Source organism: Helianthus annuus, chromosome 10 (assembly GCF_002127325.2).
Source record: "Helianthus annuus cultivar XRQ/B chromosome 10, HanXRQr2.0-SUNRISE, whole genome shotgun sequence".
NCBI classification, from domain to species: Eukaryota; Viridiplantae; Streptophyta; class Magnoliopsida; order Asterales; family Asteraceae; genus Helianthus; species Helianthus annuus.
Window position 1 is genome coordinate 158,668,252 of NC_035442.2, and position 144,179 is coordinate 158,812,430.

General features: G+C 36.4%; 3 protein-coding genes and 4 long non-coding RNA genes across 17 annotated transcripts; 3 read left to right on the forward strand and 4 right to left on the reverse strand.

The window, feature by feature from the left end:
- The first annotated feature begins 33,254 nt into the window (after nt 1-33,254).
- On the forward strand, nt 33,255-60,825 carry LOC110883015. The gene is made up of 2 exons (XM_022130881.1): nt 33,255-33,625; nt 60,753-60,825. The coding sequence occupies exons 1-2, from the start codon at nt 33,255-33,257 to the stop codon at nt 60,823-60,825; spliced, it is 444 nt and encodes a 147-aa protein (XP_021986573.1).
- Nucleotides 60,826-66,690: 5,865 nt separating this feature from the next.
- LOC110886175 (auxin response factor 5) lies at nt 66,691-71,052 on the reverse strand. Of its 3 annotated transcripts, none has more exons than XM_022133938.2 (5): nt 70,914-71,052; nt 69,927-70,055; nt 69,740-69,852; nt 68,797-68,887; nt 66,691-68,394 (listed from the first exon to the last, which is right to left on the reverse strand). In XM_022133938.2, exons 2-5 carry the CDS (start codon nt 70,027-70,029, stop codon nt 68,201-68,203), a joined length of 501 nt encoding a protein of 166 aa, XP_021989630.1. In that variant the 5' UTR covers nt 70,030-70,055; nt 70,914-71,052; the 3' UTR covers nt 66,691-68,200. The 3 variants fall into 3 exon arrangements, with proteins under 3 accessions (XP_021989630.1, XP_021989629.1, XP_021989631.1); XM_022133937.2 differs by lacking the exon at nt 70,914-71,052 and adding an exon at nt 70,733-70,888; XM_022133939.2 differs by lacking the exon at nt 70,914-71,052 and adding an exon at nt 70,733-70,888 and having other exon boundaries at nt 66,691-68,420.
- A 237-nt stretch (nt 71,053-71,289) lies between these two features.
- On the forward strand, nt 71,290-79,356 carry LOC110886177. 8 transcript variants are annotated; one of them, XR_002562679.2, is made up of 6 exons: nt 71,835-72,037; nt 72,257-72,352; nt 73,384-73,478; nt 75,222-76,095; nt 76,417-76,511; nt 79,288-79,356. It is a non-coding gene; the product is annotated as an uncharacterized LOC110886177 (long non-coding RNA). The 8 variants fall into 8 exon arrangements; XR_002562683.2 differs by lacking the exon at nt 79,288-79,356 and having other exon boundaries at nt 71,839-72,037; nt 75,222-75,346; nt 75,758-76,095; nt 76,417-76,634; XR_002562684.2 differs by lacking the exon at nt 79,288-79,356 and having other exon boundaries at nt 71,844-72,037; nt 75,222-75,346; nt 75,967-76,095; nt 76,417-76,634.
- Nucleotides 79,357-79,818: 462 nt separating this feature from the next.
- LOC110886178 (nucleolar and coiled-body phosphoprotein 1) lies at nt 79,819-86,072 on the forward strand. 2 transcript variants are annotated; one of them, XM_022133942.2, is made up of 7 exons: nt 79,819-81,385; nt 81,981-82,045; nt 82,157-82,247; nt 82,284-82,724; nt 84,773-84,862; nt 84,973-85,034; nt 85,716-86,072. In XM_022133942.2, exons 1-7 carry the CDS (start codon nt 81,269-81,271, stop codon nt 85,819-85,821), a joined length of 972 nt encoding a protein of 323 aa, XP_021989634.1. In that variant the 5' UTR covers nt 79,819-81,268; the 3' UTR covers nt 85,822-86,072. The 2 variants fall into 2 exon arrangements, with proteins under 2 accessions (XP_021989634.1, XP_021989633.1); XM_022133941.2 differs by having other exon boundaries at nt 82,157-82,724.
- Nucleotides 86,073-86,533: 461 nt separating this feature from the next.
- Nucleotides 86,534-88,926, reverse strand: LOC110886180. Its single transcript, XR_002562685.2, has 3 exons — nt 88,674-88,926; nt 87,629-87,683; nt 86,534-87,184 (listed from the first exon to the last, which is right to left on the reverse strand). It is a non-coding gene; the product is annotated as an uncharacterized LOC110886180 (long non-coding RNA).
- A 4,452-nt stretch (nt 88,927-93,378) lies between these two features.
- LOC110883114 lies at nt 93,379-95,440 on the reverse strand. The gene is made up of 3 exons (XR_002560367.2): nt 95,148-95,440; nt 94,103-94,157; nt 93,379-93,658 (listed from the first exon to the last, which is right to left on the reverse strand). It is a non-coding gene; the product is annotated as an uncharacterized LOC110883114 (long non-coding RNA).
- A 15,508-nt stretch (nt 95,441-110,948) lies between these two features.
- Nucleotides 110,949-112,401, reverse strand: LOC118483192. The gene is made up of 2 exons (XR_004869842.1): nt 112,056-112,401; nt 110,949-111,343 (listed from the first exon to the last, which is right to left on the reverse strand). It is a non-coding gene; the product is annotated as an uncharacterized LOC118483192 (long non-coding RNA).
- Between the last annotated feature and the right edge of the window lie 31,778 nt (nt 112,402-144,179).

Sequence of the window (144,179 nt, forward strand, 5' to 3'; positions counted from 1 at the left end):
TCCAAGTTATCTAACAAGTGTTAAACTTGTCTTATTTTTATAAAAATAGGTAACATATATTAAACCTGACTTTATTTTATCAAAAATATATTAGGTAACCTGTTTTATTTTAATGAAATTAAGTAACATGTGTTAAACCTGTTTTATTTGCAGTAACAAAGAGAGTAACAAGATCGCAAACTGGTAAGATACCGAAAAAGTGAAAGAAAGTAGACGAAGAAACGAACGATGAATGGGATGAAGAAAGAGAAGAATGCCACTCATATTCTGTTGTCGCCCTCTAACACTTTGAACGACACTCATATTCTGTTGTCACCCTTTAACAAATGGGAGCAGGAAAATGAAGGAGGTGAGAAAGTTGCGGACGAAGTATGCCACTCATAATATTCTATTGTCGCCCTCTAATACTTTGAAAGGCAAGATAGAAGCTGCCTCATTTATGGGAGGGCGCTGAGTGTGGTAGTGTTCTCTTTTCTACAGTTTTTCTGGGAACATCTATGGTTGTTTTTGTAGTTATCTTGGGTACCACAACTTTTTTTTATAACAAGTCAACTGGCTAGTGATATATGCGTGGTGGTTTTTGTAACTATCATAGTCACCACGAATTTTATTTATTTTAAATTATGGCCATAACCCAAAATACAATATGACCATTTTGGTCTTCTCTGTAATATGTTGGTGTCTGGATGTTAAATAGTTATGGTGGGAAATGTATTTGGTTACCAGTTATCAGTTAACACATGTTATTAGTTAACATGTTTTATTCATTGCCAATTGTAAGAAAAGTAGTAGACGAGCATTGGGTGGTCAACATATTGTTTCAATTGTAACCTTTGATACTAATTAGCAAGTGTAACATGTGTTACACAGGATGAAGTAGAAAACAAGGTACATACCTTTAATGTTGCTTGGAAACAATAAGCAATTGTAACATGTGTTACACATCTTACGTAAGTAAATGCAGTACATGGTGGAACATGTAAGTAACATGTGTTACATACGATGTAGTGAATAAAAACAAGGCACATATATAGTAAATAACATACATATACATGTAACATGAGTAACTTGTGTTACATACGATGTAGTGAATAACATACGTATACATGTAACATGAGTATATGCACCACAAAGGCATACACATGTTACATGTGTGTATGAAACACACTTAGTATATATAAAACACTTAGTATATGTAACATGTATACATCCAAACATGCTAGTATATGTGATTTGTAACACACGTTACAAAAGTATATGCAACACATGGGAATCATTGTCATCTAATATAATCGAAGTAATCACATAAAAGAAGTGTGTAACATAAGTAATACATGATGGTTTGATTGGTTACCGAATTGGTTACAAAGGTGCACCCTTTTAAAAAACAAAAATAGGTCGTTAAACATAAAAAGTGGTAAAGGTAACATATAAAAGTGGTACCATACACAAGAATATACACATCTAGTAAAACAAGTTAAGGGAAACTATGCCATTGTCAAATTACAACCAAAATACATGTTGAAACACGAGCGGGATATTGTTTATGTTTCACATGAAACGTACATACGTTAAACTAAGTAACGAAGAACATACTGAGCTTCACCAATCACGTTGTACCTGGGAAAAAAGAGGGTAGGCGGTTAGCACAAAATCATGTTACATGTCGGGGGTAACACATGTAACAAGTGTCAGAACTCAATAAAATGCATAGTCTTATTTGAACCCTTTACATTATCCAGATACATGTCACAATGCATGTTGTTATTTGAAAAAGATAGACAATTTTAAGATGTGTAACACATGTTACAACTACCTATTCTTTTCAAGTAACAATGAAAAAATATATCTTTACTGTTACTTCAAAACAATAAGCAATTGTAACATGTGTTACACATATTAGGAAAGATTGTAATATAAGAGCTACATGTGTAACACATGTTACAACTGCCTATTGTTTTGAAGTAATAATGAAGGAATCTCTTTTCACAAGATTATACAGGTACATGTAAGAATGCCAATTGCTACTTCAAAACAATAGATAATTCTAACATCTGTAACACATCTTAGATGGCCGACATGTAAAGTGTCAGAAATGTAATATGTGTACATGTGTAAAGTTTGCTATGTAATATGTGTACATATGTAAAGTTTTGCTATAACACATATAACACACGTTACAAACATGTGTTACATATGTGCATAAAAAGGGGTTGGGGGTAACTATAAGTAACATGTGTAACGTTGTTACTACATATAAGTAACTTTTTTTATTTGTAAAATAAACGAGATATTCCAAATAAATTATGAAGTTTCTAAAGGTAATGAAAATGTGTTATCCAAGTGAAGTCCATCTAAAAAAAATTTTTGCATTTAAAATCACTATTACGTTAAGTATATATGTGTAACTCCCTTTAACAACATATATTACCTCAAAGTGTAACACATGTTACAAGATATAGCACAAACAGTTTAGAATGCAACTGGCATAAATGTAACATACGTATCTAATCATGCCAGCAAAAAATGTAATAGCGTACATATACATGTAACATGAGTATATGCACCACAAGTAACATGAGTATATGCACCACAAGTCATACACATGTTATATGTGTGTATGAAACACACATGGAATATATGTGTATGAAAAACACTTTGGTATATGTAACGTGTATACATCCAAACATGCTGGTACATGTGATTTGTAACACAAGTTACAAATGTATATGCAACACATGGGAATCATTGTCAAATAATATAAACCAAACCACTTGTGTGTGTTTTTGGTCAAAAGTCTCACGGGAGTCATTGTCAAATAATATGCAACACATGGGAATCATTGTCAAATAATATAACAGTTACTGTTCAGATCAAATGTCTCAAACAAGCAACCAAACCAAACACAATTTTTTTTATAAAATAAACGAGATCATCAACGATTAGATTATGGACTTTTTAAAGGTAACTAATATATAACAACAACAACAACAACAATCATTATCTCAATTCTAATTTTTTTTAATACATGTAAAACAAAAAAAAATGTCCAACAAACTATCAAATCTATTTTACTAATACACACACAAAATCATTCAACTTTTACCAAATAAATAACATTAAGACATGGAACCAGTCCATGTCATACTTGTGAGTATGTTCTTTGTGTTCTAACAACTTTTTCTCTTAACCAAAACCCATGAACCAAATGATTTCTGACCTGCTTCTCTCTCACACAATTGTGTGTGTGTTCTTGGTGTTCTAACAACTTTCTCTCTCTAAAACCCATGAACCAAATGATTTCTGATCTGCTTCTCACTCGCACACTTGTGTGTGTTTTTGGTCTTGGTGTTCCAATAATTTTCCCTCTCTAGAAACTCATGCAACCAAACGATTTCAGCCTGCTTCGATCTTCAGATCTGGTGGCTTCAAAAGAAAGGGATGAGTACATGAACACATGATGTCTTCGATCTTCAGATCTGGTGGCTTTGATCTTCGATATTCAGATCTCGTAGCTTTGATTGTGGCTTTGATGAAAAGGTGATGTTTCTCTCTCTAATATCTAATGAACTATTTTGAAAATGGTTAGATGAAAAGTGATATATATGAGAGAGAGAGAGATGTGACATAAAAAAAATGATGGGATGGGGAAGGGTGAGGTGATGGTTAAAACAAAATGACTAAATTGCCCTTTGATCATGTGTTTTTAATAGATGATGTGGATTAATCCTGTCCACACAATCCAGGTTTCCCAAGTTTTCTAGATTAAATGGGTTTTTCATAGATACTTACATTATATATATATATATATATATATATATATATATATATATATATATATATATAGGGAGCCGCTAGAATGAGAACCACCTCGAGTTGTAAGAACCACGAGAACTACACCCCACGGAGCGCCGTTCGCCGCGATTTTTTTTTACAAGTAGATGTGTGCATTATAAACACGGCCGTAAAAAATCACGGCGAACGGCGCTCCGTGGGGTGTACTTTTTTACACCTCAAGTTTGGTGAAAAAAAAAAGAAAAAAGAAAAAAAATTAAAAAACACCAAACTTGAGGTGTAAAAAAGTACACCCCACGGAGCGCCGTTCGCCGTGATTTTTTACGGCCGTGTTTATAATGCACACATCTACTTGTAAAAAAAAATCGCGGCGAACGGCGCTCCGTGGGGTGTAGTTCTCGCGGTTCTTACAACTCGGGGTGATTCTCATTCTAGCAGCCCCCTATATATATATATATATATATATATATATATATATATATATATGTATGTATATATATATATAAAATAATTTGTAACATTGTGTTGCATTGGCTTTTGTAACCTTGGCATTCATGGTTGTAACCACTTGATTTTCTTTTTTCTTTTTTTTTTAAATCTTTAACTTTTGTTTTACTTTTAATTTAATTCCAAAATATTTAGATCTTTTAAAATTTAACCCCAACACTTTTTTACTTTCAATTTTAGTTCCTATACTTTTCATCTTTTACAATTTTTTTGTTTTACATTTTGGTCTAAATTTTGCGAGTTAACACGCCGCAACGTACGTGTATTGTTCAAATTTTTTTCCGGTTTAGCGGCCCCGTTGCAACGTGCAAGTCCTACGTCGACTTAGTTATTGTTTTCTATGTTGTATGTTTCACGTGTGGTTTAACGTTTTACATCTACTTGTGTAACACCCCCAAAATTCCACCTGCGGAAACCCCGCGAGGCGTGTTACGCATCAGAGTTCGAGCCACCAATCACATTGAACCAATGTTAAATATTTAAATAAATCATGACATTATTTTACCAACATAAGTTGTCAACATACTATTAATTCTCAAAAGTTGTGTAGCGGAAGCATGTAATAAGTTGTTTAGCAATCGTTTCATAATAACGCTTAAAATCAATGTATCACATGTAATTTAATCCAAAAGGGCTCGATCCATGACCACTCCAGCACTCCCAGATAGCAAGTTTCCCAATTCCAAGATACCTAACGACCTGCGAGCATGTAACATGGTTATCAGACAAAGCTGGCGAGTTCACAGTTTTAGAAAATGTTTATTACCCGTTGTGTGTAAAACCGTTCAATAACCACTGCAAGTAATATTGTTAATATCTCATTTCCAAACACGGACGGCTCCTGAAATACATGACTGCCCTTCCCACGTACTCCTATCTAGTACTGGGCCAGACTGGGTCATTAGTTCACCTCCGTCCTCTACAGGCACGGGGTGAGGGTGCCAAACCTAAGTAGCGCTACTAACTAATACCCGATGAGGGACTTACAAAAGATGATAGGTGAGAATATTAACCAATATACTCGTTTTTACCCAAAGACTCATCCCCCCATGGATTACCCACTGACTGTCCCCAACCACTGGGACGCATGCTCGAATGTAGTGAACTCACCTTGGTTTGCTCGGTAGAATTATTTACTCGTCGAACAACAGTGATTTACCAAGCCCTATTGTAGTTACACGTAACAGTCAGTTTGCAATTCAGCACAACACGTATCATTTCACATTTAATCATCAACTAGTGTACACGAATACAATGTTAACACTTCAATATCTTTCAGTTCCACTTTCATTCAACACCTCAGTTATGTTTCGACACACAGTTATGTTTCGATTCACACATATCTTTCGATTCACCAATTATCGTTCGATCACAAGTTATCGTTCGATCACACATATCTTTCGATTCACCAATTATCGTTCGATCACAAGTTATCGTTCGATCACACATATCTTTCGATTCACCAATTATCGTTCGATCACAAGTTATCGTTCGATCACACATATCTTTCGACATATCAGCTATCTTTTGGCAACAACAGTTATGTTTCGGTTCCAAGAACCCTAATCAAGCGATCTACTGCTATCATACAATCTAACTGCTATCATTCGGTTCATATAATTCAACAACGATATTCAACAATTCATGCACATTCAAATCGGTTAACAGTTAAACACATATGCAACAAAATCGGCCCGCATGTGATCAATTAACAACAGGATTGGTTAACAACGAACTCGTGGAATCACTTTGCCGTTTACGTGTTCTCAGCAATTTCCTGCTCACATGTCGCATTGCTAGTAATTCGTTCACAATATCATGGCAAGGTTATCAACAACATATCAATAAACAAATTCGGATCATAATTCTAATCATCGGCAATCGTATTATCAATAAAATCAGGCCTTAATTCACACCAATATCACAGAAATCGTCAATCAATCACCTACTTGTTAAACCCTAGTTCCATGCATGAACTATCTATCAAACAAGATCATGTAATTGAGAGTATCACATAGGAACAATATGTAAAGGATTATACTAACCGAATGATTTAGACACACAGGATGATCTCCAAGGAAGGGAGCTTCGATCAAAGGGAAAAGGGTCTCTCCTGCCGCCGCTCAAGAATTCACAAGTAGGGTTTTTAGAAGTTAATCCATCGACCCACATGTATTTACGTTCATATAACAACAGACAGAAATGGGCCAAGCCCGTTGGAAAGACTGGGCCGAAGGATTAGATCCCAGTCGAAAGATTGGGTCTTGGATCGAAGGATCTAGAGTCGAAAGGTTAGCTCTCAGATCGAAGAATCTTATGTCATCGAAGGATCCGGTCGAAAGATCCTGATCCTAGGGTCGAAAGATATAAGGTCGAAGGATTGCCATCCTTCAAGTGTTTAACGCGTTAACGTAATCCCACTAGTACAATACGCTTTATAAGATTCCAAGAATGTGTAGGTACAAACAAAATAGTCGTGGAATAGGATAATACTAACCTCGGGAATTCGGGTTGTCACAACTTGCCTTTCCGTTCGTTTTTATTTTTTTCGTTATTTATTTCTTTTTTATAAGGGCTTTTCCAATGCTGATGGTTGTTGGGTGTAACGTGGCATTAATGTTACTTTGCACAGTTTTAGCCCCCACAACAACCGGGGGGTGGGGGGGAGGGGGGGGGGGTCTTAATACTAGTTTGAAACAAATGGGATAATTTGACAAATCACATGCCCTGAATACTATTTGATTCCACAAAACGTAAAGAATCCACATTCTTTGAAGACCATTTTACAATTGCATAACTAACTAATTTAATTTCTTTTAATATTGTACCATTTTACAACTGCATAAATAATTGATTCAATTTTCTTTAATATTGTAATGTAATCATGTGAATGTCGTCATTGTCTACGTATTAATAAACCGGGAGGCAAAAAAAGAAAAAAATGACAAACTATATAACTAAGAATCTTTTATCTTTATTTACTTATACTTAATTTTCATCGCCCCCTTTAATATTCAGTATATTATTGTGATTAATGTGTGTTTTTTACATATATGAAAATAATAGCTAACTCTACACTTTCTATTCCAATTACTAAATTTACACATTTTCACCATTAGACTAGAATCCTTAATCGCATATAGAAAAACATTTTTCTCACGTTTTGATGCTGCTATGCTACAAACCATTTGATTTTTCTTTATTAACTTATTTGTTGAAATTAATTTTTTTAGATCATACCATAAGTAGGTGTGCCCATGTTTTGGTTTAATTAGTTTTGACAAAGTTTGTATATTCGGGTTAGTGCAGTTTGGCTAAACAGAAGACTACTAGTTAGATTGAATTTAAACATAACAAACATAACAAAAGTATATGTTTCATTTATTTTATCCTTTTTCGTATATGTTTCATTTATTTTATCCTTTTTCGTATATGTTTTATTTATTTTATCCTTTTTCATTTAACAAATTAGATTTAAATAATCACAACTTTCTCAACTTAGCCGATAATAATCGTAACTCAGTTATTTGCCGATCATAATCCGAACTGGTCAACTTTTGGCTGATAATAGTCTGCGTTAAAAATAGCTTAACAGAGTTAAGTTTTTTTCCGAACTACAAACTGATGTTTTAGAGCTTTTGATTAGAACGAGGATACGAGTTGATTGATATAAAATTTACCTCGGAATACTGCCCCAAATGACGAAAACGGTGCTTCAATTCGGGTGTTTAAGCTTCCAATTAACAAAAATCAAGCCGTTTGGAGCACTGTTTCGAAGTAAGTTTTACATAAATCGACTCGTATCCTCGTTCTAATCAAAATCCTTAAAACATTGGTTTGTATTTCGGAAAAAACTTAACCCCGTTAAGCTATTTTTAACGGCGGACTATTATCGGCCGAAAGTGGACCAATTTGAATTATTATCGGCAAATAACTGAGTTTCGACCAAATTGAGAAAGTTAAGATTATTTAAATCCAATTTGTCTTTTCATTTTAAACATACCAAAGGTATATAATGTGAGCCAAAAATCTTAATAATCACCCATGTCCAAATCAACCTGTAAAAAAAAACAATATATTTTACCAATAACCCTAATAAAAAATGTATTAACAATTTTATAAAATAAAGGAGTTAATTGCTCGGATGGTCCCTGTGTTTTCACGTTTTTTCACGTTTAGCCCCTATCCGAATAACAAAATGACAAACCATGGGGAGCATACCTGCATCATACTTATTGTCACAATATTCGCTATCAATAAAATGAATAATGGCCTGAAAATAACTCTTGCTTCTCGCATCCCCCTCTAATGAACCCTCTAGCATGAAATCATCAAATAAATCATGTAAGTTTAAATATTTTATATTATATTTAATCTAGTAGCCATTATAATCATTTACATTATATGGATCAAAATATATAACAATCCTATTAAATAATTAGTTGGTAATTGTTGATGGGCCTAATTACCCTTATTAACTAATTAGGGTTTCCTCCTGGGTGCATATATAAGGAGACTTATGTAGAGGTTCTAGGGTTAGACACATAACCTAATTACTCTCATAACATCAATCTCGCCTCTCTCTCCTAACCGAACTCCCTTATTCGGTTTCATCATCACCATCATTAGATTGCACCCTAAGGAGGAACCAGATCAAGCTGACAATCATGTCAAATACTGTTGCTGCGTCTCCATCTGGATTCTCTGTTGGCCTGTGCTGATGCAATCAAAGGTATGTTTTCATATTTTCCATTATGTCTAAACAGAACTGATCAACAAATCAAACCAAAATGAAAATTAAGAAAAATAAAATACAATTCGAAGTTAATTTGTTGAAAATAAGACTCCACTTGATGTTGGCTTATCAGTTCCACCAATAATATATCAAATGCAGCTTTTTCCTCGTTTACTAATTATCTCAATGTAAATTCATAATACGACTCTAAATAAATATTTATTAAAATGTTATTTGGTGTGAAAAATGAAAACTTCTAAAAGTTGAAATAGTAACGTTGAAATGGAATATACTTGGTTCAAGATCATACAGTTTTGTTTCCCCCTAACTTCCAAAACAACCGAATAACATGTAAAACAACCCAATAACATGTAACGAAATTTGAAAAAAAAAATAGATTTTACTAAAAATTCCTAATGAAGATTTCACTCACCACTAAAGATTTTCTAAAAGAAACTATACTATTGATGGTGCCAGATAATAAGAACAAACTATAAATTTAAATAATGAAACAAAAATTTTTAATATCATTCATGAACGCATAAGAAAATTGAGTCTTTTTGTTCAGAAAGGACATTGCATTTATGTAACATACATATAACAATGAACTGAATAGCAAGTATGGAACATTTTCTAGACTGCAACTTGCATATATATAAAGAAAATAATGAGTAAGACATTTATAAATTATTAATAAATAATAACAAAAATAGCAATTAAAACTTCTTACCAGGGACTTCCTTGTGGTGTTCCATAAGTAGCGAGTGAAACCATAAACCATGTTTGCCTTGCTTTGATAAACTCATAAACCTATTAACAAAAACAAGAACAAATAATTTACAATAATCAGAAAGTTGGTCATACAAGGAAGTAATTTTTACCATCAGTAATCATCTATACAGATTCAAACATGCATTTGTTTAGAAATAAAAAGAGGTGTAAAAGCACAAAACCAAGTAATAACTACACAACAAAAAATAAGTACCAATTGAAATTCAAAGCACATCGTGTTAAACATTACAAAAAAGTAATAAAAAAGGAATATCATTTAAGTTCAATCTAATCGATCAAATGCACCGCTGGTTTCAAATCAAAATTAGACAGAAAATTTTTAAACTAAAACATGAAGAATAAGATTTTCATACCTTGGATTTGGATTCTCTTTAAATGTTCTCTGCCGATCGAAACTAAAAACATGATAATGAAAAATCATTTTTAAAATAAACACGAATCCATAATAATTAAATAATGATTTGGTGAAAAAGAAAAATCAAGCTTTTAAGGAAACAACAAAGGAACATGATGATTTTTCACATTAATAAACTTCAATAAACTGAAAACTATTACTGTGTATTGAAAATGATTAGATGATGTACAACTGTGGAAGAGTCCACTATATATACAAATTAATCCCAACAAACTTCACTACTAAACCTTAACTACCTCACCAGTAAATGTGGATCTGAACTACATACAATATAACAATGCATATTTACAATAATATAGTATTATACGTAAATATGTTAATACGCCCCCGCAGTTTGAGCGTTGGGTGGCCCGACACTCAAACTGGATCTGAAAGACTGAAACAATTGGCGAGATAGTCCTTTGGTGAAGATGTTAGCGTACTGGAATGCAGACGGAACATGCAATACACGTATATGGCCAAGACGAACCTTTTCTCGAACAAAATGGATGTCGATCTCCACATGCTTGGTACGTTGATGTTGGACCGGGTTTTCAGAAAGATAAACTGCCGAGACATTGTCACAGTACACAATGGTGGCACGCCGAAGAGGGACATGAAGTTCCAACAACAAATTGCGTAACCAAGATGTTTCCGCCACAGCATTAGCAACCCCCCTATATTCTGCTTCAGCACTTGAGCGAGAGATTGTAGGTTGGCGTTTCGATGACCATGAGATGAGGTTGTCTCCTAGTTAAACACAGTACCCGGATGTAGAACGTCGTGAGTCCGAACATCCTCCCCAATCGGCGTCAGAGTAGGCTGTGAGGGTATGTTGAGAACAAGGAGTGAGTCGAATGCCATAATTAGTGGTTCCTCGAATGTACCGCATGATACGTTTCATGAATGCAAAGTGAGGTTCCCGAGGAGCATGCATGAAGAGACACACTTGTTGCACGGCGTAAGCGATATCCGGTCGAGTGAAAGTAAGATATTGTAATGCTCCTGCCAAGCTCCGATATAAAGATCCGTCGGAAATTAAAGGACCATCATTTGCACTCAGTTTTGACGAAGTATCTACCGGTGTGAAACACGGTTTACAGGAAGTCATGTTTGCTCTATGTAAAATGTCTTCAGCATATTGTGACTGTGATAAGAAAAGTCCCCTGGAGTCTCGTTGAACACTAATACCGAGAAAATGATGGAGCAGTCCCAAGTCGCTCATAGCAAATTCTGTAGAGAGGCATGTGATAATGTCCGTGAGTAACGATGTAGATGAGGCTGTAATCACAATATCGTCAACATATAGGAGCATGTAGGCAATATGAGTTCCATGTTGGTAAATAAAAAGTGAGCTGTCCGAGAGACTGCTCTTGAAGCCGTGACTAGTGATGAAGGTATGGAACCTCGTGTACCAGGCGCGCGGTGCTTGTTTGAGCCTGTACAAAGACCGGCGTAAACGACATACATGATTGGGGAGAGACTTGTTAACAAACCCGAGACTTGTTAACAAACCCGGCCGGTTGATGCATATATACGGTCTCTTCAAGATTCCCGTGTAAGAACGCATTTTTCACATCAAGTTGATGGATTGGCCAACCCTTAGATAACCCGAGAGATAAAACAGTGCGAATGGTGGCCGGCTTAATAACCGGGCTAAATGTTTCCATGCAATCTATACCAACTGTTTATGACTTCCCATTGACGACCAACCGAGCCTTATATCGCTCAAGCGAACCATCAGCTTTGAACTTGTGCCTAAACAACCACATGCAACGTATAATCGGTTTGTCAAGTGGGCGTTCAACCAATTCCCAAGTATCATTTGCCATTAAAGCATTATATTCATCAGTCATGGCTTTATGCCAATTTGGATCAGAAAAGGCTTGGTTGTAATTTTTAGGTAAAAGTGAAAGAGATTGAGAGTGGGTGTTGAGATTGTATCGTGGATTTGGTTTTTCAATTCCAGCTTTTCCGCGAGTGGTCATGTGATGAGTATTGGGTGGGGTAGCAACAGATTGTGAGGTGGATGATTGGGTATGAGCTGGGGGAAGTTGAGTGGGAGTTAGGCCTGTTGAGAATGAAGAAGATTCCTGATCCAAAATGGGGGAATTGTGTTGGGCCGAGGTTATGTTATGTGGGCCAGAAGGTTGTGAGGTAGCTGATGTAGTTTGGGTTGAAATATGAGAAGCAGGTTGGGCCATAATTGTTGGGCTTGTAGATGGGAACGAGTAGCTGGTATTATGGGATGTGCACTCATCCTCAAGAAATTGATAATGAGTGGTGGGAAGTGGTTGACTGTATGGAAATGAAGTTTCATCAAACTCTACGTGTCTCGAGAAGTAAACCTTACCGGTTTGAGGATCTAGGCAACGGTATCCACGGAAGTTTGCCGGGTACCCCAAAAAGATGCACCGAATTGAGCGAGTGTGCAACTTGTGTGGTTGAGTGGCGGACATGTTCGGATAACATGTGCACCCGAAAACGCGTAAGTGATTATATGCGGGATGACGGTGATATAAGGCAAAGGTGGGAGTGAAAAAATTGAGTCGTTTGGTTGGGAGTATGTTGTGAAGATATGTTGCCGTGTGAAGAGCCTCGATCCAAAATGAAGGAGGTAAATGAGCATGTAGAAGTAAAGCACGGATGATATCGTTTAAGCGACAAATCATTCTTTCGGCTTTGCCATTTTGGGACGACGTTTGAGGACAAGAAAATCTAAACACAAGTCCATTATTTTGTGCAAACTTTTTAAATTCATGATTATCAAACTCCCCGCCTAAATCACATTGGAAAGATTTGATGTCTTTATGAAATTGTGTTCGGATGAATTTGTGAAATTTGGCAAAGTTTGTGAAAGCCTCAGATTTAAACTTTAATGGATAAACCCAAACGTATTGAGTAAAGTTATCAACAAGTAGCATGTAATATTTATAACCCGATGCACTAGTAATAGGAGAAGTCCATAAGTCGCAATGGATTATATCAAAAGGTGCAAATGTAAATGAAATAGAATCATAAAACGGAAGTCGTTTACTATTGGCAATTTGACATGAATGACAAATCCCAGTAGTCTTGACTTTATTACATGCAATAAACAAACGAGAAGATAACAAATGCAAGACTTGTTCGCCAGGATGACCTAGGCGATTATGCCAATTTATTTGTGATGAAGCAAGGAGACACGTTGGTGAGGCAAGCGAAGATGTGTTGAACGGATAAAGATCATCGGAGCTATTGTGTCGGGAAAGGAACCTTCCACTCTTGAGATCCTTCAAAGTAAAACCAAATGGGTCAAATTCAATTGAAACACGATTATCATGAGTAAATTTTCTGACCGATAATAGGTTTTTAACAATGTTGGGTGCAACAAGGATGTCATTTAGGTGATAGTTGTGGTTTGGCGTTTGGTGATAGCCTTTTCCTGATCCTGTAATTAGCAATTTTTCACCATTTCCAACAAATATATCACTTTGATTTGACAAAGATAAAGGGGAAGAGATTTTACCGGGGTCGGCTGTGAGATGAGATGATGCACCCGTGTCCATGTACCAGTTTGGATCCGGGCTGTTGATACTCATGGTGCCTAACGCCGCTCCAAGATCAGTGGGGTTCAATGCATTTGTCCCTGTGCCGTGGCTATTTGGATTTGGGTACATGCCGGGTCCGACCATGTTTGCCATAGAAGTGTTACCAGGTCTGTTCATGTTTGTTGCAGGAGTACCAGGTCCCGAACGTCCATTCCAAGGGGCTGGCCAAGCAGCAGCTTGAGTCGGGTAGGGGCATGGTGGCGGTGCCCATGGCTGATATGCAACAGGTGAGTTCCATGGAGGGAAGTGAAAACTCGGTGGTGGTTGTTGAGTAGTTTCAGAACCAGAACGACCACCTCGGGTTCCACCGCTTCTACCACCGCGGTTGCGCCCCCTACCACGCCCTCGTGAGGGTTTTCTTGCTTGTTGCTGGTCAAACTGTTGAGCAGGAACATTAACAACCTGACCTTGATCATTAGGCGGGTTGTTGGGACACGGTGAGTGCAGATTGTGACGGGTTCTGCCTTGCATGTTGACGGTGTTGCTCGAGTTGCAGCATGCTTCTTGCGTTGTCCCACGAGGTATTTGATTGGTTGATGAACGAGGCTACCGTATCAAACTCTGTAGGGAGCCCTCTGACCAGTTGCAAGACGAGTCTTGATTCATTCACCGGGTGATCAACATCACCAAGCTGTTCTGCCAAGTCTTTCAACCGCTGACAATAGTCATCAAGAGATGAGCATGCCGAAAGAGACAGGTTTGTGAATTCATGCTCAAGTGTTGCAACTCTTGAACTTTTATTGCTGATGAAGATGTTTTGAATCTTCTCCCAGGCCACACGAGCAGTCGAATCCGCATCCAATACACGAACCAGAAGGTCGTCAGAGAGGGTGCCATAGATCCATTGTAGGACTATGGCATCAATTTCTGCCCACGACTCGTAAGTCGGTGTAGTTTTTGCCGGCGGAGCTGAACCATCGATGTGATCAAGAACACGATACCCTCTAGCATGAAGCTTGAAAAGCTTTACCCATGAAGAGTATGTGACCTTGACACCATCAAGGATTCGAATCTTGTTCTGGATATTAGCAACGGAGTATACCGGGTGGAGGGTCTTAGCATTGGAGTCGGATGATGCTGGGTTGTCTCCTGCCATTGGAAGAGAAATGAAGGTTTCGTGAGGAGGCTGGATTTTTTTGGTGGCAAGAATAGAAAGTGGGTTTAGGTATAGAGCAGAGGCTCTGATACCATGAAAACTATTACTGCATATTGCAAATGATTCGATGATGTACAACTGTGGAAGAGTCCAATATATACAAATTAATCCCAACAAACTTCACTACTAAACCTTAACAGATCTGAACTACATACAATATAACAATGCATATTTACAATAATATAGTATTATACGTAAATATGTTAATATAAACATTATATCATAATTATGTGAAGAACAAAAATCAAGTTTAAAAGGAAAAAAAAAACAAACTAACATGATTTTTAACATAAAAAAAAACTTCAATATATATTCCTTTCAAGATTATGCGACGAACTAATTCAACTTTCAAATGAAAAACTATTACCTACATTGATACACATAATTAAAACTTAAATATGGAATCAAATGGGAAAATTAGTGAATGGATATTTAGTTAATTTATAATTGAGTGAAATTATAATTACTAATTAAACTCCATATGTGAAACTCTTGAGTAGAGTTTTATGTCACTTGATTAGCTTTTATTAGAGTTTTATGTCTCTAATTAAATCACTAATTAACTGAAACTTTTATTAGAGTTTTATGTCTATAATAAAATCACCAATTAAGAAAAACTCTTCACTACCCACAACTCTTGTAAAAAAATGGTAGGCTATGTGACTCATTGGAATGATGAGAAAACTACAAGAGAAAGATAATATGTATGAAGAATTCTTGAAGAAGTGGTGAAGACTTGAACATCCATATGTTGGGAATTATAGAGAGATGAGTTTTCTCTACTCGATTCCATCACCTTCGTATCATTATTTTTCCACAAGTTCAAACACTATAATTCTATTCGGTGTAACTTCGGGCGCGTGGCCATTTCCGGCAGTACAGACTGCTTCGGCTGTTGTACCCTGGGAGACAGACGCGTCGTCTTTAGTAGAGGCGCGGAATCTGTTTTAAGGGAAGCATGTTGAACACGTGGCTCAGCCATAATCGTCAACATTTGTTTGTTCTTTTGTAGGAAATTATTGTACAAGAAGACATGGTCCAAGACCTCGTTGAATCCTACACAACGGACTGAAAACACAACGAACCATACAAATAGACGCGGTTAAAGATCAAGTTGAAGACTTTATCTTTTGAAGATATTGGTTTGAATCGATTGTTTTATTAAATATGTTTTAGTTCATATTTATTTTCGTTTGAATTTGTACACGGTTCATGTGCTACAATTTCCCAAATATTTAAAGAGAGTATCTTTTTTTTATTGGTTTTATTAATAAAAATGTGACCCATTCCAACAAACTTAAAACAGATTTATGAGATTGTTGGTACAATCTTAAAAACCTTATTTATAAGGATTTTGGGTTTACGAAAGGATTTATAATAGAATAAAAAAATATTTTTAGAGGTTATGATTTTATAAATATTTATTTTGGGAAATATGTATGTAGTACAACTTGTTGTGTTTGGATTTTTTGAGATTGAGATACAATCTTAAATTCTATACCGTGGTACAAAACGAATAGTTTTGGTTCCAACGTTTGGTTTTGAAACGATTTTGGGAATCGTTAATTTTTCTAACTTTTGTGTTAGATCGGGTTTATTAGTGTAAACCATACGTTTTTTGTAAACGTTAAATTCTCTTAAGTAGAGATTTTTATGTCTTTAAATAAGAGTTTTATGTTACTTGATTATAGTTTTATGTCTCTAATTAAGTCTCTATTTAAAGTAGACTCTTCATCCACCCATGGATTGATATGAACAAATAAGTCTTATAGTGATTTTTGTAATCATTGTCTTCTAACATGTGTGTTAGAAACGTTCATGAAAAGCGTTAGTTTGGAAGCAATTTTTTAATTGTTTAGTTTCTAACGTGTGTATTAGAAATGACTTATATATTTGAACCATATATGTGTTTTTAGCAAGTCGAATTAACGTTTTGTGGAAATGTTAATATTTCTAACGCGCGCGTTAGAATTTCTTTCATTTTAACAAGATTGTTAAAAATGGTTAAAATACAAATGCTTTGAAATGTTTTATGTAAACATTTTATATAAGTAATTTGTTGTAGCATTGTTTTTAATGATTTGTATGATTTAGAAATAAAATGTCATACATTGAAGTTGATGTTTGATTGGCTTCAAGGAATTAAATCACCATAAAGTGATGGTGTGGTATTTATATGAATTTAATGAAATTAAAATCATTTACTAGACTCTTCATATGGAAGATAAACTCTTAAGGAGAGTTTCATGTCAATTTATTAGTTTTTATTAGAGTTTATGTCTCTAATAAAATCTTTAATTAAGTGAGAGTTATCTCCACCCCATGTCTCTTGTATTAAAAGTAGGCTATGTGCCTAACTTGATGAGATTGAAAAAAAAAAAAAAAATACAAGAGTAAGAATACAAGAATTAAATCACCATAAAGTGATGGTGTAGTTGTGTGTGATTTTATCACCAACTTTAATTTGTGATTTCTGAATCTAAATGTTCATGTTTTATATAAAATGACTTAAATTTTCTAACACGTGTGTTAGAAAATGTGTATCACGAATACGAGGTTAGAGATTGTTCATAATGAACAGGAATGTTTTATGTAAACATTTAATTGCCTATGTGTGCATTAAAAATGATGAGAAATGGTTTATTTTATAAACTATATCTTTAGAAAACGTTTTATGTAAACTTTCGATTCTATAATGTGCTTGTTATAACATTTTTTTTCTAACACGCGTGTTAGAAAATGTTATTTGGTGAAAAACAACTTGGTGTTGTTGTGAACAAATTTAATTGTTGAAGTTTACTACTTAAATGTAATATTTGTAACAACTTGGTATTGTTTTGAGCATAATTGTCCAAGTTTAAAGTTTCAAGATGGAATGGGGAACTTGTACTTACAAGTGCATGGAGTCTTATTAAGGGAGTACCTCAAGACATGCCATGGGATGATGTTGTTGAGAAGATTTCGGTCAGATTATAAAGTGTTGAAGATAAAAACACTTTGCTATTTGATGTCTACATATCGTCTATGCTTCCGTTTAAATTTCAAAAGTAATTGGCACTTATGATTTAGTTTCCAATGTATTTTATTGTTTTGTATTCAATATCTTCGGATAACACATGCAATTTTTTACAAAGAAATAAATCACTAATGGTTGTGACGTATAAATTATTTTTGTGGAAAATAATTATAACGTCGGTTATACATTGTTTAAAAGAATATGGTTTTAAACGGATAGTACATGAAAATACTTGGACATAACGACTTGAGAGTTGTTACATTGACTAAAAGTCAAAGACGAAATATCAAATGTATAACCACATCATGAGTGAGTAATGAAAGAACGTAGTGAGTGTATTGAGATGAAATACACTAACGACATTCATGTCAACATACTTCATTAGAAGTCATTGGAAAATCCACAAGTGTGAATTCTAACACATGAAAGTAAAAGTACTATATGTTATTGTATACCTTTAATAAATCTTGCGAGATTTATAAGTAGATGCGTCTACCACTTGATTATTGTTAGATCTATATGGAGATTTACCTTCATTTGGGAGAGCATCCTAAATATACATATCTCCTAATGAATAACAATAGATGTGTGCAAATCATTTATGGCAAAATTATGAATGCCATGTTGTTGAGTTTCGATCTAGTTGACTCTATCTCACACATAATAATATTGTAGACGAGAAACATTCATCTTGTTGGTGATGAATGTGTTCACCAAGTGACTTGGATTAAGACTTATGTTTAAGTACTTGTGAGTCAATGGTAGATTGTTGGAGATGAAAGGTAAACAAGTTATGTTCCTTAAATGAATGATGAAATTTAGCTATGTGCTATATACAGTAATTTGTGAGACCTTCCTAAATATTGATGTTTTAGGATTCTGAATAAGTCTCATTATTTTGTCTTAACAAGGGATGAATGTTGCAAAGTGATATTATGATATCCTTAGGGCTGTGAAGAATCAGAATGATGCATCTTCTGTTTACATGCTAAAGTATTGTAGTCAAAAGCATGCTAGACTAGTACTTGGTTAATTATAGGTCTTGACGGAGACTAATTAACTCTAAACATTCAAATATGTATGAACACAAAAAGAATTTGTGTATGGACAAAGTTGAGGGAGAATTTTCATTCATTGTAAGGAAAACACATGTAACTTTTGAAGAGTTTGTTCGAAAAGCTAATGAGGAGAACTCATTGTCTAGGCTTATTCTAGGTGTTAAATTAGAATTATTCTAAGTTGGTGACAAACTTATGATAATGGCATGTGTTGCTTTGGTTAGCTCGAAAGCTTATGTAAGCTAATGCAATATGAGTTGAATTCACTGATACAATGAGGTTGATCTTGTTCAGTCATATGTGTATAAATGTCGTCATAAATGAAGTTACGAAAATGTTGATCAAATGGCAAGAAATGTGGGGGATGATCCATTTAGAAACAAACCTATAAGGGTTTGTAGAAATGGTTTTCATTACCCCATCTGGATGATATCCTATAACACTTAAATGTGGGGGTGCCTTGCATTTGTATCATAAAAGTTTGGCAATAAGGATTTTGTAATCAAATCTAACATTGTAAACAGACGACTATGTGGAGGACACAAAGGTTGCAGTGCATAATGGAGATGTGTTAGCCTTAAATGATAAGCGTATCTTACAAATACATATATTATAACCAAATTCAGATGGCCACTGAGGTTATAGTCTTAGAAGTTGACAATAGGCAAAATTAACTTACGAGTTAAGAACACATCATGACAACTAATCTCAAATATGCAAAGTTATTTGTTAATGTTATGGATCCAACAACCTGAGGGTTTATTAGAGATCAAGTTGTGGAATGAGACTGAAGCCCATGGAAAAAGGGTATGTGAAGGACACCTAACTTAGTTGACTGGAGATCCCAAGATCTAAGTTCAATAGGACAACTAACACATATGCCTAAAGGTGGTCACTGTGGGGGCATAAATGATATGCATAAGCTAGTATATATGGTTATACATACCCCAAAGTATAAAAGGGTGTTTAAATACGTCTTAGTCTATTCCTATGATATCTAGTGATAAAGAGTGAGGCTAAGCATAATATGTGGTAAACGATTTGGATAAATCACGATAACCACAATGCTTTTAATGATCTAAGGAGAATCACCTATGTTAGAAAGAAGTGGGGTCACTTCGAATGGAATTGAGGGCACAATTCCTAGAGCTCTCGCAGAACCAGGAAAGTGTTCCATGACCATTATTGGACACGACTATGAGGAGATGACCCAGCTAAGGAGAGTCTTGTGTGAAGTGTATTGTTGTCTACACAAATGGCAGACGAGTTCAAAGACATCGAGATCTACACAGAGCTGGTGGGCTAAGTGCATTTCATGAACGAAGGTTCAAAGGGTAACACCTACCTATCGTATGCAAAACTCAACTGTCGAGGTTACATTGGAAATTTTAAGTGTTTTGAACAATCTCCATTCATGTGGGGGATTGTTGGGAAAATTAGTGAATGGATATTTAGTTAATTTATAATTAAGTGAAATTATAATTACTAATTAAACTCCATATGTGAAACTCTTGAGTAGAGTTTTATGTCACTTGATTAGCTTTTATCAGAGTTTTATGTCTCTAATTAAATCACTAAGTAAGTGAAACTTTTATTAGAGTTTTATGTCTCTAATAAAATCACCAATTAAGAAAAACTCTTCACTACCCACAACTCTTGTAAAAAAAATTGTAGGCTATGTGACTCATTGGAATGATGAGAAAACTACAAGAGAAAGATAATATGTATGAAGAATTCTTGAAGAAGTGGTGAATACTTGAACATCCATATGTTGGGAATTATAGAGAGATGAGTTTTCTCTACTCGATTCCATCACCTTCGTATCATTATTTTTCCACAAGTTCAAACACTATAATTCTATTCGGTGTAACCTCAGGCGCGTGGCCATTTCCGGCAGTACAGACTGTTTCGGCTGTTGTACCATGGGAGACAGACGCGTCGTTTTTAGTAGAGGCGCGGAATCTGTTTTAAGGGAAGCGTGTTGAACACGTGCCTCAGCCATAATCGTCAATATTTGTTTGTTCTTTTGTAGGAGATTATTGTACAAGAAGACGTGGTTCAAGACCTCGTTGAATCCTACACAACGGACTGAAAACACAACGAACCATACAAATAGACGCGGTTAAAGATCAAGTTGAAGACTTTATCTTTTGAAGATATTGGTTTGAATCGATTGATTTATTAAATATGTTTTAGTTCATATTTATTTTCGTTTGAATTTGTACACGGTTCATGTGCTACAATTTCCCAAATGTTTAAAGAGAGTATCTTTTTTTTATTGTTTTTATTAATAAAAATGTAACCCATTTCCCACATCAAAATCAAAGCAAATCGAACACAAAGATTACAAAGTTTAACAGAAACATTGTGTTGTTGAACACTAATCCAATCGATGAAAACATCTAGTTCAAAATTAAAATAAAATAAAGAAGAACTAAAGAACAGATTAATGAAACGATAAACATACCTTTGATTTGAATGATCTTTGGTATTGTTCTGCAAAATCTATTTAGAATAGACAAGAAAAATTAATAACAAATTATGAAACGAAATCAAAATCGATTTGTATATGTTATGAGTTGATTGAAGAAAGAACTAAAAAAATATAATAAGTTGATTGAAAAAAAAAGATAATACAGAAGTTGGTCAAAAAATAAACAAATAGGTCTTGTTATATGTACAATCAAAAAATTATATCGTCACTTTGTTTACTGGTCGTATACGAGTATAACTTGTATACATTCACATCACATGATAAAGATTGACATGTATATGACCCGTATACATGTATACTTGTGCAATCAAACACAATCTTACATTCCCTTATAAGTATATGACTAGTATACAAATATACGGATTTTATACATGTCAGGATGTCAAAATAAGATGGCACATATACATTTAGCCTAAGCCAAAATAAATAAGACCACACCACTTTAGTGAATATTAAATAAAATAAATAAACAACACTCAATTAAAAGTGATTACAACCAACTAACTAAACACATGTCATTAAAGGATAGGATAAGAACTAATCATATCTTACAACTAGTCACACATCATAACTTGATGTGACTGATTAATGTATTTTAGATGGGTGTTAACATTAACACATCATGGTAAAATCTTGTTTTAATATGGTGTATATGGGTCATATAAGCTTATACGGCCCGTATAGAATAGAATAAAATGAACTGACAAAGTCTGTGGGCACAGACTTTGCCATTTTATATTATTCTATACGGGTCGTATAACCTTATACAGCCTGTATACACCATGTTAAAACAAACATTGGTCGTATACAACATATACGATATCTTTATACGGACCGTATAATGGTATACGACCCGTATAGATAGGAATTTTTTATGAGTTAATATTCACACAATTGGGTTTCGATCTGGCAGTCTATATAGTGTTCAGAACCATCAAATCGAACTGGCTTCTGCTATCAATGAAACCGGGTTTCAGTTTTCTTTTTACTTTTAAATAAATCACATTTCACACATTTGTGTTCGTCAATTGGACATCAACTGATATTGATGTCCTAGTTTGGTGGTTTGTTTGAGCTTCCTGTTCTCAAGTTCAGAATGATTATCAAGAGTCTGCGTCAATAACTTCCGTGTATATCTTGCAGGTGCTTAATGTTTATTAGTTGGTCGTTTGTCTGCGTCAATAACGGCCATTCGATCTGGCAGTCTACGTAGTGTTCAGAACCATCAAATCGAACGGTTTCTGCTATAAAGGAAAACTGGTTTCAGTTTTCTTTTACTTTTAAATAAATCCCATTTCGCACATTCGTGTTCGTCAGTTGGACATCAATGGATATGGTAACAACTACTAAGGGGATATGGATATGTTGCATAATTCATTTAGTTTCTGTTTGGCACCTTCAATCTTCGTTGCTTCATTAAAATTAACAAGGTGGTCTCGGCTGCATGAAGCTTTGATGTATGTTGCAAGTTAAATCCACAATCAATGTATGTTGGTTAATTGTAAGTATTGCATTTGTGTTAATGAGATGTTAATGTTTTACTTGCAATTCCAGATCAGTAATGTAAGGAGAAGCGTTGAGATAATGGACATCCATCAAGCTCAAAAAGAAAACTTGTGTTCATAACCTCAAATCGAACGGCTTCTGCTATCAAGGAAAACTGGTTTCAGTTTTCTTTTTTACTTTTAAATAAATCCCATTTCACACATTCGTGCTCGTCAATTGGACATCAATTGATGTTGATGTCCTAGTTTGGTGGTTTGTTTGAGTTTGGTGGTATGTTGATGACCATACACGACAAGGTGGTGGTTTTGGAGGGAAGAGATTGATAGTTACGAGATTTTAGTTGGGCTACAAATGAGCTGTATCGGTTATTCAGATCTCTATTCAGTCATCTTTCCAAACTGCAACACATGAATATGTGGTTCCCAATTTGTAACATATCATCACAAAGCCCCCTGTGTTTACATGTAGTGTACAGTGTTCTAATATCACCATATTGCTGCTATCAAGTTTAAGGATGCATTCCACGGTAAACGATGGGCCTGATATTAGGGGAATTATAACCATACCCTAATGATGGATATGGTAACAACTACCAAAGGGATAATGGATATGGTAACAACTACCAAAGGGATAATGGATATGTAACAACTACGAAGGGGATAATGGATATGGTAACAACTACCAATGGAGAACTTCTTCGAGCTAACTGCCGATATCTCATCCTTTTTATCTAAGCTTTTCATCAACGGACTGATCGGTAACGTTATTCTTCTTGTCCTCCGATTTAAATGGCGTTTTCCGATCAAGTCATGAAGATCACTCTGCAGGAGTTGATCACGACGACTGTAATAAAACGGAACATAATCCCAGATTGTCTAGAGAAGCGCTTTTATCATGTGAATAGTTTTCTTTTACAATTGGTTAATTGTAAGTATTACATTTGCGTTAATGAGATGTTAAATGTTTTACTTCTAATTTTCAACCTCAGTTTCCAACATAACACACCTCATTTCATCTTTTTTACTCTTTTCTTTGATTTCAACAAATCTAGTTCTCCTTTTCCTTCAATTTCCAGAACATTCTCCCTAAACCATAACAAAGTCCTGCTTATGACTTTGTTTATCTACCCATTAATTTCAAAAAAGTTATTAACTAACTCAAATAAAGTTCATAGTTCTAAATCCTCAAGGAGCTTTCGTACGCGTGAAGTTAATAATGTGAACCCCTAATGAAATAAGGTTACTCACAAAGAAAGTTGTTTAATTGTATACGAGTCGCATAACGTTATACGGCCCGTATGCAAGACATAAAACAGTGCTCGTATGTTGAGTATACGATCGAATTCAAAAGGTTGTATACGACCCGTATAACTTTATACGGGACGTATATAACTTTGTTGAATCTGTTGCCGCAACTCTATACTTTGATTGTGGATTTAACTTGCAACACGCATGGATGGTTTGTTCACGTTCAATAATATTGTGAAATTATTCTAATGAAGCAACGGAGATTGAAGGTGCCAAACAGAAATTAAATGAATCATGCAACATTTCGTGAATTCGAGTTCATTAAGAAGTAATGGCGACAACCCATGTAGTGAATAGTTCATCCTTCATATCTATTTCACAATCAAATCAACTCATCCTCCGATTTAAGCGGCGTGTTCCGATCAACGTTTATCGACATTGTTACAGGTGATGAAGAAACCCTAAAACGGAACATAATCCCAGATTGTCTAGAGAAGCGCTTTTATCATGTGTCATATAGCTACAAAACATAGTCTACAACAGCATGTTCATTGACTGAATACAAATACATAGACAACAAACAAGATCCAACTGCAAATCAGGTAATACTTCTAAGTTCTTGCTTTTTATTCAAGTGTTCTTCTTTGTTCTTGACTTATCTTTAACTTATCTTCATACTCGTTCTTGCACTTCAACAGAAACTTATCGCGATAGTTGATATGATTAGACACAACAATTCTGAAACTTATCACGATAGTTGCTATGAGCATATCGATATTCTAGTTCTTCATTTCCTTCAATTTTCAAAACCTTCATTGTGAACTTGAGAACAGGAAGCTCAATAATGGTGGTAATAACTCTGCTTATGACTTTGTTTATCTACCCATTGATTTCAAAAAAGTTATTAACTCTCTCAAATAAAGTTCGTAGTTCTAAATCCTCAACATTACTACGTTTTCGTCAATTCTACATATACTAATTAAAAAAATAAAGCTGGTTAATTGTATACGAGTCGTATAACGTTATACGACCCATATACCAGACACAAACAGTGCTCGTATGTGGAGTATACGATCGAATAAAAAATAAAAAACATTGTATACGACCCGTATCACTTTATACGGGCCGTATACTACTGCAATTAGCCAGCAGTGACGGTGAAAAGGTGAAGGTTATTGGTTATGATGATTAAAGGGAGGTGAGATGTTAAATGAGTTCCTCACCGTTCACCGCTTTTTTGAAGCTTCTTCTCTTGTTAAGTTTTCTAAATTGACAACCAGTGCCTACCAAATAGGAAAAGCGACTTCCAGTACAATTAGCAGCAAAGTTGTTACAAACCTTACGAACACCATCTAAAAACTTATACTGAATAGTTGATATGATGATTAGACACAAAACTTATAGTGAATGGTTGATATGATTAGACAAAACGGTTCTCCCATTCCAGATCAACGATATTGTTGAATCTGTTGCTGCAGCTCTATACATTGATTGTGGATTTAACTTACAACATTCACGGATGGAAAAGGTGCCAAACAGAAACTAAATGAATTATGCAACGGAGATTGAAGGTGCCAAACAGAAACTAAATGAATTATGCAATGGATATTGAAGGTGCCAAGTAGAAATTAAATGAATTCTGCAACGGAGATTGAAGGTGCCAAACAGAAACTAAATGAATTATGCAATGGAGATTGAAGGTGCCAAACAGAAACTAAATGAATTATGCAAGATTTCCGCATTTTATCTATCATGTCATCGACCAACTGCTCATCATTAAGAAGTAATGACTGCTGTATAATTAGTGGAAGAATCCCGTTCCGTATTTTCCCCTTTTGCTAGTTCTCGAAGAATCTCGTTCCGTATTTTCTCCTTTTCTAGTTACACAAGGCAATTAAACCTTACAAACACCATCTAAAAAGTTATATAATATGTTTCAAGCATTCTGAACCCTAGCTACAAACAACCCAACAATCCCTAACTTTCACATGGACAGTTGTTAGGAATTGTCTGAGAATACTTTGAAGGCTCACAAATTTCAATATAAAATATGTATTCGGTCATCTTTCCAAACTGCAACACGCGAATATGTGGTTCCCATCACAAGCCACTGTGTTTAAATGGAGTGTACAGTGTTCTAATATCGCCATATTCAAGCATTCTGAAACCTAGCCACAAACAACCTAACAGACCGTTATCCGCTCCATGTAGTGAATACTTGATATCATTAGACCACGAAAGTACTCCATCAGGTAGTTAACAGACGATCATCGGGTGTAAAACCGAACAACCATTTAATAAATTTTGGTAATTCTTTAGATAAAGTGGTGGGGTATGAAGTAAATAAAAATTGAAAATAAATGAATGTGTCATACAAGGTGGGGGAATCATATAGGGTTTATGTATCAGCTTGCGATTTCTTCAAGAAAGTTCACCTATGGACTATGGTTGTGTTTTTCCTTTTCTGATATCACTATATTCAAGCATTCTGAACCCTAGCTACGAACAGGCCCGCAAAGCCCATCAACGACCGCGTGTTGTGTGCATTGAGACAACAACAGATAATGAACGAATTGTAGGACTTCTTGTTCCAATTGCAGCTGTAGGATCCGTACTTAACGTACATACCACATTCGAAGATCCTTGCATCACAAAGCCACTGTGTTTACATGCAGTGTACAATGTTCTAATATCACCATATTCAACCATTCTGAACCCTAGCTACAAACAAACCAACAAACTCCAGATACTGAAAACGTTATCTAAAGAACTACTAAAATTTTATTAAACGGTTGTTCGGTTTTACAAAAAAAAATAAAAAAAAAATTAAAAAATATATATATGGGCCGTATAACCTTATACGACCCGTATATAGATCTTAAAACCCAAAAAACTGATCAAACCTCAAAAAAATAAACACATTTAGCCGTATAACATTATATTGCTCATATACATATGTATACGGGTCGTATAATGTTATACGGCCCATATACTTGTAAAACAAAAAAAAAAAGATTCCACTGCATTTATTTATGTGCAAAATCATTCTATACGGGCCGTATAACCTTATACGGCCTGTATACCCTAGGGGATGTGAAAATAAGATTATAGGGGTGTGTGTATATTATTTCCTATTTTAGATATTTCTTGCTCACATGAATCCTCTAATATTACATCAATATTTTTGTGAAAAAATCTACTTTGACATGGTATATCGTAATGGTATTACATTTCAATTTATAATTGTGAAATCATTCAAATCAGTCATTAGTTTAGTTTCATAGTAGTTTTCTTTAAAGTTTTATGTCGGTCTTCAAAATTTTTAACCATAATAAACGGTTTAGTTTACGGTTTAAAAACCGCTCGTATAAAACTTGGCTAAACTGTAAGAATATATTTGGCAATTTCAAATCTTATAAAGTGTGCTATATTTAATATTCGACCAATTTAAATCTTTTAGATATTTAATATCAGGCCATTTCAAGATTATATTGGGCCATAAGACCAAAATTCCTTTATCCCTCTAAAGTTTAGCCTTTAGTTTCCACACCGCTAGCTTTTTGTGAAATTAGTAAGTTTAGCCTTTAGCTTTCACACCGCTAGCTTTTTTTGTAAAATTACTAAATAAGACAAGATTCTATACATACTTAGTGTTTGTTAGTTTTCTTATTTATCATTCACTACAACTATAGCTTGATTATCATTTAATTGTGATAGCTTGATTATCACTGAATTGTAGTTTATGGATGTTAATGATTTGACCATCATGGTTTATTGCATATGAGATGCAAGTGAATATGGCATATTTGATGCAAGTAGATATACCAATTCTTTTAGCAAAAGCCGTGTAACATCCAAGCTCTCGTACTACCAATATTGTCTTCTTTGCTCACAATAGGTTGCCCATTCAGAAACTCATGTAATTGTTTATTTCCTCGGTGAAGACTTCCCAGGAGGTTACCCATCCTGGCACTACTTCCACCCGCGCGCGCTTCACTATGGAGTTTTCATGTGCTCCATAACCAATACGCCCAGAACGCTATTATGATTTAAGAGGCGGTGGATTCCTTATGAACAAGGAATTTCCCCTATCCATGACTGAGTGGGATTTTCTTAGGGTGTTATGATGGTCCATGTCAATCCAATCTGTATCGTTACACTCTATGCATTAGAAGTATTTGTAAACTTACAACCATTAATTAATAGTTAGTAGGAAGACAAACTGTGAAACTAAATCGTTAATAATGGTTCCGTTTGGTTAAGATTTTCAACTGTTCGATTTTGGTTGTCGATTACCGAAAACCATAACCAATGGTTTGGCTCACGTATGACTTAAAAATTGTCAAAGGCTAGACCTTGAACACCACTAGTAGATTATTACGTAGGTGTGATGTGAAAAAGTATTTAAACGGGGTAATTACGACAAAAATGATATAAAATGGGAATAATTGAACCTTTTCTTATCTCATGCTAGATTGCTAACATGGTGTGCCCTATAATCAATTAGTGGTGCAAGCTCTCTTCGATTTTTGCCTTTTAGTTTCAGGAGTTGCTTGAGTATAACAAGAACGAGCATGGGGATACCAAAAAAAGAAACAAATTCAGGCTACCCTACTCACAACGTGCTAGGTTTTATGGAGAACCATAAACGAAAAAAGTATTTTCCAAGAAACTGCCTTCCATCTATAAGATCATCGAGGATGTCAAGACCTTTGGTTTTCTATGGATGAAACATAGATTGAGATCGGATAACATGGAATGGACTAATGATACGGAATATTCCAGTGTTAAAAGACTCATTTTAAAGAGCAAATATCGCAAATCTGATAAGAATAGATAGTAATTAACGTTATGTTGAGAATTTGCAGTTAAATACCGAAAAGAGGATAATTTGGAGGTGAAAGGATGTAAACGGAGTAGTAGATAAAAGACTGAGAACGGAGGTGAATATCAGATAGGTTACGATCTGTACCCTACCCGAGGACACGAATCGTAACCGCCACCATTTGACAGAATACATAATCTACATTGGGAATTGCGCCAAAGTGGGTCCAATCAAGTTTGTGACTCGTGGGCTTGTCCAGGTGTACGACCTGTAAGGTAATCGAAGCTAGGGTTTGGTTCTATGATATATGAGGAATGCGATGTAAACCCAAAAGTAGACTGGAATTCGAGAAATAGCGAAAAAAGGGTTGCAGAAAGAAAGTGAAGACGGTTCGGAAAAGAAAAGAGGACAGGACTTGAAGATTGAAAGCACGAGGAATTATTTACTGATTCCATGGGTTATTCTTTATAGTTTTTACACTCTTTGAATTTTCTGTCATGATGATGAATTTGATTTCAGTTTTAAATTTGTTTGTCATGTTCGGCTAAACTTTTTTATAACTGTCCAGATAAGATGACAATTTGATTTGTTTATGACTGATGATGGATTGCTTATTGTATGATTTTAGTAGTGTCGCATGATCAGTTTTCTTATGATGCATATGCGTGTATGTTGATATTGTCCATGATGTTAGTTGTGTGGTGATATTGATCTTCCTATGAGGTTATGCATGGTAGATTCGGTATTTGCTATCTCTAGGGTATATTGATGTCCATTAGCATTAGGCTTGATACTTTAATCGGTAATAGATAGCTAAAACATATGTTCTACATATGGGATAGGTCTTATTATAAGGGTCTAGAAACTAATTAGGGTTTTCTAAATGTCTTACCTTGGTATTCATAATTCGCTCGGTTCGTTGACTGCCTTGAGCACTAGGCTAGAAACACTAAGTCATAAGAATTCGTATGATCTCTAGCTTTGTTGAAGTAGGTCTAAAGGTGTGTCTATAACCTTAACCCTAGTTTAACAAGATTAACCTTACATGGTATTAGTCTATTTTAGCACTTCGTACGCCATAGGCAAGTTAAGTCTTGGAGTGGTTTAACAGGTCCGTCTATCATCAATCTAAACAGTCTTCTTTGATTCAAGTCTAGGATGGTTATATTCTTATAACTCTTGGTAGTAATTCAAGTTAGTAGATTTTAAGTGTTGATTTAAATAATTCATTAGGTTGCATAGTAAGTAATAGGTTCGGTACTACTAGATTTTGTGTCCATGGATAGATACTTGGGTACTTACCTTAGTTGTACTATATATTGATAGGTACGCTTGCCTAAAACGTGTATAGATAATATTTATGTTTTCATCTTAAAACTCGTCTGTGTTTGTGTGCAATTTTATTTGTTACTTTCTAAGCACGTCAATGTTTTCTTGTCGACAATTTCTTGTTGTTGTTTTTGTAACCTCTCCTAGTACATATGAAATCTAACTTTGCCGTTAAAAAAGTTCATTGTAAATATAATAAAATGAGCGGGTTTTATATATTTATTTGTGGGTTTGTGTTCTATGTTGGAAGAGCTTCGCAACGAACTAAACCACGTCCAAAACGGAGCTAAGATGAATGAGATATCGATGCTCAAAGTTGGGTGTTTGAAACATTGAATGCTGAACAAAGGGAAAGTAGCACCTTGTCCCACATCGGAGGAGGGATGGAACTTAAATGGGTATTTAAGTAGGAACTCTCCGTCCTTATTGTTTCATGGAAGCACACACTAAGTGTCCTCGCGAAGGATGCGGAGCACCCTAACTCGCACACGCTCGCGCGCGTGGCGTGGGCGATGAGGCGCTTTGATGGTGCACTTTGCACTTCGCACGCTCGCATCGCCGCGAGCCGCTTGAGAGCCGCCTTTGTATTTTTGACCACGTACGCGTGGTGGATCACAGATGCTGCAAGGACCAAGTGGTGAAGTGGCATGCAGGTTCGAGGCGTGTGACGTGGCAGTCCACGCGCGAGTACGAGTGACACGAACGCGCGCGGTTGCGCATGGTGCATGGGGCCTGATTTGACGTGCGCGACGCACTAGAGTGAGCTAATACGGCGCGACTGTGTGGCGTGCTCGTATAGGCTCATAGGTGACTTGGCGCACGCCCGCATGGATTTGAGTCAGTGTGGCGAAAGCGCGCATGGTAGTGAGCCAAATGGACGCAGCGCGCATGAGCGTGCAGACCTGCGCGCGCAAGGACGCGCGCGCACCAATGTGTCTTGCGCGCGCGCGCGTCGAAGCTTCCAGCATTGAATGACAGTGCAGTTACAGTTTAACTTCGAAACTGACGAGTTAATGGTCTTTGGTTGAGAATTAAATGACGTATTAAATTGCATTGAAGACGTTTAATGCAATTTAAACCTCTCTTTAATTCCTTTTTGACTGTTTCGACTTAGGAGCTGTATATATACAGCTCCATACCCAGCTGCAAAGGATACCAGAAGCTCAACAGAAAACTCACTTTCTCTCTACAGATTTTCTGATCTTTCTCTTGCAGTTTCAAGGTAACCTTCGGGTTGTAGGCTATCTCCGGCAGTACGCTGCTTCGGCTATTGTACCTTGGGAAACAAAACGAGTACTCCTGGGAGACTCGGAATTTGTTCTAAGGGAAGCGTGTGTACACGTGCCTCAGTCTTTCTTCTTCTACATTTCTTGTACTTTGGTTATTTTTAGTTGTAATTGTACTAGTTGTTTAGGCTTTTTTAATTCTGTATTGTAATCATTTAATAAAATTTGTTTTATTTTACATAAATTACGCGAACGGTTCCTATAATCTTAAAACAAATTTTTAAAACCGTTTGTGTAATCAAAACCATTATGTTTTGTGACTCAAACCAGTTTTGATTCACTCAGTTTGTGTTTAAAAACAGATTTTTTTTGTTGTTTTCTTCTTCAAAGGAGCGACTTTGGTTGAAAACAATTTGGTTACTTCAGAACTTGTCCTAAATTGCTAAAAAACTTTCTGACTTGGTCTTCAAAGTTGGACTTAGAAGCCAATCAGTAAGTTCTTATAAATGAAAAATTTTCTGTTTTGGTCTTCAAAGTTGGACTTAGAAGCCTAAACAGTAAATTTGTGGTAAAATTAAAATTTACTAGTTTACTTCTGGTTTTTGCGTAAATCAGATTTTTTTACTAAACTTTAAAATTTTATTTTTTTTAGCATGTCGAATGAAAATGTCAACATTAACAACACCACAAATGTTGTGACGGGAACCCCCCTGAGCGCCACCACTGTGGGAGAGTCCACATTGGCTAATCACGCTGAATGACCCGAGAAGTTCTTGGGTCTACACTTCAAAAGGTGGCAGCAGAAGATGTTCTTCTACCTGACCACCATGAACCTTGCGAGGTTCTTAACTGAAACCGCTTCCCAACCCGCGGAAAGGGAGACCAACGCTCAGGCTCTGAGTGCGGTAGAGGCTTGGAAACACTCGGATTTCATTTGTCGAGGCTATGTGTTAAACGGCCTGTCGGATGCGTTGTATAGTATGTACTACAACATCAAGACTTCCAAAGACCTTTGGGATGCCTTGGACAATAAGTACAAAACGGAGGATGCTGGCACAAAGAAATTTGTGGTTGCCCGTTTCTTGGATTTCAAAATGGTTGATTCTAAAACAGTTATGAATCAAGTCCAAGAATTCCAAATTATACTACCTGACATCTTTGCGGAAGGCATGACACTTAGCGAGACATTCCAAGTGGCAGCGATGATTGAAAAGTTACCTCCTAGTTGGGTTGATTTTAAGAATTATCTTAAACACAAATGAAAGGAGATGACTATAGAGGACGTTATTGTTCGTCTTCGGATTGAAGAGGACAATAGAATTGCCCAAAAAGGCAGCCTTGCGCAGACTAGTGCTAGCGCAAATTTGGTTGAGCATGGGCAAATCCTCTAAGGGCGCGAAGGGTAAGGGGAAAAAGGACAAAGAGAAAGCAAAGGCTAACAAACTTGGACCGAAGAAAGGGGCTGTGAAAAAGAAACCTCAAACGTTCCAAGGGACTTGTTACAACTGTGACGAGCCGGGGCGTCGGGCTAACCAATGCAAGAAACCAAAGCGTAAGCGTGCGCACATGGTGGATGAAGACGGAATGCCTTTGGTGGCAATGATTTCCGACAAAACCGCAATGTTGGATGAGGTCAATGCGGTGGCCAACACTCCAAAAGGATGGTGGATTGATACGGTCGCGACCCGTCATGTGTGCCCAGACAGGAGGCTCTTTACCACCTTCAAAGAGCTTGCGGGAGATGAGAAGCTATACATGGGAAATGCAGCCATCGTGGACATCAAGGGTGAAGGAACGGTGATTTTGAAGTGGACTTCAGGGAAGGAGCTCACTTTAAGCAACGTGTTATATGTCCCAGACTTGCGCAAGAGCCTAGTCTCGGGTTGTTTGCTTAATAAGTTTGGATTTCGTTTAGTTTTTGAGAGCGATCAATCTGTACTAACTAAACGAGGAATGTATGTAGGCAAGGGCTATGCCCAAAATGGTATGTTTAAATTGAATGTAATGGCAATCAAGAAAAACATGAATAAATTGCTACTACTTCTACTTATATGCTTGAGTTTTCTGATTCAAATAAATGGCATGGTAGATTAGGTCACGTAAATTTTAATTCAATACGCCGTTTAATCAATTTAAACTGTATACCAACATTCCATATTGATTCACACTATAAATGTGAAACATGCGTTGAATCCAAACTTACAAGATCATCGTCGAAATTGGTTGAACGAATAACCGAACCCCTTGATTTAATTCACACCGATATTTGTGATTTAAAAGCGGTACCCACAAGAGGTGGAAATAAGTACTTCATCACGTTTATTGATGATAGTACTAAATATTTTTATGTATATTTACTAAAAAGTAAAGATGAAGCAATAAGTAAATTTATCTTGTACAAAAATGAAGTTGAGAATCAACTTCAAAAGAAGATAAAAGCTTTGCGAAGCAATCGAGGAGGCGAATATGTTGCACCTTTTGCCGATTTATGCGCAAAAAGTGGCATTGTACATGAGTGTACACCTCCTTATTCTCCACAATCAAATGGCGTGGCGGAACGAAAGAACCGTACATTGAAAGAAATGATGAACGTCATGTTGATAAGTTCTGGGGTGAGCCAGGAAATGTGGGGGGAAGCCATTCTCTCGGCTAATTATCTTTTGAACAAGATACCACTCAAAAAGAGAGACGAAACTCCATATGAGTTATGGAAAAGGAAGAAGCCTTCATACAAATACTTGAAAGTGTAGGGGTGCCTAGCAAAGGTGATTGTACCACCTCCTAAGGCTCTTAGGATAGGACCCAAAACTGTTGATTGCATATTCATTGGGTATGCGCATCAAAGTAGTGCATATCGCTTTCTTGTACATGAGTCCAAGAATCCAGATGTACACGTGACACTATCATGGAGGTGAATCCTAACGTTGTGTCTTACTTTGAAAATGTGTTTCCTTTGAGAAGACAAACACATGCAACGTCATCAACACCTAATTTTGAAGTAGGTGAAAGCTCATCTACACCAGTTGGGGAGGTAGTTCATGATAAGACACATGAACGACCTGAGGTTGAAGAAAGTGATCGTAGGCGAAGTAAAAGGCCAAGGGTTGAAAAATCCTTCAGTCCAGACTTCATTAGCTATATGGTTGAGGGCGAGCCCAATACATATCGCAAAGCGGTTTCCTCTTCAGAAGGACCTCAATGGAAGGAAGCAATAAGGAATGAAATTGATTCTATATTGCAAAATCATACTTGGGAGTTAGTAGATCTTCCACTTGGGTGCAAACCACTTGGATATCGTTGGATATTCAAAAGGAAGATGAAAACTGATGGAAGTATTGATAAATACAAGGCTAGGTTGGTGATTAAAGGATTTAGACAAAAGGAAGGTCTAGATTACTTTGATACCTACTCGCCTGTGACGTGCATAACCTCGATTAGATTGGTTCTTGCTATAGCGGCTTTAAGAAATTTGGAAGTTCACCAAATGGACGTTAAAACCACATTTCTAAATGGTGATTTAGAAGAAGAGATTTACATGGAGCAACCTGAAGGTTTCTCCGCCCCAGGTCAAGAGGGTAAAGTATGTAAACTCGTCAAGTCTTTGTATGGCTTGAAGCAAGCACCAAAAAAATGGCACCAAAAGTTTGATCATGTCATGATTGACAATGGTTTCAAAATAAATGAGTGCGACAAATGTGTTTATTTCAAATACACAAATGAAGGTTATGTGATTTTATGCCTTTATGTAGACGATATGCTTATCATTGGGAGTAATGATAAAATTATCAAAGCTACTAAAAGCATGTTGAAAGCGAGATTTGACATGAAAGACATGGGTTTAGCAGATGTGATTCTTGGAGTAAAGATCATAAGAACCCAAGTTGGTCTTGTGTTAAGTCAATCTCACTATGTGGATAAAATTCTTGAAAAATTCAACTCGGGAGACACGAGTGTAGCTCGAACTCCAGTTGATACCTCCCAACATCTCAAGAAAAATAAAGGAGATGGAGTTGCTCAGTTAGAGTATTCAAGAATTATTGGCAGTCTAATGTATCTAATGACATGTACTAGACTCGACTTGGCTTACGCGGTGAGTAGGCTAAGTAGATACACCAGCAATCCGTGCGCGGATCATTGGAAAGCTATCACGAGGGTGCTTAGATACATAAGATACACAAGAGATTATGGACTGCATTATACCCGACAACCAGCAGTGATCGAAGGATACACTGATGCAAACTGGATATCGGATAATAAAGATTCCAAATCAACAAGTGGTTACGTGTTTACACTTGGAGGAGCTGCTATTGCTTGGAAGTCTTCTAAGCAAACGGTCATAGCAAGATCCACAATGGAATCCGAATTTATCGCCTTGGATAAGTCAGGCGAGGAGGCGGAATGGCTACGTCAATTTGTGGAATACATTCCAAGATGGCCAAAGCCTTTGCCAGCCATATGTGTACATTGTGATAGCCAATCAGTGATTGGTAGAGCTCAAAGCTTGATGTACAATGGCAGATCAAGGCATATGCGACGTAGACATAACACGGTACGACAACTACTCTCAACGGGTGTTATCACAATTGATTATGTGAGATCAAAGGATAACATTGCAGACCCGTTTACAAAAGGCTTAAGCAGAGAGTTAGTAGAAACGTCGTCAAGAGGAATGGGACTAAAGCCCGTGATAAATGGGAATATGAGGGAAACCTAACCTAGTTGACTGGAGATCCCAAGATCTAGGTTCAATAGGCAAACTTAATCATAAACCCAAAGGGAGTCACTGTGGGGGGTGCCCCAAAATTAATATAGGGAGTTGTATACTTCCTAGTCCATTCCAATCAGTGACGTGAATGAAAGGTTAAGCATGTTGAGGTTAACGATTTTGAGGAAATCCAAGATTAACCATGATGCTTTTAATGATTCAGAGGAATCACCTATGTTAGAGAGAAGTGGGGTCGCTTCGAATGGATCTGTGGGGTGCGCAAATCCTAGAGCTCTCGCAGAACCAGGCTAGTGTTCCAGGACCATAATAGGACACGACAATGAGGGGTTGGCCATACCAGGGAGAGTGTTGTGTGAAGTGTATTGTCGTTTACACAAATAGGGGTATGCTCAAGAACATCGCGTCTACAAACCGCTAGTAAGCTAAGTATGCTTCACAAAAGAAGGTTCAAAGGCAATAACCTACCTATCTTGCAATACTCAACTGTCGAAGTTTATCGTTGAAAAGTGTAAGGAAAAGATCCATTTCCATACATCTGGGGGATTGTTGGAAATTTGATGAAAATAGCATTTTTCATGTAGGGGATTGTTGGAAAATAGGTGAAAATAGCATTTTTCACAAATATAGGAAAATGGTTTTTTCCTATTTTGGACTAGAAATAAATATAATAAAATGAGCGGGTTTTATATATTTATTTGTGGGTTTGTGTTCTATGTTGGAAGAGCTTCGCAACGAACTAAACCACGTCCAAAACGGAGCTAAGATGAATGAGATATCGATGCTCAAAGTTGGGTGTTTGAAACATTGAATGCTGAAATAAAAGGGAAAGTAGCACCTTGTCCCACATCGGAGGAGAGATTGAACTTAAATGGGTATTTAAGTAAGAACTCTTCATCCTTATTGTTTCATGGAAGCACACACTAAGTGTCCTCGCGAAGGGTGCGGAGCACCCTAACTCGCACACGCTCGCACGCGCGCGCGTGGCGTGGGCCATGAGGCGCTTTGATGGCGCACTTTGCACTTCGCACGCAGGTTCGAGGCGTGTGACGTGGCAGTGCGCGCCCGAGTACGAGTGGCACGAAGGCGCGCGGTTGCGCATGGTGCATGGGGCCTGATGTGACGTGCGCGGCGCACCAGAGTGAGCCGTTACGGCGCGATTGTGTGGCGTGCTCGTATAGGCTCATAGGTGATGTGGCGCACGCGCGCATGGACCTGAGTCAGTGTGGCGCAAGCGCGCATGGCAGTGAGCCAGATGGACGCAGCGCGCATGAGCGTGCAGACACATACGCGCACCAGTGTGTCTTGCACGCGCGCAGAAGCTTCCAGCATTGAATGACAGTGTAGTTACAGTTTAACTTCGAAATTGACGAGTTAATGGTCTTTGATTGAGAATTAAATGACGTATTAAATTGCATTGAAGACGTTTAATGCAATTTAAACCTCTCTTTAATTCCTTTTTGACTGTTTCGACTTAGGAGTTGTATATATACAGCTCCATACCCAGCTGCAGAGGATACCAGAAACTCAACTGAAAACTCACTCTCTCTACAGATTTTCTGATCTTTCTCTTGCAGTTTCAAGGTAACCTTCGGGTTGTAGGTTGTCTCCGGCAGTACGCTGCTTCGGCTGTTGTACCCTGGGAAACAAAACGAGTACTCCTGGGTGACTCGGAATTTGTTTTAAGGGAAGCGTGTGTACACGTGCCTCAGTCTTTCTTCTTCTACATTTCTTGTACTTTGGTTATTTTAAGTTGTAATTGTACTAGTTGTTTAGGCTTTCTTAATTCTGTATTGTAATCATTTAATACAATTTGTTTTATTTTATATAAATTACGCGAACGGTTCCTACAGTATTTTCATTGGTTTTATATAAGCATGGTTGAAAACCGGTTAAACGGAATTTTCACCGGTTTTATATAACCACGGTTGAAAACCGGTTAAACCGAGAACCGGTATTTTCACTGGTTTTGTGAGTATTGGTTGGACCAGCTGTGGTTGAAGTGGGTAAAGGTAAATATTTTTTTATGTCTATACAAGTATAATCATCTGGGTGAATATTAAGCAACCTTTTTGCCTTAATGGTATTTTTTTCCCTAGAGGTCGAGGGTTTGAGTCATATTGTAAACCATGAAGTAGAATTAGAAATATAATAGATAAGGGTGTGAGTTGTCGATTAAAATAAAATTTCTTAAATCATCGTAATTGCTATAAGAGATTACCCACAAATTGTGAAGCAATTTCGCATGTATCCTTTATTTTCGCAATTCATCACATCGCCTATCCGTGGCAGATGTCCACATAGTTACAATCTGACCCATGTTTTTTCATGATTGCATAGGCGAATCTCATGTTATTTCGTTTTGTTTTGTTAAAAGGTGAGATATTGAGCAATAAGAAATACTCGTTTCAAATATCGTCAACGCATATGACTGCAATAATCGTGGATAAGAGGATGACATCACAGTTATGCGTGCTTGGGTTAGAACAGTATTGATGACAAACCGAGAAGTCTCCACTGTAGCCACAAAAACAAAACCCGCGAGCTTCTTGTAAGCAAAACAGACAACATTGATAATACAAGAGACCTGATATTACATTTTATTTGGTCATTTTAGTCTCACAAACTAATTAGTAATAATACAATAGACCAGATATTACATTTTATTTGGTCATTTTAGTCTCACAGACTAATTAGTCCAGTAGATAAGTCTTGTTAATGCTCGTTTATTAAACAAGCTTTAACTTGAGCTTTACTTTGTGTCAGTTGCTCTCAATTCGAGGTTTTAACAAACCAATCTTGACTAACTCATGAACGACTCGATAAATTACATTTATTGCTTTACATACATTTCTCGATTCGTTTAAACTCATACACGTCATAAAACCATTTCCTTTTTTAATAAACCACCTCCTATTTTGAGTACACCTGAATTCAAAAACCGCCATTGAGTAAACAAAATGCTAAAGGACAAAGCCAAACTAATATTTGTTTGTACATACAATCTATAAATACACACACCTTGTGCTCATCACCTCATATACTTATCCCTAAAGAAACCAAAATTGGGACACAACCATACCCCATTGTGCCCAATTCAACTTATCAAACCATTAACCAAGTAAGCATCTAGCCACTCGAATTCATCGTAAATGAGACTCCCCTACGTATGCGACGAAGAAGAGAAGGAGTTAAGCCGTCAAGAAGCCCCAGGCGCGTGCCCTCGATGCGGTGGCAAAGTCGAGGCAGTCGACTACTCACATAAATGGAGGTTGTGCTTTGTCCCGGTTTGTGATATTGTTAAAAGAAGATACAAGTGCACACTTTGTTCCAAACGCTTGGTGATCTTGTACTCTTAGCTAGTATTGTTGTACTCCTGCTAATCTACTAATATTTTTGTAAGTTGGCATGATGACAATTGACAATCTAGCTACCGTTTTGTTTTTGCTAATTCTAATTTGTTAACGCCCATAGTGGCAAACGAGATTTGATATAAGATGCTACATGTTAATAAATTGTATTAAATTATTATGAAGTGTGATTGTTTATTTTATCTTAATGTTAGCATAATTTATTAATTTTGATAGATTGAAGAAACCCAAGAAAGTTTTTTTTTTTTCTTTTGAAAGGCAAACTAGATTGAAGATAGTATTAAAAATAATAATCGAATAATATTTACTGGTTTAGCTTAATACAATTTCAAAAATGATATTATATAATAATTATAATAACTATTGCTAGTGTAATTAATTTATTAAAATAATCATATTTTTTATTTTAAAAGGCAAACTAGATTGAAGATAGTATTAGAAAGTAATAATCGAATAACACTGGTTTAGCTTAATACAATTTCAAAAATGATATTATATAATAATTATAATAACTATTGCTAGTGTAATTAATCTATTAAATTAAAATAATCATATTTGTGAGATGACATAAATTACGTATAACTTTGCATTAAGCATGATTAATGATTAATTGACTCGTAAGGTTTATTTTGAATATCTTTTGGATATTGTAGTAAATACGTATTGTAAGTAAAAGTTTTTAAATGTAAGTAAAAGTTTTTAAAATAATTAGAAAGTAAAATATATGCAAAATTAATTTATTACAACATTATTAAGAAATATGTTTTGTTTGTATAGTTATTTTTCAGGTTTAATATAATTTATTTTAGATCATTCCAAATTTTGGTTGATGATTGAGTTTACTAATTGGCATTAGATATGTGGGGTAAAGTGTTATACCAATAACATGTTAGGATAGAGCCATGGGACCAACCATGACTTGTTGTAATTATCACAATGTAAACCTTAAAATTCACAATCTGGAACATAATCAACTCACTCTTTGAAACATGTTGATAATGTATTCTCTTGTTAATTTCCAAACATGTGTCACAACTTTTTTTTTTATAAATATAATACCATCTTCATATGTAATATATACACTTCTATATTTTTCTGCAAATTATCGAAGGGTCTCCGTTTCTAACATCTACTTTTCTATCATTGTGGGGTAACATTATGTCATCATAGAGAATATTAGTTAAAGTTTATGGTAGATAATTTATGGTGTACTATTTTTACCATAACTACTAGTAATGTACAATGCATTAGTTGAGATCATAGTATATTATACAAAGTGTATTGTAGATAATGTCTAGTGTAAGTGTGTAACTACTTAACCATAATTACAATACATGAATTGATTCGGTTTTCTTTGTCATTTTTTATTTTTGTAATAAACTTTTGTGGTTGCCTATGTAATTTGTGATCCGTAACAAATTATAGTTCTTTGAATAATCAATTTCAAATTTAATTATTTTTATTTTAGTCAAAGTATACGCTTATCATAAATTAATGGCCATAATGTAATAATAACACTTTAACAGAACTATTTCTCTTCTCAGAGACTATGTCATCACATATTCAAATTTAGTTATGATTATAGTTATTTTAAAATATAATAAGTAATAAATTTTTATAACTTTTTAATAATAATAACTATTAGTTATTAAACACAGTATGCTTATACTTTTGGTTCATAATAAAAGCCCAACTGCTGTGGCCCAATGGACTGGTAAATGCGGAACTCATGCACGATTTTGGGCATTCAGAGCATGTTTGGCTGAGCTTTTTGAAACAACTTATTGATTTATTGTCTTTTTGAAAAGTCATAGCTTCAAGATGATGTTTGGCAATGAGGGTGTCTGTGAAGGGAAAAATCTAATAAGTCAATAAGTCACTCTATACTGACTTTTCCAAAAAGCCAATAAATCAATATGTTGTTTCAAAAAACTTAGCCAAACATGCCCTCAACCACCACAATGTATCATGTACTAAAGTTCACATATTACTATTACCATATATCTTAACTCATTACTATTATTATCTACATTGTAACGCCATGAATAGTTCTTTCACATCTCTATATCTTCCAAGCGTCCCTATATTTTATTCAAGCTTTTTTCTATGTTTTTCTTGAATTTTTGCATCAGGAGTCCTTTTCTCTAGGTTCTCACTTTTCGATACTCAAATCTAAAATTAGGCTGTTTGGTAGTCTCTTAATGGCCATTCAGATGCTACCTCTTAATGGTTTAAAACCTCTGAATGAATAAGAGGTAACCTCAAGTCTGAATGGTTAAGATGTAACCGCTGAATGGTAAATCATCACATGTCACATTCTTCTACCTTCTCATTGGTAAAATTCTTAATGGTTCCATTAAGAGGTAGCCTCTTAATGACCATTCAGAGGCTATCAAACAGCCAACAAAATACTGGGACGCGTGTCAAAAAAGAAAGATGTGAACACGTTTCACGGTGTTACAAATTAATATAGATAGTAATATGACCATGTTGTTTGGATCGAGCACACACAAACATGAACACGAGGCGCGAAAGCAAAGAACTGAACACAAAGATTTACGTGGTTCGGTATAAACTAACCTACGTTCATGGATGGCAACAAGGATATTTTGCCTGCATTCCTAAATGTAATTCTCCAATCTGAACTTCAAGTTCCACCTAGTCACCACTGCCTTCTCATCAATTAACTTGAAGGTCCGTTGAAACTCCCCTAAGCTGCAACATTAGTCATGGCTAACTTCATCTTGGAATCGGATGTCCACTAACACAAGTCTGGCTAAAATCGAATTCAACTTGTTGATGTGCTCTATGACTAAATTACATTCTCACATTCTAGTATTCACTAACTCTCGAATCAAGAAAACCTTATTAGCTGTCGAAGGCTTCTCGTACATGTTAGATAGTACTAACATCATTCCACATGTTGGGTTTCTTCATAATGAAGAATGTCACATTATTTGACAGTGTTGAAGTAATAGTTGCCCTGGCTTTTCTGTCAATCTGCATCTTCCACCAACCAAAATATGCACCAATAAATTTGTCGATTTGTATTTTCTCGTCTTCTTCCATGATAAATCAAACACAACTAAACGAGAAAAAAAACTGAAATTGAATAACAAAACCAGAACTGAAACAACTAAAAACAAAAGCTCCTTATTTGTTTCTCTGATCCTTAAGAAAAAAGTGCTCTAACCGCTGGTCAAACTAATCTCAAAACCGTATAATTTTTTTACCTTCAAGAACACTTTCTGCCAAATTATTATTTTGTTTTACTCAGCCCACAAGATAACTTGGGCTCCTGCCCTTAATGTGGGCCTGATTAAAAATTGACTAAGCCCAAGGTTCAAGAAAATGTATTCGATGGAGATGGAGGAAAAAAACAAAAACAAATTTGTCAAAAAGGAAAAGAACGTCCAACAAAGTACGCTTGTTCAAATCTTATTCACAATTCATCATTCATCTCTATCTTTATAATTATACTAAATAAAAATCACTATCTTTTGTATCTTCTTTTCAATTATACTCATAACCACTTTCAAAAATAATTAAAGAAAATTATAAAGGGTAAACAATGTTTTCTCTAAATTTACTGATAAAAAGTAACATTTTCTCTCTAATTCATTCACAATTACTCACAATCAATCTGTATAATATAAATGACACACTCACATAATTATAGAGAATCAGATGTGAATGTTTTTTTTTAAAAAAAAGTCCTACCTATCCGCTAAAGAAAAGAAAAAAATTAACCCAACTGGATATCTCCTCCCTTCGACACACTTTAGGTAAAAAAAAAAAAAAAAAAAAAAAAAAAAAAAAAAAAAAAAAAAAAAAAAAACCTTTATTTCCTATTGGTGTGATGCAAGAAACACAAGCAGCAACAAACTGATTTTTTTCTTCTACTTTAGTTTGAACGGTGGTTCAAAACATTAAAAAAAAAAGCTTGTTAGACACGAACATACACGAACACGAAACGCAAAAGCAAATATGCGAGCGTAGATATTTGAGTGGTTCGGTCTAAACTGACTTACGACCACCAATGACAATTTGGATATTTTTATTGAGGTGTTAAACACTTGGGTCATACGTAGTGGGGCGCCATGCCGGAGATGGCGCCGGAAAACGCCCAAGAACACCGAAACGCAGGGCGCTATGGCCGGAGATGACTTGAATGGCGCGATGATAATAGCGCCGCTATTCTGGTTCCTTTTAAGCTTTCCACCAATCACAAACAAGCAATCTTTTTTATATTAATTAATAAAATTGAAAATTATTAAATAGGTAATGATGGGTAGGGGCTTTATGACTACGGGCTTAAATGCATAACGCCCCATAACCCCCACCCGCACACGTGGCGCGCCACGTGTCGCATAACACCCACAAAAGGGGGTTATGACTACACATGGCCTTACAAGTGCATCATATATATTTACAGAAACTAATATAGGGTTTAGCAAACCTGCTATCCAAATTAAATCCACATACCGCCCACAAGGCCTACGAACCCAACACATACAACTACGATTAAAACAATTCATAATGAATCGAACCGAAACCGAACCACTTGATGTATCATGAAAATTCCCCAACAAAAAACAATAGACATTGTACCGTTAACCTCCTTGTTATATAATTAATTAAGTCAGTTTGGTTTGGAACCCGACTTGACAATTCACATGATGTATCAATCATTATGTGTTCGGCAGATTGGGTCGTTATGCACATGAGTGAATGTTTAATTTTTATTTTAGAGTTAACTTTCGGTTTGCTCCCTTTGATTTGGTCATTTTAACGGTTTTGCTCTAATAGTTTAAAAATAGTCCATTTTCCTCCCTGATCTTTCGAGTTTGTCGCCAGTTTGCTCCCTGGCTCTAACTCAGTTAAAACGTTCAATTAAAAGTATTTCGGTAATTTACTCCCGGCTCTAACTCAATTAAACGTTTAGTTAAAAGTCGCGGTAGTCGTGGTCGGCATGTGGTAGTTGCAGGTGGTAGTGGATGGTTGTGGATGGTGGTGGCCCGGTAGAAAGAGTGGTTGGAAAGATGGGAGATCAGAAAAGAATTACTTATATACATATAAATAAACAAGTTATAGGTTTATTTAGGTGAAAAGACTTACATGCCCTTGCTTTTATCTATAAAATTACCAAAATTCCCTTCTAGTTAATGGATTTTTTTGATGGAGTTAGAGATGGGAGAGCGGGGGAGCACTGCTATGATGACGTGCGGCCGATCGATCACCCCAGCGATGGCATTCAATTCACGACACAGATTTTGTTTTAGCAAAGGTGATTATCATTATTTAATTTGCTAATTGATCGAGGATTTGTTTGATATGATTTTATTATCTTCTTTAGATTATTAGGTTTTTAATTGTTTTTTCTTGGATCGGTGATTTCGTGCAGTGTGTTAGGGCTCTTTATGTGTGAATTGATTGAAATTTGAATGATCTATTTATTGTATGTTCATATGATATGATTGAAAATTTGTTTGATGATTCTGTTATATGCTTTAGATTTATATGGTTTAGATTATTTGGTTTTTAATACATCTTTTAATAGGCGGATCATGTTTTATGAAACACCCCACTAATGAAATACAAGGGCTTTCAATCATATATCTGTTGATCAGTTCTGTTTAGACATAATGGAAAACATGAAAACATACCTTTGATTGCATCAGCACAGGCCAGCAGAGAATCCAGATGGAGACGCAGCAACAGTGTTTGACATGATTGTCAGCTTGGTCTGGTTCCTCCTTAGGGTGCAATCTAATGATGGTGATGATGAAAACCGAATAAGGGAGTTCGGCTATGGAGATGGAGGTCGATATTGATGTTATGATTATTAGGTTATGTCTCTTACCTTAGAACCTCTACATAAGTCTCCTTATATATGCACCCAAGAGGAAACCCTAATTAGTTAATAAAGGTATTTTGGCCCATCAACAATTACCAACTAATTATTTAATATGATTGTTATATATTTTGATCCATATAATGTAAATGATTATAATGGCTACTAGATTAAATATAACATAAAATATATTTAATCTTACATTCTCCCACTTAGCCGAGTAATCATTTACTATGAGTATTAGATAAGTCTGATCAGGAGTTAACACTTATTTTAGCCTTAAACAAGTACTATGGCAGAGAAATACATCCGTTGAATCATTATACGAATCAGGACCCCCATTAGTCATACTATAGCCTTAATTTAAAACCTAATCGTCATGATCAAAATATGCATAAGCCCTTTGTTTGATTTGTAACTTTATTTGTCTATATGCCATTATGTCGACTTGACATATTCTTAGAGACATACAAAATCAAACTGATGAGGAAAATTAACTAATATTTAGTCATTCATAGTACGATATGCAATTGCACACGACCATTTATTAATACCCGTCTATGAGCTCTCTTAATAAGACTTATGGGTAATAGCCCTTCAGTTATAGGATCCTTAAGCATATCATGAGTGTATTCGATACAAAACTTAGTTTCCTCAATTCGTTCATAAACGAATAATTAATTGCGTATCGAAATTTAATGCAACACCTCTTGAACTGTTACTGTTCAAGGAGTCATGGTAGATGACTTTATCACACTAAGTCTTCAAAACATTAATTATATTGAGTTAATAAACTTATGAGTCCACTGATAAATTTCCAACAACATTTAGTGACTATATTCTGTCGTTATAACTTAGGTTGTTAATATCGGTGCATTATGACTCCTCCATGAGATAGGTTTTGTCTGCCGACATAAAGATATACCCGAAATTACATTTTGTCATCTTTGAATATTACAAAGTTAAAGTAATCAACCGGTTTTTAGTTCTCACTTCTCTTCAAATTGTAGCCTCTCGTTTCTTTTAAAGATATTGAAATACTCCATTAGATGCTTCACATTAATCTAGACATATCTAGTGTGTTACAATGTGAGTAATATTTAAACGAGTATAGACTTGAACTTACATAAGGCTTCCAATTAATGAAGCGTAACTAAATAATCTCATTTATCCTATTACCCTCTAAAGGTATAAGACCCCAAAATCCGGGTGTCTACAGTTGGGACATCATTGCATAAATAATCCAAACTCTTGAAAATTATTATTATTATTATTATTATTATTATTATTATTATTATTATTTCCTTCATTTGAAAAAAAAATTACGCAGCGGAAAACATTTAAGTTAAATAACCAAAACATGAGAAACATCCAAACTAAAGAAACAAAATTTTAATGTTAAAAATTTACTAAAGCGGCGTCTTCAACTAGAAATGCCAACGTCAAGGCGGGTAACTTCGTGCAACATCCAAGTGGTCTCGCGTCCATATGTTTAACCTGAAATCCAACTAACGTGCATGCAAAAGTCAGCTACGCTGAGTGAGTTCAAGTTTATATTTTAACAAATAAACACTTGTAAAACGTCTTCATCATAGAAATAAATAAATATATTTATTTTATCCCCAAAATTTAAAATTCATCGTTTAATGAGTCAAGCACACAACACAGATCTCCTCACCTTAAATCTCAAACACAAAGTAGGGGATAAAGGAATTTTTCTTCCCATCTTGCCCCAAGGGCAGATAAACTGCTAGGGGACTTCCTTATGCCCCAAGGACAGATAAACTGTTAGGGGACTTCCTCTTGCCCCAAGGACAGGTAAAATGTTAGGGGACTTCCTCTGTTCGACCTAGTTGTGGCATGACCCAACACATCACACGCAAGCACATAAAAGGGCAAGCAAATAATCCTCATGTATAGTTGGTATGTAAATACAAATAAACTGTACAACTTCATAAAGAAAAGGTCTTCATCCAAGTAATACATCTAACATGCATGTTAGCCCTAAACTTTGAAAAAGTTTAAAGAGGGCATCATAAACTTACATACAAATACATACGAGTGTGTACATATATACTTCGACCATCGTACGTATACCTTCGTACCTACACACCTCCTACATATATATATATACCTCTTCACCTCATAAACTCGAGTATGTGTATATTTATATATAGTTACATATATAAATATGTCTCTATATAGATTTATTTTGTTATATATATGAAAGCATATAAAAATATAGGTATGACACCGGTGGGTATAAAAAAAACATATAACCCTACTCGCGTTTCATGCTAAAAAAAATAAACGAGTAAAAATGAATTTTATATAATCGTAACTAGAACTTCACAACTTCCTTTATAAAAATAATTATACCAGTTTAGCATGCACATTAGCCCGAAAGACTTAAAAACATTTACAAGAGTGGGCTCAAGAACTCACCAGTTGCAAAACTTCTGGTCCACATGCTACGCCCCGAACCGTGTCCTCATGCGAAACTTGTAACTGAATAACTCGTGGTTATGGTTCATTCGAATAAATCATGCATAACCCGACTCGTGCCTCAATGAGATCGAATCACCCCGGGCCCATCCGAACCCGTGAACCCGCACCCGGTCCCGATACGCATACAAAACAACATCCCTGTACATGAACCCATGCATATCTTCAATTACATGCAACTCACTCAACACAAACCTCCATAGTTACCTTTATTTCCATTATCATCACTAAATTATAAAATTATCATATCCTTATCCAATTATTAAATCATCATTGATAATGTCTTAATACACTAAACCCCATGACAACCTTACTTTGCATGCATCCTCAACGTCATTCATTCTGTACACCAAACTCCATTTATTGTCCACCATGCATGCTAGAATCCAACTATGACATCATGGTCACTTTCATGAAATCAGTTATCATTAATTTCATCGCACCAAGGCATGTAAGCTTGTACACAAGTAAAAAAAGGAACCATACGAGAATCTAGCTTATAACCAAAATGTAGTCCCTTACATTGATCCGCAAGAACTCGATCCACCCGCAACTCATCACCACACCGCACCATTCAACCACCACACATGTTGGCATTAACATCGCACCACCACCCTTCTCGCCATCTGCAACTATCATAACCATTCGACCACAAATATCAACGCGCCGTTACCGTACCTCATCCTCTACTTATCACGTCAGCCTCAAGCGTCACACTCACTGCACACCATCAGAACCCACCATGTAACTTCGCCGGTCAACTCCATTAGCCTACACCCAGCTAGTATCTTCCCCGTCATCCAGTACAACCCACGCCATCCTCACCGTCCAATTTTACCACCCCATACACGAATGCCCAACTACCACTAGCACTGTCGTTGACACCATAACTAATCACCACTGCCATCGCACCTGACACCACACACCGCCCCTTCTCGTCATTACCTTCACAACCCACCGTCAACACCGTACATCACCGCCTATTCACTTCGATCATCCTCATCGTATGCCATCACTACCACACCTCGTTACCATCGCCGTCGTCACCTCGTAGCCAACCACCATCATCGCATACCTTATTTCGATCACCACCGCAGCCACTATACAACCCAAACCGGATTCACAATCATTATACTGTTTCACGACCACCCGGAATCGCCGGAGGTCAAGAACACAACCGGTCTTCTTCTACGCGATGATTTTGATACCCGCAAATCCTAATGAACGTCAAACACATACATAACTTGCTATTTTGAAAGCCGACCTAACCAACATTTAAATAACAAGGTCATACCTCGCTTCAATGGAAGGGAACAAAAACAACTCAGCATATGCTTCTTTTCCTTCACGGCGCCGTCACAGCGGTTATTGTCTAAGAATGGTGAAGTTTTGATTATAGGGTTTGCTTACATAGAGGTTTAAATAGAAATTTACACTATGGCCCCCTCAAATCTTTTCCATATGACTTGTTGATCCTTAATTAAACAAGGTTTCGTGGTATATACTTTGCACCCTCCAAGTTATTATCTTGGTGCAGTTGGGTCCCGAAGTAAATGCGGCATCGTTTTTTTTCTCTAAATTATATTCACAAACTGAACAATAACATAAACAAGAATTTCAGGCGTTACAAGTCTACCCCCCTTAAAAAAGGATTCATCCTCGAATCCCGTTTGTCAAGATCCAAACCTAACCTAACTACAGTGCCACCGCTTTAGTTCCTCATCCCTTAATGACACCCAATCACCACAGTAAATGTCATCATCTTCGCCTCGTTCTACAGTCTGATTTCATACATGGTTGTCAAAGCAATCCTCTCCATCGCCCGTATTTAACTTTAAGGCTTGTACCACTAGCCTATACATTCCTCATACTAATTTTGTTTAGCTCTGTACTAGCTAGGCAACTCCACCTGGCGATTCCCATCTATGCTAGCTTGTCACAATAGATTGACTTTCCACCCTTTCTTAGCGTGTTCTCCTTCACCAAAAGGTTCCATTAATAGCAACAATCATCTTGTCATCACCCCTATCAACACTAGTGGCATCGTCTATCTTGTCATTGATAACCTCGACTATATCATAAAATCCCGTAGCTATCATCAACTCGTCAACATACCTGCCATGTCCCAGTAGTAACTTCAACAATCACATCAATCAGACGAGCGTAGCTAACAAAATTCTATGTCCCCTCGGTACCTGAACGCTTACCTATTCATCCTCACTATGCATCACCTCCAACAGTTGAGGTCCGATGATTATCAGAAAATCATGCATCATCTACCAAAAGTTTGACAACGTCATGCACCTCTTCTACCTCAACTGATGATCTCTAGAGGCTTGTTCATAATTTATTATACGCCTACTGACCTAGACACAAGATCTACTAACCAAATCATCATCGTCTTCGCATTAGGGCACGAAACCCGCAAGTTGTTCTCATCTCTCCCTAGAGTTCAGCTTTTAACGTTCAACTCTAACATCTGTTGTCTCGTCTCCATCAAGTAATCTTACTCCTCAAATTCTCAGAACTATGCACCGACTGAGTCTTCTACACAAAAACGCTCCACCGTATGTTGTCGCATTACATCACCACTCGACATTGAATCCCTTAACACCGCTACACTTCCGTAATTGTTACATTGCTAACCGCTTTGGCAAGCAAAAGATGTGCTTCACATTGACATTCCTAACTCGAGTCAGTACCACACGTCCTGATGCTAAGGTAACGCACAAAAAAAACATCGCAAAGAAGAACACCATCAAGAACAAAAACAAGCATATAACACCTTACGTCTTAACTCTATACGATCCCGTTGCTAAGACACTCATCACAATAGACAAACAATTTCTTGCATTCAATTGTTATCATCTTACGTTTAGGCATACTACATTATTCAATACATGTCTTGAAGAAGAACATTTACAAAAGATATCATGCCTCATAACATTCTAAGAAACGAAATGTATAACACTTGTAAAGTGGTAAGTATAGTAATTGGCCTCGTCATCATCGTACCATTCATCATCATCATACCATAAGGGTTCACACGGTCGTACCCTTCATGGGTCATACCAATCAGTATACTAGACACCATACCGAGGCTAGGCACATCTACACATTTTCTATAGGTTACATTAAAGTAACCGTATGCATAACATCATCATAAACATTCATACGTGCACAAAGCGCCATCCAGACCATAAGTACAGAGAAATCACAAACTATGTCTATACTAGTCTATTCACATAAATTGGTCGATAATGACCATTATACTACAACAAAGATAATGCTAATACAAATTCAGGCTATTTGAGCGTTGCCACATGGCCACGTATAACTACACATAATCCAACAACAACCACATATATTCACACAAACATCTAAATCACCGGGTGCATGTAACAAGAAACCTTGTGTAGAAGCATCACGCCATCACAAACCCATAACTAACAACCCACCCAAGGCAAAACATTCGCATGATTCATTACAGGACATCATTCGGAACATGAGAAGTGACAATAGACTGCCAACAACGTTGATCAAGTGCTATCGGTTGTCCGTGTCACCGAAGACGTTCTAAACATTTCCCGTCACGATCACACTAGTGTTTTACCTTCCACGTAGCACACATAGACACTCAAGAAAAACATTCTACCATACCTCAAGCATAAATACATTAACATTCTATCCGACGAATCATAAAATTAACTATACAAGGAAGGCATCATGTCCTACCTCCAAAAAACAAGGGTATTAACATTCAATTTACCATATGGTGCAATTAAACACTCAATGAGAAACATCAATGCATACATCAAAGTATGAAGGTACTAGAATTTTACCTAACACATCATGCCATTAGGCATTCAAGGGAAAAACATCCTAACGTACCAAAAAAACGTAAAGATTCCATCTAGCACGTCTAGTGATTAAAGAAAACATTAATTCCATCCCACCCCTGAGCATAAGGCATTAACATTCCATCTAACTTATTATACCTTTAGGCACTCAATAGTAAAATTTCTAAACTAATCACATAATATAGCATCAACCTCCCACCTATCCCCTCAATTCGTTAAGCATCAATGGAAAAATCTAACCAAACTTCAATACATGAATGAGTACCTCTTGGTGTGCAGCTACCCGTATTGGCATTTCTAGCTTTGATCCCATTCTCAGTTCAAGTCCAGGCATTAAGGGGTGCCTGAATCTCTCGAACTATAGCTCTGATACCAACTTATAAGACCCCAAAATCCGGGTGTCTACAGTTGGGACATCATTGCATAAATAATCCAAACTCTTGAAAATTTTAATTATTATTATTATTTCCTTCATTTGAAAATAAAAATTACGCAGCGGAAAACATTTAAGTTAAATAACCAAAACATGAGAAACATCCAAACTAAAGAAACAAAATTTTAATGTTAAAAATTTATTAAAGCGGCGTCTTCAACTAGAAATGTCAACGTCAAGGCCGGGTAACTTCGTGCAACATTCAAGTGGTCTCGCGCCCATATGTTTAACCTGAAATCAAACTAACGTGCATGCAAAAGTCAGCTACGCTTAGTGAGTTCAAGTTTATATTTTAACAAATAAACACTTGTAAAACGTCTTCATCATAGAAATAAATAAATATATTTATTTTATCCCCAAAATTTAAAATTCATCTTTTAATGAGTCAAGCACACAACACAGATCTCCTCACCTTAAATCCCAAACACAAAGTAGGGGATAAAGGAATTTTTCTTCTCAACTTGCCCTAAGGGCAGATAAACTGCTAGGGGACTTCCTTTTGCCCCAAGGACAGATAAACTGTTAGGGGACTTCCTCTTGCCCCAAGTACAGGTAAACTGTTAGGGTACTTCCTCTGTTCGACTTGGTTGTGGCATGACCCAACACATCATACGCAAGCACATAAAAGGGCAAGCAAATAATCCTCATGTATTGTTGGTATGTAAATACAAATAAACTGTACAACTTCATAAAAAAAAGGTCTTCATCCAAGTAATACATCTAACATGCATGTTAGCCCTAAACTTTGAAAAAGTTTAAAGAGGGCATCATAAACTTACATACAAATACATACGAGTGTGCACATATATACTTCAACCATCGTACGTATACCTTCGTACCTACACACCTCCTAAATATATATACCTCTTCACCTCATAAACTCGAGTATGTGTAGATTTATATATAGTTACATATATAAATATGTCTCTATATAGATTTATTTTGTTATATATATGAAAGCATATAAAAATATAGGTATCACACCAGTGGGTATAAAAAAACCTATAACCCTACTCGCGTTTCATGCTAAAAAAAATAAACGAGTAAAAATGAATTTTATATAATCGTAACTAGAACTTCACAACTTCCTTTATAAAAATAATTATACCAGTTTAGCATGCACATTAGCCCGAAAGACTTAAAAACATTTAAAAGAGTGGGCTCAAGAACTCACCAGTTGCAAAACTTCTAGTCCACTTGCTACGCCCTGAACCGTGTCCTCATGCGAAACTTGTAACTGAATAACTCGTGGTTATGGTTCATTCGAATAAATCATGCATAACCCGACTCGTGCCTCAGTGAGATCGAATCACCCCGGGCCCATCCGAACCCGTGAACCCACACCCGGCCCCGATACGCATACAAAACAACATCCCTGTACATGAACCCATGCATATCTTTAATTACATGCAACTCACTCAACACAAACCTCCATAGTTACCTTTATTTCCATTATCATCACTAAATTATAAAAGTATCATATCCTTATCCGATTATTAAATCATCATTGATAATGTTTAATACACTAAACCCCATGACAGCCTTACTTTGCATGCATTCTCAACGTCATTCATTCTGTACACCAAACTTCATTTATTGTCCACCATGCATGCTAGAATCCAACTACGACATCATGGTCACTTTCATGAAATTAGTTATCATTAATTTCATCGCACCAAGGCATGTAAGCTTGTACACAAGTAAAAAAATGGAACCATACGAGAATCTAGCTTATAACCAAAATGTAGTCCCTTACATGAATCCGCAAGAACTCGATCCACCCGCAACCTCATCACCACACCGCACCGTTCAACCACCACACATGTTGGCATTAACATCGCACCACCACCCTTCTCGCCATTTGCAACTATCATAACCATTCGACCACAAATATCAGCGCGCCGTTACCGTACCTCATCCTCTACTTATCACGTCAGCCTCAACCGTCACCCTCACTGCACACCATCGGAACCCACCATGTAACTTCGCCGGTCAACTCCATTAGCCTACACCCATCTAGTATCTTCCCCGTCATCCAGTACCACCCACGCCATCCTCACCGTCCAATTTTACCACCCCATACACGAATGCCCAACTACCACTAGCACTGTCGTTGACACCATAACTAATCACCACTGCCATCGCACCTGACACCACACACCGCCCCTTCTCGTCATCACCTTCACAACCCACCGTCAACACCGTACATCACCGCCTATTCACTTCGATCATCCTCATCGTATGCCATCACTACCACACCTCGTTACCATCGCCGTCGTCACCTCGTAGCCAACCACCATCATCGCATACCTTATTTCGATCACCACCGCAGCCACTATACAACCCAAACCGGATTCACAATCATTATACTGTTTCACGACCACCCGGAATCGCCGGAGGTCAAGAACACAACCGGTCTTCTTCTACGCGATGATTTTGATACCCGCAAATCCTAATGAACGTCAAACACATACATAACTTGCTATTTTGAAAGCCGACCTAACCAACATTTAAATAACAAGGTCATACCTCGCTTCAATGGAAGGGAACAAAAACAACTCAGCATATGCTTCTTTTCCTTCACGGCGCCGTCACAGCGGTTATTGTCTAAGAATGGTGAAGTTTTGATTATAGGGTTTGCTTACATAGAGGTTTAAATAGAAATTTACACTATGGCCCCCTCAAATCTTTTCCATATGACTTGTTGATCCTTAATAAAACAAGGTTTTGTGGTATATACTTTGCACCCTCCAAGTTATTATCTTGGTGCAGTTGGGTCCCGAAGTAAATGCGGCATCGTTTTTTTTTTTCTCTAAATTATATCCACAAACTGAACAATAACATAAGCGAGAATTTCGGGCGTTACAAAAGGAAGAGCAGTATTGTTTGTTACATATGTAAGGATCCATTTAAGGTTAAACTTATGGAACGAAACTAATGTCCCATTGGGTCTATCTCGGTATGTTATGATATCAATCACGTAAGAGATATCTCTGAGATCTATTATATCAAAGTTTGTGTTAACAGTGCATTGATTTATGCAACATATACTTGTCAAAAGAATATCATCTATATAGACAAGTTTATCTTAGTTGCTCCCACTCATTTTGAGGTAGGTACATTAATCCACTTGGTTGTTGATGAAAATAATTACATTAAGATTTCATCACATTATGATGTTTGCATTAACCCATACATGAATTTTATTGGCTTAGAAATAAAATGTTCTTTAACCTTCAGTTTGGAACTTTCAGGTTGTTTTATGAACATGTAAATATGTCAGCCATTTGTTAGGGAAAATTGTTTTTAATGTTCATCTAATGTAGCTTTAAACTATTATAAGCTACTAGAACAGTGATGATCCTCAAAGAAAACTTTGATAATTTATCTCTTCCTAATTATAACCTTTGACAATCAATCATGCTTCTTAGTGTCTTAACATTTGTATCAGGATTTGGTTTAGTTATGAACACTCTTAGGTAATTCAATCAAATCCCAAACGTTATGCGGACACATAAAATCAGTTTTACTAGAAAATAATTTTATTCCATTAAGAATATTGATTGACACTAATGGCTTAATTTGAAGAGATAGGATCAATAAACTTTTCCAAAATCGATTTCAACTTCAGTTAGGGAGGTTATGTAATCATCAAAGTTAGTAGGCTTTTAAACCTAGATGACCCCCTGAGTTGATTATTGGGTTTGTTAGAAGTTTCAGTTTTATGGATTAGCTCTTGGTTAGGTTGCTATCATTTTCATTCTAAGTTTGTAAGAATTGGTACAGTATGGTGTACAAGAGGTGTAATCAGAGTTAAATATGGAGTGAAATTTAATGACACTCTTCCCCCAGCCTCTTGTATTCCTTGCAAGTCATGATAAGGACTTTGACTACTCCCACTGACATTAGAAATCTTTAGGAACTCAGCATGCTTAGGGTCAATATTTAACGACCAACAAATTCTAATAGAGAAAACAAATTAATGATGCTAGTCGTTGTGATTTCTCTTGTTGAGGATTATGTTAGTTTAGGTAAGAAATCTAAGTGTGCCCACAATTAAGCAACAATGAAACTTTTGTAAGAGTAGCATTAGATTTTAAGGAGACAAGTATTGATGGAACAGTGCCGTGATGGAGCGGTGTCTTGTACAAGAGGTGTAAATTTAGGTAATGTAAAATTTTCACTCCCCCACCTCTTGCAACTATTGCAAGTTATTATTAAGACACTTAATGCTCACACTGATCTTTAATATCTCTAGAATGCTAAAAGAGAAGTTTCAATGAGCTACGTGACGTGGGAACCTATTATATATACGTTAGACTTTATTTGATTTCTTTAATGTCCAGATATCATAAGAAACTTTAGGGACATATTTAATAGAAATCTTAATAAGTGTATATATATATATATATATATATATATATACGAATAGATTTCTTCTAAGACCGTGGGCCATATGCGACAAAATTTAGATACAAGTTGATAGTCTTTCAAATGATAAATGACAAATGACTTATGTCTGAATATTCCGTTTGGAATAAGTTCCATGAATGTCAATGAATGACTTATGATGGACCTATACTTATTCCTTAAGCCAAGTAATATTTAGGGCTGTAACGTCATGACTTAAAATGAGATTAGATAAAAAAAATCATCCTCATTAACCATGTCATGATTTCTCATGAATTTTGTTATAATGGATGAAATTTATAAGTCCCATTTTCGTTTTGTCAAATTCTCATTTGCATGATGAGAAAAGTTGTGAAAGTGTAAGGTATCATCTAGTTCCATCTTAGTAATGTTTCAATCCAGATATTTAGAACAAATAAAATGAGAGTTTAAGGTAAGTGTGACTTTATGTTGACTATGCAAACCTCACAAGCTTCATAACATTGCTTAATTATGATACTATATTCTGATTAATCTTCAGAATATATAAGGTATCGAAAAGCGTTGTTAGAAGATTGCTTATTATGGTTCTTATAGCCTTAACATTTAATTTTGTCACTATCTCTCATGTTAGTTATTTGTTGACTTCTGGTAAGGAAACGTTTAGAACTAGAGTCAACTAATCATGTGTTAATTGGAATATTAAAAAATTATCAGACTTAAATATCATTAGTAAGTGACTACCTAATTAGCTTATCCAACCGTTCTTCTGAATAATGAATAGTCTCGTTGCTTATGCCTAGTCTAATGGCATAATTATGCAGTGAGATTTTCCCGTGAAGAACCTTAGAGGTGGAATTAACACTTGTAATTTGTCTATGGACCTTAGAACAATCCTCTTTTAAAGTTTAAGTGGTTGTAAGGTGAGTAACAACTTATTTTCCAGCTTCAAATATTTATTTCTTTGTACATATGTTGCTTATCAACACACTCATTTTCCTTTGGTACTTTTGAGTGTTATAGTTGATTTATAAGGCATCAAATTGTACAAGTGAAAATCTTAGTATGTAATGTACTGGAAAAATGTACTTATTTCCATGCGTAAGCCCTTAACTTTATGGGTCATGGTATTGTACATTATTATGTATTCACATATACCACTTAGCTTTATAGTTTAGAATTTTAAATGAAGGCATGCATCTTAGGAGCTCTTGTGATTTTCCACAATAATAGATTAGTCTTAGGAAAGACTTAATCTGGAATAACTTATGTGATAGCATTATGTTAGAGAGTTCTTGATTATCATAAGAAACATCATGTTCGATTTATCCTATTCATCATGCTCTAGTTTTCTTCTGTAGTACCTTTATCAGAAGAGAGCAATAGGATTATCATGTCTTAAGAGATAATTAAGGATTTAATTTAAGAGCTTATTCTTATAGAAACTTTAAACAAAACAAAACATTTTAGGCTTAAGAATTAGAGTGGATAAGATATATATAGAAGAAAATTATAGTGAGTAAAAAATATGGGTACTAAAAATAAGGCAGACAAAATGATCATAAAAAAATAATAAATGATCATTGATATAAGGATCATTATGTGAAGAGGTTGTGATATGTCTATTACTAACATCAAAATAATAGACTTATTTAAAGTTCTACTTAAACGAAGACAAATCAGCTTTGGCCAGAAGTGTAATCATTTAAGCATGTGTGCAAAGTGGTTGTAACAAATCAGCTTTGGCCAGAAATTGAGACAATCACTTTAGTTATGCACTTGTTAAGTATGCCATCTATGAAGGAATTAAATCAGCTTTGGCCAGATATTAAGACATTCATGTTTGTGATGCACACTTAACGTAGCTTTCGTAATACTTGAACGATAAATAGATGCATCAAATCAGCTTTGGCCAGAAGTGATACATCAGAAGCTCATTCAAGTTAAGCCATTTTGGTTTTGTAAAACATTATTTGATCCTTATTAATTAACTAAGTATTTACAAAACCAATTATTTAATAGCAAACCACCTGTTAGCGCGGATCGAACTCCGCGGTGAGTTCGCTGGGCGGTGAGTTCACATTAAAACAGCATAAAATAATGAGGTTTCGAGTGAGATCTCGACTCAGTTATGAGGTCTCGAGTGAGATCTCGAGTCAACTCTCGACTAATCTTGTAACATTATGAGGTCTTGACTCATTAAGGTCTCGAGTCGTAACCTCAGTGTCTCGAGTCGTAATCATGGTCTCGACTACTGTGTTTTATGAGATCTCGACTCCTTGATGAGATCTCGAGTCGCAACCATGGTCTCGAGTTGTGAAGATTGAAGCCCTTAGTCGAAATCACAGTGGTCTCGAGTCGAAATCTTATGGTCTCGAGTCGAAATCGTTGTCTCGAGTTGTAAATATTTGAGAACACTTATGATTTCGAGTTGAGGCCTTGTGGTCTCGAGTCGAGATCTTGGTCTCGAGTCGAAACCTAATGGTCTCGAGTCCACTGTTACAGCTGTTAATGTAAAAGCATAACTGAAAATTCGAATTCTTAGGAATTGTGATAGAGTTTCCCGTTTTAACATTGATCTAATTTTAACACAATATTTTCGAAAATAATAATCTGTTTATCCTTTTAACAGATTTCGAAAATTCTCATAAGACAAAACAGATCAAAATAGGAAAAACATTTAACAATTCAAATTATATTCCAAAACATAAAGGAATTTTCGAATTTTCCTAAAAACATGTGATGAACCCTAAACTTAAGAATAAAATTCTGGAACCCGAAACCTGAAAATTAAGGCTTCTACAGATTTCGGGTATATTGTTTACCCGTTTTGATTTCGAGATATTCATAAACCATCCCTTTTTCCAGATTTTCGAGAAACAGTGTTTTCGGAATTTTATTAGGTCTCGAAACAGTAATTTTGAGAACAATGACCAGAAACATGGATGTTAATTTTATTAGGCTTCCAAAATTTCTGTTTTCCAGATTTCAATCCCAGAATAATGGATACGAAAACAGAACTGATTAATCAACATATGCTCTGATACCACATGTTGATCAGTTCTGTTTAGACATAATGGAAAACATGAAAACATACCTTTGATTACATCAGCACAGGCCAACATGAATCCAGATGGAGACGCAGCAACAGTGTTTGACATGATTGTCAGCTTGGTCTTGTTCCTCTTTAGGGTGCAATCTAATGATGGTGATGATGAAAACCGAATAAGGGAGTTCGGCTATGGAAATGGAGGTCGATATTGATGTTATGATTATTAGGTTATGTCTCTTACCTTAGAACCTCTACATAAGTCTCCTTATATATGCACCCAAGAGGAAACCCTAATTAGTTAATAAGGGTAATTTGGCCCATCAACAATTACCAACTAATTATTTAATAGGATTGTTATATATTTTGATCCATATAATGTAAATGATTATAATGGCTACTAGATTAAATTTAACATAAAATATATTTAATCTTACAATATCGCTTTACCAAGTACCACCAATACATTGAGATGTTAAGTGGCTAACCATCTAAGTAATTAACTAACTTCTCAATGAAGTCTAAAAGAGTAATTCGAGAAATCATTCGACTCTACTCACTGTGTATATCCTACAATAGTAGTATCCAATTTTATAAATTTAACACATTTTTCTTAACACACTACAAAGTTTTTAAAAACACATTTGGTTTCCAAACAGATCAAGTAGAGGGTAAAATCCTAATCACCTAGATGGCTCTTAATGAGCGGTTCAATGAAGCAGATTATACAAACTGGTAAGTACTTCATCGTCTAGAAAATTAGTGATGTAATGATTTTGTATGAAACCTCTGTGTCCAAATTAGATTTTTAATAATAATAGTAACTATCTCGATTATTCATCCATAGTTATATGCGTTTTATATCTATTTGCTATTCAATTTGGGTGGTTTAATGAAGGTGTCATGTTGGTGGAGCCTGCAAACCGGAAGAGTTGTTGTTGTTGAGAGACAATATTGGCATTGAATCGTGATGGGACTAATTTGATCAGCTGCATATTTCATTTTTCTGAATGGTATCCTTTGGAATTTAGCTAGAAATCTAATTACTTAGGGTTTAGTTGCCTTCACAATCTCTGTAGGAGGTGAGTTCAATTAAATTAAACTATTAATTTCCTATAACGTTGTTGTTTTTTACAGTTTTATTCATTTGTTGGGAAGATATGAATTGCACATTTAAAGTGCAATTTGGTTTAGAAAAGGGCAAGGTGCACTAATGCGATAGGCTCTGAGCCTAGGCGCATATTGCACCGCTTTCCATACTCTAGGCGCAAGGTATTTATATACATATTTGTTTATATTTTCATATGTTTTTAGCATTCTCTCAAAATTTAGCTATAGCTTTATATGACTTAAACATAAATCATCTACATGTACAACGTAAAAAGATATATGTACAACATTCAAAATTCCCATATATAAGCGTTCTCAAACCGCTTTTCTGTGTGCCTCACCGGCGCGAAAGAAGTACACTTAAAAAAAAGCCTATGAACTTTCTTTAATGTTATACATAGCCTTTATGTTATTTTAGTCCTCATATCGACTGTGTTGTGTAAATTAATGGATTTATAGGGTTTCCTGTGAAAGGGACACAAAAATCATGCATGCAGATTCATTCAGTGTTGAGAGAGAAGATCACACTATAGGAAACATCGTTCGCATGTAAGCAACCAATTATCTCAATGGTTATATGTCAGTTCACTTTCAATCCTGGTTTAAAACTCCTAATATTCGTGGGTCGTATAAAGTTGTATCGTATGAACAGGAAGTTGCATAGGGATGGGAATGTCCTTTTGAGTTGAAGTTAAAATCATGATTTAATGTGCATTAGCTTGACAGGTCCATACAACTAGCCAGTCTTCTCCAATTCAGGCCTATAACGTGGCTATCAATGATTTGGACAAAGAACTTGATGTGTACATTATATCCCTTTGATTTTTCTTCCCGCCACACGTCTACAACCCAAACAGATGAAGAAATTCTGGCTCTGGCTCTCGCCGTAGATCTGGTTGGCACCACAATCTAACACCACCCATGTCATTGACATTCCCACCTTTTGGTGCACAAAGAACCCGTTTATGTTATTGAAATTTTCAAGTTCGTATATGTTAATGATTATTGATTCTTTGATATGGCATAACAGCTATTGGGTTCAAAAAAGGTATCGTTTTTTTTTTTAATTTTACTTTGTTATCTATCATCATTTTGAAATCATTCGTAGCTAGCTGGTTGACGACGATTATGGTTTGAAAGGTGACATTTGTCAACTGATGTGGAATTTCACATTTACATGTATGGTCTGAATCATATTTAACTTTTAAAAATCTAGGTTTTTTTTACGGATTTAGTCAGTATTTAGAACCAATGTTATTCTACACAATTTGGTTTACGTTTTGTTGCATAACAATATAAATAACGTATGACCTGGCTCTGTGCGACTTCATTGAGGTTAGAACAATGCGTTATTGTCGTATTTATCTATTCATTTCCTGCTGTTACAGAGTGTTACTTTCCGTTTCTGTTCTTAAATTTTTGGGGCTCAAGATTCAGTTAAGAAAACTCATTTTCTTGGTGGTCTTCGATTCTCACAGCAACTTATAAAGTCAAAGTTGGAGGAAGAGATTATCTTACAACCAAAGGAAAAGATACTGCTGCAATTAAAAGAATATCATGTACAAAACTTATTCAAGAACTTATATGTACCACAATTATGTTTTCTTTCAAATTGCTTCAAGTTATGGTGGCTTTAGCAGTTAAAATAGTGAGTTATTATAGTATTTTTCTATTGAAGTGAGGTATAATCGTAATTTCCTTACAATTTGTTTTCAAAAATTGAAAATCCCGTGATTCAGGATTCTGTTCAGAAAATTCATTTCCTAATTCACATTTTATGTTCTTGCAGAAGTAGGTGTCGTTTTGAGGTGTACTGACGTTTTCTTTTAAGTTGCCGCAATGCGGCGACGGGTAAAAACCTAGTTAAATTTAAACATGATTATGTAAACAGTTCATATGTTTTGTTAAAGATAACATCTTTCATGTTTAACTTTTAAATAATACGTCTTTGGTATTTATAGATATAATTTAGTAATATGTTTATATTCTAATATGTTTATATTCTAACACTAACTTTCGAAACGTGACACCCTTGATATGAAATTTTCCTTATAGATAGAAAGAAAAATTAAATATAAATCCATCCTTTTGAGCTTTGATTGTCGTTCCCACCCAACCATAACCATTAGGGCTGTAAACGAATCGAACCAACACGAACAAGGCCATGTTCGTGTTCGTTCATTAAGGAAATTAACATGTTCGCGAACTGTTCACGAACGCATACCGAACATAAGTTTACGTTCGTGTTCGTTCGTTAAGGAAATTCAATTATTCACGAACAGTTCGTGAACACTGCTCTCGAACACAAAGGAACGCAAGCAAATAAAAAGAACGCAAATGAACATTTAACTTGAAAATAAAAAAAATGAAAACATTGTTATCCTTAAACATTGGATATAAGTAGTTAAATACTGCCATCAAATAATAAATCAAAACATAAGAATGTCTTAAAATGTCCAAATTTTAAATAACTTAGAAAAATATAGGGTTTGAAGTTTTCAATATGTTTAGATAAAATGTTTATTATTTATTATTTTTTAATATAATCAAATGAACATATTACCGAACGTTCACGAACGCATTCGAATGAACGAGACCTGTGTTCATGTTCGTTTGCTAAGCTAACCGAACGAAATTTTTTGTTCGTGTTCGTTCGTTAAGCTAATCGAACGAACATAAACGAACTTCTCGCCGAACGATTCACGAACTGTTCGTTGAACGTTCGGTTCATTTACAGCCCTAATAACCATCAACCAAGGAGATTCTCATGATAATTACAAGCGCTACTAACGACAATAACTGTCGCCAACCATCCTCACTATCATCGACCTTCATGTCGTCCTTGGATTTTCATCCATAACCATTTGCCTTGTCTTAGTTCCTCACCCTACTCGGTTTAACTTTCATTTGTAACCATCTTACAATAGAGATGCCTCAGAGGTACTCTTCTTATGATCAAATTAAAAGAAATAACACAAACTTCTATGTATTTCTACTAACATTGTAGTTTAGACAAAACAATATTAGATTAAGGATGAGATTAATCAGCCCTAATTAAATTGATATAAATGACCATACTTGATTACTTGTTGCTATGTTCCTCATTTTTTTTATGGTATTCTAACAAATATGTTTAAGTTAGTTTAAATCCATAGTATAATTATTATAGCAAATTTGATCTAATGCAATTTTGTAAGTTGAAAAAACAAAATTTGATTTAAAAATGATTATAACATGTACTGTTGTATCTTACAATAACATGTGTAAATAATTGTCATACTTAGAAGAAAACAAAGTATCATATTACTAATAGACTCGTCACATCTGCACGATGCCATGACATATCAGTCATCGACGACAACCATCACCCATGCCTCAATCTCCACTTCCACCTCTGGCACCTACTAGGCACGGAGGCACCCACGTCGACAACACTCCCACCTTAACCTCCATCTTCATTGTCATTGGTTCTCTCTCGGTACCATCGTTGTCGCTACCCTTGCCGTTGTTGCCACTGCTGCCACCAATGCATCCATTGTTACTAGCAATCGTCGTCGTCGTATATACAAATATTGCAGTGAACCTGCTCTAACCCAACCTTATTTTTGGTCTGAACCCATTTAACATGTTTTATTTAAAGTTGTTTGTTTGGACCCAAACTCAATCGTACCCCCATCACATATATTCATCATTGTCATGAATAATATAAAGTTGATTTGGACAAACTAAATATCTATACTATATAATAAAAGAAACCATTTATAGGACATATGTCACTCATTGGAGCCATCTACTTTTATAGATATGTATAATATATAATAATATTATTTATTATATTTAAGTATTAGTCAAATTGTTTGATTTAAATTGGATATCTATTTTTATAGATATATATAATATATAATAATTTTATTTATTATATTTATGTATTAGTTGAACTGTTTGATTTAAATTGGACAGTGTTCTTATATCATATAGCTATTAATACATGTTTGGTTATTTTAAAATAAGGACTTAATCTTAGATTAAAAAATAATGTTGAATCATTTATTTGAATAAGGATAATGATAAGGCATATTCATGTATTATTTTTAATTAATTATTAATAAGTAAAATCAGTGCCAGCTAGAGCCTAGAACTGAGTTTATTGGTACAGCTTTGACGTGAGGTCAAAGACTCACTCAAAAATAATCCAATTACATTAAATAGATAGTGATAAGTGGGTATCGAACACATAGAGTTTGTGCAATGTGTGTTTACTTAGCAGTTTGTAATTTACTAGGTCAAAACTAAAGTGCAGAAAATAAATCTCAATATTTTGGTTGTTTGGTTTGTTTAACTGAATTTAAATAAAGTAAATCGCAAATCACTAGCAAGTTTTAAACAAGTAAAAGAGATAGCGATCATCCCGGTTTTCAGGTTTTAAGTGACGAATGTTAATGCTCTACTGGAAAGAACCACATAGACATGGCTCATGTGTGTGCAACTGTGTGTGATAAACGGGAACTAAGTACTCGGATTCTTAAAATGCGAGGTTGTTACCCGATGATCAGTTAACATACTTCCAACCCTAATCCTTCCTACAATATCTTGATTGCCAACGACACCAAGAACGTATGGTTTAGAACTATGATTAAACACAAGTAACAATTTACAAACAATCACTCAACACTATAATAAAACTAAACATCAAATGCAAAGTCTACTATTCCAGAAATAAAAGAGCAAAACATAATCATCAAGAGCAAACCTTACATCCGAGATGATTATCAAGCAAACCAGCCACTCATAGTTCGGTGAATCATCGTAACATTCAATCCTTGGTTCACTAAAATCAAACACAAAGTAGTAATGTTTAGAACACCCAAAAATACGCTAGAGCACCTGAATTTTGCCTCCCACAAGTTTGCAAAACAGAGCTAATGAAAAGGATCCCCAAAAGACACCCATCATTATCTTTAGAATCATAAGTTACATTTTGGAACTGGGCGCCACCGTAAGCTAGCCACCATAAGCTACGGTGTAGCTTACGGTGGCTTGTGAGACTGCTACGCTGGCTTAGTTCTGACTTACGGTGGGAAATATAATCTCAGCACCTACCGTAGCTTACGGTAGGACTGTAAGCTACGGTAGATCTCACTTCCATCCTCCTTTATTCTTCATCAAACTTCCATTTTGCCAGGTAGAATAGATAGGTGAGAAAGCTAAAAAATAGATGACTCCAATTAGTGACATATGTCCTATAAATGGTTTATTTATCTATTATCTATTATATATAATAAACATGAAAGATATGGGCTGATGTGGCAGCTTCTTAGGGCTTCTTAGAATTCATTTTGGCGGGAAAATGAGATGGGTATTAAAATTCAACGCGGTTCCATGATTTAATATGATCGGACCCGCTTTATGACCCGGGTAACTCACCTAAAAACGTAAATTCCTCTTTGCTCATTCTTTTCCTTCACTGCTTCACAGCGAAACCCTAGCCTCCATCTTCTTTTGGCTTTTACCAGACGCTTTCCTTTCCTAAAACCTGAACTATCATACGCCTCTTCTTCTTCTACCTGCATCTCATTCTCTCTGAATCGGTTGTGCTTGAACGGCTTAACAAAGGATTCCAAAATCAAGGTTATTCTGATGTGTACCACTTGGTTTGATAGATAACCCGTTAAAGTGGGTCAAACTCCACAGAAAATAGGTGGAAACTAGAAGAATATTTAGAGAGAAACTCAGACTTAATTCATTTCATTCATTCATAATAACAACCAAACTACAAACGAAAATTAGAAATAGTAACAAGACTCAAACTACCCACTACTCCTTAACCCATGTTCTCCTAAAATAGTGCAGAAATTACTAACCACTTTGACTTGACTTTTTCTTAACAAAGGAAATAAAATAACTAGTAAAATAAATATCATACAAAATTAAATAATACAAATCCATCTGCTGTAAAGTAAAGCTTCTGATGCATATCATTGTCACCCAAGGAAATGAGCACATAACAATCCCTCCCACATGAAAAATCCTTGTCCTCAAGGATAAAAATCGAAAGAGACTTGGAGTTGCGCCAAGGGGGACGCCAGTCGATGATCCTTCCCGTGTCCTTCGGGCGAGGCTTGGTGAAATACCACGGAGGCCGCCACTCGACGCTACCGGTAACATTCAGAGTAGTTTTCGTGAAGCGCCATGATGGACACCACTCGCGCTTCTTGGCCACATCGATAATCGTTTTCACTCTCGTCTTCATTGTTGATGATTGGCAAGCTTTCTTTAATGGTATTGCTGCTGGATTCGGAGATGGGGAAGGGCTGAGTACACCAGCCGTTGGTACTTGTTTGGGTGCAACTATAAGGGCTGCTTTTGTTGGAGGTGGTTTGGGTGAGGGTGCCAGTTTCAGGGAATGAGTCTTTGCAAATGGTGATGTGGGTTTTGAGGGTGTTGAAAGTTTTAGAATTGGTGGAGATGGTAGTGTGAGTGCATCGGTTGGCGGTGGTGGTGAGGCAGCAGCGGGTGATGGGGATGGCAGTGCGGTGGCGGAAACTGGCGGTGGTAACCGAGTTCGGTTCTTGAGAAAATCAATAATCTCAACAAGCATTGACTCGATTCGAGCCAACGACTCGTTCCATTTTTTAGCGTCCATAAGAGTGGATCAAGACCGCTCTGATACAAATTGATGTGTACCACTTGGTTTGATAGATAACCCGTTAAAGTGGGTCAAACTCCACAGAAAATAGGTGGAAACTAGAAGAATATTTAGAGAGAAACTCAGACTTAATTCATTTCATTCATTCATAATAACAACCAAACTACAAACGAAAATTAGAAATAGTAACAAGACTCAAACTACCCACTACTCCTTAACCCATGTTCTCCTAAAATAGTGCAGAAATTACTAACCACTTTGACTTGACTTTTTCTTAACAAAGGAAATAAAATAACTAGTAAAATAAATATCATACAAAATTAAATAATACAAATCCATCTGCTGTAAAGTAAAGCTTCTGATGCATATCATTGTCACCCAAGGAAATGAGCACATAACAATATTCACTTACAGGTATGTCGATTCCGTAGTCGATATTGATCAAAATCTAGGTGTGTTTAGTGTTATTGGATACCTTTTATTCTGTTTTCCCCTAATTTTCGTGTTGATCCTTAATTTTTTTCTTTTTGTGTTTTGAATGTCATAGATTCATCCAGATAAGATCCAGGTATGATGTTCTTTTATTGATTTTATATTTGACTAGTGGGAATGCCCGCGCGTTGCCGCGGGTACTTGTGTCTTCGTGGGTTGACCCCAACACAACACAACTCAGCATACCATGGGAGCTTCAATGCATCTTTCCCCCATCCGTGTTTCGTGCAATTTCCAACTATTTTGTCAAGTCGTATGATGATCTCTGAAAATTTTGGCCTCATTGTCAAATCTGGATACCAACATTCCTCAGTTAATCTACAAAAAAAGATAGTCAATGTACAAAAAAAGAGAATAAACAAGTTAAAAAGTTTTCTTAGAAGGGGCAATTCTGACCCATTTACTTAAAAGATGGTTTATTACTGTTATGTCACAACCTTAACGGGTAAAAGTAGCCTACAAGGAAACGAGTCAAATGGATCAAGTGGGTCAAATAGGTCACATTTATATTTTGGATCATCCACACTTAAATGGACAGGCCAATAGCCATGTCCTTTTTGTTGTTTGCTTCAAGTAATTGTATTACCACATGGTTGTTAAGTCCATTAAAGTTAAGGTCAAAATCGGGAATTCACATACTCCCTCTTTCCAAATGGTTGTTAATTTGGATTTATTGATATTTAAGAAATTATACCTGATAAATAGAACAACATCACCAGCTTTAAGCCTTTTAGCGCCAACAAACATGCTCCAACCCATAGTAAGTAGGTGTCGTTTTGGCTGCCCTGCATTAGAATACAAGGTCTAAAGTTAAAACACCAAATCGTAATGGAAATATCAGCAGAGCTTAAATGAGCCCAAGCCCGACACATTTTTAGATTGGAAACTCATTTAATAAATAATAAATGAGTTAAGTTGAACTTGAGTTTGAAAAATTACTCATGAGTCGTGTTTCAAGATATAGAGCTAGAGCTCAAAACAAGCCGACTCAAGCTCTCGTAAGTTAAACAAGGCCAAGTTTAAGCTCAGCTTCGGTTCCGCTCATTTGCACCATTTTAAAAACTTCTCTCTCAAATGAAGCATTATAAATAAAAAAAATCACAAGACTACCCTTGATGCAATATTAACCAAATTGTTAGCTTTGTTTCACTTGTTATCCAGATTAGAACCAGAATAAAAATAATTAAAACACTAAAACTTGTTGTTCAACTCAAGGTACACAAAATAAAACTATATAAAATGTGACGGAAAGTCCATGTGTTATCATGCAAGTCTCGAACAAAACCATTGCTAAAACCAAAATAACTGAAACCAAAAAAACCGAAACCAGACAGTTTTCAAAAACCGAAATTTCGGTTTCATTTTTTGGTTTTGCCATAAAATTGAACCAAACTGAACCGTCCACACCCCTATAGACATATCCTACGACCGAAACATGATAGACACAAGATAATGTACAAAAATCAAAGATGCATTAACAGCAAAGTATACAAAACAAGATTGCAATATAAGCAAAATGGTTGAAGTAAAGGATGATAAAGCCAAGATTTAAATCAAGAAATTTGCAAATTACACTAAGATGTATTCAAAAGGTAAAGTTAACAACAGATTATACAAACAAATAATGGAAATCAAACCTGTTCACTGTGTCCTTGTGGGAAGTAATAAACAAGGCTTCCCACTTGTGGGAGGGTCACCAATGGTCCAGCACATGCATGCCATAGTTCAGAATTTATTGGTTTCTTTATCCCTACAATGAGAATATATATATTTACATATGAGCAATAACAATATTTGTTGGAAAATTAAAAATAAAAAATTTACAAGAATGGTCTTGCATTTCCTTCAACAATTTCATTTCCTCAACTAAACTGTGTGTTCCAGTGTTGACACTTGCTGCATTCAGCTTCTCTTGAATAATGGTCATACTCCAATTCCTTTCTACATCAACAACTTTAAGAAGAACAAAATAAGGTTATCTTCATAACCCATGAAATAAACATCATAAAAATAGAATAAAAAAATCCAATCTTGACTCAAATTTTAACCAAAATCACATCACAACTTCATAACCCATGGCATAAAAATCCAACCTTTATTCAAATTTTTACCAAAATCACATCACATCTTCATAACCCATGTCATAAAAATCATAAAGATTCAATCTTTATTCAAGTTTTGACCAAAATCACATTACATCTTCATAACCCATGTCATAAAAATCCAACCTTTACTCAAATTTTGACCAAAATAACATCACATCTTCATAACCCATGTCAAAAAGATCATAAAGATTCAATCTTGATTCAAGTTTTAGCCAAAATCACATCATAGCTTCATAACCCATGTCATAAAGATTCCAAAAATTCAATCTTGAATCAAGTTGACCAAAGAAACCCCACCACAACAAAAAAAAAAGAAGCAAATATTCTCACATTTCTCAGGAGAATGTGATATCTAAATTAGGGGCAGACACAGAGGAATCTAAAATCAAATCCAAATAAACACAGAGAATGCCCCCCCAAAACACACAACCAACAAACATAAAACCTGCAAAATCTAAGTGGGGCTAACTTGCAATCAAAAAAGAAGAAGAAGAAGTTCTGTTTTTTGCATCAAAGCACACCTACCAAAGCATGAGGAGTGCTCTGTCTTTGAGTGTTCATAGGGACCTCCATGGAAAAGCAATCGCCTTTCTGTGAAAGTGGTCATATACTGATTTTCACTCCACAAAAACCCACCATAGAAATCCCTAATCCAGTAATCCCCCTATCTTTATTATACGAGACTCAATAAAAAACAAACTTATACCTGATATGAAGCTCCCCAATGTCAGTCCCTCTCTATCGATTTGTCTCCTGTCTCTCTTCTGTTTTCGTTAGTGAAAGCTGCTTCTTATCAGGGGTCGGATGTAAATGATCGGACGCATTCAAGAGGGGGTTTAGGGAATTGACTGCTCATCAGAGAGAAGAAGAAATTGTCTAAATTGCCCCACTTGGCGTCTTAATTTATGTGTTGTTGACCATTTTACCCCTCTCAAATCCCTTTTATTCTATTGTCCGTGCTGTTTCGAAACTTATACACATGACAAAATTACATTTTTGTTCATCACTTCTCCTTTTTATAGTATTATAGATATTCAATCATTACTGTGACTTTACTTCATTCCTTAATCTGCAATCTCGAATTCGATGGATTCTTTTTTTATTAGGTTTTTTCTTGCTATTTGTCCGATTAAGTTTTTTTTAACTAACTTATTTATCTTGGGATGTAGGTAAAACAAAATGCTATTGGGAAGCTATCTGAACTGAAGCCAACTGGATTCATGTGTTTGTACAACAACTACCAACTGTGATGATGATTTGGGTGTGAGATATCCACTTTTGTTTTGGATTATGCTATAGATTTTGCACTTTTCTTCTCTAACTATATGATTATGTGCTTTATCTTTTTTTAAATGGATTTAGATTTTGCACTTTCCTTCCCTAAGCGTATGACTATGTGCTATATCTTTTTTAAAAGGATTTGGATTTCATGGTTAGCAAGGCGACTACACACTCTTTTTAAAAAAGTATGTATTAACCTATGCAGTTAATGCGGTAAAATATCGAATATCAATTAAGGATCGATATTTGAATATATGTTATCTCGGTGAGATATCGGTGGGATATCGGTAATTTTAATATAATGCAGAATTTATATATATATATAGCAATTTAACACCAATAATTCAGTGATATATCGGTTAGATCGGTCAAATATCAGTGATATATCGGTTATATCGCTCAAATATCGGTCAATATCGCCGATAATATGGGTACCGATAGTTTGACCGATATTTTACTAAGAAACCGATATATCACCGAGATATCACCGATATTAACTGCATAGGGCTAACTATGTATTGAAGAACTTGCTAAACTATCACAATGAAGGTATTCACCTACTTTGTTTGTTCATGTTATCTGTATGAGTAATTTTTTGCAAGTATTAAAAAAGTAGGCGATTTCGTCATGAAATGAGGCATTAATTTGTGAGGCGAACTAATATTGTTCATTTGGTGGTGTTTCTTAATACTGGTAAATTATCAGAATTAACGTTTTGGTTGTTTAATGATGCAGATTAAGTGGTTTCTTCCTGGTTGCTATACACAGGTACGTTGGAATCTTCACAGCCCACGCGTATTTCCTAAACCCTAGCTATCAAAATCATCTTCCTTCTTGACTATTCTACGATCCAGACGCAATCAGGTTAGCAATCTCTGATTATTGTTTTTTTTCAATTTAGATATGTTTATTTATGGTCAGTTTGTTGTGGTTTTGGTTGACTGAATGATTTACGTTCCGTTTGTTGTTGTTTTGTTTGATATTGTGATTTATGTTCATCGATTCTCGCATAAAACATTGTTGATTGTTTTGTATATGGACTTGCGAAAAAGCCAAGTTTTTTCATTTCGTTAATCGTTACAGTCTCTTAAATATTTTTTAGATGATGGTATCTGATGGCGATATTGGAAACTTGCAGTAAAAAGAAAAGATAACAATAAATAAGCTATAGTATATATGAGAAAAAGATTAAAACTCTTGACATATGCACTATGGTTGATATGACAGTATTAGATAACTTTCATTTGAATTGAAAATAACATGACTCATATTTCCAACCACATGTAATTGTTTTGTTTTCAATCGGTTCAGCTTTTTGGCTAAAGTTAGTACTTATTGAATAATTTACACTCGTGGGGTTAAATTTTTTATATTAAATATGCTTGAGATTTAAAAAATTTATAATTAGTTTTTTTGAACGACAAATTTGGATCACTGACGGACCACTGGAGTATCATCGTGCCACCAGTGGAACCACCCGATCATATCCATCTCCACTAGGCTAATGCCTATACACCAATTCAGGAGGAAACCCAATAAATATGTGAAAACCCTCTTTGTGGGAATCAAACCCATGACCTATTAGTCCAAAAGCCTTATCCCACCCCTAAGATGCACTAAGCTATAAAGCCATGGGCAAAATTTATAATTAGTTTATTAGCATTAGTGATTAACTAAAATAGAAACTGGCCAAGTGGGTCGAATGAGCCAAACTCTAGCCTAAGTGTACTTTTAATACATTCAGCCTCTAGATCATATTATAGTCATACATAGGGTCATCATAAATGGCTGAAAAATCTGTGTAATCAAACTGGAATTACGATAGAGAAGTAGGAATACGAGTAAAATCTGTTTTTAAATTTTGACTTCCACTTTATAAATTTTGTTAATTTCAGATGCAGTCTTTTCAAGTGCAGTTTGTATGTCTCGCAACGTCAGTTATCCTGTTCGACTTGGATTTAGACGAACTTCAATAGTCATTATCCCCTCGGTAAGCCATACAGTTATTGATTTCAACCCTTTCATTTATTGTTGATTTCTTGTCAGAAATTTTTAGTTATGCTATGATTGCTACTACCTTTTGAATTTTCTCCTGTCTATAGCTATAGGTTTAGGTCAATTGTTGAAAACTACTAATAGACATGCATTAGCAATGAAATGGTTACCTTTTATTACTTATGATTAGATAAATTACTTAAACTTTTGACTGTTTCTAAATGGTCTAAAGTTTTAATTTACCAATTGGATATGTTAGAAAAGAAACCAACAACAAATGATTTTTTACATGTTGCCTCAATTATTTATGTATTTGAGTTCACAAGTTTGCTCACAAACTGACATATAGCAGGTAAATCTTTTTCTGGTAAAAAGTTTAGTATATAATTATGGGATGCCACATTTATACGGACCTCAAGCAAATAAAAGGGTTTGAAAGTCCCCTTAAATTAACGTTGAAATAAAATAAATTTGCACTAACATTTCGAAAATAGTTGAAGTTGAGAAACCTTATTTTCTAATTGGTATTATTCATTACAAATCGCTTTATTAGAAATTTCAGTCATTATTTAGAAATGTAGTTTTTACCATTCTTATTTAACAAGTTTATTAACAATAAGGTGTCAACGGCCGGCTGGCCTGGCCCGTTTGAACCCACATTAACTACAGAGTTGGCCCGAAGTTGTTCCGACCCGGTAACCAATTTGAACGATCTATCCCAACACCAATATGTAATTTTTGTTTATAGGGAAATGATTAAGAATTGGTTGCCTTCTTCTATATCGTTTTATTATATTTTTAGTAAACAAGTCAAAATTGTTGTTTTAACTTAGTAAACGGGTCAACATATCAAAATTAACGTTTGATGCCGCTGAGAACAGTTGGGAGTTTGAACTTGATGTTGAATTGTTTGTTGAGTTGCTATTATAATTATCAACCCTCGGAATCCATGTGAAACTGTTTAAACGTATCATTATTTATAAAAGAGTAAATTGCCATTTTACTATTTTAGTCCCTGAGTTTTGTCCAAATTTGTTATTTTAGTCCGAATAGTTTTTTTTGCCTCTGGGTCCCTGACTTTTCCCTTTTGTTGCCATTTTGATCACATACACTAACTCCATCCAAAAACTCCATCTTTAACCAGGGGTATTTTGGGGATTTTCATTTTAAATGTTTTCAATTGCCATTTTGATCCAATTCCAAAAAATAAAAAAAAAATCCAAAAAATCAAAAAAATTCCAAAAAATTCTAAAAAATCATAAAAATTCTAAAAAATTCTAAAAAATCCAAAAAATCCGTTTCGGCGCGAACCGTTTCGAGCTGAACCGTTTCGACCCGAACCGTTTCGAGCTGAACCGTTTCGACGCGAACCGTTTCGACCCGTACCGTTTCGAGCTGAACCGTTTCGACGAGACCCGTTTCGAGCTGAACCGTTTCGAGCCGAACCGTTTCGAGCCGAACCGTTTCAACGCGAACCGTTTCAGTTGAACTGTTAGTGTGTTGTGACCCGACCCGGTTAAGTTTTTTTACAAAATCCCATTTATGATCATCAAAGAAAATGTTAATGTATTTTTCATATAAAAAGTGTACCCATGTCAAAATCATTTAAGATAGTTGTATTTCTGTGTAGTGAATTTTGACATAATGTGATTAAGTAGAAAGGTTAGTGATAATAGATATGTTTTTTCTTATTTGTGTTAGTGGATATTTTTAGTTATGAAAGTCAACTCTTATTCAGGTATTAAGGTTGGTGCAGTTCGTTCATTCGAGAATATCCAATTCTGCATCTCAACAAGTACTTCCATTCTTTCTAAGCATGTAGGATTTAGTTTCCACTTCTTTGGTGATTTGATCAAGTTAAAGGTGAGATTTTTACCTAAAAATGGGTGGTCTTTGGTTACAGTTTATCTCTAACGAATCAAACGGGTACATTTAGAAAACTTAGCTATAGATGGATCATGTCAAATGGGTGGCATTAGGTTATATCTTATCCCCAATGGATCAAATGGGTGTAATTTGAAAACTTGGCTATATAATATACGAGTAATCAAAGTTTTCTTATGCTACAACTTACATATTGTGTAATATGACAAATCAGCGGTATATTTGTTCACTCAGACTGGGTGGTGTTGGGGTAAGAATGTCATTTAGGATTTATAATTCACTTTGAACTAATTTCCACCAACCAAATGTACAACTGAAACAAAGTCCTGCTCAGGTTATTAAACTAATTTCCACCAACCAAATGATCTTTCTACTACTTATTTTCTTAAGTTAGTAGCTGTGGTGCTGTACTTGCATAATAAAACTGCCCTAAATGCTTCTCCATGACCTAACGCTGTCAACATCGGCACTTCATGATCTACCTTATAAGAGAAAGAAGACTAGAAGTGGGTGTAGGGCATTTAAAACCTCTATGGTCACCAAAGTGGGCTTTCTTTTTTTCTTTTCTTTTTTTTTTTTTTTTTTTTTTTTTTTTGCAGATTTGCTAGCTCTCATTGAGGTTCTTACCATCTATTGTCCAAATAATCTTGTGGGGATCACACAAATTACTCAAGTTTTTCAAGATACTAACATTGGTTAATCAAGATAATGACAAAACTGCACTTCAGGTATATGTTTTTGTCAAAATGTGATGCTATAATATAAAGAGTACAAAAATCTTGATGCACCAATTTGGTTTGTTTAAACTGTAACCTGATACTTGATCGTTTCTTTTTAGCCTTGTGAAAAGGTATATAACTAAACAACTTATTGAATTACATGGGTCTTCAAGCCGTTACTTATAGAGGTTTATGATTTTGCATAATGTGGTTTTATTTTATAGATCTATACTATATTTACTAGGATTATTGTTTCTTTACCTTAATAACTTTGATGATGTGTTAGTGATTGTCTTTATGTATTCTCTTTTTGAATATAAATTATTGCAGGCCGTCTCTCATGGGAGTTCAGTACACGATTTAGTGTATATGCTCTTTAATGGATTGTAGAAGTTAATGGGAAACTAACTTTTATTGTAACAAAGGTACATATTATAAAAGCTTTTATTAATGAGGTCACAATGGATATGGTTTAGCATGTTGTGGTCTAGAGTTGACAAAAATTTCTAATATTTTCATTTTTATATTCATAAAAAGATTTAAGGGTGTGTTGATGACTATTGAACCCCTATATTATTGTTGTTTTTGATTGTAATTTAAATTTTTCTACCCGGGTATTTACCCGGGAAATAACCTAGTTATATAGTATAGATATAGATTATATTTATTTAACCCGTGTAATACATATAGTTTTAATCTAGTATAATATAAAAGATTTCAAATCATAATAACACATATATTCACAACCGTCATGAATATCAAATATATATAACATGTTTAAAGTTTCCTAAATCCGATTAACTATATTGAGTGCGTTATAACACGTAAGATTTTAGCGTAACATGTGTCGACTATACTTGCAAACCATATGTTTGAATAAATAACTATTATAGACTAAGGGGCTGTTTGGTAGCCTCTTAATGACCATTCAGATGCTACCTCTTAATGGTTTAAAACCTCTGAATGAATAAGAGGTAACCTCAAGTCTGAATGGTTAAGAGGTAACCTCTGAATGGTAAATCATCACATGTCACATTCTTCTCTCTTCTCATTGGTAAAATTATTAATGGTTCCATTAAGAGGTAGCCTTTTAATGACAATTCAGAGGCTACCAAACAGCCCCTAATATGTGAAATAATGTTTTAGGGACACTTTTGTGGGCATATACTATAAAATACTAACATACTTTTCGTCTTTCTCACACAAGTCTTTTAACTATCTTTTTGTATATTAAAGTCTCGCTACTTGGTAATTTTGAACATTATTATGATTTTTTTACATTCTAAAAGTAATTTTTAGTTGCAAATTAGATCCTTTATATAGACACTTACATTGCGTAGAGAGATTATTGTGGAAACACAAAAGTTAAAGTACATGACATGTATGACATGTAAGTTGTAACTGATCATAAATCATTATCATCATCATACTCAGTAAATCCCATCAATAGCAAAGCTAAGGTAGGGTCTGAGGAGGGTAAGATGTATATCCCATGAGAATAGAGAGGTTGCTTCCAGTGAGACTCCCGGCTCGATAGTAGTTTTGTATCAAGCTTTGGACATAAGACACATAACATTCAACAATTGGGACAAAAGCCGATTAGTGCATGTACCCCCTTGTCTTTCGGCTATCAACGCCACCACATGATGCATTATTAACCGTCCCTCGCTTTTTAACATTATTTTCACGAAATTAGTAAAATAACGTTAAAATTAGTGCACTTTCACTTTTGCCCCCCCGAGAACCCACACATATATACATTATATACGCACACTGTAAACGAGGCCATGTAACTGATCATAAATAAAGGGCCTAATTTGTTAATTAAAAATTTACTGTAAAATTGTAATTATGTTCAAAGCTACAAATAGATGGACTTTAATATAACAAAACGTCAAAAGGTGAATCAACCATTGTGAAAATAAAAACAAAAAGTAAATTGATTTATTTTTAAAAGTCCTAACAAGAGTTATTTCACTGATGCAAATAGCAATTTGAATGGTTTTCCTTTTATAAATACACTAGGTTAGAACCCGTGTATTACATAGGTTGAATAAATGTAATTTTACATATTAAATAATAAAAAGTTAGATCTTTATGAACCCCGTATATTGTACGGGTTAAATAAATGTAATTTTATATATCAAATAATAAAAAAAGTTATATCTTTAAAAATCATGTGTGTTACACAGATTAAATAAATGCAATTTTGTATACTAAATACTAAAAACGTCGTATCTTTAAAAAACCCGTGTATAATCGGGTTGAATAAATATACCAAATAATAAAAAAAAATAAATCCTTAAAAACCCCATATATTAGACGTGTTAAATAGATCTAAAAAGAGTTATATCTTTAAAAACCATGTGTATTACACATATTAAATAAATGTAATTTTGTATATTAGATACTAAAAACGTCGTATCTTTAAAAAACCCATGTATAGTCGGGTTGAAAAATCTACCAAATGATATAAAAAATATATCCTTAAAACCCCGTGTATTACACGTGTTGAATAAATCTAATTTTACATAGAAAATGATAAAAAGTTATATCTTTAAAAACTACGTGTATTACACGGGTTATATAAATGACACTTTGTATAGTAAGTAATAAAAAAATATTTTAAAAAACCCCGCGTTTTACACGAGTTGAATAAATATAATTTTTTATACCAAATAATAAAAAAATTATATTTTTAATAAATTTGGATAACATTTATATTAATTTATTATTTATATATTTAATATAAGATAAGTAGGAAAGAGAGGTATTTGTTTTAAAAATATATTAAATTAGCAATCTAGATTTGAGGATAATATTTTATTAAACTATGATAAGATTTAATATTAATTTATTATTAATTTAATTAATATAAAACAAATATATATTTAAGGATACCTTTAATGAATGACATGTGTCCAAAAGTTAGTTTCTTTTATTGTAGTAGATAGATTACATTTAAATAACCTCAACTTTCACGAATTGGCCTATGACACTTCTAACTTTCGATTTTTACACGACTCTTAACTGTCAACTTATTTTCCGATATCACTTCCAAACTAATTGAACCCTAACCCAGTTAGTTTTTTTTGTTGATGTGACACTTGTGTGGTGACGCGACATTTTTTTGCTGACGTGACATCTGATTTGGCTTTTTAATGACGTGGCAACTGACTTAGCTTTTTGATGACGTGACAGCTAATGTGGCACTGGTTTGATGATGTGGCTTTTGACATCAGCAAAATGGGTTAGTATTGAGTTAGTGTGAAAGTGATATCGAAAAATAAGTTGAAAGTTGGGAATGATGTTGTACAAATTGAAAATTTGGGGCCTTATTGTCAAATTTGTGAAAGATAGGGTTATTTAAATCTAACATCCTTTTGTAAATTTCATTATATTTTTAATAATAATAATAATAATAATAATAATATTAATATAAAGTCTATTATTATTATTATTTTACAAAGAGAAAAGTGCCCGGATAGTCTATGTGGTTTGCCCAGATTTCACTTATAGTACCTACACTTCTAAAATTAGAGCTATAGTCTCTAACTTTTGCAAATTCGTTTTCGGATAGTCCCTAAGTGTAACATCAGTTAGTTTTCTCAGTTAAGTGGGTGTGAATTGACTAAATTGCCCTTACCATTAAAAACAATAACATAAAAAGAAATATAATTAAGAGGGGCCCACCACCCTCTTCTTCGTCACTCTAACCCTGCATAAAAACTCCACCACCACCATGTTCAAAAACCACCACCGCCACCACTGCATCCCCACCCTCACCCACCACCACTGTAAACCATACAATCTGGCCACCATCTAACCACCGTCTTTACCCACCTAATCTCGCCACCAGTACCCTAGCCGCACATCCACCAACACCCGACCACAACCTCCACTCACCACTGCCCTAACAAGCCGATGAACCACCACCGCTCTGCCTCTTAAACCTCCGACTCACTACCACTTCTATCTCCCTTTTGTATCCTCCAGCCACCACAAACCCCCAATTTCAATCACCTGCCCACCTCAACAGTAGTCGCACCACCACAAACCTCCAATTTCAATCACTCTCACCACCACCTACATCACATCAACAGTAGTCACCGGTGATATTACAGCTTTCGATCATCATCTTCACCAGTTCTTTAAGGTTCGTGACTTATAAAAATTTTCAGGAAAGTTATGGGTGTTTTGAGTGCAACTGTGGTTTTCCAGGTGATAATAATCGAGTTTTTGGGTACCTTTGCAAGTACGTCGCCATTAACATTCTGACCGGGTTTATGAGCATGCCGATTGCGGTGATATTGAAGATGATCCCAGTTTGAGATTGCACCAAGTAGCTAAATGAGTTCCCATCTCCACCGGTGATAGGTCGACGATTGTGAACGGTTATTATGATTGGAACCAGATCTAAACTGTCGTGGCTGTTTATGACGGTTATCTGATCGGCTCCGATGGAGTTATCAGTGTTTTGTTGTTGTGACTCAACTTTGCTATCTAATATTGCACACGAGGAGGTGTATGTTTTAGGTCGGAGGAGGGTGGAGACGATGATTGGAGGAGGTGGAGGCCGGATGGTGGAGGCGGTGATTGAGGGGTGGTTGTGGGGTAATGAAGAAGACATTTGTGACCTGTTTTAGGTTTTTAACAAGGCCCATTCTATACACACCCCCCTCCTTCCTGATTACACCCCCCCTTGTGAGAGGAAAACTGTCGGTGGCCCCACCTGTAAGTATGTGAGAGGAGGAGGGTGAAAAAAGTAAATAGGGGGGTGTAGAAAGTAGCACCCTTTAACAAAAAAATACGGTCGCCACCTGAATTATTTATATTAACTCTTTTTGTTTTCTTTGTTGTTTTTTAATATGGGCATTTTAGTCATTTCGTACTTACTTAACATCAAAAGCTAACCCCATTCACATTAGGGAGTATCTCAGAATAAATATGTAAAAGTTAAGAACTATATATAACTGTAATTTTATAAGTGAAATCTTTACAAACCAAAGGGCTATTTGGGCACTTTTACTTTTTTATGAATATGAATAAAACGAGTATAATTGGAGGCACCCAGCAAAACCCTAAAAAAACCCTCTCTGGTCGTCGTTTCACAGAGAGCTGAAAAGCCGTCGCTCCCGCATTCACGCTTCATACAAACACCACAAACCCTAGAATTAGCAAGATGGCATCTTTAACCCCTGAAACGAAGGAACTTCTTCTTCATTCTGTCCTTCACTACCTTCATCGTGGTGGATTCACCAAAACCCTCAAACGCTTTCTCTCAGAGGCTCAGATTCAGGTTTCTTTTTACACCTATCTTCTTAATCAGTTAATGTATACCTCTTGCTAATTCAACTGTTCAACCATTTGATTGCTACAACTTGAAAGCTTAAGGAAATTTAAGAGCTTTAGGTACAATACAATACAACTAGGATTTGTTTGATTATTCGAACTTAGAATTATATGATGATTTTGTGCGTGTGAAGTTGGTGTGTTACAGGGGAATGATTTGATTAGCTAGTAGCTATAATGTATTTTAGAAATTATTTTTTTTTTCAAAAATCTTAATTTTTACCAGTTTTGACTGAAATTTGACCAATTTTGACCAAAATTTGATTGATTTTGACTGCCTTTGATCGAATACCAATTTTAGGTATGACTAGGTGAAATTTGATCAGTGAACTACCGATTACCGATTACTTGACGATTAATCCCGATTTTTATAACACGGGTTTTATGGGATTTTAGATGCTCTTTTTGCACTAAAACTGTGTTTTGTGTATTTTAATAATTTAATTAGAATTTGTTTTCAATGAATATCTTTTTATCGCTTCTCTTCTACTGTCTTACGCCATATATAACTTTGAAATTTCAATAATCCTGTTTTTGTGCAGGATGAAACATGGAAGGCTTCTTCAGTAAATTTAGAGGACATCTACTGCAAATACATAAAAGACAGGTATTACGACAAAAAGAAATATCGTCTTATAAATTTTTTTACGTATACTGTGATCTCAGTTAAAGATCCTAAAGAATCTCGTAATGTAATGATCGGTTTTGTGTTACTCAGTTGTCAAACTAAAGATAATGCGGTTGTTGAACCCGAAACTAAAGAAAAGAAGAAGAAGAAAAACAAGCATGAGTTAACTTCCGGTGATGAAGTTAAAGAAACAAAAACCGAAGCAATAAAGAAGCCTGTTGAAGATAATACAAATGAAGATAATGCGGTGGTTGAACCCGAAACTAAAGCCAAAAAGAAGAAGAAAAACAAGCATGAATTAGGTTCTGGTGATGAAGTTAAAGAAACAAAACCGGAAGCCGTAAAGAAGCCTGTTGATGATGGTACGAATGATTTAGAGGTAAATGAATCGAAGAAAAAATCGAAAGATAAGAAGAAAAAGAGCAAAGAACAAGTAGTTGATCCGAATGAGGTTAAGGAAGAAACAAAGAGTTTGAAAAAACGGAAAAGATTGTCTGACGAAAACGGGCATCGGTCTGACAAGATTGAAACTAATGAAACTGTCGAAGAAGCTGCTAAAGAAAACGAGACACATAAACATGAGAAACCCGAGATGAATGGAGGCGAAAAGATTGAATCTCAGAAATCTGTGAAAAAGCAACGTGTTGGTTCAGCGGAGGTTTGTGTTTTTATTCGTTTTGTTTGACCTGCTTAAACGATATGGTTCATTCCATAGTTATCAAATGCGCTAGGCGCATAGGGCTTGCCTGTCGCCTAGGCGAGAAGCGCAAAAAAAGCGAGGGCCTGAGAAAAAAAAAAAGCGCAATCAAATAAAAACATTAAAAAAACAAAGTTATGAACCGAAAAAGCCAAATCCTCAAATTCCAAAAGTTTTCAAATATCATAAACCTTAAACATAAAACCAACATAATTATGAATCAGCAAAATATCCCAAAACCAAAACTGATAAAGACTTGAAAACAATAAAGTTCAAACTTCAAAAAGTAAATAAATTTCAAAACCAAATGTTCTTCAACTTTAAAAATCATCGGAGTCGGAGTCGTCATCCACAGCAATTGCCGGCAAAAATACTTTAACAGAATCGATACACATACCTGCTATGTTGTCAAAAGCGCAAAAAGCGCGCGCCTAGGCGCAGCGAGGCGCACCAACAGCACCTGGTGGTAGCCTAGGCGCAAAAATGGGCTTTTTTTTGAAAAAACGGTTCTGAGGCGCAAAAAGCGCCCGCCTAGGCGCAAAAAAGTTGCAAACAGAACAAATGACCATTAAAACACGAAACTGAGTGCCTGCAAAAACTGGCTCACGCGGGCCTGGGGTTTTCGGAGCTGCATTCGTGTCCGCAGGTGCGGGCACGCACGAGTTCAACCAAATTCAAGCTCAAAAACTCTTTTTTGCCCCCCCCCCCTGCGCGCGGGTAGGACTTGTGGTAAAACATGTCATAAAGCTACAATGGAGTAGTAAAGACTTTACCTTATAAACAACCACTCACTTTGTTCCCACACCAATGTGGGACAAAGAATTTACCACCTTTTGAGACTTTTATTCACACACCCAAAACTTACAACATATAAGTCCTAAACTTTTGCTACTAACTATTAGCTAGATGATCATAAATGACATATATAATAGTTTTTTTTTTAATTTTATATGTGGAATCTTATTTATTTTCAAAGCATAACATATTTTTTATATTTTTTTTCTCTATGTGCGCTTTTCTTAAAAAAGCCCACGCTTTTTTTGCGCCTTGCGCCTAGGCTCCGGGCGAGGCCGATGCGCCTCGCCTGCGCCTTACGTCTTTGACAACATAGCATACCTGTAGTATTTTTTGCCGGCAAAAAAAAAGCAGAACTGAATGTTGTGGATGCGTCTTAGTTGTTATATAGAGAACATGAATAAATATTGAATATAAAGATAATATATCTCCTAAGTTTTTGAAATTCAAAATATCTTTTAAAAATATATACAGAATTGCTGAGATATGATTCTAAAAGTTTTTAAATTAGCTGTAAATATAATCTTTGTTTTTAAAAGATAGGGTTTTTTTTTAAAAAAAAACACGTTGCTTTTTTTTTTATCTAGGAGACAAAAGCGCAGTTTGGTCGCCCAGGTCGCCTAGGTCGCCTAGGCGATCGCTTTTAACAACAGAGGTTCATTCACTTTTAAGCTATTCTTTTTACTTGTTGAGTGGGTACAGAGACGTTAAAAGTTAAAACCCAATCGACCCATAAATAAGTAGAGAAAGGTTTAAATACAAAAGGCTCTTAACTTGTGACGGTAGCCGACCACCAATATAACATGCGTAATTATGCAAATAGTGTGCGTAATTAGGGTTAACCCAACCTATGCGTAATTATGCAAATAACGTGCGTACTTAGGGTTAACCCAACCTATAACGTCCGTAATTAGGGTTTAACCCAACCCATATGTAATTATGCAAATAACTTATAACGTCCGTAATTATGCAAAGTTAATTACTATTGTGCCACCGCGTTTAGTTGAAGGCCTAGATTAGATGAGATGTGCGGTTGAGATGCTCGCGTACGCATCGCACGATAAGGTGGTCTTGTATGTTTATTCGGCCTCTTGTACCTTAAACTGGTCAAAATATCTACTTCTTCTAAAAATAACCGCGAAAAATATGTGAATTTGGTTTGATAAGAAAACAGTTAGGTAAAGAAAACCTTTTGATTGATTGTGTTCTTGCAGCCGAAGACCGTGAATGCATTTCAAAGGGTGAAAATTGAACAAGTGGAATTTGCTCATGAGAAATTGCAAGACAATTCATACTGGGCAAAGGTACGACGACCTTAGTAATAATTGTTATATATACATATACTTTTTTTTTAAATTTTTTTTGAGAATGTTATTATACATAAGACTCATTTTTATTTTCAAAATTTCACCAGGATGGTGCAGATATTGGATATGGTGCTAAAGCACAAGAAGTTCTTGGTCAAGTGAGAGGAAGGTATAATCACACATTTCAAGATATTTAATTGACGTTATCGATAATCAAGATTTAACGAAAATAAAGGAAGTGCACTAATTTTAACGTTATTTTACTAATTTCGTGAAAATAATGTTAAAAGAGGGGGATGGTTAATCATGCATCATGTGGTGGCGGCGTTGATAGCCGAAAGACAAGGGAGTACATGCACTAATTGGCCTTTGTCTTAATTGCTGACTGTTATGTGCCTTATGTCCAAGGCTTGATGCTAAACTACCATCGAGCCGGGGGCAGAGGCGGAACCGGAGGGGGGTCAAGAGGGTCCGTTGACCCTCCGGTCACTGAAACTTTTTGAATTTTTATTTATAAATTTTGAGTTTTTGAAGAACAAACTTAGAGATGGACCCTCTACTTTGAACCAGTATAGAATATAAGCTTATGATGACCCCCTAACTAAATTGTTCTGGTTCCGCCACTGGCCGGGGGTCTCATTGGAAGCAGTCTCTCTATTCCTACGGGGTAGAGGTAAGGCTGTCTACATCTTACCCTCCTCAGACCCTACTTTAGCTTTGCTATTGGTGGGATTTACTGAGTATGATGATAATCAAGATTTATCGAACAGTGATCATCTGATAAAGTTATTGATATTTAACTATTACAACGCCAAACACAATCTTTAACATTCTGTTTGATTGTGCGTAGGGACTTTCGACATGAAAAGACAAAAAAGAAGCGTGGAAGCTATAGGGGAGGACAAATAGATCTACAGTCGCACTCAATAAAGTTTAACTATGATGATGAAGAGTGATCAATTTTGCAGTATTCATATCCAACCAGATGATCTAGATTCAAGTGTATTTTTATGCTTTAACCACAATATTGTTCCAGATTTCACTTTATTTTTGCAAAAACTATTCATCCCTGCAATACAAAGATACAATTCTTTGTTATTGCAAGTTTTGTTGTAAACTTAAAGATTTTGTTCCTTCTTCATTAGAAAACTTGGATACACATTAAAAACCGATTGTGAAACGTGAGGGTATGGATGATCGGGCTTCATCGGCTTTCCACTCTGATAGTTTTAAAAGTGAAGATGGATGATTAGGTGACATGCGAAGGAGCTTGGTTTTCTGGCATGTGCTTCGAGTACCCTTATAGCTTTTTTTGTATGCAGTTTTTTAAATATTTTAGTTTTTAATGCGGTAAAAGTATACGAGGTAAAGTACTATTTATTTGTAATTTTTAAAACGATATGTTAAGCTCAGGCTCCTTTCTCAATTATCAAAATCCGAAGCGTCCTACGCTTTTAAAATGGTTTATACTAATATAATTGATAGAAGATAACAACAACCCAGTAAATCCGCAATTAGCAAAGCTAATGGCAGGGCCTGAGGAGGATGGGATATAGGCAAATCTTACTTCTATCGTTAAGGATAGAGAAACTGCTTCCAGAGAGACCTCCAGCTCTATAATAATAAACACTAAAAGAGTACTAGAACTACCCAAGACAAAAGCAGTGGTAAAAGCAAAAAACAGTAAAGGTAAATATAGCATCATAGAGAAACATACTCATATCCATATACATATCGTAAGACAATCACCCTCCAAGACCATCTAAAGTGTAGGCAAATCTATAACCCCTTTGACAACACCCAACCACATCTTACCTAACCCCTAAAACTCCTTAACTTTTATCCTACGTCTCCACGAACTCCTATCTTGGACCATGTCCTCGGATAGGTGCATTTATATCAAATCCTGTCTAATCCGCTCGGCCCAAGTCAATTTGAGTCCACCTCTACCCCTCCTACCATCTACAGTGATGGTTTCCACTACCCCAACTGGGGCCGTTGCTTGCCTCCTCTTCACATGTCCAATGTCACACCCCCAAACTACCACCTAGGGAATGTCCCTGTTAGGCGTGTGACGTACCAACAACAAGCCACTAATTACATTGAACCCATACAAATTTCCAAATAAAATCCTCAATTATCATTAACAAGTTTAAATGAAAACCAACATGTTCAGCGGAAGCAAATAGTAAACCCAAGTTAAACTATTTCGAAACCAATGTATAGTATCAATAGTTTAAATACATGATTCCCTCCAGTCGACCCATGACCACTCCAGCTATTCCAGACAGCAAGTTCCCAAATCCAAGATACCTGGACCTGTGAGCATGTAACAAGTGTATCAGACAACGCTGGTGAGTTCATAGTTTTACGAAAACGTTGGTTACCAAGTACTTAGTTACTCCATTGAATTTAATTCCGAAAGTAATGTTAAAAACAATGTTGATAATACCCCAATACAAGACGGCTTCTGATTATTTTGCCCTTTCTCCAATGCTCCTATCAAAGCATTGGTCATGACTAGGTCATTAGTTCAACACCCGTCCTCCCAGGAACGGGGTGAGGTTGCCAAACCTAAGTAGCGCTACTAACTAATACCATGTTACCACCCAGGTAACCAAACAACACGGAGGGACTTTAAAGGTGATAGGAAGAGTATATTATCCAACGTTCCCGTTTTTACCCAAAAGACTTATCCCTTCCCGGGATACCCACTGACTGTCCCCAACCACTGGGACACATGCTCGAATGTAGTGAACTCACCTTGGTTTTGCTCGGTAAGATTATTTACTCGCTTAACTGTCTGTTCATAAACGCCCTAAAAGAGTTATCGATACAGTTAGTCACGGCTAATCCATGTATTCATGTTTTACACCAACCATATATATTGCTCACATAATGTGTACATATAACCTAATTTACAACAGTAAGCATCTTATACGCATGTAAACACAACCAACTAATTCATCATGCATAGTTCGAATAATAAAACATGCAAATATTTCAGTTATGGTTGCCACAAACATTCATGGGTCACCCATTTGTCTCAAATGTAAACACTTGACCTATCAGTTCCTCTCGGCCCAAGTATGGTCTCTCAACTGGTTCCGGCCCACTATTTACCCAGTAACCAGCCCACTAATAACCGCCCCCCTTTTGCAATCCAACCCAGCACCCGATCAAGCAATCCTCCATATTAATATTCATATGATATCCAGCACTCAGTTTTCATTATTGATCAAATAGCATGCATTGTCAACTAACATATTCAGCCATAAATTAATAAAAGTGTGCACAAGTCATCGCAACTTCAGCACATATTTATTCGTATGCAATCTGTCACATTAATATACAACCTATCTTTGATTAATCTCCACTAACATTTACCCTAGCAAGACACATACAAAAACCCACTGTTCAGTTCAAGATTCATGATCAAATCAAGTCATCTAATAATATTTAGCACTCATATTACTACGTTCACTGATTATCATTATACTTGTATTTTCGGATAACACCAATCACCACATAAGTTATCAACCCTACCCTATACTAACCAGAATTAAACCCTTCTAATCGCCATTAATTTTCCCAACGAAACTGGTTCCATACTCTCATCTTCTGAATATTATTCATCGGGCCAAACTATTCGTATCTGATCTATGCGCGACCAAACTCATTAGATCTAGGCTACATGCTTTAACAAGTGCACATCATATAAGAAATATATATCATATATCAGCACATATGAAATCTTGATCGGCCCAAACAACAAATAATAAATCGTTGATAAATAAGAATTACTAACCAGAAATCCGACTAGTTGTGATGTAAACCGAAACAGAAACAGGGGTCTTGCTACTGCCGTTGTGTGATGAATAATTAGGGTTGATGTGTTGCAATTATGAGACAAAGAGAATGGATACGTAACTTGTATTATAACAGTATTTGGGCAATATGGGCCGGTTGGGTTTGCTTATTTAGTTGGTGGTTTGGGCCGGTGGTCACCCACTAATGTGGGATAGGTTTATTTATTAGACAAAAGGGCCGACATGTTACTTATGTCACCTAAGGGATAGGTTTATTTTTTTTTTATTATTTTTTTACACAAATGTGAGTAATGATTGAGTATGAAGCAGGGAACTGACAGAACAAGAGCACAGATTCGGATACATGATGTTATGTGTCGGCTATGTGCTAGAATCATATTTACAAGTTAATTAATTATGCTAATGGTTTTCCAACTAAACATCATACACACATTGCACAACTATAAAGCATACTAGCACATTTATCAGAGTCACGGATTGATTAGATAGATTAAAACAGGAACAGGGAAATCACTAAATCGAAGGCACTAACCTTGAAATTTCGGGTTGTCACATCATCCCCAACTTGAAAGAAATTTCGTCCCGAAATTTGACAAGTAGGCACGAAAGAGTAAGGTGATAATCAGAATTGTTGTGGATTTTGCTCAGGTGTGACATCATCCCCAACTTGAAGGGGAATCTCGCCCCGAGATTCACCAGTTTTGCTTGACTCTGCTTTGTCTTTGGGAAAGAGGTGAGGGTACTTTAGTTTCATCTGATCCTCGCGCTCCCACGTGAACTCCGATCCACGTCTTGAGTTCCAACGAACTCTCACGATTGAAAGTCGACTATGTTAGCGATGGGTTCCCCAACAAGGGTACCACAAGTGTTTCATCGAACAACGCTTCTTCAGTTTCATCGAACAGCGCACTGCACCCTCCCAGGGTGAGACTTTCAACGTGATACGATCACCTACAGCGATCTTCCAGCGTTTCCTAAGCTTATCAGCTTTCCTGACGGTCACGCATTGCTGTCAAACGGTTCCCGATTCAAACACTCTCCCCAAGGGTTTCGAGTACCAGTCCTGGACCAGTAATTAAGTTGTCCACCATCTCAGTCTAACAAGAGGGTTGACATTATTGTCTATGTAACGTCTCAACAAAGCTGTCTGGCTACCAAGATGATAACAGCCGCAGTAGTACTCATCCACAGGTAAAAGTCCTTCCAACTTGCACCAAAGCCTGTCGCACACATGCTCGCAGCATGTCTTCGAGTGCCAGGAGAGCTCGTTTTCTCTGATCGTTTGCCCAACGGCGATAAGCAATGCTATGGTCCTGACGTGAGCCAAGGGTGTTGTGTATTACCTGACATAAATCATGCATAGATCCAATTCAGAGGTAACAGGAGTTGGCACCTCGTACCTAAAAGCCGCCTCTCTTAGAGGAACATTCACAACTGTGAAGACTCGACGGTTTTCTTGATTACAAGAAACTGTGCTGGTAAATTGAGTCCATCAATGATCACCCAGGTGATAATGTTTCCGTTTCAAGTTGTAAGTAGACTAGTGACAAAATCCATGGCAGTCTGTTCTCATTTCCATATATGTGTTTCTGGTTGCTAAAATCCCATCTTGACTTTCCCACATGTCAAACATCGTTCCCATGCGTGGCTATGTGGGCCTTGAGGTCCGGTTACCCCCACATGGTCTTCAGGTTTTAATACTTCCTATCAAAACTCAGATGATTAGGATATCGAGATCTGTGTGCTTCGCCTGCACCAGTTCCCTAATTTTGTTGTGTAGTGAGGTCCATATTTGTTCCAAGAAGTAGCAAATATCATCTGACCTGTCCAAGCTTGCTTCCCCATGCCCCGCATGGGTCAATATTGGGAACTCTCTTCCTTACGTTCTTTAGTTTGAACAAAGCGAGTCTGATCAGGTATGTTAGAGTCGATAACAAGCTGCAAAGCTTGTGCACGTCCAGGATTTCACAGTCGTATTCATTCAAAAGTTCCATCCAGCGGTGCCATCACATCTTTAGCTCACACGGGAGACCCTTGTGATCGGTCTAGGTAGTGCATTTGGTACCGTCCAAGTAATGCCTCCAACTTAAATCCAAAGACCAGGGCTTCCACCGCAGGTCGTGACTCGTGCAGTCCTTCCTGTAAACATTGCAGAGTTGGGATTCGAAAGCTGAAAAGACGTCCTTTTGTTTTGTCCTTCACGAACACAGCACCCTACTGTGCTAAAGAGATTTAAGCTACGATCTTCGAAAATCCCGTGGTGAATCTGCGATAGAGTCTAGTGTGACCACGAAATTGCTGCATCCTCGAAGGGATCTTCGGTGTCGAACAATATCTAACGAAGTGGGTCTTTAGCGAGATCCACGTGTATTCCTACTTCGTTGATCATATGACCAAAAATGTATCTCTCGAATCCAGAAGTTACCTTTAACAAGACTTTGCGTGGAGTGGCTCCTCCCTCAGGAGCCCTAAAATAAGATACAAATGTCGCCCATGATGTTCCTTCCTCCTGGAAATGATCCAGAACGTCAACCATAAATACAGTCGATTCATGTGGTCCATGAAGCTGCTGGTGTGTTGATTAACTCAATGGTCATGGTGTACAAAGTCGCAATGGTCGTATTGCGTTCGATATGCCGTTTCAGGAACATTCTCCTCTTGGTCTTCCGTCAATACATGGTCGAGGCAAACAGTTCTTGATTGTCACCTTCCTGAGTTCTGGATAATCAGTACACATACGAAAAGGCTTTATCTTCCCGAATATAGTTGGGGCTCCCCAAAGCGAACAAAAACTATGTCCAATAAAACTCATGTCCAATAGTTCCTGTAGATAGTCCTTGCAACCCTCCTGGTGCAAGACGATATGTAGCACGAGTAATCAGGGCTGCCCCCGTCGTGAGGTCAAGATGAGATTCTGCCCAACAGTGGTGGATGTAAATCTGTAAGCTCCTCAGGTAGCACACCGAGAGGAATCACGAACAATTGGTGGATCCTCGATCCTCTTTTCCTTAGCCTCAACATCAGTAATGGTTGCTAACGTAGCGGGGTGATCCCTCCGTAGACACTTCTGGGCCTTCATAGCTGATATGGTGCTAACCTTTGCACCACTCTGTTGCTTTAGAACAAATAACGATTCTCCACACAAAATTTTCTCCTCACATGGTATGTCTGCGTGATTTCTGAATAACCAATCCACGCTAACTACTGCATTGTAACCATCAGGGGTAGTAGAAGGAAGGTCGATGTCGAACGCCTGTCCCCCAAGGTCGAGGTTGCATCCTGGCGAACATATAAGACTTCAGTTGACTTGCATCAGCCGACTCCACAACAGGTTCGGTTTCAAGAAGCATCGGGGTTAAACAGAACAGAGACGAAGCGAATAGCTACCCATCCAAGCTATCGTGTTGCTATTACACCTGGTATAGCCTATGCCATGCTAAATGTCCTTCCATGAGCTTCATTTCTAGTGTTGTTTCCGTCGCGAGAGTTTCCAGTACTGCCGTCGTTCCCTTGGTTGTCGTCACCTTCGTTTCCATACTGTAAGCTATGATCACGAGTACCTGGATGTTGCCGCGACTGTTGCCTCTAATATTGTTGCCTATAACGGTGTCCTGTGTCCTTTCACCAACAAGGTCCATCTTTTCACCTTCCGTGCCACGTCCTAAGGCATTACTCATGGTGGGGGCTGTTACACCGTCCGCTTTACAGTCAATCGTCATCGATTTTGTCCCGACTGGTTCGTAAGAGTCGACTCCCATGAGTCGCTGTCTGGGGTTAAGGATTCGATTGGAGTCAAATCGCTGTTGTTCATTGCCGATAACTAGGGTCGTTCAAATGCTGAAGTCGGTAAGGTACTACATTTACCCTTTTGTCCATAGTTCTTGCAAGTTGACTGAGTAATACACGGTATGTCACGAGAGTGTTGGAGAAGTGATAGCACTTAGGGATCTAAGGCATCAACACGCTAAGTTCCAGCAAACAAAGATAAGTGAGGAAAGTATAGTCCAATCATTTGATGCTGAGCCATCCAACTCAGGGACGTTCGTATTAGCACCTAACATTCTACACAGTTCGCTAGGCGTTCAGATGTGTGATCAGGTGATACTCGATAGCATTGAGATTCGTAAGGATTCAGAAAGGGGTGAAAATATCATGTTCGAGTAGGAGACAATCAGTGCTATGACTCCTATAGACTGTTGAGTTCTAACATAACATCAATTAACAGAGCGGAACCCCTCTCACACTCGTTAAGCCTCACTGGGACTCACATGCACCCCACATTATTATTATGTGTGCACCCATAATAATAAGGCAATTTGCATGCTTATCTCAGTGCCTCTTAACTCGCGCTGAAAGGTTCCCCGAATTCGAGCAATAAGACAGATGACGCCACAACATAGATCATGAAAGTTCAAGAAGAGTCGCACTCTTAAAACACTTAACATGGGTTGGTAACATAGAGGTTCATACTGCAGTGCTAAGTGTGCATTCACGTGTGATGTTACTCATATGCAAACACTAGATATACTATGCAATAGTAAACGAGAAACGAACCTTGCAGTCTGGAGCTGAGTGTCATGATCGATTTCGGATATGTTCGGTTATAGTCTGGTTTTATAAAAACGTTTTAAAACCAAGTTCACTATAACCAGTGGCTCTGATACCAAACTGTCACACCCCCAAACTACCACCTAGGGAATGTCCCTGTTAGGCGTGTGACGTACCAACAACAAGCCACTAATTACATTGAACCCATACAAATTTCCAAATAAAATCCTCAATTATCATTAACAAGTTTAAATGAAAACCAACATGTTCAGCGGAAGCAAATAGTAAACCCAAGTTAAACTGTTTCGAAACCAATGTATAGTATCAATAGTTTAAATACATGATTCCCTCCAGTCGACCCATGACCACTCCAGCTATTCCAGACAGCAAGTTCCCAAATCCAAGATACCTGGACCTGTGAGCATGTAACAAGTGTATCAGACAACGCTGGTGAGTTCATAGTTTTACGAAAACGTTGGTTACCAAGTACTTAGTTACTCCATTGAATTTAATTCCGAAAGTAATGTTAAAAACAATGTTGATAATACCCCAATACAAGACGGCTTCTGATTATTTTGCCCTTTCTCCAATGCTCCTATCAAAGCATTGGTCATGACTAGGTCATTAGTTCAACACCCGTCCTCCCAGGAACGGGGTGAGGTTGCCAAACCTAAGTAGCGCTACTAACTAATACCATGTTACCACCCAGGTAACCAAACAACACGGAGGGACTTTAAAGGTGATAGGAAGAGTATATTATCCAACGTTCCCGTTTTTACCCAAAAGACTTATCCCTTCCCGGGATACCCACTGACTGTCCCCAACCACTGGGACACATGCTCGAATGTAGTGAACTCACCTTGGTTTTGCTCGGTAAGATTATTTACTCGCTTAACTGTCTGTTCATAAACGCCCTAAAAGAGTTATCGATACAGTTAGTCACGGCTAATCCATGTATTCATGTTTTACACCAACCATATATATTGCTCACATAATGTGTACATATAACCTAATTTACAACAGTAAGCATCTTATACGCATGTAAACACAACCAACTAATTCATCATGCATAGTTCGAATAATAAAACATGCAAATATTTCAGTTATGGTTGCCACAAACATTCATGGGTCACCCATTTGTCTCAAATGTAAACACTTGACCTATCAGTTCCTCTCGGCCCAAGTATGGTCTCTCAACTGGTTCCGGCCCACTATTTACCCAGTAACCAGCCCACTAATAACCGCCCCCCTTTTGCAATCCAACCCAGCACCCGATCAAGCAATCCTCCATATTAATATTCATATGATATCCAGCACTCAGTTTTCATTATTGATCAAATAGCATGCATTGTCAACTAACATATTCAGCCATAAATTAATAAAAGTGTGCACAAGTCATCGCAACTTCAGCACATATTTATTCGTATGCAATCTGTCACATTAATATACAACCTATCTTTGATTAATCTCCACTAACATTTACCCTAGCAAGACACATACAAAAACCCACTGTTCAGTTCAAGATTCATGATCAAATCAAGTCATCTAATAATATTTAGCACTCATATTACTACGTTCACTGATTATCATTATACTTGTATTTTCGGATAACACCAATCACCACATAAGTTATCAACCCTACCCTATACTAACCAGAATTAAACCCTTCTAATCGCCATTAATTTTCCCAACGAAACTGGTTCCATACTCTCATCTTCTGAATATTATTCATCGGGCCAAACTATTCGTATCTGATCTATGCGCGACCAAACTCATTAGATCTAGGCTACATGCTTTAACAAGTGCACATCATATAAGAAATATATATCATATATCAGCACATATGAAATCTTGATCGGCCCAAACAACAAATAATAAATCGTTGATAAATAAGAATTACTAACCAGAAATCCGACTAGTTGTGATGTAAACCGAAACAGAAACAGGGGTCTTGCTACTGCCGTTGTGTGATGAATAATTAGGGTTGATGTGTTGCAATTATGAGACAAAGAGAATGGATACGTAACTTGTATTATAACAGTATTTGGGCAATATGGGCCGGTTGGGTTTGCTTATTTAGTTGGTGGTTTGGGCCGGTGGTCACCCACTAATGTGGGATAGGTTTATTTATTAGACAAAAGGGCCGACATGTTACTTATGTCACCTAAGGGATAGGTTTATTTTTTTTTTATTATTTTTTTATACAAATGTGAGTAATGATTGAGTATGAAGCAGGGAACTGACAGAACAAGAGCACAGATTCGGATACATGATGATGTTATGTGTCGGCTATGTGCTAGAATCATATTTACAAGTTAATTAATTATGCTAATGGTTTTCCAACTAAACATCATACACACATTGCACAACTATAAAGCATACTAGCACATTTATCAGAGTCACGGATTGATTAGATAGATTAAAACAGGAACAGGGAAATCACTAAATCGAAGGCACTAACCTTGAAATTTCGGGTTGTCACATCCAAACCATCTTAATCTCCCCTCCACTACTCTAATTGATAGAATAGAGCATGATTGTAAAATAAGGTCTCCAATGCCGAATACTCTCTGAGTAATCGCTTTAAAATATAGGCTGTCGAGCCGACTTTCTTCAACTCCGTCTAATTACTCGAATCGATCACACGCGGTCAACATCGGCTAGAATCATATCTAGTAGGTCGACTCGGGCCGAGTTTGACTTAAAAAAAGAGTTAAATGTCATTTTAGTCCCTGTGGTTTGGGCCATTTTGTCAGTTTAGGCTAAAGGTTTCATTTTTCGCCTGTGGGTCCAAAAAGGTTTCAGCGTTGCCATTTTAGTCCACTGGGTTAACTTAATCCATTTTTTCTGTTAACGAGAAGGGCAATTCGGTCATCTTATATGACCGAATTGCCCTCCTAGTTAACAGAATCACATATAAAATGACCGAATTACCCTTCTCACTAACAGAAAAAATGGATGAAGTTAACCCAATGAACTAAAATGGTAACGGTAAAACCTTTTTGGACCCACATGCGAAAAGTGAAACCTTTGAACTAAACTGGCAAAATAGTCCAAACCACAGGGACTAAAATGACATTTAACTCTAAAAAAATAAAACATAATTTCTATGCTTATTATATCAGAAATGAGTATCATTTTCACGTATTTTGTTATACATATTAGTAATTTATGTTATTTGACATATATTTAATTTTTGAAAACTAATTTCTTTATAATTTAACATGTTCGAGTACTTCAGAGTACTCTCCGCCTAGATCGAGTACTCTTAACTCTCTGATTGATTGATCGGGGAGCGCCTAACGACTTTTACAACTATAGAAAAGATTGATCAATACAAAAACAAGTAGTTATCATTGTTAAATTCTATCTTCTTATCTCAAACATCTTTCTTTTAAGGTTAACACCGTAAAAGAGTTTTCTGCGTACAAATCACCTCTTTGAATAGAAAATGAGTCATGAATATATAGGGGTCTGTATGTTTTCAGTTTGCATGTTATTTATATACTACATATTTTTAGGGATGTTTTAAAAAAATATTGATATTAAACTTTAATCTAAAACTATTTGATTTTTCACTTTTAATCTAAAAGTTTTACTTTTTGCAGTTTAATCTTACTTTGGTTCTTATACTTTTCATATTTTGCAAATATTTTGTTTTATTTTTCGTTCTAAATTTTGCGAGTTAACACGACGCAACGTGTGTGTATGGTTCAATGTTTTTATGTTTCGTTTAACGCTTGTTCTGAATTTGCGAGTTAACACGACGCAACGGACGTGTATGGTTCAACGTTTTTACGTTGTCTATTGTTTTCCCGTTTAACAAGTTCGTCGCAACGAGCAGGTACTAAGTCGACTTAGTTATTATTTTCTATGTTTTACGTTACGGTCTAATTTCTTCACACTAAAATACGCTGGTTGTTGGCGGTGGTGTAACATTGGTACTATTTGAAACAGTTTTACACCATCATCGTGTGGGGCTTAATACCAGTTGTTTCTACTTTCTAATTGTTTTTTATTGTGAAAAAAATGAATTACTTTTAGCTAGTGAAAAAAATGAAATTACAAGTTTTGTCCTTTATGTTTACACCAAATTACAGGCGCTGTCCTTTAGCGCAAAAGTTGACAAGTTTTGTACTTAATGTTCTAAAATCTTGCACGTTATGTCCTTTAGGCCAAACTCAGTTAGATTTTTTGGTTACCAATGGCATTTTAGTCTTTTTACCCCATTTATTTAATAGTATTTAAATAATAAAACAAAATAATTTAAAATATTATTATTTTAACTATATATATATAACCTCTATCACCACCACCACCCTTCACCACCACCCTCCACCGCCACCGCCACCACCACCACCCTCCACCGCCACTGCCACCCTCCACCTCCACATTCACTGCTATTTGCATCAAAAACCCCCCAAAAATAAAAAACCTAAATACCAAATCAAAAACCCCAAAAACCAAAAATATCAAAAATATCAAAAACCACAAAAAAAAAAAAAAAAAAAAAAACAATTCCGCATCGAGAATTCCTGAAGCTGCAACCACATGAGACTTCCTGGGCCCACCAAACCAAGATGACACGCCATTATGAACGGATGTTCTTGATGACTCTGTACCCACTGATGAATCTGACAAAACTGTACAAGAATCAGCACCATTCGCTTGAATTGGGATCGTTGCTGCTCTCCTATAACTACTATTACCAATCTGCGATCTTTTCCGGTGAAACCTAAAGCACAGCAGTCCAATTATGGCCAAAAGTGCTCCAATTACTACCCCAATTCAAATCCCAACGATTAAACCTGATGACTTTGCTTTCATCTCTTTACAGACTCTTTAAAATTTCCTATGCAAGCTATCAATCCATCAACACACCTGTGAATCACAACTAGAAAGTAATTGCATTCAAGTTTGTTGGATTGTAACCCTAAATACAAAAGGCAAAATCAAAATTCATTGTTGCAGCTTTATAGATAATCCAAAATCTTAACTAGCTTAGAACGATGGTCAAACAATAGCCCCCTTAATATTACTTGTTTTACATAGTAGTCCCTGAAGATATGAAAAGACAATATTGCCCTTATGTGCAAGGCACATGACCAGATTTAACCAAAAAATCTAACTGAGTTTGGCCTAAAGGACATAACGTGCAAGATTTTGGAACATTAAGTACAAAATTTGTCAACTTTTACGCTAAAGGACAACGCCTGCAATTTGGTGTAAACATAAAGGACAAAACTTGTAATTTACTCCTAAAAATAAAACATAGCACATGGACTTTAGATGACTGTTAACACTTTTGACTCTTTATTTTTCTTACAATTACAATTACAATGAACTTCATGGTAAAATTTGGTTTGAAACAGTCCAATAGTGTTAGCAATGATGGCACCACCAGAATTTCCGCTGAATCCAAATCGTTAAAACGTACGGGCATTCACATGTTTTGTTTTTTTGCTCAATTTAAGGTATTGGGCCTTCTCAATTTTATTTTAGGATATGAGCCTATTTTTATAATAACGAAGGTTATATTAAGAGTTAAATGTCTGGTTGCTTTTTGTGGTTTAAGATATTACAGAGTTAGTCCCAATACTTCAATAAATACAGAGTTGGTCCCAGTGATTATAATTTTTGTACTTGTGTGATCCTTATCACAAACCCATGTAAAGTTTCTCAGTTAAGTGTGTGTAAAATAACTAGATTGCACCTGAACTAAAAAACAAAAACACTTAAAATTATGAAGAGTACCATTGATGTCAAGACCCACTTGGGACAACTCTGCAATATCTGTAAACCACAAGGACCAACCAACCATTTAACTCTTCTTATAATTATAGTAATAATCAAGGGCGCAACATAGTGGGGGCGGGAGGGGGCGGCCGACCCTCCGATTTTTTCGCTCAGTAGTGGAGAGTATGTAGTTTTCGTATAGAAATTTTTAGCTATATACGTTTTCGATCCCCGTTTTATAGAAATTTTTGGGCATGTACATTTTCGACCCCCCGGTCGGAAATATCAAGCTTCGCCACTAGTAATAATAATTGTTGTTGTTGGGTTATGTAAGACCGATCAGCTGATGATGAAAGCCAAAACCCAAAGGAAACCATCTCCCTGCCTGATAGAATAAGTTAGATTACAATTCAATGTCCAGAAGTTTCCTCCCCTGAAAGTTATACATACAACCACCTAAACTACTGGAACACATCGTGAATGATACAATATAAAACAACGTCATTTAACTTGTATGGTGTGTTATACAATATAACACATTGTGAAGAAACCCAAAAATGATAAAACACAACGTCAAGAAACCACAAAAGACATGTCTCATGAATCATAACTAGTATAACACATGGTGAATTAACCTGTAACTGGTAAAACACATCGTCAAGAAATTACAAATACATCTCCTTCCTAAAAACACAATTATAACGATCCTCGAAAACACCCTATAACGCTTCGTACTCACAAAAACCGGACCCGTATAAGGTTAATTTTTAGAAAAAAATGAAAAATCAAAGTTGGTCCCTATAATTTTCATATTTTGCAAATATTTTGTTTTATCTTTCGTTTTTTGCGAGTTAACACGACGCAACGTGCGTGTGTGGTTCAATGTTTTTATGTTTCGTTTAATGCTTCGTTCTGAATTTGCGAGTTAAGACGACGCAACGGACGTGTATGGTTCAACATTTTTACGCTGTCAATTGTTTTCCCGTTTAACAAGTTCGTCGCAACGAGCGGATACTAAGTCGACTTAGTTATTATTTTCTATGTTTTACGTTACGGTCTAATTTCTTCACACTAAAATACGCTCGTTGTTGGCGGTGGTGTAACATTGGTACTATTTGAAACAGTTTTACACCACCATCGCAACGTGATGGGGCTTAATACCAGTTGTTTCTACTTTCTAATTGTTTTATATTGTGAAAAAAATGAATTACTTTTAGCTAGTGAAAAAAAATGAAATTACTTTTAGCTAAAAATAAAACATAGCACATTGACTTTAGATGACTGTGAACACTTTTGACTCTTTATTTTTCTTACAATTACAATTAACCTCATGGTAAAATTTGGTTTCAAACAATCCAATAGTGTTAGCAATGATGGCACCACCAGAATTTCCGCTGAATCCCAAATCGTTAAAATGTACGGGCATTCACATGTTTTGTTTTGCTCAATTTAAGGTATTGGGCCTTCTCAATTTTATTTTAGGATATGAGCCTATTTTTATAATAACGAAGGTTATATAAAGAGTTAAATGTCTGGTTGTTCCATGTGGTTTATAGATATTACAGAGTTAGTCTCAATATTTCAATAAATACAGAGTTGGTCCCAGTGATTACAATTTTTGCACTTGGGTGATCCTTATCACAAATCCATGTAAAATTTCCCAGTTAAGTGTGTGCAAAATAACTAGATTGCACCTGAACTAAAAAACAAAAACACTTAAAATTATGAAGAGTACCATTGATGTCAGGACCCACTTGGGACAACTCTGCAATATCTGTAAACCACAAGGACCAACCAACCATTTAACTCTTCTTATAATTATAGTAATAATCAGGGGCGCAACATAGTGGGGGCGGGAGGGGGCGGCCGACCCTCCGAATTTTTCACTCAGTAGTGGAGAGTATGTAGTTTTCGTATAGAAATTTTTGGGTATATACGTTTTCGACCCCCGGTTTTATAGAAATTTTTGGGCATATACATTTTCGACCCCGTGGTCGGAAATCTCAAGCTTCGCCACTAGTAATAATAATTGTTGTTGTTGTTGGGTTATGTAAGACCGATCGGCTGATGATGAAAGCCAAAACTCAAAGGAAACCATCTCCCTGCCTTATAGAATAAGTTAGATTACAATTCAATGTCCAGAAGTTTCCCCCCCTGAAAGTTATACATACAACCACCTAAACTACTGGAACACATCGTGAATGATACAATATAAAACAACGTCATTTAACTTGTATGGTGTGTTATACAATATAACACATTGTGAAGAAACCCAAAAATGATAAAACACAACGTCAAGAAACCACAAAAGACATTTCTCGTGAATTATAACTAGTATAACACATGGTGAATTAACCTGTAACTGGTAAAACACATCGTCAAGAAATTACAAATACATCTCCTTCCTAAAAACACAATTATAACAATCCTCGAAAACACCCTATAACGCTTCGTACTCACAAAAACCGGACCCGTATAACGTTAATTTTTAGAAAAAAATGAAAAATCAAAGTTTTATACCCTGTCACGGGCCGCGACAGGTTAAAGGGAGGTCGGTCGCGGGGAGCGACACCCCTTTGCTTGCCGGTCAGCGCTTGTGCCACGTGTCGTGCCATGTGTCAAGCCTAGGTGCCACCCGACAACCTAGCCGTAGCTAGGGTGCCCTCGCGGGGCGCGACAGGAAGGGAGGGGGCAGTCGCGGGGTGCGACAGGCTCCGGAAAAAGCTATAAATTGAGCAGTTCAGTAGCATTCACAATTCGCTCAAATCTTTCTTTTCTCTCTATTCTTTCACACGAAATTAATAGCTAAAATACCCCCTAAATCACGAAGCTCTGCCATGTTGTAAGTATTTTAACCCCCGATCACTAATTCAATACCCTGTCCGATTGATCTGGAACCCAGAAACTGATGCCAAAGTGCTGCCTGTTTAGTGCTATGCTTTGTAAACTAAGTTGGGGTTCTGTCTCGTGACGTATTGATAAAGTTGAATTGGGTTATTATACTAACGCGCGTGCATTGTATATTTTTAATAGGAACTCAAGAAAATTAGCAGAAAATATTTCCAGGAAGCCTGTAGAAAAACATAAGTTTACAGTGTGAGTCATTCTTCTTCTTATCAAATTGCTTTACAAAATCTTAAATGTTTTTCAGTTATATTTACAGTGATTAAGTCTTTGTATTCTACAATTACTGCCGGTATGTGGGGTTTTCTATACACTACTAATCAAGCATTACTATTGGACAAAGAGTTGACCAATAGTAATATGACCACGGTCATTGTAACTGCCAACATGACAAATACTGAATGAGTAATTGGGTAGATATAAACACTGTAATCGCTCTTAATACTATGAAGTAATAACAAGTTATATATTTTTAAAATGGAATGTAACTCACTAGTATTTCTTGCTGATAAAATATTTTAAAACGCGTTTCAGTTAACTTAATGTGAAGCTATAAGAAGCCATCTATGGAGCACTGAAGGCTTAAAGAAAGTGGTTTTAATTTACATGAATAAAAGAAGAAGTTATATTTTCAGCAAACCAGGGTTTACCCCTATAAAGATATTATAAATGAAATATGGGTTTTTATCCCATTTGTTGAATACAAAAGTTTGGTGTTTTGCAAACTCTGAATTTATTTCCTAACTACGATCCTGATGTTTTAATTCCGCTGCCAAGTCAATAAACACCGATACCACCGGCTCGTGCTCGCGGCGCCCGCTCTCGGGATGGGGTCGGGGGTTGCGACAACAATGTCAATAATTACAAAGATATCTCCTTCCTAAAACATAAACTGCTATAATATATTGTGAATTAACCTGTAACTACTAAAACACATTGTCAAGAAATTGTCTATGAAGGATTGCAACTAGTAAAACACATCGTCAAGAAATTGTTCATGAAGGACTGTAGCAGGTAAAACACATCTACAAATACCTCTCCGTCCTAAAACATAAATTACTATAACACATTGTGAATTAACCTGCAACTGGTAAAACACATCATCAAGAAATTGTTCATGAAGGATCGTAGCAGGTAAAACACATATACAAATACATCTCCTTCCTACAACATAAACGCAATCAACCATGACACTTGACATCGTGATTTTTGATTAGTAATATGAATCGATCGAAAGAGATAAAATCTAAGGGACTGTGTTTGTGAATTAGCGATGAACTTGCTATAAAAATATAACTGCCGAATTTGAATTCAAAGAAGATATTCAGTTACCACAAATATCTCGAATTTTGTTTAGCAGATAAAATCTTCCATAAATAAAATGATTACCTAATTACAATTTTTCTCTTTTGTATAAAAATATCAAATGCCACATGTCACATGAAGAATGCTTCCTACACTTTGTAGGAAAAGTTGGCTTTGCAACCCTATATATATGTATAAAAATTCTAATAAAGGATTTCAATTAATGCTACATGTCATTTTCTCCTTTAACCTAAAAAAATATTTATATTTTTTAAACTTTTTTAACAATTAATTAAACATGAATATACACTAAAAAAACTTACCTCAATACTTCAGCTTGCTCCTGCTCATTACACGTGACTATGGAGAAGGCAACTCCGTTTTCATATTTGTCAAAACTAATAGAAAATATCAAAAATAAAATATCAAGTTAGGTTTTCCAAAAAGATTATAAAGGTAACATGTTAAATTAAAAACATTCAGGAAAACTAACCTCATATCTATCTTCTTCATCATGCCCCTCACCGGTGACTATGGAGGCGACAATTAAGTTCAAATCATTGTCAGAATCAACAATCTGTGCAACAGATTCAAGTCATTCCATGACTTCTTCATTCTCATTACAACAAAATGAACATAACAATCAGATGAGACAATCAGTACATCTTGAAATTGAAGTAACAATTTTAAATATAAAACTAAGCATAGAATGAAAACAAACTTGAAGTAAATAACTAATACATATCCTGAAATAATTGAGAGATCAGAAACCCTTCCCAACCGCTGGAGTGATCACACTCCACAAGCTAATCTAAACCATTAATACATAAATTAAGTATATGAATTACTAATCTAACCCCTAATTATATTCAAAATACCCAATTAGAACCAAATTAATAGTCTGGATACTTAATTAAATAGGGAATCCTATACAAACATGAAATATATTGATGGATCTATATGAATGAATTAATTTGTGAAGAACCCTAACAATGAATAATCATTCAATTATTAAGTATGAAACGTTATGGTTTACGACATGATAAACAAATGACGATTAAAGTTATTAAGTGTTTATAGAAGGTGAATCAAACGACAACACCATTTTCTGTAGATCATCTCGTCTTCTTCAATTTTCTGTTTGTGTATTATAGATATAAAATAATGTATCAAGTTAGAGTTTCCAAATAGATTGTCAAGGTACATAAAGATGTTAAATAAAAACATTCAGAAAAACTAACGTCATATCTTTCTTCTTCATCTTGCTCCTCATCGGTGATTTTGGCGGCGACAATTCAGTTCAGATCTTTGTTGAAAGTGACAGTCCGTGTAAAGGATTCAAGACGTTCCATGTATCCTTCTTTCTGATTAGAACGAAATCGACATAAGAAAAGGATGAGGCAAATCAATACCTCTTGAAATAAAAAAAAACAACTGTAAAACTAAAACTAACCTGAAGTAAATAACTAATCCACATCCTGAAATAACTGAGGGATCGGAAACCCTATATTAAAAACTCACAACCAAATGATTTCTAATTAGTACACAAATTAAGTAATGCACAATATGAAGTAATTGGGGGATTTAATTTCAGATTGTTGATTAAAGGATAATTAAATGACAGAATTTGAAGTGATGAGCAATAAGAATTCCCACTGTTATCTGTAGTTCGGTCAGGGAGATTCTGTAAGTGCATAATTCGGTGGGTCTCTCGGGTAAAGCCAAGGAAGTTTTCATCGGTATTTTGAGGGTGGAGTGCTGGTGCATTTGGAGGGCGCTTAACAAATTAAGGTTTGAAAGCAAACAAGTAAAGGTGAATGACATCGTCAGCGAGATTAAATCGTTAGGTTTTTTATGGATTAGTAGCAGGAGTAAATCTAGATACATTTCTTAGATCGATTGGTATAATTTTGTGAATATGTAGCTGGTTTTTGTTGTTTGGGTCGCCCCGTTTCGTGGATCGTTGGTCGTTTTATAATGAAGTTTACTTTAAAAAAAATAAGGAAGCGTCCTCTTATTTAAGAGTGTATTTTAATTTAATATTTTATTTTTATTTTAAATCGTCTAATCACTGCAAGGAATCAACCATAAGTTGTGTTTAGGTAGATCATAAAGTGACTTGCTCTCAAGGTATAATAACTTGTTATGATTTGACACCATAGAAATTATGAAGAGTCTTCCACAATATTCCCAACTCAACTAAAAGTCTGTTTTATAGCGTCAATATGATTGATTAATCAAATTATGTAACAAACAATTTATTTTAACATGAGCATAAACAAGTGGTATATTTCTCTATAGGGGTGAGCGGGTTGTTAGAAACATAAAAGCTAGATATAAATATGTAGTAAATACTTGCAAATATATAAATAAAAACAAAAGCTAAGACTTTATGAAATTTCTTGGTAATTACCTATCATCATTGGTTGTTGGTGGCCATTATGTCTCATTTTTTTATCAATATATTCTAAGTTTCAACTATAAAAAAGTTGGATATATCACATTGTAACCAATATAATATTGTTGATTATTTTAGTTTTATCAATTATTTTATGTAATTAACATTTATCAAGAACTAAAAAGATTCTATGTTAACTCTTAATACGAGTTAGGACGTACAAAATTCATTAAGCTAAATCTTAAACCTAATGAAAATAATCAATGGGTTAATGATTAATTTTGTAACTGATCTTAATGTATGGAGTTGTTGAGTGTAGATATAATATAAAATTCCACTTTCATTAAGTCAAGTCTGTATTTAAGTTAGTTGGTATTGTTTGTGATTTTAGTGTCAACTAAATCATTTTATAATAGTTGGATTTACTTTAGACATTAGTGAAATTTATTTCACATATATTGATACAAGTTATGAAGTGTGTACTTTCGAGATTATCATAATTTTAGTAACCGACGAACCCGAAAGATTCAAGAAGGCAACACCCCCATGTGGGGGTTTAGGGGGAAAGCTCCCTAGCGGGGTCTAAGGGCAGAGCCCCTGCTGGGGTTTCATTACTAGCCATTGAGTGGCGCCCACGATGGAACACCTTTTTTTTATGTAACCACTTTGAAATCCTACTGGAAGGTGCTTCAGATTCACATGATTGATGGAAAGTAACATTGAAACTGTTCATTGTTCAACAGACATAAGTGATCATTAGTGGTAATCGTTAGTTGTAAGTTAACACATAACTTATCGTTAGTGGTCATCATTAGTTGTAAGTTAACACATAACTGATCGTTAGTGGTAATCTTTAGTTGTAAGTTAACACTGATCAATAACTACTTAATCCATCAACGAGAAATGGTCGTCTATAGTAAGTTAGTACTGATCAACAACAGCTCCGAGCAATGGCAATCGGTCGGTAACAACAACTTGTGCATTAGTGGGCAAGTTAGGTAACCAACAATAATTCAGTTACTTCTAATGGGGTTCTGCTAGGGTCCCCTTTCCCCATCTCTACTTCAGCACCTTCTTCTTTCCCTTCCTCTTTCTCCATCAACAAGAAATAGTCTCCCTATCCAACCCTTTACGAATTACAAAACTGTTAACAATCATGGTTTAAAGATGAATCAAACGAAACACAAGATATACAAACACAGATCTAGCGACAAAACGGTGACAAAGCTCTTATTTAACCCAAACCAAAACGTTACCCCCCAAAACCCAGATGATCTTACAATAGTAAGATCTAACAAGTACAAAAATACAAAACAAATCTGATGATCATCCACAGATGATGATCATCTATCAAACCGTATGAACAATCTCTCAAAACAAAGGAGAGAGATCAACAACAACGAATACAGCTGCAACACTTTTGCAGAAAACCCTAGATCTAAACAGAGTGAATGTAACAACTTTGAAGAGGAGTGAATGATTGAATGAGAGAGAAAGATCCCTTTTATATTCTGGATGTGGAACATTTACACATAGCACCTCGCAGTATCAAGACGGCAATCGAAGCCCTTGCAACTTACACTTTACCCCTTCAAAATATCTGATCCATAACAACAACAATAACAGACCAACAAACCAAACAGATTAGTAACAACCAGCCCATAAATAGGCCCACTTTAACAAGAGATCAAATGGCCCAAATGGATGATCAAATAATATAACATTTTAACATCCCCCCTTCATCCATTTGGTTTAAACACATCTATCATGCCCAGCTGTTTACAAAATGCATTATGCTGGGTAACACTTAACCCTTTTGTGAAAATATCAGCAAGTTGATCTTCAGTATCAACCTTGCTTGTAACTATAAACCCAATTGACACCTTTTCTCTCAGAAAGTACAAATCAATCTCAAAATGCTTTGTACGTTCATGAAACACAGGATTTGCTGCTATTGATATAGCAGCACTACTGTCACAAAATACCTGAATAGGTAACTTGCAACTCACACCAAGTTCACTTAAAACGTTCACAATCCAGACAAGTTCACAGGTGGCTGAACACATGGCTCTATATTCAGCCTCACCTGTTGATCTAGAAACAGTAGACTGTTTCTTACTTTTCCATGATACAAGATTATCACCTAAAAATATGCAAAAACCAGTAACTGATCTCCTAGTATCTATACACTTAGCCCAATCAGAATCAGCAAAACATGACAAATCAAAGTTATCACTTCTTTTAAACAATAAACCTTTTCCTGGACTAAGCTTTAGATACCTTAACAGTCTTAAAGCAATTTTAAGATGAACTGATAGAGGTTTATGCATAAACTGACTCAAATATTGCACAGCATAACTTATATCAGGACGAGTCAATGACAAATAGATCAATTTGCCAATCAACTTCTGATAGTTAGTAATATTAACTAACTCTTCTTTTTCTTCAATACTTTTCTTATTAACAATATGGCTTAACTCTATTGGAGTACCTGCAGGTTTACACCCAAGGTACCCAAACTCAGCCAACAACTCTAAACAATACTTTCGTTGGTTTAGACAAAGACCAGATTTGTCATACACAACTTCTAACCCAAGAAAGTATTTAAGAACACCTAAGTCTTTAATTTTAAAGTGATCACTTAACAAGGCTTTAACTCTTTCAATTTCAGCAACACTGTTGCCAGTAACAATTATATCATCTACATACACAAGTAACACAAGCAAAACAGATGATTTACACATAATATACAAAGAATGATCACATGAACTCTGAACAAAACCAACTTTAACTAAAACATCAGTTAGTTTCTCATTCCACTTTCTGGGGGCTTGCTTAAGCCCATACAAGGATTTAACTAACTTGCACACTTTAGTATTATTCTTATCATAATAACCTTCAGGTAATGTCATGTAAACATTTTCAGTAATTGACCCATATAGAAAGGCATTATTAATGTCTAACTGGTATAGAGTCCAACCATTTTGAACAGCTAAACTTAAAACACATCTGATGGTAACCATTTTCACAACAGGTGAAAATGTTTCACCAAAATCAATACCTTCTCTCTGATTATACCCTTTTGCAACAAGTCTAGCTTTATAACGTTCAATTTCACCATTTGACTTATATTTTATTCTATAAACCCATTTACAACCTATTGGTTTTCTACCAACAGGTAACTCAACTAATTCCCATGTTTGATTTTTTAACAAGGCTTCCATTTCAAGGTTCATAGCTTCAACCCATTTAGGGTCTTTTGAAGCTTCATTATAACTACTGGGTTCAACAGACTTACTTAAACAGCTTATGAACACATTGTTTTCAGCAGACAAACAAGAATAGCTCAACACTTTATTAAGATCATATTTCACAGAACAATTAAGCACAAAATCCTGAAACTTCTTAGGCACAGAAACATTCCTAGAAGACCTTCTTAAACTCACTTGAGTTCCCTCAGATGGGTTAATCTCATCTACTAACACATCAGTTTCCTCTGCCTCACCTAACTCCACCCTATTACTACTATCAACACTAGAATCAAACTCATGACTTATGTCAGTTTGTTCTGGAGTGGCAGATGTAGAGGGAGCTGGCTGCTGATCATCACTGACTGTGTCATGAGATTCAGTAGCACCCTCTTCATCATTGGGAGTAGAAGGAACTTCAGGTGTACTTGTTTCATATTTATCAAAAAAGTTTAACAGATTTAAACTCTTATCATGCATACCACTATCACTAACTTGTTTTGACTTAAAAGGATAAACACTTTCATAAAACTTTACATCTCTTGAATAAAAAACCTTATTTGTATCCAAACTCAACAATTTATAACCCTTTTTTACATTTGAATAACCTATCAAAACACACTTATCAGCATGATAAGCAAATTTATCTGATTCATTTAAGATAGTACTAAAACAAAGACACCCAAAATTCCTAAAATGAGACAAAGAGGGTTTAAAACTAAACATGAGCTCATAAGGACTCTTACCATTCAACACAGAAGATGGCAACCTGTTAATTATATACACAGCAGTTAGCACACAATCACTCCAAAACTTCAGAGGTAGGCCACTCTGAAACATCAAAGTTCTGGCAACATTTAAAAGATGTCTATGTTTTCGTTCAACTACCCCATTTTGTTGTGGGGTATATGAACAAGAAGTTTGATGAATGATACCTTTTTGTTTACAAAAATCAACCATTTGATTATTTATAAATTCAGTTCCATTATCACTCCTAAACATTTTAATCTTTCTTTTAAACTGAGTTAAAACAAGCTCATAAAAATATTTTAGATTTTCAAAAACTTCAGAAGCTAATTTAGAAAAAACTTGACCAAGAAACAGTTCTTCTGAAATAGAATTCAATAACCAAGTAAGCACAACAGAATTGCATCTATCCCATTGAGCTGCCAATATTTCATCATCCTTAGACTTTTCCACCTTACCATCTATAAACCCATACTTGTTTTTAGCTTCTAAAGCCAATTTCATGGCACTAGACCACACAGCATAATTCTCAGTTCCTTTGAGTTTAATACTAACAATGGTTAAACTACTGGAGTCACTAGGATGTAAGTACAACGGATCTCCTATATCCAATTTACCAATCAACGTCTGAGAAGTACTAGGAGCAGTTTCAGGAGGCATAATGACAATCAACAAAAAAACACCAAGTATTCAAACAGACAACAGCAGGTTATCAACAGAAAACACACAAAGAACCAAACAAACAAAAAACTAAGGCGAAACTGAGTCAGGGACCAGATTCCAGGTTCATCACTCAAAGGTGCCTGGACAAGCCTTTACTCAGGAGCCAAACCCTAACAACAGAACAAAGACTAACAACAACCAACCAAGAAACACAAAACAAACAATACAAATATGTGCCGGTCCTCACTACCCCGACTTCAACTATCCAATCAACAAAAAAACAAGATAGGAAGGAACGATCTTACAAAGGGTGCAATTTCTTGAATATATATCAGATTCGTAGTTTTCAAGAACTACTAAACCTGATATGCAGAAGATCAAGTGTCACACAGGTTAGTTTGCCCTAAAACCTTCAAGGGTTTTAGAGACCAACGCAGTATGAACTCCAGCAGTAAACAAGCTCTCACACAACCCAAGAAACCCTAAGATAGGGTTTCAGTGAACAGATCTGAACTAATATTCCCAAGATCAAGCCGATCCAAACCCTAGAATACCAGGGAAGAACCTAAACACAAACAAAAACAAAAGAATCAGAATCAAACAGCGGAAAACAACAGATCAGGAGCGATGAAGCTCTGATACCATGTTAACAATCATGGTTTAAAGATGAATCAAACGAAACACAAGATATACAAACACAGATCTAGCGACAAAACGGTGACAAAGCTCTTATTTAACCCAAACCAAAACGTTACCCCCCAAAACCCAGATGATCTTACAATAGTAAGATCTAACAAGTACAGAAATACAAAACAAATCTGATGATCATCCACAGATGATGATCATCTATCAAACCGTATGAACAATCTCTCAAAACAAAGGAGAGAGATCAACAACAACGAATACAGCTGCAACACTTTTGCAGAAAACCCTAGATCTAAACAGAGTGAATGTAACAACTTTGAAGAGGAGTGAATGATTGAATGAGAGAGAAAGATCCCTTTTATATTCTGGATGTGGAACATTTACACATAGCACCTCGCAGTATCAAGACGGCAATCGAAGCCCTTGCAACTTACACTTTACCCCTTCAAAATATCTGATCCATAACAACAACAATAACAGACCAACAAACCAAACAGATTAGTAACAACCAGCCCATAAACAGGCCCACTTTAACAAGAGATCAAATGGCCCAAATGGATGATCAAATAATATAACATTTTAACAAAAACCTATAAATTTATGAAGTTGGTCATTGTGTACGTAGTAAAATATTATTAACTTTGGTAAAAGTTGATCATATGCTAGTCAGTCCACATACTTATTACGAAGTTAAACGATGAAGACGAAACCTAAACCTAAACATAAACCCAACCATCTATGCTGATGAACAAAAGTACTCGGATGATCAAACCTGAAAAGGAGCTAGGGGAGGAGCCCTAAAAGGTACCTTGTTTGTATACATTACGAAGTAACTTCTCGTATGAAATATAAATCTATATTTTGTTTAAATAGAACAAAATATATAATCCACACGTTAAACAAAATAATGTTCCTTTTGCTAAAAGTTGTCTGGTGCTCAGCTCATCATATATAATATTGTCTTTCATCAAGAAAAACCATATGAGTTGTCATAAATCATATGTAGATGGCAATAATTATTTATGAATGATATTAAATGTGTTTTGTGATATTTATTTAAATACATTTAGACTAACTCATCAGATATTGACGATAAGCCAATGACCCTTTGGTGGAGTGGTGGAAAGAACTTTGTGCCATGTGAGTGGCGCCGGTTCGATCCTCACCTTCATCAAATGTGAGGCATTGGGGTTATCCCCAACCCAATGATGGTTTGGACTCCGGTTCGAGCATGAGGGAACCCGAGTTTTCTACTAGGGTGCATTTACTCCAGCGAGTCGGTCAGTCTCGACAGGCGGCGGCTCGTGTGGAGGGTGCAACTTCTGTTAAGTGGTAGGGGGCCTGAAATTTTCTCGGGGAAAGCCAAATGTCCTATTCTACTAAGGCGTGGACCCGGTTAAGACAACATAGTCCTCGGGACAGAATGGGGCAGGGCCGAGTCGTCTGGCGTGAATCATCCGTCTGTTGAGAACTTCACCTTTCAAAAAAAAATATTGACGATGATATTTTCACGCAAAGTGTCTGTGTTTACAGAAGGTATGAAAAGAGTTAATATAAGAAGTATAAATCCAGATTATAATAAAAAGACAGCGTAGGGTAGGGTAGGTGCACCATATGCATGGTCCATGCACTTAACTTCATCCTTCTGTTCAAAAACAACTTAGCTTCATTTTTAAAGTTTTCTGTGTCCTCTCACTTGGACAACATCAGAGTGAAAGTTTCCTGGAAATTTCAAGTAAAAGATCCAAAACGTAAATTCAAAGAAATATATGTTGATTATTACATATCAACAATATTCATGGACGATGTGCTTTTAAGGGCTTTAGATACGTTAGGTAGAGAACCCTTTAAATTTTAATAACTATAAAGTTGTAAAATAAGAGATGAGAGCCTATTTTAAAAGTTTTTTTTAATTATTATCACTTTGCAAATGTTTGGTATGCAAGAATAAAAGGTGAAATTGAATGAACTATTGCGAGAAAATGGGTTCCATTCCCACATGGAAACTTACCTTTCTGTGTGTCAATTTTGTTGTGAATTGGTGAGTGTGCTCGATGATGCTCTCAATTAAGGTAGCAACTTAATTCTATATTCGAATCAAAGGAGATAAAACTCAGTCATTAACTTTTGTAACTAAGAAGTAACTTCTTTAATAACAATACGATCGGTTTAGTTACCTAATAAAAACTATAAGACATTTTGTTTCATCTTATCAACAGTTCTAAACAGCAACGACAACCATGTTATTGTTCGTTAGCATTAACCACGAGCCATCAGTAGTGTAACCTGTGAGCTACAAAATTCATTATGCTACCTATCGGTGGAAATGTTGACAACAACATACTAAAGTAGTGTTGGAATGGAACAGAATTAAGGTTACAAATGCAAAAAAAAAAAAAAAAAAAAAAAAACAGAATTGGAGTTGGAATTGGTTATTAAAAAAAGAATGATAAGTTGTTTTTATTAAAAAAAATTAAATTAGTTATAAAAAAAAGAATTGTTATTTACATAGGAAATGAAATTTGATTTGGAATTTATGAGTTTTCTTTTCATTTTGAATTAAATGGAATAAGATGAAATTGGAATGTAGATTACACTCCTTATGTTATTGTTCAATTCAAATTCCTTCTTTTGTAGAAACGAACAACATAAGAAATCGAATCTACATTTCAATTTCATCTCGATTTCATTCTATTATATGAAACGAACATACCTTAAGGTTGTTATTTTGATAGTTTGTATAAAAGTTGATATGTTGTTATAGAAAAATAATAGTGGTTAGACGACCAATCCACAATCGGATTGCGTCATCGACTTCGAAGGTATTGCTTTACATTAATTCCCAATTTTTCTGACTATCTGACAACCGATGCATGGTACGACCGTGACATCGATTGTGCTACTCATTCACAATATTGTGTTGATTCCATGTTTAACCTTACACGGTTAATATATGGTTCAAACGTGACATCAGATATTGTACTCATTTGAAGTCTTGTATTTAATCTAGATTGCCCTTTGGAAGGTCGATGCATGGTATGATTTCATACATCCAACGACAACAACCGTACCCAATAAATCTTACCCATAACAACTCTATTAGTATGGTTTAGGGAGGATGAGATGTAAGTAAACCTTTCCTCATTCATGGGGATAGAAACTACTTCTAGAGAGACCCTTTGCTCCAGAATAAATAGCAGACAAATAACAAGTAATTAAAAAAATCAATAATATGAAACCACCATTAACAAAAAGAAAGAAGAAGTGGTGAACGAGTAAGATAGAAACATATATAACAATATACATAGACACAAATAGAGACCGAATAAAAAAAGAAGAAAAGAAACCACATGCAAAGTCCACAAAATATGTGGGACAACCTAAGCCACTAACACTAACACAAGACACCTTTGTACCCTTCCTTTCCATAATCTTAATCCCACCTTTTTACGATATACCATCTTGATCAATGTTCTCGTAAAGGTGCAACTCTATCAGATCATGTGTTTAATCCGCTCATCCCAAAACAATTTGGGCCTGCCTTTACTCACTATTCTCTCTATAGTGAGGGTTTCTGCTGCTTTAATTGGTGTTATCTTCACCCTTCTTTTCACATAGCCAAACCATCTCCATCTCCCTTCCCTTATCTAATATTTACGTGATGCAAGCGTGGTATAAATTTTAGTATATTTTAAGCACTTTTATTCGTTTATCAAGCTTTAAATTTATAAAACACGATATAACACTATCACTCTCTACAATACGCTACGGCAAGTGCACCCATCGTTGGCTTAATATAGTGATGGTAAGATACCGAGGTCGTCAAGAACATAAGAGCTTTTAATACCCGAATATCGTCAACGTCTAATCTTACCAAATTTGTGTGAAAAGATTTTTAGTAATTAAAATAAAGGAAGGAACTAAAATAATAAAAGAAACAAATAGATAAGATAGAATCACTTGGTTCCGACTTATCTTTTACGTATTCTTTGATAATTTCCGCACTTTGGGTTTTTTAAGAGATTATCTTAGTTATAGTGGCATGTCTCTCTTTGATAATGTAACATCCCGAAAATATAAAACTTTATAATAATATATATAGTTTAAATAAATGAGGAATTACCCATCTAGAAGTGTAGTAACTTGGTTAGCTAACATGTCTAGCATTAGCCTACAATGAGGTTAAAACAACACAATTTGTTATGTTAAATAAATGGAGGGACCAATCTTGTAAAAATCAGAACTTGAATTACTAAAATAGTAAAAACTAACCAAACCCCATTCAAGAGGTGTCTGGTCGATCAACAAGCAGGGGCGACAAGGGGTTTCTTAACCCAAACCCTAACTTGCAAGAAAAATCACAAATTAAAGCCTCAAATCAGTTAGAAATCGAAATCCAAGCACAGAATCGTGATCACCTTGTCAAAGGGATCCTAAGGTATGTTGAATTAGGTCATTTTCATTCGATTCAAAGTTCATGTATGTGATCAAAAATCGAATGTAGAGCTTGATTTTGTGTAGTAAACATGAAATTGGAAGTAATGTAAGGTTTAGGGACAAACCCTAGATAATTTCTTGTCAAATTCTTGCATGATAATTGTATAGATCAAAATCACCATAGTGGGTGATTAGCATGTTAGTAAAACTTGATGAACACTAGGATTAAAACTCTTGTTCTAGTGTAAACTGAAATTATGAGGAGAACTCTAAATTGTTAATGTTAACATATAGACATGTAGTCAAATTGAAGTTAATTTTGGTGATAAACTCGAGTCATGAACTTGGTTTAGATCATATAAAAATCTGACCCGTAAGGTGTTTGATAAAATGCCTAAAAGAGGGTAAAATGCTAAAAGTCGGGCAAAACGCAGATTTGAATACATTAAGAAATAATGCGTTAAAGCTTATGAAAGGGGTTCTAATTTTGTTATAAATTGAACTCTTTAGGCAAGGAATCCGGAACGTCAAGTGGACACGCCGGAAGTGATACCCGCGGAAAAGGTGTGCTTTAAAGGTACGTGACTTTAGTCTCGTCAAATTATGTTTAAATGCTTTAGTTTGATATGTAATTGATGTTGTAGTGTAAAGGATGCGTTTGATGTGTCGTTTAAGTGACGAAGTACACTCGACTATCAAACGGGTCAAAATAAGGACTTGGTATTTAGTTTGGTCAGTCAATGAAGTGATGGTTTTCACTAATTAGCAAAACGGGTCAAAATGATGTTTTCAAAAGAATCACGAGAGTAGAGACTTGAAGGTCTTATACCTTATTAAATGATAAATTGTACCATACTAATGATTTGGTGATATCAATCTAAGTATAAGAACCCGGGATATGGGTCAAACAATAATGTTAAAGGAAAAAGGGTTGTTTGAAACGGAATGCTTGAATTCCGAATAATCAAGTATTAGCCCTAGAGGAATTGCAAAGCCATGGAATTGGCGTGAAAACACCAAATATGTGAGCCGGGTAATTGGGTAAATATGTTTAAAAAGGTTTTAAGAATATAAAGAAGTGCTATGCACTCACACTAATGGGTTGAATAATGGAAATAAGGAAATTGTGAACCAATTGTGGGTATCTCGGTTTCCGCAATGTAAAATTTACATGGTTAAATCCGAAGTCTTATTACGGACTCATAGGAAGAAGAATCGGTTAAATCGGATCAATGGGTAAAAAGTTATGATCTTCTAAAGTTGAAAAATAGTTAAGGGGCAAATGTGCAGAACCCACCGTAAATTACGGTCCCACCGTAATTTACGGTGGACATCAAATGTGTTACGGTATGTCGCCCCTGTTTTACGGCAGAACCATAAACATTCCAGGTCCACCGTAACTTACGGTGATATCGTAATTTACGGTGGAACCCAAAACAAAAATTATATTTTGTTATTACCTTGTGTTGCTAGAACCTGTTTATACATAATGTATTAATGTCAAAACTAATGGTTTTAGTGTTTGACTCTAGGTATGGATAAATTTCTCCCGGATGGTGATCAAGCACTTTGTCAAGAACCGAACACGCATTTTGGAGCTTCCGCACTGAATATAATCTTGTCTAAATTTTAAACATGTCATAAATACTTTTGTTAATAGTGTTTTGAATCCTTTAAACTAGTTGTTAGTTGACTAGTAGGGCTTGACTTTATATGAATTATGCATTATCTTGGATATGCTTGGTATTTTTCACTAGCGTGTATGGTTTAAAACACGAGATGCTTTTGAACTTCTGATTTTTATAAAGTTGTATGAAATATTTAGTTAAATTCTGTCGAGATATTTAGGGTGTTACAGTTGGTAATCAGAGCTTAAGGTTGTCAACAAAGTGTTCGGTTCAAGCTTGATCGATCGTTCGGTAAGAATTAACTTATTATGTTAACAAATCATGTCTTATATATGAATGAGAAGGAAATTAAAGTGCATGGGAAGAGTGTGTTAACACACTTAAACCCGGGAAGTGCACCAAATTTAAACGGTTAAAGCAAGTTGAGAACTTGACTAAACCAAAACAAAAGAAGTAATGTTATAAACGAAATGTTTAACGTTTAAATGTAAACATTTCAGTTTCAAAAGATGACGGATAAGGGAAATGACGAAGCGGTGCCAAGAGTCACCGAACAAATGAGAGAAGTGATTGCTGAAGAGGTAGGAAAAGCAATCGAGAACAACTTGTCGGGTTTCATCGATAAAATCCAAAACACGGTGTTATCAGTGGTGGATGAAAGAATAAAGAAATTGGAGGATAATGCAAATTTAGCTAAGGAGAAGTTGGGAGAGCGTAAGGGTTGCTCGTACAAGGAGTTTATGGCATGTAAACCACCACTCTATCACGGAGAAGTGGATCCGATAGTGTGCCAAAGATGGTTGAGTGATCTTGAAGGGGTGTTCGAGAGAACCCACTGTGATACAAGTGACTTCGTAGCCTATGGCACGGGTCAACTGAGGGGCCAAGCAAAAGACTGGTGGGATAATAAGAAAAAGGAAATGGGTAGTGAAGAAGCGAAGGCGATGACATGGGACGAGTTTAAGGTAACCTTCCTTAAACATCACAGTCCCAAAGCGGTCATCAATCGAATCAAAGAAGAATTTATCCAGCTTAGGCAGAAGGGCGAATCCATTGATAAGATCACGGGAACCTTTCTTGATAAATTAAGGTTTTGTGATGAATTGGTGACGACCGAAGTACAGAAGGTGTATTATTATTATAATATGCTAAGCGCAGAGTATCGGGAGTTTATGACTCCCTCAAAATACGAAACCCTCACCGAAATCATCAATGCCGCTCAGGAAAGAGAGATAGAGTTGAAGAAACAAATAGAGAGGGGTGAAAGAAGGACGCAAGTGGTTAATCCAAGTCCTACGAAAAAGGCACGCGTAAATGACTCATCAAAGAAACAAGAAGGAAAAAGTAGCTCGCCAAGCTGTAAAGTGTGCGGAAAGGGACACAAGGGTGAGTGTCGTTTTAAGGACAAGCCATGTCCTATTTGTGGGAAGACAGGGCACACGACTGCATTGTGCCCGGGAAGGTGTCGGTATGCTACAAATGTTATCAGCCGGGTCACAAGAAATCCGAGTGCCCGGAATTGTCCGGAAAGAGGGAAGACAAGAGTGCGCACACCGAAGCACCGAAAGCAAAAGCTAGATCTTTCCAGTTAACGGCAGTGGAGGCGAAAACGGAGCCCGATGTGGTCTCAGGTATATTTGCCATAAATTCAATCCCTGCACATGTGTTATTTGATACGGGTGCAAACAAGTCCTTTATTTCACATGGGCTTATTCGACATCCTTCCTTTGTACTAACAAAATTACCTATGCCATTAGAGGTAGAAATAGGTGACAACAAAAACTTCCTTGTATGTGATATATGTCGAGGTTGTAAGATAAGCATAGATGATGAGGAATACCCGATAGATTTAATTCCTATGTCCATGGGAGAGTTCCAAGTAGTGGTCGGAATGGATTGGCTATCCCGACATAATGCGAAAGTCATGTGTTTCCGCAAGGAGATAAAACTAACATCTCCAAGTGGGAAATCGATTATCATACGTGGCGAGAAGGAAGGAAAACCTTTTATGTGCTCAATGATAAAAGCTTACAAGCTCATGAATCACGGATGTAGAGCATTCATGATATACGTAAATGAACCAAACAAAGGGTCGCTAAAGATTGAAGACGTGCCGGTAGTACGCGAATACGCCGATGTGTTCCCGGAAGACCTACCGGGAATACCGCCCGAACGGGAGGTAGAGTTCGGGATCGAGTTGATTCCGGGCGCAAAACCCGTGGCCAAGGCGCCGTATCGGCTTGCACCCTCAGAATTGCAAGAGTTAATGTCTCAAATTCAAGATCTCCTCGACAAAGGCTTTATTCGCCCAAGTGTGTCACCGTGGGGCGCACCGGTGTTGTTTGTTAAGAAAAGGATGGGAGTATGCGTATGTGCATCGATTACCGCGAGTTGAACAAACTCACGGTGAAAAATCAATATTCACTTCCAAGAATTGACGACTTATTCGATCAATTGCAAGGTGCTAAATGGTTCTCCAAGATCGACCTTAGATCGGGGTACCACCAGTTGAGAGTCAAGGAGGAAGATATACCGAAGACGGCTTTCCGTACGCGGTACGGACATTACGAATTCCTGGTGATGTCCTTTGGGTTAACAAATGCACCCGCGGCCTTCATGGACCTCATGAACCGGGTCTGCAAGTCTATGTTAGATAAGTCGGTAATAGTGTTTATTGACGACATTTTAATATACTCAAAGGACGAAGCGGAACACGCAAGACATTTGTACGAAGTCTTGGAGACGCACAGAAAGGAAAAGTTGTATGCAAAATTTTCAAAATGTGCCTTCTGGTTGCGAGAGGTGCAATTTCTCGGGCACGTCATTAATGCAAACGGGGTGTTAGTAGACCCGTCAAAAATAGAAGCCGTGGCGAAATGGAATCCACCGAAGAATCCTTCGGAAATCAGAAGCTTTTTGGGGCTTGCAGGTTATTATCGGAGGTTCATACAAGATTTCTCCAAAATTGCCATGCCATTGACCAAACTAACCCGCAAGGAGGAGAAGTTTATGTGGGGCGAGGACCAAGAAAAGGCGTTTCAAACGCTTAAGGAAAAATTGACACAAGCACCGGTATTGTCATTACCGGATGATACGGATGATATGATAGTTTACTCGGATGCCTCGCATTCGGGGCTTGGTTGCGTTCTGATGCAACGAGGCAAGGTTATAGCCTATGCCTCAAGGCAGCTGAAAACTCATGAAAAGAGATATCCTACTCATGACCTCGAGCTAGCGGCGGTGGTGTTCGCTTTGAAAATATGGAGGCATTATCTGTACGGGGTAAAGTTCACTATTTTTACCGACCACAAAAGCTTAAAGTATTTCTTCGATCAGAAGGAATTAAATATGAGGCAAAGGCGGTGGTTGGAGACGGTCAAAGACTTTGATTGTGATATACATTACCATCCTGGGAAGGCTAATGTAGTAGCGGACGCGTTAAGCCGAAAGACAGATTATGCGCCTATTCGAGTCCGATCGATGCAACTAATAGTGACATCGGGATTGCTCGACCAAATTCGGAAATCTCAAAGTGAAGCAATAAAAGAAGAGAATGTGAAAAAGGAAAGAATAGTAGGGCAGTTAAAAGACTTGGAGGACGGCAACCAAGGATTAAAAACTCGATTTGGGAGAATTTGGGTTCCTAATACATGTGGAGCCAAAGCACTTTTACTTGACGAGGCCCATAAATCTCGTTATTCGATACATCCGGGGGCGACTAAGATGTATAATGATTTAAAACAAAATTATTGGTGGCCCGGAATGAAAAGAGATATCGTGAAGTACGTGGAGAAGTGTTTGACTTGTTTACAAGTCAAAGCAGAGCATCAAAAACCATACGGTAAGCTGCAACCATTAGACATTCCAGTTTGGAAGTGGGAACAAATTACGATGGACCTACTGACCAAACTGCCAAAAACCAGCCGTGGTTTTGACGCCATATGGGTAGTTGTGGATCGATTGACAAAAAGTGCACATTTCATTCCGATCCGTGAGACTTATACATCAGAGAAGATGTCAGAAGTGTATACCAATGAGATTGTGGCGCGTCACGGAGTACCGATATCCATAGTGTCCGACAGAGATACCCGGTTTACTTCAGATTTTTGGCGTGGTTTCCAAGAGCAAATGAGAACCAAGCTGTTCATTAGCACTGCTTACCATCCACAAACGAATGGGCAAAGTGAGAGAACGATACAAACGTTGGAAGATATGTTGCGTGCTTGCATTATCGACTTTGAGGGCAGTTGGGATGTCCATTTACCCTTAGTCGAATTCTCATATAACAACAGCTATCACGCGAGTATTAAAATGGCTCCATACGAGATGTTATATGGTAGGAAGTGTCGAACCCCAGTTTGTTGGGGAGAAGTTGGTCCGCGGGGGTTAGCTCAGACTGATATAATCCGAGCTACAAATTGTAAGATCGACTTGATCCGCACTCACTTAAAAGCAGCTCAGGATCGACAAAAATCGTATGCGGATAAACGAATGAGGCCAATAGAATTTCAAGTGGGCGATAAGGTAATGTTAAGTATCGCCGTGGAAGGGGATAATTCGATTTAGAAAAAGAGGAAAGTTGAGCCCAAGATTTATTGGGCCATTCGAAATCGTGGAACGGGTTGGAAAGGTAGCATACCGTCTCGAGCTACCTTAGGAGTTGAGTGGAGTACACAGCACATTCCACGTGTCACATCTCCGTAAATGTTTAGCGGACGAAACTGATCGTGTCCACTACAACGATATCGAGGTGGATAACAGCCTCAACTACGCGGTAAAGCCAATTGCAATTCTAGATCGCAAAGTGAAGAGTTTGAGAAACAAAAGGATCAACCAAGTGAAGGTTAAATGGGAACACCGTAAGGGTACGGATACTACGTGGGAGTCCGAAGAAGAAATGCAACGGCTCTACCCTACGTTATTCGGTACGTAATTCGGTTTCGGGGACGAAACCCTCTTTAAGGGGGGTGGACTTGTAACATCCCGAAAATATAAAACTTTATAATAATATATATAGTTTAAATAAATGAGGAATTACCCATCTAGAAGTGTAGTAACTTGGTTAGCTAACATGTCTAGCATTAGCCTACAATGAGGTTAAAACAACACAATTTGTTATGTTAAATAAATGGAGGGACCAATCTTGTAAAAATCAGAACTTGAATTACTAAAATAGTAAAACTAACCAAACATCCCATTCAAGAGGTGTCTGGTCGATCAACAAGCAGGGGCGACAAGGGGTTTCTTCACCCAAACCCTAACTTGCAAGAAAAATCACAAATTGAAGCCTCAAATCAGTTAGAAATCGAAATCCAAGCACAGAATCGTGATCACCTTGTCAAAGGGATCCTAAGGTATGTTGAATTAGGTCATTTTCATTCGATTCAAAGTTCATGTATGTGATCAAAAATCGAATGTAGAGCTTGATTTTGTGTAGTAAACATGAAATTGGAAGTAATGTAAGGTTTAGGGACAAACCCTAGATAATTTCTTGTCAAATTCTTGCATGATAATTGTATAGATCAAAATCACCATAGTGGGTGATTAGCATGTTAGTAAAACTTGATGAACACTAGGATTAAAACTCTTGTTCTAGTGTAAACTGAAATTATGAGGAGAACTCTAAATTGTTAATGTTAACATATAGACATGTAGTCAAATTGAAGTTAATTTTGGTGATAAACTCGAGTCATGAACTTGGTTTAGATCATATAAAAATCTGACCCGTTAGGTGTTTGATAAAATGCCTAAAAGAGGGTAAAATGCTAAAAGTCGGGCAAAACGCAGATTTGAATACATTAAGAAATAATGCGTTAAAGCTTATGAAAGGGGTTCTAATTTTGTTATAAATTGAACTCTTTAGGCAAGGAATCCGGAACGTCAAGTGGACACGCCGGAAGTGATACCCGCGGAAAAGGTGTGCTTTAAAGGTACGTGACTTTAGTCTCGTCAAATTATGTTTAAATGCTTTAGTTTGATATGTAATTGATGTTGTAGTGTAAATGATACGTTTGATGTGTCGTTTAAGTGACGAAGTACACTCGACTATCAAACGGGTCAAAATAAGGACTTGGTATTTAGTTTGGTCAGTCAATGAAGTGATGGTTTTCACTAATTAGCAAAACGGGTCAAAATGATGTTTTCAAAAGAATCACGAGAGTAGAGACTTGAAGGTCTTATACCTTGTTAAATGATAAATTGTACCATACTAATGATTTGGTGATATCAATCTAAGTATAAGAACCCGGGATATGGGTCAAACAATAATGTTAAAGGAAAAAGGGTTGTTTGAAACGGAATGCTTGAATTCCGAATAATCAAGTATTAGCCCTAGAGGAATTGCAAAGCCATGGAATTGGCGTGAAAACACCAAATATGTGAGCCCGGGTAATTGGGTAAATATGTTTAAAAAGGTTTTAAGAATATAAAGAAGTGCTATGCACTCACACTAATGGGTTGAATAATGGAAATAAGGAAATTGTGAACCAATTGTGGGTATCTCGGTTTCCGCAATGTAAAATTTACATGGTTAAATCCGAAGTCTTATTACGGACTCATAGGAAGAAGAATCGGTTAAATCGGATCAATGGGTAAAAAGTTATGATCTTCTAAAGTTGAAAAATAGTTAAGGGGCAAATGTGCAGAACCTACCGTAAATTACGGTCCCACCGTAATTTACGGTGGACATCAAATGTGTTACGGTATGTCGCCCCTGTTTTACGGCAGAACCATATACATTCCAGGTCCACCGTAACTTACGGTGATATCGTAATTTACGGTGGAACCCAAAAAAAAAAATTATATTTTGTTATTACCTTGTGTTGCTAGAACCTGTTTATACATAATGTATTAATGTCAAAACTAATGGTTTTAGTGTTTGACTCTAGGTATGGATAAATTTCTCCCGGATGGTGATCAAGCACTTTGTCAAGAACCGAACATGCATTTTGGAGCTTCCTCACTGAATATAATCTTGTCTAAATTTTAAACATGTCGTAAATACTTTTGTTAATAGTGTTTTGAATCCTTTAAACTAGTTGTTAGTTGACTAGTAGGGCTTGACTTTAAATGAATTATGCATTATCTTGGATATGCTTGGTATTTTTCACTAGCGTGTATGGTTTAAAACACGAGATGCTTTTGAACTTCTGATTTTTATAAAGTTGTATGAAATATTTAGTTAAATTCTGTCGAGATATTTAGGGTGTTACAGATAATTTCCGCACTTTGGGTGGGATGTAGGTAAACCTTTCCTCATTCATGGTGATAGAGACTGCTTCTAGAGAGACCCTTTGCTCCAGAATAAATACCAGACAAATAACAAGCAATCAAAAAATCAATAATACGAAACCACCATTAATAAAAAGAAAGAAGAAGTGGTGAACGAGTAACACAGAAAATATATAACAATATACATAGACACAAATAGAGACCGAATAAAAAAAGAAAAAAAGAAACCACACGCAAAATCCACAAAATATGTGGGACAACCTAAGCCACTAACACTAACACAAGACACCTTTGTACCCTTCCTTTCCATAATCTTAATCCCACCTTTTTACGATATTCCATCTTGATCAATATCCTCGTAAAGGTGCAACTCTATCAGATTATGTGTCTAATCCGCTCATCCCAAAACAATTTGGGCCTGCCTTTACTCACTATTCTCTCTATAGTGAGGGTTTCTGCTGCTATAAGTGGTGTTATCTTCAACCTCTTTTTCACATGGCCAAACCATCTCCATCTCCCTTCCCTTATCTAATATTTACATTATGCAAGCGTGGTTTAAATTTTAGTATATTTTAAGCAATTTTACTCGTTTATCAAGCTTTAAATTTATAAAACACGATATAACACTATCACTCTCTACAACACGCTAGGGCAAGTGCACCCATCGTTGGCGTAGTATAGTGATGGTAAGATACCGAGATCGTCCAAGGACATAAGAGTTTTTAATACCGGAATATCGTCAACGTCTAATCTAACCAAGTTTGTGAGAAAAGATTTTTAGTAATTAAAATAAAGAAAGAAACTAAAATAATAAAAGAAACAAACAGATAAGATAGAATCACTTGGTTCCGACTTATCTTTTATGTATCCTTTGATGATTTTCGCACTTTGGATTTTTTAAGAGATTATCTTAGTTAGAGTGGCATGTCCCTCTTTTGGAGGCAGCGCTACCCTCGGCCATATTGGTCTGAGTTAGCAGGGATACAGTCCCGCAAGACCGGAATATTGAAAGATAATTAAGTAAGTTATTAATGCAAAATGTGGCATGTCCCTCTTTTAAAGGCAACGCTACCCTCGGCCATATTGGTCTAAATCAGCAGGGATACAGTTCTGCAAGGCCGGTTTAAAGTTTTAATAGTAGTTTATTTATAAGGGATTCAATCCGTTCTTCCTTCCCCCGATTTGATGCTATCTGACTCAAAGGAAGTCCTAATAAGTTTCAACCAAGTTCTCGCAGGATCTATATATTGAACGAGGCAAGAACTTTACCTAGACCACCTTTCTAACCCCCTACCAGGCAGTTAACACGCTTTATAAAGAGTGTAAAGACACGAATGAGTGAATCAACAAAACATGAAGAGATGATAGAATAAAATTCACTTTCAATATAAAAAACTAGTTATTAAAGTGATTAATGCATACCCAATTAAAAAGTTAACCAAAGCTTGGAAATCAAAAGTTGTCACAACCCCCGACCCTACCCTGGGCGGGAGTCGTGAGCAGATACAAGTGGTACCGATGTTTATTAAAATTATCGCAGCGAAAAACTTATCAGGACCGGGTGTCAGTAAAAATATCAGAGTTTCAAAACATCGAAATTTTCATTTCATAAACTGTGGGGTAAAACCCGCATTTACATAAGGATTTTCACGGGGATAAACCCTTGATTACAAAACACATTTTATTAAAGTTTACATAGCCACTTATTTAAGCTTGAGTGCTCCATTGCACTTTTTCTTCTCTTCACAGTAAATCACCTGAAACGCATTTTAAAACATTTAATCAGCGAAAAAATATTGGTGAGTTCATTCAGTTGTGAAGAAACACATTGTTATAATTACATCATTAAGAGTTTTTACATTTGTTTATATCTTTCAATTACCCTCGGTACTTGTCACTCGCCCATTTCGGTGATTGTGGTTGTAACGCCTCGCTTTTCGCTTCTTTCCGTTTTTAGAAAGTTCATCTTGTAATTCTATTTTCAGAAACTCGTTTCCTTTGTAACCGTATTTCGTTTCAAGCCATTGTAAATCCAAGACTTTGATCGTAATGAAATGAATCTTTTATATGAAATATATGTCATTTATACATGATTATACATTGATACATATGTTTGTTTGATACATGACTCATGATTCTCGTAAACATAGTTTTGACTTGCAAACAACGATCGTGTATTCGTAATCTTAAACCTCCCGTACATGCAAAGCACTTGGTTAATCGATTACGAAACTTAACTCTATGATTTACGCTTATTTGATGCTAAATTCTATGTTTACAATACATCATGTCATACACATAAAAATCCATGCTTAATTACTTATAAAAGACACTTGAATTCTTGTTCCTTATACACGTTATGCTTTGTTAAATGGTAGTTATACATTTGCACACCTTAGACTCATAATATGCAACATAAATACACACCTTAATATGTCAAAAAAGGGTTGTCCAGATCTGCGATCGGACTTGGCAACAACATTTAAGTCCTTTTTTTTGTTTAATTAACCCCCAACTACTCCTAATTAATGTTCAACCACCTAAACTCTAAATCCCCAAGTATAAATACCCCCCCTGTTCTAGCCATTTTACCACTTTTACAACACTCAAACACTCTCAAAACATCCCTAAACTCAGCTGCGTTTCAACAACATTCCACAGAAAGTTTAAGCCTTTCTAAGTGAGTTTCAACTCATTTCTTCTTCTATTTCTTCTTTGTTCTTTCTTCTAAAACACTTGGATAACCTCTAGGAAGGTTTTCACAAGTTTGCTTGGGGCAAACTAAGGTGAAACCTCACCATTTTTGAGGTCCAAAGTGAAGCAAACTTTCTGCTTGTTTTTATATCTTTGTATCTTCATGTTTTTTATAGAAACTTGGTGGAATCTTGTTCCCACCAAGCTCACAACTTAGTCTATGGTTGTGGGTTTGTGATAGGGTGATTTCCATCAAAGTTTTGGGTTCAAACACCCATTTTATTTCTGTTTATACATGTTAGTTGAATGATGAAAACAAGCACAAGTCAGCATCTTCCATATGATGAACTTGTGACTTGTGAAGTGTGAACAAATGGAAGCTTTGGCTTTCCAAACTAAGTTCCACTCCTTCGTTCCTAACTTGTGTATGAACATTCTTGTGGCTTGCAAGAATCAAAGTACCTTAGCCCCGTCTAGCCTCCGACACTTAGGATTACCTTTCCATGTCGTGTTGGCACACCTTGGGTTGTAGTGTACTTGGTCACTTGAGCCTTATTAGATTAGATTTATGTTCTTGTTATTCATGACCCTCCCACCATCTTCATGATGGTGTGTGTAGTGGTGAATCGTATAATGAGGTTTCAAACCTCCATACTTGACAATACATGATATTACATGACATTCTTTGTTTTGACATAGTTTAGGTTATATTATTACCTTATAAATATACATATAATTATATAAAACATGGCTGAATTTGTGATGATAATCAAGTTATGATTATTCGTCATAAATCTAGGCTAATATATCTAAAGTCATAAGATACTTGTTATGGTTCTAATGGGCAATTTGGGACCCATGAAACCACGTACTATTGTGTCATAAACAAGCTCTTAGACTTAGATAATAATTTCGTATACATATTTTTTACTACTTTAAATTCCTAATCCGAATCTTCTATTCCAAGTCCGTTAACTTATGCACCTTCGTTTACCCTTGTCGGGTGACTCGGTGTTCCGTCCTCAAACCTACAACTCTTCACGGGATTTCAAAGGAAGCTTTGCAAAACCGTGAGTACACTTGACCCATTTTCGCTTTACACTTTTTGGGTGCAATATGTTAACCTTATCAAATCACAACACATTATACTTTATGCAATGCACAAAACAATCCAAATACATGCGTACTTACTTGTTATACTTGATTCATATTCTTGGGTGATTCTTATGTGATACAATAGTCATTAACTTGGTGCATGCCTCCATTTAACATGTATAGCGCTATAGGAGTAACGCATCACCCGTGAACGAGAGGTCATTTTAAATTTCATTCTTATTGCGTAAACAGAGGGTTGACTTGAATATTGCATGCCATTGATACGTTAATCTTGATAACTTAGGTTGCCATGTGGATTCGTTTTAAACACTTTTTATACTTATGGTATATACTTAAACTTGTGTACTCGCCAATGCTATTTGTGTTGAACTATACTTTTTAACATGTTGCAGGTTGATGATGTTGATTATGATGAAACCTAGTAGGGACGACACTAGAAACGCATCTTTAAATTTCTAGGATTGTTATCTCATTTTTGTTGAACTTGTCGTATTTTGTCATTTCTATGTTGTAATTTGAATTTCCATGATGTACTTGACAAATATTATTATGAAATGAAATTGGTTTTGGATTAAACTATTGTCACATAATGTTATGATGTCTTTGAGCAATCTTGTTCGTCTCACTCCGATGTTTAAGCCATCGGTTGGGGTGTGACAGTGGTCATATTACTATTAACTAAGCCTTTGTCCAATAGTAAAGTTTGTCAAGTAATGTATACAATACCCCACATACCGGCTGCAATTTCAGAATACAAAGACTTTATCACTGTAAATATAACTAGAAAACATTTAGGGTTTTGAAAGCATTTGATAAAAGAGAATGACTCATATTACAGATTTAGGGTTTCAGTACTAGCCTTCTAGTTTAATGCTTGGTTTCCTAATTAAGCACACAATGTACACGTATTAGTGATTAACTCAATTCAACTTTAACGATAATCACGAGATCAAAACCCACAACGAATGACAAAGTATAGCCTTATTCAGGCAGCACTTAAACATCCGTTGGCTCGGTTTCAATCGATCAGATAGGGTACTGATGTGTGCAAAATGTAACATATAAATTACATCAATTGAGGCATAAAACCAACCCTTTTTAGTACTAATGTTGGAAAAAACGTGTTTCTTTTCCTTTTGAATTTACAGGACTAAACGAGCTTAAAAGGACAAAAGGAACAAATAAGCAGCCAAAACCAACATAAATACAAGAAGAAGGAATAAAGTGACATGCTCGACCCCTTGGCAGCATCCCCAAAGCAAAAACAAGAAAACAGAACCTGACCACGGGGCCGTGCCCAGCTGGGCATGGGGCGTGGTCAGGCCCTACACAACAAGACAAACTCTGCAGAAGCTTCTACGCCCACCACGGGGCCGTGCCCAGCTCTCCACGGGGCGTGGTCAACTCTTAGATTTGTAGAATCTTGATAGTACAGTAAAGAGTTGACCACGGGGCCGTGCCCAGAAGACACGGGGTCGTGTGGGGCCCTCTGCTGACAAATGCAATTAATGAAGGAAGGGAAGAAGGATGGCCACAGGCCGTGTTGGCTGGACATGGGGCCGTGGCCAGGGCTCTATTCTGGCTATAAATACGGGTGCTTGGTTCATTTCAAAGGCATCCCTGGCAAACCACTTCTCTCCCACTTTGCCACCAATCCACCACCACTATAACACCAACACCCACCACCATCATCCATCTATCATCTTTAGAGTGTGTAGTAGTCTTGGGATCCAAGATTGATCGTAAGAGTTCTTGTCAATCAAAGGCCATGTTTGGCTAAACTCTTACATTACTTGGTGAAGACAAGTCTTTAATGTATTACTTTTGATTTTTAATCTTTCAGCACTTTTTGATTGGGTTTATAGTAATGACTTTAATAACTAGTTTCTTATGTTGAAAGTGAATTTTCTTTACCATTTCTTCATGATGTCATTGATATTCTCATTCGTGTCTTTACGGCCTATATAAAGCACGTTAACTACCTGGAAGGGGGTTAGGAGGGTGGTTTGGTAAAGTTCTTGTCTCGTTCAGTGTATAGATCCTGTGAGGACTTGGTTCAAGCTTACTAGGACCTCCTTCAATGCCCAACGGTATTGGATGGCGGGGGTGCGAATAGCTTGAACCCCTCATATGTAAACTACTATTAATACTTTAAACCGGCTTCTTGGGATTGTATCCTTGCTGACTCAAACCACTTAGCCGAGGGTAACGTCACCTTCAAAAGAGGGGCCTACCACTTTCGCATTAATAACTTACTTAATTATCTTTCAATATTCCAACCCTTTGGGATTGTATCCTTGCTGACTCAAACCACTGGGTTGAGGGTAACGTCACCTTCAAAAGAGGGGCCTACTACTATAACTAAGATAATGTCTAAAAATGTCCGAAAGCGCGAAAATCATCAAAGGGTACATTAAAGATGAGTTGGATCCAAGTGATTCTATCTTGTCTAATTGTTTTTCATTTTATTTATCTTTTCATTTTTAGTTTTATTTTCATGTTTCAAAACTTTTCTCAAAAAATTTGGATCGATTAGACGTTGAGGATAAACCGGTATTAAAAGCTCTTGTGTCCTTAGACGACCTCGGTATCTTACCAACACTATACTACGCTCGCGATGGGTGCACTTGCCCAAGTGTGTGTTTAGTGTTAGTATAATATCGTGTTTTATAAATTTAAAACGTGACTAATGCGTAAAATGTGCTCAAAATATTAATAAAATCATATCACGCTTAACGTACACCAGGAACTATACCAGTGATTCAAGTTAGCACGCTGATTACGAGCAGAGTTTTAGCACTTCGGGTATTTGGGTATAATACCAACAATTCAGAGAGAAAGAAAAGAAAAGTTATGAGCAAAGTTGAAAGCCTATTTCGTGCTCAATTTATAGCAGTTTTTAGGGGTTCTCGCGCCCCGCGATAACCTGAGGTTATCTTGTCGCGACCCGCGAAACTACCTTGCTAGGGCATAGGTGTCAATAGTCATGGGGTAGGTTTGACACGTGGACGACATGTTGCCTACATGTGTCTCAGGCGGATTACAAGACTTTCACAGCCCACGAGGGGTTATGAGTTTGTCACGGCCCGCAACGTCCATAAAAATCCTTTATTTTTCATTTTTCATGCTGGTTCTCGTCGTACACGTTTAGGATTGCGATTATGGATTGTTGTGGGACCTTTTTGAGGGTTGTTACATCCTCCCCACCTTGTTTTAAATCTCGTCCTTGAGATTCATTAAAATAAGTAAGGATACTTTCGTTTTATTTCTTACTCTAGTTCCCATGTGTATTCCGATCTTCTTTTCGAATCCCACTTTACTTTTACCAGAACTAACTTTTTGTGCTTGAGATTCTTAATCTTTCTATCTTCAATTTGTAGAGGTTTCTCAACAAACTTTAGTTTCTCATTTACCTCTATGTCTGGAAGGGGTACTATCAGCGATTCATCTGCTAAACATTTCTTTAAGTTACATACATGAAATACGTCATGTACACCTGCCATTTCTTCTGGTAGTTGTAGCTGATAAGCGACTGGTCCTATTCGCTTGATAACTTTAAATGGTCCGACATACCTTGGGCTTAACTTTCCTTTCTTACCGAATCGGACTACTTCTTTCCAAGGAGAAACTTTTAATATCACTTTGTCTCCAACTTGAAATTCTAATGGTTTACGTCTATTGTCTGCATAACTCTTTTGATGATCTCGTGCTGTTTTCAAACTTTCATTGATTTGAATTATTTTGTCAGTTATTTCTTGCACAATCTCGGGACCTGATAATTGACTTTCTCCTATTTCTGCCCAACATACTGGAGTTCGGCACTTTCGTCTATAAAGTGCTTCAAATGGAGCAGCATTAATGCTTGTATGATAACTATTGTTATAGGAGAATTCTATTAATGGTAAGTGATCGTCCCAACTTCCTCCAAAATCTATTACACATGCCCCTAGCATGTCCTCTAATGTTTGGATTGTTCTTTACTCTGTCCATCTGTTTGAAGGTGATAAGTTGTACTTAAATTTAATCGTGTTCCCATAGCTTTTTGGAAACTTTTCCAAAAGTGAGAAGCGAAATAACTATCTCTATCGGACACAATGGATAATGGAATTCCATGTAATGAAACAATCTCATCTACATATAGCTTACCTAATCTTTCCATACTAAATGTTTCCTTCATGGGTAGAAAGTGAGCTGATTTGGTTAGTCAATCCACAATCACCCAGATTGTGTCGTTACCTTTCCTTGTTTTGGGTAATTTAGTAACAAAATCCATTGTTATCAATTCCCTTTTCCACACTGGCATTTCTAATTGTTGAAGTAAACCTGAAGGTTTCTGATGTTCAGCTTTAACTTGTGAATAAGTTGGACACTTAGAAGCATAACTAGCTATATCTTTCTTCATTCCCATCCACCAAAAGTTATTCCTAAGATCTTGATACATCTTGTCACTAGCAGGATGCATCGTATACCTAGACTTATGAGCTTCCTCTAAAATTCTTTCTCGTAGATTTCCTTGGATAGATACCCAAATTCTTTTCTTATGGAATCTCCAAATTCCATCAATTCCTTTTTCTAATTCTTTCATTATTCCTTTTAATCCTACAACATTATTCTTGATTGTTGTTTCCTGGGTACTTTTTAATTATTCCATTAAATCTATCTGAAAATTTAATCTGAGAGCACGTACCTGCTTCAGTTTCTCATGATATTTACGACTTAAGCATTTGCTACTACATTAGCTTTATTCATGATATTGAATATCACAGTCATAGTAACTTAAAATCTCCATCCATCGTCTTTGCCTCATGTTCAATTCTTTTTGCCCAAAAATATATCTTAAGATTTTATGATCTGTAAAGATGGTAAACTTACTACCATACAAATAATTCATTAACCACAAGCCATCAGTAGTGTAACCTGTGAGCAACAAAATTCATTATGCTACCTATCGTTGGAAACGTTGACAACAACATACTAAAGTAGTGTTGGAATGGAACAGAATTGAAGTTGGAATTGGTATTTACATAGGAAATGAAATTTGATTTGGAATTTATGTGTGTTCTTTTCATTCTGAATTAAATGGTACAAGATGGAATTGGAATGTAGATTACGCTCCTTATGTAATTGTTCAATTCAAATTCCTTCTTTTGTAGAGACGAACAACATAAGAAATCGAATCTACATTTCAATTTCATCTAGATTCCATTCTATTATATGAAACGAACGTACATTAAGGTTGTTATTTTGATAGTTTATAAAAAAGTTGATCTCTGGTTATAGAAAAATGATAGTGGTTAGACGACCAATCCACAATTTGCGTCATCGACTTCGAAGGTATTACTCTACATTAATTCCCAATTTTTTCTGACCATATGACAACCGATTGTGCTACTCATTCACAATATTATGTTGATTCCATGTATAACCTTACACAGTTAATATATGGTTCAAACGTGACATCAAATATTGTATTCATTTGCAGTCTTGTATTTAATCTAGATTAACCTTTGGAAGGTCGATGCATGATATGATTTCATACATCCAACGACAATAAGCGTACCAAATAAATCCCACCTATAGTAACTCTATTAGTATGGTCTGGGGAGGGTGGGATGTAGGTAAACCTTTACTCATTGATAGGGATAGAGACTGTTTCTAGAGAGACCCTTTGCTCTAGAATAAATAGCAGATAAATAACAAGCAATTAAAAAAATCAACAATATGAAACCACCACTAACAAAAAGAAAGAAGAAGTGGCGAACGAGTAAGATAGAAACATATATAACAATATACATAGACACAAATAGAGACCGAATAAAAAAAAGAAGAAAAGAAACCACATGCAAAGTCCACAAAATATGTGGGACAACCTAAGCCACTAACGCTAACACAAGACACCTTTGTGCCCTTCCTTTCCATAATCTTAATCCCATCTCTTTACGATATACCATCCTGATCTATGTCCTCGTATAGGTGCAACTCTACCAGATCACGTGTCTAATCCGCTCATCCCAAAACAATTTGGGCTTGTCTTTACTCACTATTCTCTCTATAGTGAGGGTTTCTGTTGCTTTAATTGGTGTTATCTTCAGCCTCCTTTTCACATGCCCAAACCATCTATATCTCCCTTCCCTTATCTAATATTGACGTGATGCGAGCGTGATATAATTTTTAGTATATTTTATGTACTTTTACTCATTTATCAAACTTTAAATTTATAAAACAAGATATAACACTATCACTCTCTACAACACGCTATGGCAAGTGCACCCATCGTTGGCTTCATATAGTGATGGTAAGATACCGAGGTCGTTCAAGAACATAAGAGCTTTTAATACCGGAATATCGTCAATGTCTAATCTAACCAAATTTGTGTGAAAAGATTTTTTGTAATTAAAATAAAGGAAGGAACTAAAATAATAAAAGAAACAAATAGATAACATAGAATCACTTGGTTCCGACTTATCTTTTACGTATTCTTTTATGATTTCCGCACTTTCAGTTTTTTAAGAGATTATCTTAGTTACAGTGGCATGTCTCTCTTTTGGAGGCAACACTACCCTCAGTCATAATGGTCTGAGTCAGCAGGGATACAGTCCCACAAGGCCGGAATATTGAAAGATAATTAAGTAAGTTATTAATGAAAATGTGGCATGTCCCTCTTTTGGAGGCAACGCTACCCTCGGCCATATTGGTCTGAGTCAGCAGGGATACTGTCCAGCAAGGTCAGTTTAAAGTTTTAATAGTCGTTTATTTATAAGGGATTCAATCCGTTCTTTCTTCCCCCGATTTGATGCTATCTGTCTCAAAGGAAGTCCTAACAAGCTTGAACCAAGTCCTCGCAGGATCTATACATTGAACGAGGCGAGAAATTTACCCAAACCACCCTTCTAACCCCTTCCAGACAGTTAACGCGCTTTATATCGAGCATAAAGACACGAATGAGTGAATCAACAAAACATGAAGAGATGATAGATTAAATTTCACTTTCAATATAAAAAAACTAGTTATTAAAGTCATTAATACATACCCAATTAAAAAGTTAACCAAAGCTTGGAAATCAAAAGTAATACATAAAAGAATTGTCTTCACCAAGTGACGTAAGAGATTAGCCAAGCATGGCCTTTGTTCGACAAAAACTCTTACGACCAATGTTGGATCCCGAGACTACTACACGCACTCTAAAGATGGATGATGGAGGAATGTGGTGGATGATGGTGATATTTTGGTGGTGGAGTGGTGGCAGGTGTGAGAGAAGTGGTTTGCCAAGGGATGGATTGCAATTGAACCAAACACCCCTATTTATAGATGGAAATAGACTCCTCACACAGCCCCGTGCCCGGAGGGCATGACCCCGTGTCTCCTTCTTCTCTGTCTTCATTAATGAGCTGTGTTTGTCCGTATGCTCACACGGCCCCATGTGTCAACGGCACGGCCTCATGGCCTTTTACTTGTTGTACTATCCAAGATTTTGTATATTTGGGAGTTGACCACGGCACGTGTTCATGGGACACAGCCCCGTGTCTCTTGTCTGCTTATGTTTGTCTTTTTCTTCATGGAATCAGGAGTGGGGCACAGCCCCATGCTTTGGTGGCACAGTCTGTGCTTGTCTTCTGATTTATTGTTTTTGGTCTTGGGGTGAAGCTTGGATGGTTGGTATGAAGTGTCAACTTCTCTTCTTTTGTATTGATGTTGGTTTTTGCCGTTAATTTGTTCCTTTTGTACATTTAAGCTCTTTTAATCCTGAAAATCAAAAGTATACAAAGAAATACATTTTTTCCAACATTAGTACATAAAAGGGTTTAGTTTATACCTTATTTTATATAATTTATATGTTGCATTTTGTGCATATCAAATATACTAGCCACTTCTAGCCTTTCTCGAAAACCTCATTTCTTATTTGGTCTAACCTTGTGTGCCCACACATCCACCTCAATATCCTCAACTCTGCTACCTTCATCTTGCTTGCCTATATATTCTTAATGGCCAACAATTGCAACCCTATAAAACTCTCCCTTTAATCTAACTGGGAAATTCTTGTAACACGGTACCCCTAACATCACGCTCTGCCTACACCGGAATGTCTGAATCTGTGGTTTCATGTGGCTTAAAGAAACCTCCAACCGGGTTAGAGCCTCTTTCTGTAGTGATGAATGATGGTTGGACGCCTGAAAATGGTAGAGTTTTAAACAACACGTTTTTGTCCACCACAAGGTTTCAACCCTCACAAGTTGAAAAGATAAAGTCTTATCCAATACCTTGATACCGCTAGGCCAAATACCCTTTGGTAATTAACTGATAATGGTTCATACTTTTTAAGGTTTGTACTTCTTACACATACATGCGCGCATAGCATATTCATAAAAAACCATCAAACTATAATTTTCTTTTGTTTTTAAGTTTCTACTAGATACTTACACATGATATATCCAATAGGGATGGGTTAAAATGAGAACCACCTTGAGACCTGTGAGAACCGTGAGAACTTGGTCATCCAAAAGGTTTTTCTGAATTTTTTTCTAATAAATCACTTGTTTCAACAAAAACAAAATTAAAAAAATTCCGCATACCCACATTTACATGAGGCGTAAAAAAATATTTAACTTCGTACAAATTTACACCGGCGCGTAAAAAAAACTTGTATCACTCAAAACTACGAACTCGACTATAACACCCTTAAATTTAAACAAGATTTTAATTCTAATTTATAACAAAAGGTGATAGCTTAACATAAGTTTCAAAAATATTACACACCTTAGTCTACTAAAGACTAAGGTAGAACGTACTAAGTCGTTTAAGAATTTGTTTACAACCAAGAACAACTAATTAACAAGTTCAAAACATAGCGGAAGCTTCGTGATGGAGTGTTCGGTTCATCATCAAATCACTTGATCGCCATCCATGTGACCCACCTAATTACCTATGATCAACCAATAAATCATTAGCTTTGACGTTTATAAATAATAGGATTTCAAGGTTTAACATCACATTGAAAATAACAAAAATATTAAAGTTTTCCAGGCTCCACCGTAACTTACGGTGCCACCGTAAGTTACGGTGAGTGCTGGAAATCCCTGGATCCACCGTAAATCAGTAGAAAACCACCGTAAATCATTAATCTCTACCGTAAATTACGGTGACACCGTAATTTACGGTAGCACCTGGGAATTCATGTTTTTGTTTGGTTTACGCATTACAACCAAAATCCCAACTCTCGAGTTTCAGTCTTCAGTAGTATCAATATAATAAAAGTCTGATATTTCTAGTACGTCATATAATAACCAACCACATACAACAATCTATCATATTCCGGAATGTAAATCATGTTTTACTTGATTATTTGACCCGTTTGGCTTGTCTATGGAATTCCTTCCTCTATGACAACTACCAACGAGTTTAATTCATTATTCAACCAAGTATTCAAAACAACAATACCATCGCTTCCATTCATAATAACTAGTAATTTGACAATCAACTACAATGATCTAATTTCACATAATGTAACGAGTCATGTTACATACCTTTAAAGTAAACCTTTCAAACGTGCATCCACACCGGTTTATCCGCTAGATGCCCCGGCTTCCTTCCCTAAAGAGTTCAAGCACTTTATGTTTAGAACTCCATGTTTTACACACATAACGCACATTCGTCATACTTCATATTTATGCGTTTTAAACTTAACAATTCAGTTTTCAAGCCTTCTTTGAGGCATTTCAACGAACATCATGAGGGCAGAATTTCTATATCATTCGTATTCATGTTTATGGATTGCTAATTAGTTAACTTAACTTCAATTAAGCCATCATATATCATGTAAACATCAATTCTTTCTGGAACTATCTTCTAAGGTCAATTTTTCACTAAAATAACCACTCAAACCCTAGAGTTCATCATCATCATGTAAAACCCACAACCCACCTTCAAGGTGTTCATGGAATTTTCCTGAATTTGGTCATGGTTTAGCATGAAATCAGTTAGGTTTCACTTCTAAACACCTCATCACTTCTAATCAAACTTAATAACACACATGCAACATAAATTCTCAGATTTTCTAAAATCATGAGAATTTCAAACGAAGAATTAACACAAATTTTTACATACCTTGGAATCCTCTTGTGATGAGGATCACTAATCTATGTTTAGATTTCGATTTGGACTTGATTTGGGCTTTCAATTTGAGCTTTTTGTGACAAGTTAGGGTTTTTGGAAGATGGGGGTCGCCCCTCTCTTGCTTCTGTCGACCAGACACACCAATTTTGGTGTGTTTGGTTTGGTTTTGTCACAATTAGAATTCAACTTTCGATTTTTGACAAGTTTAGTCCCTTAACTACCATTTTCTCTAAGTTTAAGTGTTTTAACCATATTATGAGTTTATTTCAAGACTAAATTTTAACTAGGTTAAGTTCCTAGTTGGTAAACTCTTGTTTATTATCTCTTTCAATTTTCTAATATGAGGATTTATATTTTCGGGTGTTACAAGTCCACCCCCCTTAAAAGGGGTTTTGTCCCCGAAACCGATTTACGTACCAAATAATGTAGGGTGGAGACGTCGCATCTCCTCTTCGGACTCCCATGTAGTGTTTGACCCCTTTTTGTGGTCCCATTTGACCTTGACTTGACTTATCACTTTGTTCCTCAAGCTTTTCTCTTTACGATCTAAAATCGCAATCGGTTTTACTGCATAGTTGAGACTGTTATCTATCTCGATATCATCGTAATGGACATGAGCGGTTTCGTCGGCCAAACATTTTCGGAGATGTGATACGTGGAATGTGTTATGAATCTCACTCAACTCTTCGGGTAATTCAAGTCGATAAGCTACTTCACCAACCCGTTCAGTGATTCTAAACGGCCCAATGAATCTTGGACTTAGTTTTCCCCTTTTTCTGAATCTAATAATGCCCTTCCACGGGGAAACTTTCAGCATAACCATATCGCCAACCTGAAATTCAATTGGCCTATTTCTTTTATCCGCATATGCCTTTTGCCGGTCTTGAGCCGCTTTCAAGTGTGCCCGAACTATGTCGATTTTCGCATTTGTAGTTCGGATTATATCGGCAGGTGCTAGCCCCCGCGGACCCACTTCTCCCCAACATACCGGGGTCCGACATTTTCTGCCATATAATAGCTCATATGGGGCCATTTTAATACTCGCGTGATAGCTATTGTTATATGCAAATTCGACCAAGGGTAAATGGACATCCCAACTACCTCCAAAGTCAATAATGCAAGCCCGCAGCATATCTCCCAACGTTTGTATTGTTCTTTCGCTCTGCCCATCCATTTGTGGATGGTAAGCTGTGCTAAGGAACAATTTAGTTCCCATCTGTTCTTGGAATTCACGCCAGAATTTCGAAGTAAACCGAGTATCTCTATCTGACACAATGGATATCGGTACTCCATGCCTTGCTATGATTTCATTGGTGTATACCTCCGACATTTTCTCAGACGTATAAGTCTCACGAATCGGAATAAAGTGAGCACTTTTAGTTAACCTATCCACGACTACCCAAATAGCATCAAAACCACGACTTGTTTTAGGCAGTTTGGTTAATAGGTCCATCGTAATTTGCTCCCATTTCCAAACCGGGATTTCTAACGGTTGAAGTTTACCATATGGTTTTTGGTGTTCCGCCTTGACTTGTAAGCACGTCAAACACTTTTCCACGTATTTCACGGTGTCCCGCTTCATTCCGGGCCACCAATAGTTTTGCTTTAAGTCATGATACATCTTGGTCGCTCCCGGGTGAATGGAATAACGGGATTTATGAGCTTCAACAAGTAGAAGCTTCTTAACCCCACATGTGTTAGGGACCCAGATTCTATTAAAACGAGTCTTTAGGCCGTGACTGCCCACCTCTAGGTCTTTAACTTGGCCGATAATTCTTTCCTTTTTCTAGTTTTCTGCCTTTACAGCTTCGTCTTGTGCTTCTCGAATTCGTTCTAGCAAGCTTGATGTCACAACCAGTCGCATTGATCGTACCCGTATCGGGGTATAATCTGTTTTGCGGCTCAGCGCATCGGCCACTACATTAGCCTTTCCTGGGTGATAACGTATTTCGCAATCGTAGTCTTTCACCGTTTCCAACCATCTTCTTTGTCGCATATTTAACTCCTTCTGATCGAAGAAGTATTTCAAACTCTTGTGGTCGGTGAATATGGTGCACTATACTCCATACAAGTAGTGCCTCCATATTTTTAATGCAAACACTACCGCCGCCAACTCGAGATCGTGTGCGGGATATTTCTTCTCGTGTATCCTCAATTGTCTCGAGGCATAGGCTATTACTTTGCCCCGTTGCATTAACACGCATCCGAGTCCTGATAGTGAAGCATCTGAATAAACCTCCATGTCTTCGACTCCGTCCGGCAATGTTAGTACCGGAGCTTGAGTTAACTTTTCTTTTAGCGTTTGAAACGCTTTCTCTTGTTCAACACCCCAGATGAATCTTTCTTTCTTTCGGGTCAGCTTTGTTAGTGGTGACGCAATTTTGGAGAAATCTTGAATAAATCTCCTATAGTATCCCGCAAGTCCCAAAAAGCTTCTAATTTCAGAAGGGTTCTTTGGGGGATTCCATTTTGACACGGCCTCTATCTTTGACGGATCCACCAGTACTCCGTCGGCACTTATAACATGGCCAAGAAATTGTACCTCTCGTAACCAAAAGGCACATTTAGAGAATTTTGCGTATAGCTTCTCTCGTCTAAGGGTTTCTAACACTTCTTGTAAGTGATGTGCGTGTTCAGCCTCACTTTTCGAATATACCAATATATCATCGATAAACACGATGACCGACTTATCCAACATTGGTTTGCAAACCCGGTTCATGAGGTCCATAAAAGCCGCGGGTGCGTTTGTTAGCCCGAAGGACATCACGAGGAATTCGTAATGTCCGTATCTCGTGCGGAAAGCCGTCTTCGGCACATCTTCTTCTTTGACCCTTAATTGATGATACCCCGATCTAAGGTCAATTTTAGAAAACCAGTTCGCACCTTGTAGTTGGTCGAATAAATCATCTATCCTCGGGAGCGGGTATCGGTTCTTTACCGTGAGTTTGTTTAACTCCCGGTAATCGATACACATGCGCATACTCCCGTCTTTCTTTCTCACGAACAATACCGGTGCGCCCCAAGGAGACACACTCGGCCTTATGAATCCCTTGTCAAGTAGGTCTTGGATTTGGGACACCAATTCTTGTAATTCCGACGGCGCAAGTCGGTACGGGGCTTTTGCTACGGGTTTCGCGCCCGGAATCAATTCGATCCCGAACTCTACTTCCCGTTCGGGCGGTATCCCCGGTAAATCTTCCGGAAAAACATCTTCATAATCTCGTACCACCGGTACCTCTCCAATCTTTCGTGATTCTTTTTCGGGTTCATTAGCGTATATCATAAATGCCTTGCATCCTCGCTTCATTAGCTTGTGAGCTTTCAACATTGAGCATACTATGGGATTGCCTCCTTTTTCGCCATAGATGGTGACGTGTTTTCCGCTCGGAGATGTTAGTTTTATCTCTTTACGGAAGCACACAACCTTTGCATGGTGTCGAGATAGCCAATCCATCCCAACGACGACTTGAAATTCTCCCATCGACATCGGGATTAGATTTATCAAATATTCTTCATCGTCGATACTCAGTTTGCAATTTTCACATACATCGCAAACAATAAAACTTTTATTATTACCTATCTCTACTTCTAAGGGCACAGGTAATTTAGTTAGAACAAATGAAGGATGTCGAATAAATCCATATGAAACAAAGGATTTATTCGCACCCGTATCGAATAACACACGTGCAGGAATCGAGTTTACAGTAAATATACCTGAGACCACATCAGGTTCAATCTTTGCTTCTGCGGCGGTTAGTTGAAAAAGATCTTGCCTTTGCTTTAGGGGCTTCACCCTTCTGTTCCTACCCATCCTTCTTTTCAACCAATTCCGGGCATTCAGACTTCTTATGACCCGTTCGATAATAAATGTAACAAACCTTCACTTTCTCCGGGCATGATATGGCTATATGTCCCGTTTTCTTGCATATAGGACAAGGCTTATCCTTGTAACGACATTCGCCTCTATGACCCTTCCCGCAAATTCTGCAACTCGGTGACCCGCCTTTCGTATCAGGTTTCCTTGAGCTCTCACTTGTTCGTGCCTTCTTAGTAGGGCTGGGATTTACATCATGTGCTCTCCGTTCACCCCTTTCGATACTCTTTTTCAGCTCGATTTCCCTTTCCCGAGCAGCATTTATAATCTCGGTAAGGGTCTCGTATTTGGAAGGGGTGATAAACTCCCTATACTCGGCACTCAACATGTTATGATAGTAGTATATCTTTTGTTCTTCGTTTGTCACTAGATCGTCACAAAACTTCATTTTGTCCATAAACGTTGCCGTGATCTTGTCTATGGTCTCATTTTTGTGCCTGAGCTGCATGAACTCTTCCTTGATTTTATTCATAACCGCTTTGGGGCTATGATGCTTCAAAAATGGCGTCTTGAATTCATCCCAAGTCATGACCTTAACAGCTTCAATACCGATCTCTCTCTTCTTGTTATCCCACCAATCTTTTGCTTGATTTCTTAGTTGACCCGTACCATAGGCTACATAGTCATCTACATCACAATGGGTCCTCTCGAATACCCCTTCGATATCACTTAGCCATCTTTGGCACACTATTGGGTCCACCTCCCCATTATATATCGGTGGTTTACAGGCCATGAATTCCTTGTATGAACAAGGTTTCCGTCCTCCATGTTTTTCTTTTTCAAGTTTTGAGTCATCCTCTAATTTCTTGATTCTATCTTCTACCATTGATAGAACTGTGTTTTGAATTCTATCAATGAAGCCTGTCAGACTGTTTTCGATTGCCTTTCCAACCTCTTCGGCAATCACTTCCCTCACTTGTTCGGTGACTCTTGGCACCGCATCATCGTTACCTTTATCAGCCATCTCTATTTCTGAAATGTTTACACAAGTTGTTAAAACATTCCATTTATAACACATGCTGTTCTTGTTTGATTCAATCAAGTTCATAACTTGATTTAATCGCTCTTGCTTTATTTCAATCAAGTTCACGACTTGATTTGATCGTTTTTGCTTTTGATTCAATCAAGTTCATAACTTGATTTGATCGTTCTTGCTTTTGATTCAATCAAGTTCACAACTTGATTTGATCGTTCTTGCTTTTGATTCAATCAAGTTCACAACTTGATTTGATCGTTCTTGCTTTTGATTCAATCAAGTTCACAACTTGATTTGATCGTTCTTGCTTTTGATTTCTTGTATTTAAATGAGCTTACTTGCTCTTTTCATGCATATTTGTTCATTTCTCATTAATTACGTAATATAAAATTTATTAACAGAAGTTAGTTCTTACCGGATGGTCGATCAAGCTTGAACCGAACACTTATTGACAACCTGAGGCTCTGATTACCAACTTATAACACCCTTAAATTTAAACAAGATTTTAATTCTAACTTATAACAAAAGGTGATAGCTTAGCATAAGTTTCAAAAATATTACACACCTTAGTCTACTAAAGACTAAGGTAGAACGTACTAAGTCATTTAAGAATTTGTTTACAACCAAGAACAACTAATTAACAAGTTCAAAACATAGCGGAAGCTTCGTGATGGAGTGTTCGGTTCATCATCAAATCACTTGATCGCCATCCATGTGACCCACCTAATTACCTATGATCAACCAATAAATCATTAGCTTTGACGTTTATAAATAATAGGATTTCAAGGTTTAACATCACATTGAAAATAACAAAAATATAAAAGTTTTCCAGGCTCCACCGTAACTTACGGTGCCACCGTAAGTTACGGTGAGTGCTGGAAATCCCTGGATCCACCGTAAATCAGTAGAAAACCACCGTAAATCATTAATCTCTACCGTAAATTACGGTGACACCGTAATTTACGGTAGCACCTGGGAATTCATGTTTTTGTTTGGTTTACGCATAACAACCAAAATCCCAACTCTCGAGTTTCAGTCTTCAGTAGTATCAATATAATAAAAGTCTGATATTTCTAGTACGTCATATAATAACCAACCACATACAACAATCTATCATATTCCGGAATGTAAATCATGTTTTACTTGATTATTTGACCCGTTTGGCTTGTCTATGGAATTCCTTCCTCTATGACAACTACCAACGAGTTTAATTCATTATTCAACC

Excerpts from the sequence above, each read along its gene's own strand:
- LOC110883015 (XM_022130881.1), top strand. The coding sequence starts at position 33,255 with ATGCCTTTGGTGGCAATGATTTCCGACAAAACCGCAATGTTGGATGAG. Across the intron at positions 33,626-60,752 it reads GTACTAACTAAACGAGGAAT|GTGTCATGTTGGTGGAGCCT; the intron begins GTATGTAGGCAA and ends GGTTTAATGAAG.
- LOC110886175 (XM_022133937.2), bottom strand. The coding sequence starts at position 70,814 with ATGACCACTTTCACAGAAAGGCGATTGCTTTTCCATGGAGGTCCCTAT. Across the intron at positions 69,853-69,926 it reads GGAAATGCAAGACCATTCTT|GGATAAAGAAACCAATAAAT; the intron begins GTAAATTTTTTA and ends TTCTCATTGTAG. Across the intron at positions 68,395-68,796 it reads GATGTTGTTCTATTTATCAG|ATTTGACAATGAGGCCAAAA; the intron begins GTATAATTTCTT and ends GTTGGTATCCAG.
- LOC110886178 (XM_022133941.2), top strand. The coding sequence starts at position 81,269 with ATGGCATCTTTAACCCCTGAAACGAAGGAACTTCTTCTTCATTCTGTC. Across the intron at positions 82,725-84,772 it reads AACGTGTTGGTTCAGCGGAG|CCGAAGACCGTGAATGCATT; the intron begins GTTTGTGTTTTT and ends GTGTTCTTGCAG. Across the intron at positions 84,863-84,972 it reads ACAATTCATACTGGGCAAAG|GATGGTGCAGATATTGGATA; the intron begins GTACGACGACCT and ends AAATTTCACCAG.